Genomic DNA, 144,179 nt, shown 5'->3' with positions numbered 1-144,179 from the left:
GTGTGTTTATGGTCTCCCTTTTCCTGTATGCTCTGTTGTTTGTTCACAGTTCTTTTGTGGTCGTTGTGTTTTCTTTTGTGGCTCCTTCACAGATTCTATTGTGGTATATTCCTTGTTATCAGTAATATGTATTTATACTATATGGGTGTTGCCTGTATTTATAATGCATAATTAAAAAACCACTCCAGGAATACAACTGAAGAACCAGCCAATGAATAGTGATGTATTTGCTTGTTCTGTGAACTTATATTAGGTATAGAGGTACGGACAGGTAACTTAAGTTCACTTATAGTGTTATGTTATGCTGCGCACCTAGACCTTGAAATTCAAGATGATAATACATTTACATCTATAATCGCAAAATGTTTTAGTTGCTCTCTATTAGGATAACGTTGAAGTTGTTATTATACTGTGAACTCAGGTTGAGCAGTGTGAAGAGATAACATAAATTCACAGTGTAGTGTTGTATGTTATTCTGTGCACCTAGACCTGGGGGGTTCAGACAGGTAACACAACTCCATCTGAGGCCTAATGTGAGTGCAATTAAAAACAGCGAATAACAGTATGGCTGATTCTTTTGTGTTTAACTGGAGTGTTCCTTTAGGTTTGACAGGGGGAGGTTACCCTGGCATTACACCCATATCTTGATTTTAAGATAATGGGTTTGGTAAGATGGGGATATAGTTCCACAAATATGAGAATTGTGAAGATCCACAAAATGGTACATCATCTACAGCTCCCCTCAGATATCCTAACCTGTAAGGGCAGCCATCCATATCTGTCTGTACAGATGGATGTTGAAAGGAGGAGGATGCGATCCTCTGCCAAGGTAGTTAGGACCGGGTGCTTAGACACCAGTGTTGAGATACTGAGGGGACCTGTGAGATGAAGGTCAACCCAATACCCTCTTCAAGCTTAAGATACATGGGTCAAGGGTATTGGGGTTGGTACCGAGTGCAATATGTTTACCACACCATCTGTGCGACTAATTGCACCGGAAGAGGAATACTCCTCCAAGGAGCATTGTACCTTTTTGATTTATCACAGGTATCGATGTAGCAGAACAGAAGAACTCCAGTCACCCCTGAGTAGAGGCTCGATATCCGCTCAGATGCTCCTATAAGACTCCAGATGATCCTGAGTTCAGTGAGGAAGAGGATATCGTGGAGGAGCTTAAAGAGTCTGAGAATCGAGCCCCCATCCCATTCCCTGAAAAGAGACTCAGAGGTGTCCTGATGGGAGAGCCTGTTTGTCTACAACCCCAAAGCAATTTTCTTCTTCAACCTGCTCATCCACCCTGTGATAGTACTGATGGGTGAAAGGACTTGCCGACCAAGTAAATTAGGTCAGGCGTAAAAGCATGAACTTGGACTAAGGACATAACAGAAATACTGTCCTGCAACCCGTAATCGTCAAGTTTATGTATATATATATATATTTGTGTAAAGTAATATGTATCAATGTGTCGTACAAAAACTTTCAAGGTGTACGTATAGACATTCTAGGTGTAGATATGTGTCCGCAACATAGGTATACTCAGTGAGGACGTGCCCGTCCCACAGCGAGTGAGTATGTATGTGTAGGTGGACATATATTTACAGCCTGTAGTCACCCCATTTACATGTGTACCTTTCACGTGTTTATGGAGGAGTAGTGAGAGATGCTGGTTGAGCATGAATCTCTATATGTACATATACCTATGGTTTGGGGCGGGATATTTTTGTATGTTTGATTATTTTAAATTTTGTATGTATGAGTGGGTAGTGTGTAGGAACCCTTAGGGACAGGTAAGGTACACACACACCCTGGTAGGTATTTGCTACCTCAACCTGAGAACTGGTATGGTCAATACGATGATGGATTGAATGTTAGAGGGGAAATGGAAGGCGATGCTCCACCCCACAGTAGATTCCTGGGTACTAAGACATCATCTCCTCCTCGGGGATGTTAACCTGCCATGATGGAGACATGGATATCGGCCCACAAAGATTGTTTCGTCTTCAATCAAGATACTGAAAAGATTTGGACAGATAACGGATTGCGTACACAGGTTGTCGGAAGGCGGGCTAAGCCATTCCAAGGCTGACCGTGTGAGGGCACAAGTCACAAGGATTGTTTCGTCTTCAATCAAGATACTGAAAAGATTTGGAAAGATAACGGATTGCGTACAAAGGTTGTCGAAAGGCGGGCTAAGCCATTCCAAGGCTGACCGTGTGAGGGCACAAGTAACCTTACACGGGTTGGCATGCTACGGGATCGGCCGCTAAGAGACCTGCTGACGCCGCTAAAGTGGAAAAGCTTTATAAGAAAGATCAAGATCCAAGAAAGAAGAAGATCAAGGATAGAGACTTGGAGTTTCAATCGACTTTGAGACTTAGTTAAGGTTTTGTTTCAACCTCGTTCTATGTACCTTGAGGCTTCGTTCAATGGACTAAGAGATTTCATTTCAACTTCATTCTCTGGACTGTGAGACTGTGAGGTTTCTTTTATTTCGACACTAGACTCCAGAGTTGGAGGACTGGCGGGAAGGTGTCCTTGAGGAGATAGCTGATGTCACGTATCTAGGTCCAATAGTATACTTCATTCCATCTCCGACCATTACCAGTAACAAGGTTGAGGGGGTAATACAGAACAAACACTTCCACAAATGTCATTGTCGTGTTCCCGACAACAGGGGGATTGTAAAGGGAAGTGTTTTATATATTTATATCTATATACATGTGAGTGTAGATATATATAGATTTGTCCCTCCAGAAAGGTGTATACCCATTCACCTACTAGATAATGGTATTCCATGAGGCCCAGGCCCCTCCCTTTCACGTGCATGAGCCTGTGAGGTCACACAGGTGTGCACGGGGATGTTTAAAAGGACAATCTTTCCCAAAGCTTACTCTCTTGTTCCTGCTCCCCAACTCCACTAAGGGTCTCCTCTTCCCTCCTGGCCTGCTCATGGCCCTTGCTGAGAGACCACACCAACTTGTACCACATGGACTGCTAAGTATCCACGTGTAGCAGCAGCTACACGTTATGTTCTCCCCCTCCTTACTTTAACCCTTTCCTAAGTTAACCCTTTATCCTCCTGCTGTCCCTGGTATTAACCCTTAGAGTATAGGGAAAACTATATTAGGAGGGAGTGATACAGAAATAGTGAGCGTGTGTTGGATTGTAACGTAACTGTATTCATGTGTATGTTTAGGTATGTGGGTGGAGGCATAACATAGGATACCGTGTTTATACTGTACTACGTATAGTGTGAGTATACTCAATATATATTAACGTGTTATGTGTATTGGGGTATACTGATACTATACTGTGATCAGTTACTGTGTTCTGTGTTTAGTTTGGTGTATTTTATATGCAAGTGTGATTATTGTTAGTAATAAATATTACCCTTTATTTACTATACAATTGTATTTATTGTACGGTCTTATTCCGTAGAAGCAAAGCAAAGCAAGTAGACGTTAGTATAAGGAAAAGGTAGGGGAACTAGGCATAACCCTAGTGACCCTGATTATAAAGGCGGTAGTAATAGTGGGCGACCAAGTAGGTGAAACCCTGCTATTATACCAGCCCTTGTACACACGTGGATGAGTGTGTAGTAAGGAAGTGAGCATATATATATATATATATTATATTTATATATGTATATAGAGCCCTTTTACATGCCCATAAATTTTGCTTTCTTGGATCATTCATAAGGAAATAAAGGCAATTGTCCAAGGACCCTGGTCTCTAGGTGGGCTTCAGTACAGCCCGTAAGTGGGTGGCTGTGGATCAGTTACAGCTATTAGTATATAAATCATGCAGAAATAATCCAGGCATCATCTGGTATCATTTATGATCAAATCAAGGTTGGACACAGAAGGGCTCCCCCTTCTAGGAGTGAAAATGGACAATACTGCTAGAATACTGCCCAAATGACTGCCATACAGTATTCAAATAATACCACAATACTGTACCTATTTGCCTAAATAATATTACCATAGAGTGCTGAAATATTAGCACCAGTCAGCATCCTAATGATACCACCATTCTGTGCCTACAAAATAGTGCCATATGTACATAGCAGTACCATACAAATATATAGTGCCCAAATAATACTCCCATACAGTGCTCTGAAATGCTGAAATAAAACCACCATTCAAAAAACAAATAATACCACCATACAGTGCCAAAATCATAGTTCCATATATATTGCAGTACAATATAAGTAACAGTGCCAAATAGTGTTCAACAAGTACCATCATGTTATACTTAAAAAATGCCATACAGTCCTGAAATACCGACATACTGTGACTAAATAATACTACCATATAGTGCCCAAATAATAGTATCATACGGTGACTACATAATACTATTATACAGCATCTGAATAATAAGACCATACAGGGCCCAAATAATAGTACCATACGGTGACTACATAATACTATTATACAGCATCTGAATAATAAGACCATACAGGGCCCAAATAATAGTACCATACGGTGACTACATAATACTATTATACAGCATCCAAATAATAAGACGATACAGTGCCCAAATAATAGTACCATACGGTGACTACATAATACTATTATACAGCATCCAAATAATAAGACCATACAGTGCCCAAATAATAGTATCATACGGTGACTACATAATACTATTATACAGCATCCAAATAATAAGACCATACAGTGCCCAAATAATAGTATCATACAGTGACTACATAATACTATTATACAGCATCTATATAATAAGACGATACAGTGCCCAAATAATAGTATCATACGGTGACTACATAATACTATTGTACAGCATCCAAATAATAAGACCATACAGTGCCCAAATAATAGTATCATACGGTGACTACATAATACTATTATACAGCATCCAAATAATAAGACCATACAGTGCCCAAATAATAGTATCATACGGTGACTACATAATACTATTATACAGCATCCAAATAATAAGACCATACAGTGCCCAAATAATAGTATCATACAGTGACTACATAATACTATTATACAGCATCTATATAATAAGACGATACAGTGCCCAAATAATAGTACCATACGGTGACTACATAATACCATTATACAGCATCCAAATAATAAGACCATACAGTGCCCAAATAATAGTACCATACGGTGACTACATAATACCATTATACAGCATCCAAATAATAAGACCATACAGTGCCCAAATAATAGTACCATACGGTGACTACATAATACTATTATACGGCATCCAAATAATAAGACCATACAGTGCCCAAATAATAGTACCATACGGTGACTACATAATACTATTATACAGCATCCAAATAATAAGACCATACAGTGCCCAAATAATAGTATCATACGGTGACTACATAATACTATTATACAGCATCCAAATAATAAGACCATACAGTGCCCAAATAATAGTATCATACAGTGACTACATAATACTATTATACAGCATCTATATAATAAGACGATACAGTGCCCAAATAATAGTACCATACGGTGACTACATAATACCATTATACAGCATCCAAATAATAAGACCATACAGTGCCCAAATAATAGTACCATACGGTGACTACATAATACCATTATACAGCATCCAAATAATAAGACCATACAGTGCCCAAATAATAGTACCATACGGTGACTACATAATACTATTATAAGGCATCCAAATAATAAGACCATACAGTGCCCAAATAATAGTACCATACGGTGACTACATAATACTATTATACAGCATCCAAATAATAAGACCATACAGTGCCCAAATAATAGTATCATACAGTGACTACATAATACTATTATACAGCATCTATATAATAAGACGATACAGTGCCCAAATAATAGTACCATACGGTGACTACATAATACCATTATACAGCATCCAAATAATAAGACCATACAGTGCCCAAATAATAGTACCATACGGTGACTACATAATACCATTATACAGCATCCAAATAATAAGACCATACAGTGCCCAAATAATAGTACCATACGGTGACTACATAATACTATTATAAGGCATCCAAATAATAAGACCATACAGTGCCCAAATAATAGTACCATACGGTGACTACATAATACTATTATACAGCATCCAAATAATAAGACCATACAGTGCCCAAATAATAGTACCATACGGTGACTACATAATACTATTATAAGGCATCCAAATAATAAGACCATACAGTGCCCAAATAATAGTACCATACGGTGACTACATAATACTATTATACAGCATCTATATAATAAGACCATACAGTGCCCAAATAATAGTATCATACAGTGACTACATAATACTATTATACAGCATCCAAATAATAAGACGATACAGGGCCCAAATAATAGTATCATACAGTGACTACATAATACTATTATACAGCATCCAAATAATAAGACCATACAGTGCCCAAATAATAGTACCATACGGTGACTACATAATACTATTATAAGGCATCCAAATAATAAGACCATACAGTGCCCAAATAATAGTACCATACGGTGACTACATAATACTATTATACAGCATCCAAATAATAAGACCATACAGTGCCCAAATAATAGTACCATACGGTGACTACATAATACTATTATAAGGCATCCAAATAATAAGACCATACAGTGCCCAAATAATAGTACCATACGGTGACTACATAATACTATTATACAGCATCTATATAATAAGACCATACAGTGCCCAAATAATAGTATCATACAGTGACTACATAATACTATTATACAGCATCCAAATAATAAGACGATACAGGGCCCAAATAATAGTATCATACAGTGACTACATAATACTATTATACAGCATCCAAATAATAAGACCATACAGTGCCCAAATAATAGTACCATACGGTGACTACATAATACTATTATAAGGCATCCAAATAATAAGACCATACAGTGCCCAAATAATAGTACCATACGGTGACTACATAATACTATTATACAGCATCCAAATAATAAGACCATACAGTGCCCAAATAATAGTACCATACGGTGACTACATAATACTATTATAAGGCATCCAAATAATAAGACCATACAGTGCCCAAATAATAGTACCATACGGTGACTACATAATACTATTATACAGCATCTATATAATAAGACCATACAGTGCCCAAATAATAGTATCATACAGTGACTACATAATACTATTATACAGCATCCAAATAATAAGACGATACAGGGCCCAAATAATAGTATCATACAGTGACTACATAATACTATTATACAGCATCCAAATAATAAGACGATACAGGGCCCAAATAATAGTACCATACGGTGACTACATAATACCATTATACAGCATCCAAATAATAAGACCATACAGTGCCCAAATAATAGTATCATACGGTGACTACATAATACCATTATACAGCATCCAAATAATAAGACGATACAGTGCCCAAATAATAGTATCATACGGTGACTACATAATACCATTATACAGCATCCAAATAATACCGCCATACTGAGCTTAGAACGCTTTTTTATCTCAGTATCCATTTTATCTCAGTATCCATTTTATCTCAGTACCCTCCTAGGACCCCATTTGGTCATATCCTTGTTATCCCAGGTGCTCACATATAATGTAATAAATTTATATCCTATTTGTTTTTTACCGCAATGAGGATAGTGACTTCCTGGGCTCCATCATGAAGCTGCCGACCAAGAACCCTCCACACATTAGGAATCTCTTCAGGTGCTGGAGGGAGAAATAAGAAAAGTTATGACTTTCAACATTTCTCACTTAAGGTTTCATATTAACATACAAATTTCAATGTGAAAAATGCGAGTGAGAAAATTTTATAAAAAAGTCATTTTGATGATATAATCAAAAGTTTTATAGGGGCCGAGTGAAGATCACGTGACCCAATGGCAGTCCGTAAGATACAGCACCAGGTAAGTCACTACACATGTCCACATTACACAACATTACAATGGAGTAGGGATGATAACCATCATTTATTTTTGCTGATTAATTTCATAACATATATGGATTTATAGTGGTCAGAACTCTGCTTTTTAAAAAAAATAATCTAAACAACTCCAAAACCTCTTAAAATAATAAAACAGTCTCTCTGAAGCCACCACTAGGGGGAGCTCAAGAAGTTAAAGTTCTGCAGTAAGTTCCACTGCTCCCCCTAGTGATGGCTACAGGTATAAATTACATAGAGGGTGCAGTCACACGCCACAGATTGTGTTACTGAAATTTCTGCAACTAAAAATCAGCATTATTCATCTGAATGTGGTTGTTTCTGCAGCAAGTGCATAGATTTCTCCAAGTGCCATTCAGATGAATGGATCTTAGTTTCAGTTGCAAAAATGTCTGCAACATTTGCTATGTGTGACTGCAGCCCTAAAGGTGAACATTGGCATTGCGTTTGAAAATTCAGGCATGATTACTTACAACTTACCTGCTCTAAAGGTTTACTTCTAAACTGAAGCACGTTATCTAGGGAGCCCCTAGTGGTAGTGTAGTGTAGTACATCTCAGGAGGATCACATACCTGAAGGTGGCATCTGACGAGGGGCACTCCATTTACTCCAGTAACTCTTTCCGAATTCCTCTCTGCATCGAAGGCGCAAGGAATCTGCATTACGGATTTTCTTTATAGAAATTATATTGTGTTTGTTTATTTCCTCCGCAACCTGTGTAATCGATGGAAAAATTCCCATTAGAACATAGTATTCAACTACATGATGCCCATTCAATGAAGTCTGCCGGAGTGGGAACCAATCTACCGATTATAGAATGAGGTCCTGAGCAAGGGACCCCTCCCCCTACCCCACTATGACAGCCATATGCTCTAATAGGGCATATATCGGCACTGAACATAATCAATGTACGCTGATGATTGGGTCCATTTAGATGAATCCATCATCAGCATACAGGATTTGTAGCATTTCCCTAATATACTTTATAAGACTACATTGTTGTTATTTAAAGGAGTTTTCCAGGACCTTTATATTGATGGCTTATCCTTAGTGCAGGTGATCAATAGCAGATCGGTGGGGGTCCAACTCTTTGCACAACGATCGGGTGAGCGCTGCTCCCTTTTTATCGCTTTCCAAGCACAGCACCATACATATGGTAGTGGCTGTGCCTGGTACTGCAGCTCAGTCCCATTCACTTGAATGGAACTGAGCTGTAAAAAGCTGCAACAACTAAGGATCAGTCATCAATTTTAAAGTCTTGGAAAACGCCTTTAATATAGATGTTGTTTCACTGTAAGCCATATACATATTACACATAAAAAGCTCAAGTGCCTATTTTCACCACTAGGGGGGAGAATCTGTATACAGCTGTATATAGCTCTTATTATACAGGGCACAAATGACTCTTTTGTCACATAATAGGACAGTAGTGTTGTGTTCCAGGAAAATTGCACAATAATGATAAAAAATATCCCAAATTTGGATTGTAAGGAAAGGAGAACAAAAGCCTACGGTCTCATTCAGACTATTAGATGCAGCAAAATTTGTTTCAGCTAAAACAGCGAGTTTTATAATGAGACAAATACAAGGCGCAGGTGACGGTAAAAAGACGGATCCTCCTCTAGATTTTGCACTTGAAGAATTCCAGCTTCAGGTGAGAAGTCCACAGTTTGCAGCAAGTCCTCAGATAAGCGCTTTGCATGGTTGTTTAGTTAGCTCAATGGCGCCCTCTATTGTATAATTTTATTAGTGCACCTGTACGATGACATTCGCTTTTAGATATTGCTGCAGAGGTCATGGCTTATTTTTACAGACATTGTGACATTTTTCCCATGCACCCAATGGATATAGCTCAGCAGGTTTCTGTCCTATGCAGAGGTGCAGAGATGGCCATAGACATCAGATAAATGTGCCGCCGATTATCTAATGTGTATGGGGTGTCCCGTCCCAACCCTGATGACTGATCGTGCATGTTAAAGGTGGAATCGGGGAGGAATAGTCGTCTATAGTTTATGGGCACATTAGGTCTTGTCCACACAATGCAATTATGATGCAATTCTTGAAAAAAATCAGAAGTTAAAGTAAATAAACTGTTGCAAAGTGGGTGGTTTGAAGCCTCCTGTGGGTTTTCTGGGAAACGCAACTGTAAATGGTAATTCATTAACCACATTGACATACTCTGATGTGGGGAAATTATGAATGACTCCTGCACTGACAACCCTGCTCCCAGAACCCCCTGATACTAGTGCTGAAAGACCCTCCCTCCAAACTAACTGAAGAACATGTGATTGCTATGGGGCCCATGGTGGGAGGGGGCCATGTAATGAACCCTTTTCTCCTGCCTTAGATGTAACTATCATAGCCACCACTAGAGGGAGCTCACTGCACACTGGTTCTTACAGCTTCAATACTAACTGTATAAACCCATATGCAGTGAGCTCCCCCTAGTGGTGGCTACAGACATCAGAAGTCTCTTTTTTTAAAATGTTGTAACACTTCCTGCCCTGGGCTCTAGCAGGTCAGCGCCATTTAGATATATTATCATAATAATAATAATCTAGCACATGCAAGAAAATACAGGAAGAAATCTGATTGGTTGATATGAGTCCAAATGTACCCCTGTCTTCTCGGCATACATACTGTACATTGTTGGGTGCACATTTGAGAACAGATTTCTACCTACCGATGTCCAAATTGACTTCTCCAGGGTCTTATACTCCACTTCACAGTAACGCTGGTTTTCTGAAGTTTGGTTCCTCCAATTAATATAAATAATCAAGTTCGAATCCGAGATGTTAATATTCCTGATTACTGGTGTGAGGGGAACCACTGTTGTAGGAAAGACCATTACACACATGAAGTAGTAACTATGTAAAGATAAGCCTCTTATAAACTCTTGTTTCTGTAGAAATTCTAAGAACATCGAAAAAAAACTATGTGTCATGCTCCGCCCCATCCGGCCCTACACTCAGCATAAAACAGTGTATCAGTTTTTCCTAGACTGTTCCTTTAATATGAGCCAGGCTGCTTGCCTGCCAATATGTATGTCCTTAAATGCAAGGACTGGTATGAACTAAAATGTCAACTCTATCGACCTGTCACCTCTCCTGACATGTCTGTTTAGTAAATAATTTTATTCCCAATGAAATAAAAATTCTGGAACATCTTTTTTTTTAGAACTCTACACTGTGTTGTTCCTCTGTTATAACTCCTAGACATTTATGAATAAATTGACAGCTGGGTGTTACCAGTTGGGGATGTGTCCCTACACAGACTGACAATGTCCAATCAGTGCTGAAAGAGTGAGACTGTGTAGGGACACAGCTCTTTAACAAGAGGAATGGTAACACCCAGTTGTCAATTTATTCAGAAACTTCCAGGAGGAATGACAGAGGAACGTCACAATGCAAAGTTCTAATAAAAGATCCTCCAGTATTGTAGAGGGAACAGGTACAAGGTTTCCCTGCTTTAGACAATCCCTACTTGTTAGAAGGGTTCCTTGACAATAAACTGATCACAAAGTGTCCCACTGCTGGGACCACCAGCGATCAGCTGTAATCTGTGGGGAAACCTGGCAGTAAGTGTTCAAAATCCCTGCAGCACCACCACAGGAGAAATGAAGTATTACACAGTGTCCATTCATATCAATGTGTTGTCTGTGTAATACAGGACAGGACAGGTCCTCCAGAGAGAGAGAGACGCTCTATGTAACCGCTCTCCACTCTGCTCAAGAAATGAGGATCCTGAACAGAGGACCCCCCTATATTATCTCAGAATTCCCTAATAGGGTGTATGGAATTGGGTTTTGTAACTTGGAATACCCCTTTAAATAGGCGGGGCTGTGACAACGTCCAAGTCTTCCCTAACCACCTATATGGGATATCTCGGTGCTTGCTTTCCCCCATGTTCTTTCTCTAATAGTAGGTTAATGCCCCACACCCTTGTTTATAGGGGTAGGGAAAGTGATAACTATTTTAGACTTCATTTTCAGCAGATGTCACTTTTTTTTAGACATGAAAGACTATATGGTTTCCTCTAGTAGGTGGAATTGATCTGATGTAGCTGCTGGTGATAAAACGTATTCCAAAAATCACTGTTACCTATATCAGCCAACCGGAATCGTACAAACTCTGATTCACTTTGATCCAACGGGTTTACAGCAAAAATCTGAATCTGAAGTGTAACATTCTGAGTTATATTCACCGGGAAACTCACAACGGCCGAAGTCGTGCTCACAATGGTGTCTTCTCCTGTCTGTAGACTGCAGAATGTACAGGGTTAATCAGGGGCGTACACCAAAATCATAGGGCCCCACCCCCACTGAGAGCTCCGACATAATTATAAAACTGTTACTAATTTAATTTTTTTAACGTTATTTTCTAACAGATCTTTATAGAGGGATCTCTGTTAATAATAATGATGCACCTTGTGAGTGGCGGGCCGGTCTCCCTCTCCTGTGCAGCGGGTAACTGAATCTCTCAATAACTTCGCTCCTTGTGTTCCCACCATCTACTAAACCTACCTAAACCTGATGTCTCCATCTCAGTGTGTGGCACTACCATAACTCCTGGGCAGCACGCCTGCTGTCTTGGGGTTATGTTCGATCTTTCCTTTACTTCTTATATTCAATCATTTTCACGCTCCTGTCACCTGGACCTCAAAAACATCTCCATAATCCACCCTTTTCTTACTGTGGAAAAAGCCAAAATTCTTATTGTCTCTCTGATTCACTCTGGACTTGACTCCTGTAACTCGTTACTAATCGTCTTCCACTCACTAAGCTCTCCCCTCTCCAATCTATCCTTAATGCATCAGCCAGGCTCATCTATCTGACCAACCGTTACACCAATGTCTCTACCCTGTGCCAGTCACTGCCCTAGACCGCTACACCAATGCCTCTAGCCTATGCCAGTCACTACACTAGACCACTACACAAATGCCTCTGCCCTGTGCCAGTCACTACACTAGACCACTACACTAATGTCTCTACTCTGTGCCAGTCACTGCACTGCTACACCAATGTCTCTACCCTGTGCCAGTCACTACACTGGACCTCTACACCAATGTCTCTACCCTGTGCCAGTCACTACACTGGACCTCTACACCAATGTCTCTACCCTGTGCCAGTCACTACACTGGACCTCTACACCAATGTCTCTACCCTGTGCCAGTCACTACACTGGACCTCTACACCAATGCCTCTACCGTTTGCCAGACACTACACTAGACCACTACACCAATGTCTCAACCCTGTGCCAGTCACTACACTGGACCTCTACACCAATGCCTCTACCGTTTGCCAGACACTACACTAGACCAGTACACTAATGTCTCTACTCTGTGCCAGTTACTGCACTGGACCGCTACACCAATGCCTCTACCCTGTGCCAGTACCTACACAGGATCCCTACACCAATGCCTCTACCCTGTGCCAGTCACTGCACTGGATCCCTACACCAATGCCTCTACCCTGTGCCAGTCACTGCACTGGTTACCCATTCACTTTAGAATGCAATATAAACGTATTACATTTACACACAAAGCTCTCCCCAGTGCTGCACCTCCTTACATCTCCTCCCTCATCTCTGTCTACCACCCTACTCTGGCTCTACGCCCTGCCAAGAATCTAATTAAACCCTGGCTCCTCTAAATATACATAAAAAAATGAAGGACCGATTTAGATTTTAAAAAAACGTATTTGCATAAATACGAAAATGGTCATAACTTGGCCAAAAATGCTCGTTTTTTAAAAATAAAAACGTTACTGTAATCTACATTGCAGCGCCTATCTGCTGCAATAGCAGATAGGGGTTGCAAAATCTGGTGACAGAGCCTCTTTAAGGTGTTTTTGTTCTCAGTAAAGGGGGTGTACGGGGTTATACATGACAACTTATAGGGGTGAGGTAATGCTGCAGAGAACATATGAAGTTCTTCCTGTTCTGTTCATTTTCTGGTATGTGTGGACATGGTTACAAACCGGCAGTGGAAAATATAGGAAATAAATGACTGTTGTAGATTATAATCTGTGACCACAGCCTGATACTAACTATTAACACTGTAACAATACGGAGAGATGTCAACCATAGAAAACGAAAATTCTGTTCTATGATCATGGAATATAAAAAGACCACCCAAGAGCTAGAAAGTGTCCTGGAAATACAAGTCCTAGTTTAACCAAACCCTGGCTGTCTATCTGACGAAGCCGGTCTCAGGCGAAACGCACGTCGAGGCGTTCTGTTTTCTGTGCCACATCTATTTTGACGTGTCCATCTCCTCCCACCATGTCTGTAGCTATGGTTCATCGCTTTTTGGTGTTATACTCTTACGTTTATTGATACTATTATATCTAGGTTTACATGTATATGTATTCACCAATTATGCTTGCATACCTATAGCTTTACTTTTTGGGCTTTGTATACCCGTGCTGTCTTTCACAGCTACATATGTTCTTACATTGCATGGTGTTTTTGGATATGGTGCAATCGTCTTTAGATGGGTTGTTCTGTTTACCCTCGGGTATAATTACATCTATACCTCTCTGATGCTGCTCTTGGAATCTGACTTATTTTATTATATATATTTTTTTTGATATTACGTATTGTTGCTTATTATGTACTAATAAAGATTTATATTTTTGATGATACGTGTCAGTTATATATTCATATATCTATATTTGGGTGCTACGTCCCCTATGTTTTTTGGTTGTTATCTATCTATCTGTCCGTCCATCCATCCATCCATCCATCCATCCATCCATCTATCTATCTATCTATCTATCTATCTATCTATCTATCTATCTATCTATCTATCTATCTATCTATCTATCTATCTATCTATCTCATATCTATCTATCTATCTATCTATCTATCTATCTATCTATCTATCTATCTATCTATCTATCTATCTATCTATCTATCCATCTATCTATTTCATATCTATCTATCTATCTATCTATCTATCTATCTATCTATCTATCTATCTATCTATCTATCTATCTATCTATCTATCTATCTATCTATCTATCTATCTATCTATCTCATATCTATCTATCTCATATCTATCTATCTATCTATCTATCTATCTATCTATCCATCTATCTATTTCATATCTATCTATCTATCTATCTATCTATCTATCTATCTATCTATCTATCTATCTATCTATCTATCTATCTATCTATCTATCTATCTATCTATCTCATATCTATCTATCTCCTATCTATCTATCTATCTATCTATCTATCTATCTATCTATCTATCTATCTATCTATCTATCTATCTATCTATCTATCTATCTATCTATCTATCTATCTATCTATCTATCTCATATCTATCTATCTCATATCTATCTATCTATCTATCTATCTATCTATCTATCTATCTATCTATCTATCTATCTATCTATCTATCTATCTATCTATCTATCTATCTATCTATCTATCTATCTATCTATCTATCTATCTTTCTTAAATCAACAGTTGGAACGATTTCTGATCTTAAAAGTTTTAACACAAGCTCAGGTAGTTTTCAATATTCTTCATTCCAGATTTGTCAGAATGACCTGTTAAAATCTCAGCTTTGTGCATTGTGCCACCACAGTAAAGGGCCTTTTACACCTGCCGGTATTCGGCCGATGCAGCGAGCGCCGATCAATGAGACATGGTTGATCGGCGCTGGCTTGCTCCTGTCACACGGAGCTATGGATGGGGACGAGCAGTCGTTACGCCAATCGCTCGTCCCCATACATCATGTCGGCAGCGCGTCTCTCTGTTTACACACCAAGATCTGCTGCCGACAACCATAATATTTAACTTTATTAAAACGATACGACCAGCAGATGATCGAGCGTTTGTTCGTTCATCTGCTGATCGTTCCCCTTTTTACACAGGGCAATTATCGGCCACAAGCGTTATATGAACGCTCGTCTGCCCGATAATCACCCAGTGTAAAACCCCCTAAAGATTGCCATGCAAATAGGTAGAAATCTCACCAACAATAGCCTTATGTAATACCTCTTTCTGCTCTGTTTGGATATTTTAACCCACATCCCATTCAGACCAGCACATCCATGTGCAATCAAAGAACTAGAATCCATAATAGAATCAATCAATAGCAAGTAACATGCTAAAATCATCAATGAATGCAGATTTCGATTCCCTGTTCCTGACCGAAGTGGCATGAGTGGCCGTGTTGCTGTGTGCATGAGGACGTAGGGTGCAGCAGCTAATAAAAATGCGACACTTTCCTTATAAGTATATTTATAGAACATACTGAGGTCACATCGTATCCTGTTTCTTTATACATTCATTATCGCGGTCCTGTAATAGATCACTTTATTTGCTGTAAATGTCATTATGTGTTCTGATGAAGGGTGATAACTTTTAGCAGTTATTGCTGAAGACTTCCTTTTAACTTCTCCAGAGATGTAATCATATATGAAGATGACAAATAAAACCGAGATGACCGAGATGAATGTATATGATAGTATAGTATGGAGAATATACCACTAATGACTATAACATGACAGTAAATGTTGCCATCATTAGGTCTCTTCCCTGCTACCCACTGAACAGTAAATGTCAAAATATCAGGGATAGAAAAATTGGGGCAGTATTCACATAGGAGGTGAATGGTGTAATTTCCATGAGAAGTATACGGCACTATTTGTATGAGCACTATATAGGACCATATGGGCACAGTGTGGCACTAATTATCTGGACACTTTTCAGAATTATGTAAGAATTAAATGTAAAAAATTTTTGGGCACTCTATATATGTACATACATACATATATAGATATTTACAAATATATATTTATATATATATATATATACAGATATATATATCTGTATATATATATATATATAAATATATATTTGTAAATATCTATATATGTATGTATGTACATATATAGAGTGCCCAAAAATTTTTTACATTTAATTCTTACATAATTCTGAAAAGTGTCCAGATAATTAGTGCCACACTGTGCCCATATGGTCCTATATAGTGCTCATACAAATAGTGCCGTATACTTCTCATGGAAATTACACCATTCACCTCCTATGTGAATACTGCCCCAATTTTTCTATCCCTGATATTTTGACATTTACTGTTCAGTGGGTAGCAGGGAAGAGACCTAATGATGGCAACATTTACTGTCATGTTATAGTCATTAGTGGTATATTCTCCATACTATACTATCATATACATTCATCTCGGTCATCTCGGTTTTATTTTTATTTAAATTGCGCATCAGTGTGATTGGTGCAACTTGCTAAATACATTTTCTAAAAATTTGTTTTTACTTTTTGAGATACAGCTGCTTTGTATCCTGTATACAGAGCAGCTGTATCGTTCGCTAAGACCTGAATCCATCAGGTCTGCAAGACTGACGGGTTCAGTGACACCTGTAATCAATCACATCTAAGTTCTGAACTTAGATGTGATCGTTAACAGTTCAATCCTGCGTGTCAGAGACATGCAGGACCCGCTGACACTGAATCCGTCAGTCCTGTGGATCTGACTGATACAGGTTTCAGTGGAAGATACAGCTGCTATGCACACAGGATACATGGCAGCTGTATCTCAAAAAGTTAAAATAATAAAATGTATTTAGTAAGTTTCACCAATAAAAACTAATGTACAATTTTATTTTAAAAAAACAATGTCAAAAGTGTACATAGCCCTTAACCTGGAATAGTAATAGGAAAACTATGTATTCTGGTTAGAGTTACCTTTTAAAAACTATAAAGACCAAGGGCCTCCTACAGCCACTCATCAAACTAATCTATGAATAAGACATTGTCAAAACCATTATTTTAGGATCGTTCACACAACAATTTAAAAATCGTAATCTTTCGACCTCCCCTTCTACGTCTGAGCAACTGAAAATGTAAGGTAAGAATCTGCCATTATAATATCTTATTAAGACTATTACAGAAACTTACTTCTTTAAATGCAATTTATAGTGAGTGGCTAAACCCGTAATCTGTCCTGTATCCCACTCACATTTCATCTTTGTAGAAAATTCTTCCAAATGACACTTTATCTTTGTTGGTCGGTCAGGGGGATCTAGTTTGGTGAAACAAAATGTTAATAATCTATTATTAAAAAGAAAAAAAAACAATATACATTATCATTAAAATGACATTCCGGGCTAAAGCGGTGCCCACCACAAATTCACACCCGTTGGTGTCCACTGGCAGGACCACTTCTGCAGCCTGACTCAATGCTTAGGGCGTGGACAGTGGTTCTCATTACTCAACTTGGTATCTGTATGTAAGTAATCTGTAAGGTACGACTCACCGATGTCAACCACTGCTCAGGACTTGTATATACAACCAAGCTACAGGAGTGGCCTGCCAATAGACATCTGTGAACCAATATGAGGGGACAGGGCCGCCATCAGGGGGGTATTAGGGGTACTACTGTAGGGGGCCCGGCCAAATTTAATTGAAAGGGGGGCCCGACAACTGCCGCGACTTGACTTTGGTAGAAAAAAACAGGCCCCTGCAATGGGGCCTGTTCTTTTCACCAAAACAATGTCGTGAGCTGCGGGCCCCCTCTCGTCAAACACCGCCGTGAGCAGTGGGCCCCCCTCTCGTCAAACACCGCCGTGAAACACCGCCCAAATCTCACCCACACGCTGCAAAAAAAATTGAACTGCAGTGTAGCTTTTTAAGCCGCAGCATGTCAATTTATTCTGTGGAATCGCCGCTCCTCTGTTGCGGAAATGCTGCGGTTCTGCCACAAAAATCACAAATGAGAAAAAAAAAGGCACTTTTTTAAATTTATAAAAAAGTTTAGACATACCCCGGCCATAGTTTAGGTGACGCGATCCTCTATTCTTAGCGCAGCCCGGCCTCCTGTCATGACGTTTCATCCCATGTGACTGCTGCAGCGGTCACATGGTCTACAGCGTCATCCCAGGAGGCGGGGCTACGTTCAGAAGAGAGAGATGCGTCACCTAAACTACGGCCGGGGTATGTCTAAACTTTTTTATAAATTTAAAAAAGTGCCTTTTTTTTTTTTTCATTTGTGATTTTTGCGGCAGAAACGCAGCATTTCCGCAACAGAGGAGTGGCGATTCCACAGAATAAATGACATGCTGCGGTGCGCGGTTCCAGGTGGTCGCGGGTGCGCGGGCGGTCGCAGGTGCGTGCGGTCGCGGGTGCGCGTTCGCGAGTGCGCAAGCGCGGGAGTTTGCGGGTGCGCGCGATCGGTCGCGCGGGTGGCCGGTGTTTGACGGCCCCCATGATGACCCCCATGCTACCCAGGGCCGCCATCAGGGGGGGTATTAGGGGTACTGATGTGAGAGGCCCGGCCAAACCTAATTGAAAGGGGGGCCCGCAGCTCACGACATTCTTTTGGTGAAAAAAACGGGCCCCATTGCAGAGGCCTTTTTTTTTTTTCTACCAAAGGCAAGTAGCGGCAGTTGCCGGGCCCCCCTTTCAATTAGGTTTGGCCGGGCCTCTCACATCAGTACCCCTAACACCCCCCCTGATGGCGGCCCTGGGTAGCATGATATAGTGCTGGACGGTGTACCGTTAACAGGCGGTGCCACGGTAGGGGGGCCCAGAAAATTTAGCTGTATGGGGCCCTGAAATTCCTGATGGCGGCCCTGTGAGGGGACCCTCCTCCTCCTCCTCCTGCATTTACCCTTTAATCTTCTAATAATCCTGCTTCTGGCTGTAAGGCAACTGGCTGCAGCAGGAGCCCTCCCCCACTATTCTATCCGCAAAACAAACTAGGAATCTTCAGCCCCGCCCCTGTGTAAGTCCTGTCCCTCAGCCATCTGTCACCTTTTTACATGTATCATTCATTTCTAGGTTTACTATTCCTTAAAGGGTAACTAAATGTTTGACAAACTTCTGACATGTCATAGTGACATGTCAGAAGTTTTGATTGGTGGAGGTCCGAGCACTGAGATCGCCACCAACCGCTTTTTCCAGAAATCAATGTATCGGTGTATGGGCTCAATAGAAAGTCTATGAGCCCGTACTTCGATACATCGGCTTTCCGGAAAAAGCCGAACAGACACTATATTACCAGTGCTGCACATAATCTAGATTATATGTAGGTAAAAGAAAAGGTTGTAAAAAAAGCTTGTAAGGGAACAGGACTACCAGGAATTCCAAAATAAAATGTCACTATGTGCACTACAGCAACTTTTTTTTGGCATTAGCGCAACCACAAATTCTCTGTTTGCACAGAGTGCCCCCACAGTTGTTGACCGCAACCAAGGTACCGATCATGTCCCCCCAAATGCCCCCACAGACATTGGACTGGCAGAGTACTCCCAAAGCTAGAGAACCACATAATGACAAGTATCACACAGAACACTTACATCCCACCTGTAACTGCATCATGTTGATGACATATATGTTTCCATGACACTCTATGTAACAAACAACATGGTAACCCACTCTGATGTCAACGATCTGAATCATGGAGGTTGTCTGGTTCTGCCAGTATGGATTTTTTATATGTTGATTTATTTCAAATAAAAATGTTATACTTCCAGTGCAGGTTTTTTGTTTATTGATGCAGATTATTGTAAGGTTAGTTCCTACTGACACGAGTGAAGCCGGGCTAAATATTAGTTCTCCGTTTGTTGATGCCAAACCTGGGGAAGAGAGTGAGACAAGGACGGCGTTTACTAGAGAGTAGGTAAGAAATATGTAATCCACCATCTTTAAAGAGAGGACCTGTCAGCACTAATGTGTTGTGTAGTATAGAGGATCTGTCAGCTCTCCTGTGTGGTGTAGTATAAAGGAGCTGTCAGCTCTCCTGTGTGGTGTAGTATAGAGGATCTGTCAGATTTCCTGTGTGGTGTAGTATAGAGGATCTATCAGTTCTCCTGTGTGGTGTAGTATAGAGGATCTGTCAGCTCTCCTGTGTGGTGTAGTATAGAGGATCTGTCAGTTCTCCTGTGTGGTGTAGTATAGAGGATCTGTCAGCTCTCCTGTGTGGTGCAGTATAAAGGATCTGTCAGCTCTCCTGTGTGGTGTAGTATAGAGGATATGTCAGCTCTCCTGTGTAGTGTAGTATAGAGGATCTGTCAGCTCTCCTGTGTGGTGTAGTATAGAGGATCTGTCAGCTCTCCTGTGTGATGTAGTATAGAGGATCTGTCAGCTCTCCTGTGTGGTGTAGTATAGAGGAGCTGTCAGCTCTCTTGTGTGGTGTAGTATGAAGGATCTGTCAGCTCTCCTGTGTGGTGTAGTATAGAGGATCTGTCAGCTCTCCTGTGTGGTGTAGTATAGAGGATCTGTCAGCACTCCTGTGTGGTGTAGTATAGAGGACATGTCAGCTCTCCGGTGTGGTGTAGTATAAAGGAGCTGTCAGTTCTCCTGTGTGATGTAGTATAGAGGAGCTGTCAGCTCTCCTGTGTGGTGTAGTATAGAGGAGCTGTCAGTTCTCCTGTGTAGTGTAGTATAGAGGATCTGTCAGTTCTCCTGTGTGGTGTGGTATAGAGGAGCTGTCAGCTCTCCTGTGTGGTGTAGTATAGAGGAGCGGTCAGCTCTCCTGTGTGGTGTAGTATAGAGAAGCTGTCAGTAATCCTGTGTGGTGTAGTATAGAGGATCTGTCAGCTCTCCTTTGTGGTGTAGTATAGAGGATCTGTGAGCTCTCCTGTGTGGTGTAGTATAGAGGATCTGTCAGCTCTCCTGTGTGGTGTAGTATAGAGGAGCTGTGAGCTCTCCTGTGTGGTGTAGTATAGAGGATCTGTCAGTACTCCCGTGCGGTTTAGTAAGGAGGATCTGTCAGCTCTCCTGTGTGGTGTAGTATAGAGGATCTGTCAGCTCACCTGTGGTGTAGTATAGAGGATCTGTCAGCTCTCCTGTGTGGTATATATAGAGGATCTTTCAGTTCTCCTGTGTGGTGTAGTATAGGGGATCTGTCAGCTCTCCTGTGTGGTGTAGTATAGAGGAGCTGTCAGCTCTCCTGTGTGTTGTAGTATAGAGGAGCTGTCAGCTCTCCTGTGTGGTGTAGTATAGAGGAGCTGTCAGCTCTCCTGTGTGGTGTAGTATAGAGAATCTGTCAGCTCTCCTGTGTGGTGTAGTATAGAGGAGCTGTCAGCTCTCCTGTGTGGTGTAGTATAGAGGAGCTGTCAGCTCTCCTGTGTGGTGTAGTATAGAGGATCTGTCAGTACTCCCGTGCGGTGTAGTATAGAGGAGCTGTCAGCTCTTCTGTGTGGTGTAGTATAGAGGAGCTGTCAGTTCTCCTGTGTGGTGTAGTATAAAGGATCTGTCAGATTTCCTGTGTGGTGTAGTATAGAGGATCTATCAGTTCTCCTGTGTGGTGTAGTATAGAGGATCTGTCAGCTCTCCTGTGTGGTGTAGTATAGAGGATCTGTCAGTTCTCCTGTGTGGTGTAGTATAGAGGATCTGTCAGCTCTCCTGTGTGGTGTAGTATAAAGTATCTGTCAGCTCTCCTGTGTGGTGTAGTATAGAGGATCTGTCAGCTCTCCTGTGTGGTGTAGTATAGAGGATCTGTCAGCTCTCCTGTGTGGTGTAGTATAGAGGATCTGTCAGCTCTCCTGTGTGATATAGTATAGAGGATCTGTCAGCTCTCCTGTGTGGTGTAGTATAGAGGAGCTGTCAGCTCTCTTGTGTGGTGTAGTATAAAGGATCTGTCAGCTCTCCTGTGTGGTGTAGTATAGAGGATCTGTCAGCTCTCCTGTGTGGTGTAGTATAGAGGATCTGTCAGCACTCCTGTGTGGTGTAGTATAGAGGACATGTCAGCTCTCCGGTGTGGTGTAGTATAAAGGAGCTGTCAGTTCTCCTGTGTGATGTAGTATAGAGGAGCTGTCAGCTCTCCTGTGTGGTGTAGTATAGAGGAGCTGTCAGTTCTCCTGTGTAGTGTATTATAGAGGATCTGTCAGTTCTCCTGTGTGGCGTGGTATAGAGGAGCTGTCAGCTCTCCTGTGTGGTTTAGTATAGAGAAGCTGTCAGTAATCCTGTGTGGTGTAGTATAGAGGATCTGTCAGCTCTCCTTTGTGGTGTAGTATAGAGGATCTGTCAGTTCTCCTGTGCGGTGTAGTAAGGAGGATCTGTCAGCTCTCCTGTGTGGTGTGGTATAGAGGAGCTGTCAGCTCTCCTGTGTGGTGTAGTATAGAGGAGCGGTCAGCTCTCCTGTGTGGTGTAGTATAGAGAAGCTGTCAGTAATCCTGTGTGGTGTAGTATAGAGGATCTGTCAGCTCTCCTTTGTGGTGTAGTATAGAGGATCTGTGAGCTCTCTTGTGTGGTGAAGTATAGAGGATCTGTCAGCTCTCCTGTGTGGTGTAGTATAGAGGAGCTGTCAGCTCTCCTGTGTGGTGTAGTATAGAGGAGCTGTCAGCTCTCCTGTGTGGTGTAGTATAGAGGAGCTGTCAGCTCTCCTGTGTGGTGTAGTATAGAGGATCTGTCAGTACTCCCGTGCGGTGTAGTAAGGAGGATCTGTCAGCTCTCCTGTGTGGTGTAGTATAGAGGATCTGTCAGCTCACCTGTGGTGTAGTATAGAGGATCTGTCAGCTCTCCTGTGTGGTATATATAGAGGATCTTTCAGTTCTCCTGTGTGGTGTAGTATAGGGGATCTGTCAGCTCTCCTGTGTGGTGTAGTATAGAGGAGCTGTCAGCTCTCCTGTGTGTTGTAGTATAGAGGAGCTGTCAGCTCTCCTATGTGGTGTAGTATAGAGGAGCTGTCAGCTCTCCTGTGTGGTGTAGTATAGAGAATCTGTCAGCTCTCCTGTGTGGTGTAGTATAGAGGAACTGTCAGCTCTCCTGTGTGCTGTAGTATAGAGGAGCTGTCAGCTCTCCTGTGTGGTGTAGTATAGAGGATCTGTCAGTACTCCCGTGCGGTGTAGTAAGGAGGATCTGTCAGCTCTCCTGTGTGGTGTAGTATAGAGGATCTGTCAGCTCTCCTGTGTGGTGTGGTATAGAGGAGCTGTCAGCTCTCCTGTGTGGTGTAGTATAGAGAAGCTGTCAGTAATCCTGTGTGGTGTAGTATAGAGGATCTGTCAGCTCTCCTTTGTGGTGTAGTATAGAGGATCTGTGAGCTCTCTTGTGTGGTGTAGTATAGAGGATCTGTCAGCTCTCCTGTGTGGTGTAGTATAGAGGAGCTGTCAGCTCTCCTGTGTGGTGTAGTATAGAGGAGCTGTCAGCTCTCCTGTGTGGTGTAGTATAGAGGAGCTGTCAGCTCTCCTGTGTGGTGTAGTATAGAGGATCTGTCAGTACTCCCGTGCGGTGTAGTAAGGAGGATCTGTCAGCTCTCCTGTGTGGTGTAGTATAGAGGATCTGTCAGCTCACCTGTGGTGTAGTATAGAGGATCTGTCAGCTCTCCTGTGTGGTATATATAGAGGATCTTTCAGTTCTCCTGTGTGGTGTAGTATAGGGGATCTGTCAGCTCTCCTGTGTGGTGTAGTATAGAGGAGCTGTCAGCTCTCCTGTGTGTTGTAGTATAGAGGAGCTGTCAGCTCTCCTATGTGGTGTAGTATAGAGGAGCTGTCAGCTCTCCTGTGTGGTGTAGTATAGAGAATCTGTCAGCTCTCCTGTGTGGTGTAGTATAGAGGAACTGTCAGCTCTCCTGTGTGGTGTAGTATAGAGGAGCTGTCAGCTCTCCTGTGTGGTGTAGTATAGAGGATCTGTCAGTACTCCCGTGCGGTGTAGTAAGGAGGATCTGTCAGCTCTCCTGTGTGGTGTAGTATAGAGGATCTGTCAGCTCACCTGTGGTGTAGTATAGAGGATCTGTCAGCTCTCCTGTGTGGTATATATAGAGGATCTTTCAGTTCTCCTGTGTGGTGTAGTATAGGGGATCTGTCAGCTCTCCTGTGTGGTGTAGTATAGAGGAGCTGTCAGCTCTCCTGTGTGGCGTAGTATAGAGGAGCTGTCAGCTCTCCTGTGTGGCATAGTATAGAGGAGCTGTCAGCTCTCCTGTGTGGTGTAGTATAGAGGAGCTGTCAGCTCTCCTGTGTGGTGTAGTATAGAGGAGCTGTCAGTTCTCCTGTGTGGTGTAGTATAGAGGATCTGTCAGCTCTCCTGTGTGGTGTAGTATAGAGGAGCTGTCAGCTCTCCTGTGTGGTGTAGTATAGAGGAGCTGTCAGCTCTCCTGTGTGGTGTAGTATAGAGGAGCTGTCAGCTCTCCTGTGTGGTGTAGTATAGAGGATCTGTCAGCTCTCCTGTGTTGGGTAGTATAGAGGAGCTGTCAGCTCTCCTGTGTGGGGTAGTATAGAGGAGCTGGCAGTTCTCCTGTGTGGTGTAGTATAGAGAAGCTGTGAGCTCTCCTGTGTGGTGTAGTATAGAGGAGCTGTCAGTTCTCCTGTGTGGTGTAGTATAGAGGAGCAGTCAGCTCTCCTGTGTGGTGTAGTATAGATGAACTGTCAGCTCTCCTTTGTGGTGTAGTATAGAGGAGCTGTCAGCTCTCCTGTGTGGTGTAGTATAGAGGATATGTGAGCTCTCCTGTGTGGTGTAGTATAGAGGAGCTGTCAGCTCTCCTGTGTGGCATAGTATAGAGGAGCTGTCAGCTCTCCTGTGTGGCGTAGTATAGAGGAGCTGTCAGCTCTCCTGTGTGGTGTAGTATAGAGGAGCTGTCAGCTCTCCTGTGTGGTGTAGTATAGAGGAGCTGTCAGTTCTCCTGTGTGGTGTAGTATAGAGGATCTGTCAGCTCTCCTGTGTGGTGTAGTATAGAGGAGCTGTCAGCTCTCCTGTGTGGTGTAGTATAGAGGAGCTGTCAGCTCTCCTGTGTGGTGTAGTATAGAGGAGATGTCAGCTCTCCTGTGTGGCGTAGTATAGAGGAGCTGTCAGCTCTCCTGTGTGGCGTAGTATAGAGGAGCTGTCAGCTCTCCTGTGTGGTGTAGTATAGAGGAGCTGTCAGCTCTCCTGTGTGGTGTAGTATAGAGGAGCTGTCAGTTCTCCTGTGTGGTGTAGTATAGAGGATCTGTCAGCTCTCCTGTGTGGTGTAGTATATAGGAGCTGTCAGCTCTCCTGTGTGGTGTAGTATAGAGGAGCTGTCAGCTCTCCTGTGTGGTGTAGTATAGAGGAGCTGTCAGCTCTCCTGTGTGGTGTAGTATAGAGGAGCTGTCAGTTCTCCTCTGTGGTGTAGTATAGAGGATCTGTCAGCTCTCCTGTGTGGTGTAGTATAGAGGAGCTGTCAGCTCTCCTGTGTGGTGCAGTATAGAGGATCTGTCAGTTCTTCTGTGTGGTGTAGTATAGAGGATTTGTCAGCTCTCCTGTGTGGTGTAGTATAGATGAACTGTCAGCTCTCCTTTGTGGTGTAGTATAGAGGAGCTGTCAGCTCTCCTGTGTGGTGTAGTATAGAGGATATGTGAGCTCTCCTGTGTGGTGTAGTATAGAGGAGCTGTCAGCTCTCCTGTGTGGCGTAGTATAGAGGAGCAGTCAGCTCTCCTGTGTGGTGTAGTATAGAGGAGCTGTCAGTTCTCCTGTGTGGTGTAGTATAGAGGATCTGTCAGCTCTCCTGTGTGGTGTAGTATAGAGGAGCTGTCAGCTCTCCTGTGTGGTGTAGTATAGAGGAGCTGTCAGCTCTCCTGTGTGGTGTAGTATAGAGGAGCTGTCAGCTCTCCTGTGTGGTGTAGTATAGAGGAGCTGTCAGTTCTTCTGTGTGGTGTAGTATAGAGGAGCTGTCAGTTCTTCTGTGTGGTGTAGTTTAGAGGATTTGTCAGCTCTCCTGTGTGGTGTAGTATAGAGGATCTGTCAGCTCTCCTTTGTGGTGTAGTGTAGATGATCTGTCAGTTCTCCTGTGTGGTGTAGTATAGAGGATCTGTCAGCTCTCCTGTGTGGTGTAGTATAGAGGAGCTGTCAGCTCTCCTGTGTGGTATAGTATAGAGGATTTGTCAGCTCTCCTGTGTGGTGTAGTATAGAGGACCTGTCAGCTCTCCTGTATGGTTTAGTATAGAGGATTTGTCTGCTCTCCTGTGTGGTTTAGTATAGAGGATTTGTCAGCTCTCCTGTGTGGTGTAGTATAGACCTCCCTATTACATGCTGCACTCAGCTGCACATATATGGGGAGGTGAAAGGTTCTCTTTAAATTGCATATTAAATAAATATGCAGCAAGCTCCTAAGCTCACCCTATAGTGGCTGCAGGCAATCCATATTTTATCATTTAACTATTTGTGTAGGTTTTTTGGCTTTGTACCTGCAGAGGTGAGGTCTGACCACTATAAAGATATATTAAGAAATTAGCACAGACTGTGGGACCTAAAAATTACAGGGTGTTAAAGGGTGGACATTCACTTTAAAATGTTGCTAAAAGTGGAATCATACTTAAAAGTAATTAATCACCTTCTGATGGTTTAATGATGAATACGTGAAAAACCAAAATCACATTCCATTTTGAAAGCTTGACTTCCATATCTAAATGTGGCATATCACATCAAGAAAAGCATTAACGACATCTGCAAGAATAATAAAAGAGGTCATTAAAACAGTATTCCACATTGAGACATTGCATCCTAAATTACCATCACTTAACAGCAAAATCATAAATTACATGTTTATATGCACCACTACGGCAGCAAAGTACCTTATTGAAAACCTAGTGTTAAAGGGTAAGTCCATCTTTGAACAACATTTTGCAATATATATAATACACATTAACTGATCAACTTTGTAAAATTATTACATTACTTATCCTGTACTGCTCCTGAGTTACATCCTGTATTATACTCCAGAGCTGCACTCACTATTCTGCTGGTGGAGTCACTGTGTACATACATTACATTACTTATCCTGTACTGATCCAGAGTTACATCCTGTATTATACTCCATAGCTGCACTCACTATTCTGCTGGTGGAGTCACTGTGTATATACATTACATTACTTATCCTGTACTGATCCTGAGTTATATCCTGTATTATACTCCAGAGCTGCACTCACTATTCTGCTGGTGGAGTCACTGTGTACATACATTACATTACTTATCCTGTACTGATCCTGAGTTACATCCTGTATTATACTCCAGAGCTGCACTCACTATTCTGCTGGTGGAGTCACTGTGTACATACATTACATTACTTATCCTGTACTGATCCAGAGTTACATCCTGTATTATACTCCATAGCTGCACTCACTATTCTGCTGGTGGAGTCACTGTGTACATACATTACTTATCCTGTACTGATCCTGAGTTATATCCTGTATTATACACCAGAGCTGCACTCACTAATCAGCTGGTGGAGTCACTGTGTACATACATTACATTACTTATCCTGTACTGATCCTGAGTTACATCCTGTATTATACTCCACAGCTGCACTCACTATTCTGCTGGTGGAGTCACTGTGTACATACATTACATTACTTATCCTGTACTGATCCTGAGTTACATCCTGTATTATACGCCAGAGCTGCACTCACTATTCTGCTGGTGGAGTCACTGTGTACATACATCACATTACTTATCCTGTACTGATCCTGAGTTATATCCTGTATTATACTCCATAGCTGCACTCACTATTCTGCTGGTGGAGTCACTGTGTACATACATTACATTACTTATCCTGTACTGATCCTGAGTTATATCCTGTATTATACTCCATAGCTGCACTCACTATTCTGCTGGTGGAGTCACTGTGTACATACATTACATTACTTATCCTGTACTGATCCTGAGTTACATCCTGTATTATACTCCAGAGCTGCACTCACTATTCTGCTGGTGGAGTCACTGTGTACATACATGACATTACTTATCCTGTACTGATCCTGAGTTATATCCTGTATTATACTGCAGAGCTGCACTCACTATTCTGCTGGTGGAGTCACTGTGTACATACATTACATTACTTATCCTGTACTGATCCTGAGTTACATCCTGTATTATACGCCAGAGCTGCACTCACTATTCTGCTGGTGGAGTCACTGTGTACATACATGACATTACTTATCCTGTACTGATCCTGAGTTATATCCTGTATTATACTGCAGAGCTGCACTCACTATTCTGCTGGTGGAGTCACTGTGTACATACATTACATTACTTATCCTGTACTGATCCTGAGTTACATCCTGTGTTACATCCTGTGTTATACTCCATAGCTGCACTCACTATTCTGCTGGTAGAGTCACTGTGTACATACATGACATTACTTATCCTGTACTGATCCTGAGTTATATCCTGTATTATACTGCAGAGCTGCACTCACTATTCTGCTGGTGGAGTCACTGTGTACATACATTACATTACTTATCCTGTACTGATCCTGAGTTACATCCTGTATTATACGCCAGAGCTGCACTCACTATTCTGCTGGTGGAGTCACTGTGTACATACATCACATTACTTATCCTGTACTGATTCTAAGTTACATCCTGTATTATACTCCAGAGCTGCACTCACTATTCTGCTGGTGGAGTCACTGTGTACATACATTACATTAATTATCCTGAGTTACATCCTGTATTATACTCCAGAGCTGCACTCACAAATCTATTGGAAACATTCAACAAGCTTGTCGACCAACACACCCCTTAACCGCTTAGCTGAGCTCCTATAGTGCAGGGGGTTAGTAAGTTTCTCTTACATCTGATTACTGTACTGTGCCTGGTGTAAAGATGACAGAGCATGGTCTGTGCAGACATTGAGCCTGCAAGGAATACTAGGAGATTTCATCTCTGAACCTCGAACAAATGTTAATGCAGTTGTGGACTGTAATAAAAGCTTAAACTCAGGATAATAATGCAGGGGATTTACATGTTAAACTATTTTTCATGTAAATTAAGGCTTCAATCCCATGACCAACTGCGGGATCTGTATTACATGGATTCCAAAATACAGAGCTTCATATCCCCTGCATACATATATAAATAGTCTAGCTACCTGCATCCACCACTAGAGGGTGCTTACTGCAGACCTCTTATACATTAAATTCAATAACACAGTATGCAGTAAGCTCCTCTGCTCCCTCTAGTGGTGGCTGCAGGTAGCCGGAATTTTATCATCCAATGGCTATAATTGATATTAAAACAAGGGCATTCACTTTACATATATTCCATATGTGTACCAGTATACATACACATGTATACTTCCATACGATACTTTTACCTTGCCTATGTAATCTACTGAGTTGCGTAAAAGTTGCGTAAAAAAAAATTCTAAAATATTTAAAAAAATTACATTGCTCATTAAAGCATTAGATGAGAGGAAATCTGATCATTATCTTTTAAATATGTCATATGGTTTTGGTGGCATATCCACCCCTGTTCTCGAAATTGATGGGTAATCCAAAAATTTGCATAGATTCCTGCTGGATTATGTCTACCTCCAATATAAAGCGGCTGAGGAAATAAGATGCCGTTATTTTTACCTTGTATTTATTGCTACTTACCCCATAGGACTTCTATATCTTTTACTGCTTGCCTTGTCCTTACAAGTTCCGCTTCTATTTATGGGAGATGCCACGGGAAACAGAGGCCACAGATGTACCCCCCTGTTGGAATCCCCTCCCTTCCCCCACCCCCTTCTGTAAATCTGAATTCACAATATGTGTTTGGCGCCTTTCGCCGTATTCCTGTGGTCAGTGAACCGAGACTGATGCAAGGTGTTATAGGTGATCCCATCACAACAATCCAACTATAGTTTGACTGAAATATGAGCTGAAATAAAAGGATTGTCTCACATTTAGGCTCTGTTCGCATTACTTCTAGGGGCGCATGTAAATATTCGTGGACGTATTCCTGGAGCCAAACCTAGTGTCCCAACGTATGCCACTGTATGTTATACAGCCTCATTCATCATTTATGAACCTTCACGTTAAAAAAAATAATAATAATCATTCTGCATGATATATGTTTTTTGGGGTGGCTATATGTGTAGGAAAGCACAGCAACTGTATACCTGAACGGTGGATGCCAAAAGGACACTCTTTTGGCATCCATTGTGTTTAAAAGGGACTCCTTTAGCATACACGCTGAACGTGGTGTGAACACAGCCTTACCAGTACACCTTACACTTAAATGGCTACTGGTAACATTCACCATATGTACATATAGAGGCTCTGTCACCAGTTTATAATTTCCCTATCTCCTACCTACCCTAATAGGCACTTTGATTGAGATAACTACTGTTTTTTACTTAAAAAAACAACAAAAAAATATATATATTTTTGACCAAGTTATGAACATTTTAAGATTTATGCAAATTTGTTCTTAATGCCCAACTGGGAGTTTTTTTTACTTTTCACAGAGTGGGTGTTGTAAAGAAAATTGTATGACGCTGACCAATCGGCCTTTACAACGCCCACTTGGTGAAATGTAAAAAAAACTCCCTGTTGGGCATTAATTTGCATAAATCTTAAAATGTTCATAACTTGGTCAACAATAATTTTTATTTTTTTTAAAGAGCTTATTAGATTAGGTAGGAGATAGGGCAGTTACAAACTGGTGACAGAGCCTCTTTAAAGGGGCAATCCATAAGTTTAACATTGATCACCCAGAGTTAGGATAGGCCATCAATATTTCATTGGTGGAGATCCGACCTCCAGGACCTCCAAAAAGTCAGACCTCCAAAATAATTTAACTACCTCCTCTATTTAAGTCACTATTGCTCAATGTAAAGACCCAACCACTGTTACGGGTCGAAACCTTGCTTAATCCTGTACAATGTTTTTGGGCACAATAAAAACGCTATATCGAAAGTATATATATATATATATATATATATATATATATATATATATGTGTATACAGCTCATATGCAGACCTATGTGTCTCCATGGTTACAGACTACAAACAAACAAACCCTGTGTAGTCAGATCCTGCAGTCATGCTCCCTTCTGTCCCCTACTTCTTGCTAATGCACAGTCAGAGGGTTTGCAACGGTGTACACATCCTTAAGGGTATGTTCACACGGCCTATTTCCGGACGTAATTCGGGCGTTTTTGCCCCGAATTACGTCTGAAAATAGCGCCTCAATAGCGTTGACAAACATCTGCCCATTGAAAGCAATGGGCAGACGTTTGTCTGTTCACACGAGGCGTAATTTACGCGCCGCTGTCAAAAGACGGCGCGTAAATAGACGCCCGCGTCAAAGAAGTGACCTGTCACTTTTTTGGCCGTAATTGGAGCTGTTATTTATTGACTCCAATGAATAGCAGCGCCAAATACGTCCGTAATTAACGCGGCGTTCAAGCGCCTGCACATGCCGTTACGGCTGAAATTACGGGGATGTTTTCAGGCTGAAACATCCCCGTAATTTCAGCCGTTACGGACGCCCTCGTGTGAACATACCCTTACATACAATATCATGTTTGACGCATTCTTTTTTTCCCCATGATCTACCTGGTGTGGTTACAGATAAAAGCCGATTGCTAAATTGTTGATGTGGTTTACTGAAAATTTCCCTGTTACTGCAATCATAGTTAACAATTCACTTCCAGAAAAAATCTCAATCAGATTGTCAGCCGCCTGAGAGGTTTGACAAGCTAATGTATTGTTTTTATATAAACTATTGCATAAATAGCAATTCCCTAATATATTCTTAATCTCAGAAATGGAGGGGTGAGCTGATAATAATCACGCAGGGCTATGAGGACCTCAACTGTTGCTTCATGTAGCCTCCTGGTTTACAGCATCAGTTGAAAAAATCTGATGAGATTCATCCTAAATGTATCTCTTGGGATTGAAGAGTTGTGTAAAAATGTATTCTGATGGTCACCTGTAATTCTACCAACAGTTTGTGACAGCAAAACTTTGATCCAATGTCTGTGGCTACTGATCACACATCATCAATGGCTCTAAGGGCCTGTTCACATCAGCGTTGCCCTTCCGTTGAGGGGTTCCGTCTGAGGTTTCCGTCGGGTTAACCCCTCAACGGAAAGGCAAACGGAAACTTTGCTAATGGTTTCTGTTTGTCACCGTTGTGAACGGGTTCCGTTGTTTTGACTGAATCACTAGCGCAGTCGACTGTGGAAAGCTCAGACGGAACCCCTCAACGGAAGGGCAACGCTGATGTGAACAGGGCCTAAGACAACTCCTTTCCATGTGCCCTACTGGTCATATGTAGTACTACATTCCCCTGCAACGGGCACTGAAGTGGTAATACATGACTGGCTGCAGGTCTGAAGTTGGACCTTTTTCATGAATGTATTAACCCTCTTCCCACTTCTCAGTGCAAAACTCTAAAGTAACTATTCACCGAATGGATACACGGACAAATTCATGAAGGGCAGTTCCTTTAATTCTATATAGTGGCAACTATGTGAAAGATAAAAATATCTGTATTTATCCGTTTGTTTTTTTAAATGACATGAAATAAATGATGTCATTTTACAGGGTTGTGACAGGGCTTGCTGTATCCCAGGTTTTTGGGGTTTTTTCATAACCAAAAATTTAACTGATCGCTGAGCCGGCAAAAGTATCACAGGACAAATTAAAGGAGTTTTCCTATGATTTAAAGGATTATCTTCAGGAGACAACCCTTTTAGACTGGATTCACAAACAGCATTTACTTGTGTTTTCGGTCAGGTCTTTCGCTGCATTTTTTTGGGTTGAAAAACTGAATGGCCAAATGTTACCTCTAACATCTATAGTAAAATATTGTAAAGTTTACAGACGCAGCATTTTTTTAGTTTTTGGAGTGTTTTTGCATTAGTGGCACTTTTTTTTTCAAAACGCTGCCTGCTCTAGATATGGCGCTTTTTTGGGCTTTTTTTCCCCCATAGGCTTTTCTATCTTTTTTGAAAAAAACACCTTTACAGAATGTCATTCATTATGAAAGAACGCTATTAAAAATGCTTGAAACGCATGACATAAAACAGAAATAATTTGAAAGACTGTGCCTACTTCGCTTCTGCGCCCCCTCATTTTGTAGCATATGCATTACAGTCCCATTAATCTCAATGGGAGACCTGTGGACACAACTCAGAGATTCCAAGACCTCTGGGGTGAAATCCAAAGGGGCACAGAACTCAGAAGAGGTCTATGGGCCCCACCAGTCTGTACGGAGTGGAGGTCCCAGGTCACGGACTGATGACAGTTTCCGATGAGTCTCAATAAGATCTCAGACGATGTCAACAAGTGCCTCTTCAGGTTAAGACTTCTTTCTTATGTGTTACCTTCTGTCTTATCGTATACAATACATCATAAAATATTATATATAACCTTAAAAAGCAGACGTAGCTATCAGACCTACCTTACCCTGTGAGAGCTGGAGGATACGTGCCAGTGTCTTGCAGTATTGAAGTGAAAGCCCCTTTATCTGCTCATCTCTGTAACCCGCCTACCTGTGTCCTATATCTTGAATCTGGGACATAAATGCAAATGCAGCGGTAACCTCAATACTCAGAACGTAACCTTTACAGACAGCGCAGTGCTCCAGATAACACTACCTGACCTTATTGTCACCAGTCCTGGAAGGAGAACTGGCCCGCGCTTACAAGTCTGGACACTATGAATGAAGTCACTGAATTATTGCACTTCGCTCTTGAAGCAAGAGACTCCTAAATTATCAGTCACCAAATCAGATGCATGGCACTCAAGTGCCCAATGTAGCCATAACCCTATGATGGGAAGGAAGGGAATTGTACATATGTACATAGATATAAATGTATAAAACATTTTCCTTTACAGTATGACATGAGGAGTCTTAAAGGGGTTTCTCTGTATAGTTGTGCCAAGTCCTCCGGAGTAAGAGCGGCCGCTATCTGTTCTGGGTCATGGAGGGGCCTCTGAGTGGCGGATCCCCCTCTATTATATCTATATGCCCTAATAGAGTATATGGACGGGGCTAGTGAGAGCGAACAACCGCTCAGTCATCTCAGCAATGAACATTATATATACCTTTATTATCCATCGCCGTGCCCTCATCGTCCTGTTCAGGTCCCCTCCAGATCTCTGTTTATGACGTGTTTTGTATAAGCCATCACGGCCCGCTGTGGCAATTGAGAACAGGTCACTGCAGTAGGCCATTATTGGTCAGTCCCCTCACAAGCCGTACCATCTCCTGCAGGTTGGAAATCTACCCTGATTGTGTTACAGAGGTAAGTGATACAATAATAGCTGCCTGAAGTCGCCAGTAGGGGGAGCCAGAGGCATAAAAGAAATCATAGCAAACCACAGCAAAATAAATAAATAACGAAATAAATAAATAGCAAAACAAAACCAATCTGTGCTACTCTAAAACCCGGCCCGCTTTTTCCCGACACAGTTGCACATGTTAGAAAAAGTGGCACAGGGGCTTTATGAATATGGTGTTCAGCCCAAATGCAATATTTTTCAATGTATTTATGCCAGAAAATCTCCCCAGTGAGCTCCAAATCCTCTGCTTTCCTTTACACTGTAAATAATAAAACTGTGGCTGCCTGCAGCCACCGCTAGGGGGAGCTCAGTGCCTGTGGATTTATACAGCTACTATTAACGTCAATCAGGGATGTATAAATCTATATGCATTAAGCTCCCCCTAGTGGTGGCTGCAGATAGTCAGGATTAAATTATTTAAAGCCTATGTACACCTTCGTAAACATTATTTATTTTTTTATTGCTCCAGTGCATATAAAATGAAAGAATAAGCAGCAATGTTGATATATGTTTGTGTATGTATTATGTGTGTTATATATGTTGATATCACATGTACTTTGTTTACTGCTTTACAACTGGGTCCGTGTTCCTAGGACCAAAGTCTTGTTATGTACTGTTGCAAAAATAAAAAAAATCTTAATAAAAATTTATTGATTAAAAAAAAAAAAAAAAAAAAAAAAGAAAGAATGAACCAACTTTGACCTATAAGTTTCCATGGAAACAGACTACAAACTATGTAGTCTGATCCTGCAGTCACATTGTGTCAGTCTTTCTCCGACTTCTTACTAACCTACCAAATGTATGCTTTTAGTCATTATAAGAGAACATTAGGTGAATGGATTCTCAAATTGTATCTATGGACCAAGTAAATTGGAAAAACAAGCAAATCGATTTGCTCATTTGCAAAGTTAAAGAAATGTTGAAGAAAAACTGCAGAGCTCCAGTCCCAGGTAACCCCAGACACACCCAATGCGATTCTTCAGTAAAACCGTCTCAATTTGCAGCATCAATCACACGTTCAAGACTTTAAAGGGGTTGTCTACAACCGGACAACTGATGACCTATGCACAGAATAGATCATCAGTATATGCATACCACCCAACCGTCCCGGATCCGGCGGGACAGTCCCGGTTTCTCACCGGGGTCCCCCCGTCCCGGGCGGTCTTCAAAATGTCCCGCTGGGCGCTGCAGCTGTATCAAAACAGCTGATCGCTGCTGACAGGCGCCCCGGAATGCCAGACGACAGCAGCAGCAAACAGAAGAAGGCAGGAGTCTTGCGGCGGTGTTCTCACTGGGATCGATGCCGGCATGGGAGTGGACCGGAGTAGACACCAGTGAGAACACCGCCGCAAGACTCCTGCCTTCCGACGGTGAGTGACGTCAAAGCAGAGCGGAGAGTGTCACCAGTAGGGCCGGCTACCTCTTATAAGGGGGTTGTGTTGCGCTACCTACAGGGGGGCTGTGTGTGGAGCTATCTACAGGGGGGCTGTGTGTGGAGCTATGTACATGGGGGCTGTGTGTAGTGCTATCTACAGGGGGCTGTGTGTGGAGCTATCTACAGGGGGGGCTGTGTCTGGAGCTATCTACAGGGTGGCTGTGTATGGCGCTATCTACAGGGGGGCTGTGTGTGGAGCTATCTACAGGGGGGGGCTGTGTGTGGAGCTATCTACAGGGGGGCTGTGTATGGCGCTATCTACAGGGGGGCTGTGTGTGGAGCTATCTACAGGGGGGCTGTGTATGGAGCTATCTACAGGGGGCTGTGTGTGGAGCTATCCACAGGGGGGGCTGTGTGTGGAGCTATCTACAGGGGGGCTGTGTCCGGAGCTATCTACAGGGGGGTTGTGTATGGCGCTATCTACAGGGGGGCTGTGTCTGGAGCTATCTACAGGGGGGCTGTGTATGGCGCTATCTACAGGGGGCTGTGTGTGGAGCTATCTACAGGGGGGCTGTTATTAGAAAAAAGAAGAGGGGAGGAATCCTCCAGCTCACCTGATATGTTATTTTGTATCGTTGACAGCGCACGAGTCCTCGTGTCGGCACACGATGTATAGACAGCAAAGATAGAGGGAATTGGATCCAGCGCTAATTTTGATTAGTCATGGCTGAGGACGCACGAGACGTCTGAAACGCGTAGGCTCCCCCTTTTTGTATTGATATCCCTTCTTGGACACCAGGATTCCAACCTATGGATCCTTTTTAAACAATGATTGAATAAAACTTGGAAACAGTTTCCATTTTATCGAAATTAGCGCTGGATCCAATTCCCTCTATCATTGCTGTCTACAGGGGGCTGTGTCTGGAGCTATCTACAGGGGGCTGTGTCTGGAGCTATCTACAGGGGGGCTGTATCTGGAGCTATCTACAGGGGGCAGTATCTGGAGCTATCTACAGGGGGGCTGTGTCTGGCACTATGTACAGGTGGGCTGTGTGTGGCGCAATCTACAAGGGGGCTCTGGTCTATGATTTTTCCATTGACTGGTAGCAGAGTTACACAACTGGAGAAAAAATCCCCATCATGTAACTCTGCTACCTGTCAATTGAAAAGTCATCAACCACAGGGTCTCCCTCTTGACTTTCATTGTTCTCAGCCTTTTGGTTTGTCCTGCAGCTGCTGCCGCCGTGATGAGCAAATGTTATACCCAAGATAGGAAAAGTAACACAAAGATATAACCGGATCCATAATATCTGTGATATCCAGACAGTCTAGAGGTCCGCAGTGAGAATGAGCGCGCGTTATTTGCAGAAGGATCTGGTCGTGATTTGATGTGTTTATGCAGGATATTGGGCGTGGTTAGGGGCGTGGCTTAAAAATTTCCCTCTTTTCCGAATTCAAAAGTTGAGAGGTATGATCTGTGGGGTCCGACACCGGGATCCCGCACCGGTCTGCCGCTCTGGCTTCCTGTGGGCACCGCACGTCCATGCCGGAAGCAGATGGCTCCGGTCACGGAAGAGCGGTGGAGCTGCAGTAATATTCAAGTGAATCGGAGCAGAGCTGTAGTTCTGCAGCACGGCCGCTATGCAATGTACAGAGCCAACTACTTCTGGCTCCAACTACTGCATACTGTGCAAAGACATCCGATGCCCGCAGGCAGCCAGAGCAGCTGATTGGTGGATACATCATCCGTTGTCAGCATGGCTACTTTCTTCTAAAAACAGCACTACACCTGTTTACAGGTTGCGTGTGGTATTGCAGCTTGGCTCTATTGGAGTAAACAAGGCTTAGCTGAAATAACAGACACAACCCATGGACAGGTGTGGCCCTGTTTTTGGAAGAATGTAGCCATGTTTTTTTACTCCTAGACAACCCCTTTAAGTAATAGATTACAGACATATACCAAATTAAAGACAGTTTTTACATAGTCCCTGCTTCAGTACTTCTAATTCTGCTCTAGTACACATTGCTGGTCTATTCTGACTTCGGGGCATTCTGGAATTTTCAGTTCACCAAGTCACAAACGGAAATAAGCAGCAGAATTGCAACATTGTATCTCAAATCAGTTTATTAGAAACTTTCTTTTCATAGCGGCTCCCTCTAGTGGACAGTCAGGTGAAGTGCGTGTGGTGTCCATAGGAACCAGAAGGACGCGCATATCTGATGCCACTTTGTTGTAAGCACAAGAGCTGAAGACAAGAGCTGCATTGGGCATGAATGCCAAGCACAGGGATCCAGACACACGCGGTAATGATGACAGGAGGGATAATCTCAGCATATGACTCATCAGCAGGGCTCCAGATTGACTGGTATAATGTGCAAACCCTTCATGCAGTGAAATGTAACCTATGGGTCTCAAACTGTTGTGAAACTACAATTACCAGCATGCCCTGGGAGTTGTAGTTTCATGAAGACTATAGAACCACAAGTTGTAGATTGTAACAGTAACTAAATATGCAAAAAAAAGTCAGATTGCGTATGCAGCATAATGTTAATTTCTATGAATTATAGGGGTGTAACCTACACAGTAATCCCTACCGATCCCTATGCAATCCTTTGTCATGGGAACCATTGTCTTGCCGTAAATGATTTATGGGGCCATATATATGATTACCGGGTGGTAATACCTCCCCTTTACCAAAAGTGCAGCCTGTAAAAGGGTCCATAAATATTTCACTGCGCACATAAACAATGCATGCTGGGAAATTTTTACTGAATTCTTAAGTCGTCTTCTTCTGTCAAATTGTTAAAAATTATATTAATCTATTTCAATTTACATCTGTTTCTAGTAAAGCAGGGTGACAACCAATATGGCGGTCATTAGGGCTTCCGCAGAAGTTGACAAGCAGCTTTCCTAGCGTACGGCATGCCAATTCTATCTAGTTATGTAGCTATATACTTCCACCCTTGACTGATTTTCCATGCAGGAATTTAGGAAAACTGGGTGATAACCCTTATGGTCATTATGTGGTGGCCATAATGATAGTGGATGGTGAAGGAGCAAATACACCCAGCTTTCCCAGAAACAGATATAGCTAAGCTTTACGTTTTAGACTCGGGCTCCATGGCAGTGACGTGTCAGATTTTTTGCAATGGTCATTTGCAACTTTTTGAGCATAGGAAAAATGGAGGCTGCCTCGAACCGCGGCCGCCGCCGCGCTGTCTTAGAAGTCTTCTCCTTAGTGATTATATTTTTAATTAATCGTCACATAGAACAAAGGCCACAAAGAGAAACTACAAATGATCATTTATACAGTCAGAATCCCTTTGAGATGTTTTATCAGTTTTTCATGGTTTTTTTTTAGTTTAATCGAGAAATGACTCAGAGGATTTTGCTCGAATTTGAGGCCCTGGATAAATATTCACAGGACATTCTGGACAAACATGCAAAAGTGAGTCATCAATTAATTATAAACTAATGAGCAATCAAAAGATTGTAGATTGCGAGCAGGGCGACCACTACAGGCGAAATGTAGAATTACATGGCGGACATCCGCTCTGGCTCATAAAGGAGGTTTCTGACCTGAGGACTCCCTTATATGATCTTCATATATTCCAATAGGATGTGGACAAGGGTTCTCCTGTGACCACCGATTTTTTTTCTACATCCTGTAGACCAGAAATTCCCCTAATCCGGCACTAGTTTCTGGCATAGAGGGTTTTCCAAGACTGAGCAGAGGGAACCTGAAACTCCGCAAACTGTTTTATATGTTTTGGGCTATTGTACATTTTACATCCTTTTCTTTTAGTGCCCAATTATCCAGAATAGTGGTCCCCAACCTGTGGCTCTCCAGATATTGCAAAACTACAACTCCCAGCATGCCCTGACAGTCCTAGGAGTTGTCGTTTTGCAACAGCTGGAGAGTTACAGGTTGGCTACCACTGATCCAGAACATCTGATAATCTGGCAAGTCTATGAATATTTTTTCCGTCCCTACAGTTTCTTCACGGTTATTAGTTTACCATGTAGGGCACATTAGTTAGACCCCCATTACTGTAATAAAGCCGTGTGGTTTGTGAGGTGTCCCCCTCCCTTGTGTTACCGACAGAACGTGCACTTACCCCCTCCCCCGTACAACGCTGAAATGTAAATGTAGGGCACAGATCATATTCAGCAGAAATTCTGCGGTGACCCCTTTTTGGAGCTGTGAACCACAAGTCACATTCACAGATTCTATGACAGATTTGTGACTTCATGTTATTATTGTGCTGTAATACGATATTACGCAGCGCGCCGCGCAGGAGCGGGCAAGTACTCCAGACAGGTATCAATACACAACGGTATTGTCTTAAGATTTACAAATTAACCATTTAGGCCTATGTCGCACATCGTTCAGTTGCTGCAGCTATTTACATTCAGAGATTATTTTACACGATCGCTCGCTGAGGCCAATTATCGGGCAAACGCTCGTTTAGACTGCAGTAAATGTCGGCGGCGCATCTCCCTGTGTAAACAACAATGTGCTGCCGACATGATGGAAATGTACGAGGACGAGCGATTGTAGTAACGATGGCCCGGCCCCATACATTACTGATCAATGCTCCTTGTCTCGTTGATTGGCGCTCGTTTGCACCCTAAGCTCGGGTTCCCACGTAGCGTAAACGCTGCGGAATTCTGTGCGGAAATTCCGCAGCATTTACAATAGCAGCAAAGTGGATGAGATTTAGAAAATTTCCTGCCCACGCTGCGGAAAAAAAACGTAGCGAAAACGCTAATAAATTGACCTGCGGTGCGGAATTTAAATCCGCAGCACGTCAATTTATGCTGCGTTTTCGTTGCTTTTCTGGTGCGGGTTTTCCTCATTGAAGTCAATGGAAATGCAAAACCCGCAACAGAAAGACAAGTGTTGCGACTTTTGCGGTGGAACCGCAGCGATGCAGCCGCTAAAGATCACAACGCAGAAAAAATTCATACTCGCACAGAACTCCCTGCTACTTCCTGCAGGCCGGCCTCCAGGGATGACGTTTCATCCCATGTGACCGCTGCAGCCAATCACAGGCTGCAGCGGTCACATGGGCTGTAGTATCATCAAGGGAGGCCGAGCCATGGAGGGGCTCGTCACCATGACAACAACCTAGGTATGGGCTTTTTTTTAAAAATTATTAATACTCTAAAAACGCATAATGTGTTGCGGTTTTTCAGACGGAATGTTCTGCGGGTTCCAGGTCGGATACACTGCATGGTTTTTACGCAGCGTATCCGACCGGAGGGAACCCGGCCTTAGCGTTGGAATCATCTTCTCATGTAACTGGACCTTTAGGGCAGATTTTGTGCCCGGTAACGAGTGCCGATCGACGATAATCACAATGGGGTATAACTTGTATATCACTGATGAAACCTCCGCTTAAACTTCTTTAGGTCTTGATCACACACACAGTTTGGATGCAGTTTTTGTGGCAGTTTTTTTTAGCCAAAGCCAGAAGTGGATTCAAAAGGAAGGAAAGGTGTATATATATATATATAATGCCATTGCAACAGATAGCAAAAGCCGACGGCAGGGAGTGCGTGACCTTGGGTGGGGGGGGGTCGTTGACTGGCAGCGACTCTATTTATATATACTATATGTATTGTGTGTGTGTGGTAGGCAGAGGAGTCAGCGGGACAGTAAAGAGTTTAATGCTATTGTATGAAACTAGAACATGGCAGCAGTTTTCCAGAATAGCGCCACCCTTGTCTATTGGCTGTGTCTGGTATTGCAGCTCAGTCCCATTCAAGTGTCCATTAGACACGATTTTACGCTGTCCTTTTATGCAGTTGTAGATCATATTTAACTTTTTTTTATCCTAGAGACGCAGCCTGAGCTGCCTGCAGAGGATTCAGTCTCTAAGAATCCCCTTGTTCGATTTTGAGCCAGAGATTTACCAGGATTCTGATGAGAAAACCAACCGCAAGAAGCCCCCATCACCCAGATCTCCAAGGTGGGACACATCCAAGAATTATAAGAGTCCTAGTTCTATAGAACTTTATTGTATTTCTCAGTATCAGTATCCGCCCAAAGTCCAAGGTCAAGACAAGGACATCCGGAGTAAATCTTGAATCATGCATGATTTTTTAAAGGAGTTTTCTGGGACTTTGATATTAAAGAGGCTCTGTCACCAGATTTTGCAACCCCTATCTGCTATTGCAGCAGATAGGCGCTGCAATGTAGATTACAGTAACGTTTTTATTTTTAAAAAACGAGCATTTTTGGCCAAGTTATGACCATTTTTGTAATTATGCAAATGAGGCTTGCAAAAGTCCAAGTGGGTGTGTTTAAAAGTAAAAGTCCAAGTGGGCGTGTATTAGGTGCGTACATCGGGGCGTTTTTAATACTTTTACTAGCTGGGCGCTGTGAAGAGAAGTAACATCCTCTTCTCTTCAGAACGCCCAGCTTGTGACAGTGCAGATCTGTGACGTCACTCACAGGTCCTGCATCGTGACGGCCACATCGGCAGCAGAGGCTACAGTTGATTCTGCAGCAGCATCAGCGTTTGCAGGTAAGATCGACTTACCTGCAAACGCTGATGCTGCTGCAGAATCAACTGTAGCCTCTGGTGCCGATGTGGCCGTCACGATGCAGGACCTGTGAGTGACGTCACAGATCTGCACTGTCACAAGCTGGGCGTTCTGAAGAGAAGAGGATGTTACTTCTCATCAGAGCGCCCAGCTAGTGAAAGTATTAAAAACGCCCCGATGTACGCACATAATACACACCCACTTGGACTTTTACTTTTAAACACACCCACTTGGACTTTTGCAAGCCTCATTTGCATAACTACAAAAATGGTCATAACTTGGCCAAAAATGCTCGTTTTTTTAAAATAAAAACGTTACTGTAATCTACATTGCAGCGCCTATCTGCTGCAATAGCAGATAGGGGTTGCAAAATCTGGTGACAGAGCCTCTTTAATGGCCTTCCTTAGGATATCAATATCAGATCGGTGGGGGCTTCACTTCCAGCACCCCCACTAATCAGCTGACTAGTGTTTACCAGACACAGCTCCGTACATTTTGCAGTGGCTATGACTGGTATTGCAGCTCACTACCAGTCATTGCCACTGCAAAATGTACGGCGCTGTGTCTGTTAAACAATGAAGGGACGCGGCGATGACAAGGGGGTTTCAAAATTGATTGGTGCCCACGGCGGAAATGACAAAATGCACCCTGATTGTACTCACGTTGCCAACTTTCTACATCACATGTTTTTGCATAGAATGGTTTAGGGTATGTTCCCACAGATTATTTTCAGCCGTTTTTCAGACCATAAACGCCCCCTGAAAAACTGCTGAAAAAACAGAAGCTAAATGCCTCCAAACATCTACCCATTGACTTCAATTTGTAAAAACGGCACGTAAAAAAAAACGCCCAATAAAAAAAGAAAGGCATGTCACTTCTTGAGCTATTTTTTGAGCCGGTTTTCATTGGGTCAATAGAAAAACAGGTCCAAAAACAACCGTAAAAAATGCAACAAAAAACGCTCGATGCTTTAAAAACGTCTGAAAATCAGAGGCTGTTTTCGCTTGAAAACCGCTCCATATTTTACAGTCGTTTTTTGTTAAGCGTGTGAACATACCCTTAGGGGTTAGTGATTCCTGGTAAAATTCCTAAGAGTCTAGAATAATTAAGGGGTTAATATCTAATATCTATGGTGGTGTAGGGTAGCAAAGGAGTCAATTATCCGTAGTGCTCTAGGGTGGTTATGCCTAATATCCTTGGAGGTCTAGGGTGGTTTTAGGGGCTAACGCCTAATATTCTGGGTGATTTAGGTTGGTAAGGTGGGTAATAGGGGTCAGAGCTCTATTTTTCTATTACAAACCTCCAAATCTCCTGCTTTCATTCACACAGCTGCAGAGTTAAAAAGAACTCTGGCTGCCTCCAGCCTCCACCAGAGGGCGCTGACTACATTTACAGCTCATACATACATTGGAGCTCCCCCTAGTGGCAGCTGCATGCAGAAATAAATTTAACATCTAACTCTAAGTGGGCTCCTGCCCTCCAGTATAAAGGGGCTATATAAACCGGATGACCCTTTTAAGCATATATCTACCCACTGGAGTCTCCAGAGTGAAAGGATTGTCGATTCCTCCATAGTACCGGACGCATTCAGAGACCTTCTCTTCTGTGTGTTATTCTTCTACAGTGCTCAGTCCAGTTTTTTTCCCTAGATATCCAATTAACACTGAATTGGGAAAGACCGTACATCTACGACCCTTCACTGCGCCCGGCCCCTGCATTTCTCAAGATTACGAGAGGGAAGGTGTGTTCTTAATCCTGTAGGTTATCACTGACAAAGTGATGAATTTTTAGAGGGATTGTTTGCATTAAGCATCTCCGTCCATATGCCCTATAAGATAATAACAGATACTCACTGGGTGTCCCAGCAACAGGACCCTACCTCAATCAGCTTTTTCCCATTGTAGTTCCCCCTAGTGGCGGTTGCAGGAACTCAGAATTTTATCATTGACCATGTGAAGAAAAGCAGCAGGATCAATAAATAGCTGTGCCCCTGCTCTATACGGGCCCCATAGCAGTAATATGGTCTACCTCTATGGTAGGTATAACACTGGCCGTCTGCTATAAGCCCCAACTCCCCCAAATCTGATCCTGCGGACAGTCTATAGTCTATAGGGGCTGAATATAACAGTCAGTTCCTCACTGTCTGCTGTTAGGGAGGAGACTTGGATCAGACATATTGGACTTTACCTCCCCAATCCTATTGATTCGCTTGAGATAAGCAGAGCCTGAGATAAGCAGTGCCCCACTCTATAAACCTGATGTACATTGGCTCAGTCTATATCTGCGGACATATTTATATAAAGCTTTAGTCTTGTGAAATTCCAGATTATCTTGCTGTTCTGTGCCAGGCTATCAGAATTTCTGGAGTCCTGGATGCTCAATGTTACTGTGTATAGAAATAATGAAAAATTAAGATAGAGCTTTAATTATTTTATCACATTTATATTAGTAACGCGTTGTGTATCAATAACAGAGAGACAGCGGAAGAAAGTGACAAAGCTGAGATGTGTCTCCGCAAACCGGAGGAGACCTTGGAGAAGTGAGGTACGATACCTGAGCCGCGTTCTTCAGGTGGAATCAGTGTATGAGTACGGTGAATGGTGAATGATTCTTGATGATTGATTTTTGATCCATTTGTTGCAGACATTTACATGTTTTTTCCTGTTAGGTGGAATTGATACCGAACCTGGATACTCTGTGTCACGTGGAGCATACCGGTCCCATCCTGTCCAGCCTGGGGGCGCCATTCCTTGTGGAACAAGATTCTGGGACAACAGGTTGGTCACCATGAGAGCAGAGCTACAGAATATGCAGGCTCTATAGTAATAGTAATGATAAGCCACAGGGCCAGATCATAGCATGGGCAAATGCCCTTGGGTCCCCACCACTCCATCCACACCTTCAATCAGACTTCTGTAAACTTCTTCCCTGGCAGATCACGTCACATTTATATCAAGTTGATTACTTGGACACTGTTGTTTGGATACTGTATGTATGGCATTGTTACGTACACGTTATGTGGGCACTGAATGATGGTATTATATGGGCACTGTTTAGCATTATTAGGTGGGCACTGCTTCTTGCACTTTTCATTTTTTATTGATTGGTGATATTATTTGATCATTGTTTTATGTGGGCACTGCTTGTCGCACTTTTCTCAGTGAATGGTGGTATCATTTGGGCACTGTTATTTGGATACGGCATGACATTATCATGTACACATTATACGGCTTTATTAGGTGGGCACTAAATGATGGTATTATATGGGCACTGAAAAGCGCTATTATGTGGGCACAGTGCCCATTCTTCATATCTGACCATGCTTTATTGTGTTTCCTTAACATCTCAGACTCTTGAATTTTTGTATTTTAGCTGAAAAATCAGACATGACCCCATATGGAGATGATAGCAGACCCGAAAATACGTCATTTGGATGCGGCAGCGCACAAAACATCACAGAGCACACTTTTCCTTCCAGGTAAAATAAATCCTTAATTGCATTTTTTTTATGCCATTGTTTTTATTCATTGTAATATTGGATTTCTTGGTTTCTTTGGTTAAATGTATAGAATAACACAAATAGAATAACAAATTCCAGACACCACCAGCAGGGGGCAGACTGTTACATAGAACGATACATGGGTCACTTATTCTGATTTATGTTGGTTATAGGAATTATAAAAATGTGTCTTTTATAAATGAATATCGTTGTTATTTTTTCTAATACGCTTTGTTATTCAATTCCTCAGCATTTTCATGATCTCTGAATGCTGTCAGTGAATGAGAACATTCTCGTTACATCCAGAGACTGAAAACTGGTGCATGTACCGGGCTTGTTACAGTGTATCAAATCTCTCCTTTGTGACAAATTCAGCTGTGTGAGCAGGACTAGGTCAAGATAGGTTTTCAGATGTTCCCATTCACTGACTGCAAGCAGTAATCTTGAAATGGTGAAGAGTTTAAACATTGTGTTATACAAGATTAAGCTTTACTTTAAAAGGTAGACTGTAATAATGATAATGGCCTGCTCTTAGAATAGGCCTTCAATATCTGATTGATGGGTGTCTGACTCCCAGCACCCTCAATGATCAGCTGAATGAAGGGACCACAGTGCTCAAGCTAATGCTGTGACCCCTTCATTGTTTATCCAGGCAAAGAGCCATACATTTGGTTGTGGCTGTGCCTGGTACTGCAGCTCAGTCCTATCTGTGAACTGCAGTACCAGGCAGAGCCACAACTAAATGTAAGGCGCTGTGTCTGGGTAAACAATAAGGGGGAGGCGTTGCTCGCTGGAGTGCCCCTTCATTCAGCTGATCTGTGGGGCTGCTGGGAGTCAGACCACCATTGTTTAGATATTGATGACCTATCCTAAGGAGGGGCCATCAAAATTCCAGTTTTGGAAAACCCTTTAAAGCCACCTCCAACCTCCACATTTTAGCTCACTTGGAGTGGGACAATACTGAGATCAATGTTTTGTTTTTTTCTGCTAACAGGGAAAATACCCAGAAAGCCATCACCGTCTCCTTGTGCATAGAGGATGAAATGAAGAAATCTGACAATAAAATTATAAGTGTAAGACAGAAGACAATCCGGGGACCCTTTCAGGTAATACTGTCTCATTATCTCTTACCAATACTTTTATATTATGCTGAATCCTGAGCACTTGTCTGCTCCCTGGGGCTCTCCAGAACAACAACTCTCAGCATGCCCTGAAAGTCTGCGGAGTCTGGAGAGAATCACAAGTTGCCCACCACTAGAAAATCTTAAAGATCTGTCATGTCTGCTCTCTGAGGGCAGTATATGATAGAGGGGGAGACGCTGTGCTGTCAGATATAGCGTATATCAGTATTTCATGTAGGAAAAAAAACTATTTAAAGAGGAGCTGTCATGTCACCTGACATGTCTATTTTATTACTTTCATTCCCCATAATATAACGATTCTGTTGTGCTGTTCCTCCTGTTATTCCTCCTAGAAATTTATTTTTGACAACTAGGTGTTACCAGCTGGGGGTGTGTCCCTACACAGACTGACAGTGTCCAATCAGTGCTGATATTGTCAGACTGTGCAGGGACACGCCCCTTTGACAAGTGGAATGGTAACACCCAGTTGTCAATTTATTCATATATTTCCAGTAGGAATAACAGAGGAACGGCACAGAGTTAAACAACTTCTTACATGAAAACAGTCAACCAAATCATAGAAAACTATATATCCCCCATCTCAGTGTCCTCTCCTCTATCCTATGATGCCTGCAAATGGGAGACCTGACAGATCTGCTTTAACATCTTAATAAAATACGGAATTATATTACATTTACGGTTTTCCTTTGCAGAATGTAAGTGAAACCCACCCAATCATTTACAACAATCACATAAACAACCTGTCCGACTTCCAGAGGAAACTTATTACAAGACCCATCTACTTCTTAAGTTCCAAAAGACCAATGAGCAATCCATTCCCTCCACCCGGAGCCGGTCCTGTTCTGCCAAACAAAATGGATTATACCAAAGACTTTCTAAGAAATAGGCAACTTGGGTTACACAATGCCATGCTAAAGAAGAGCAAAACCAAGCAAAGGTCATCATCTGATAACATGAAGATCATCCTACATTACCTATCAGCAGATGGGTCAAAGCAAAGGGTGGAAATGGCCAAGGAAGGGAATGTTGCCAAGCAGAAACTAGTAAAAAATCCTGCCAATGGCAAGAATATGGGACAAGATGGTAAATCGATACATATATCTTCTCCTACTTATGAGAAGGATGAAGAATATGGTGTTGGACCAGTCATAAATGGAATGAACCCTATGAAGGTAACAGATGATGATCCATCTCTTCACGGAAGGTCCCACCATGTATCAAGGTTATATTGTCCAAACAGTGCAAGATCCTCAAGTTCCCCAATTCCAAGACCCAACAGTGTACGGGAAATACATAACTGGAGCTACATTACCATCTCAAAACCCTTATCACCCCTTGAGGGTCCACTTGAGCCTTTACAGAAGAAGAAGTTAAGTTCTACAGTATCTCCAGAGCTGGAGAAGGACATGGTGATGCCAACGTCTGGGATGAGGTCGATGATGTTTACCACGAAGTCTGTGATATTAGAGAATAGAAATGAGAAACCTGGATCTTTTCCCATTGAAGTAAATCCATTAGGAACATACTTGGGATGGGAAAGGTCAACTGAGGGTTCTCAAGAAGAAAGCAAGATGGAAGGTGGTGCGACTGTAAAGTCAACGTATGAAAGAGGGCAGCCCCGCACTACTCCAGAACTTGAGTTCTCCGAAATGACCGGTTCTGAGAATGATTCCAATGAGGAGAAAGTCCAGAAATGGTTTTCCATCCCAGTACATCCCAATACATCCCCAGTTATTAATATCCCAACAGCACCTACAGATAGTTCGGAATAAGTAATATTACCTATACATGTATCACATTTTGACACGGATTATAGAGATTACATTATGGGGGAGGGGAAATTATATCTCAACCAATCAGATTATAGCTGACATTTACGTGAAGTTGTCCCTCCCTCCTCCAATATCTGTTGATACCTTTGTTGATAGAGATTTGCATTTTAAATCTGATCATTCCCTTATGCTTGAAAAATTCCTTTAGTCCGGCTTCAATGGGGTCTAACAGGTGCTGGATTATCAAATAATCTGGATGGTCATAGAGGAGTGTATAAAAGGGTTGTGAATCTTAAGAAAAGAAGCGCAAAGTACAATATTAAAGGGTAACTAAATGTTCAACAAACTACTGACATGTCATAGTGACATGTCAGAAGTTTTGATTGGTGGGGGTCCGAGCACTGAGACCCCCACCAAACGCTAAAATGGAGTGTCAAAAGTGCTCGTGTGAGCGCTGAGCCGCTTCGTTTCTGTTCGTTTTTTTCCGGAAATCGATGTAGCGGAGTACGGACTCAATAGAAAGTCTATAAGCCTGTACTCCGCTACATCGGCTTTACGGAAAAAGCCAAACAGACACGAAACGTCTCAGCACTCACACGAGCACTTCTGCCGCTTCGTTTTAGCGATCGGTGGGGGGTCTCAGTGCTCGTACCCCCACCAATCAAAGCTTCTGACATGTCAGTAGTTTGTTTAAAAAAAGTTTGCCTCGGGTCCGGCTTCCCTTCTGTACTGACTCTGTTTATAGGGGGCGCTCTGCAGGCACTGTTCATCAGGTCACTCAGTTAATTAAAGGGGTTGTCCAGTCCCCAAACATTGATGGCCTGTTCTTAGGATAGACCGATCAGATGTTGATGTCCTTTCCTGAGGTTAGGTCATCAGTTTTTATGGGCTGGACAACCGCTTTGGCACTTTGGCTCTCTTATGTGTGTGGCTCTTGTACTGTATCATATCAGTTTATGTTGCTTTTACAGCATCTGAAATGCAGAAACAATACGCACAACTAACTGCAATAAACATAGTGACGTTCTACTTTGTGTTTATTGCTCGTGTGTGTTGTGTTTTATTACTATGATGGTTTACATATTTTTCATATTCATTGTAGTACAATATGATTGGAATATGGTGAGAGGTGTCAGATTATGTGATAAGTGATGTAGAGGTTTATTCTCACTACACGGTTCCCTAAATTGCATTATATTCCAGTGTGCATTGTTGTAAGGCCTTATCCAGACGAACGTAGTACAACAATGGTCGTCACACGGACGCATGTATTTCAATGGAGCCGTTCACACGGTCGTTGTTTCAGCGTGTGAAGGGTCCGTCAAAAAATAGAACATGTCCTATTTTCTTCTGTTTTCACGGATCCCTCCATAGACTCAAGTCTATGTGGATCTGTGACAACGGGACCCGCACGAGGGCAACGTGGACATGAAAAACTAACGTTTTTCACGTCCGATTTTCCCCACGTTCGTCTGAATATGGCTTAAGGCACAGGACCTTGTGTCACCATTTTCTCCTCTTTTTTTGTACAGAGGAGCTCACTGATTTGCAAAACAATGTGTCACTTTTAGATCCAGACATTCTGTAGACAAGGGGAGATTAGTAGAGAAGCCATAAATACAAACACAATTTTATGTAGCAAAATAAATTTCTAAACATCCAAAAGTTTTAGGAAGTTCTCCTTTAACCCCTTGGCACCGTTATTATTTTTTGGTTTTTCATTTACTTTTTTTATCCCCGCCTTTCAAAAGCCATACATTTTTTATTTTTCTGTAGACATAGGGTTTGTTTTTTTAGCAGGAGGAGTTGTCGTTTTTAATGTCACCATTTAAAGTACCATATCATGTACTAGGAAACTTTTTTTTAAAAAATGTGCTATTCACCGCGGCATCTAAGTGGTTAAACGGTTGCAGCTCCTATGCAAACCTATGTGTCTCCATGGTTACAGACTACAAACAAACCCTGTGTAGTCTGATTTTGCAGTCATGTGTCAGGGTGATATTACACGGCCCGACGTGTGCCATGTAAACGAGCGCTGATCAACGAGACGGCTCATTTGCTTGTTCATCGGCTGATTGTTGCCCTGTTTACACAGGGCAATTATTGGGAACAAGCGTTCTGTGAACGCTCCTTTGCCCGAAAATTGGCCGATGTAACATGGCCTTTACTCTCTTCCATCTGCCGCCTCTTCTACTGTCTGTAAATTAAGAAAAAGAGGGAAAGGAATAACACATGACTGTAGGATCACACTATACACAGGGTTTGTTTGTAGTCTGTAACCATGGAGACACATAGGTCTGCATAGGAGCTGCATACACAAAATGGTAGCAGATTTTTATCTATTTGCAAATTTGCTTAATTTTTTTTTTTTTTTTAGATGCATTGGAGCAATAAATATAACGGTCCCTTTAGAGGGTAACAACTGAATTGTCATGGTAATTATTACGGGTTTGTGTGTCCAGATGCAGCAGTCCAGAAACATTCATTTTGTTGCTCTGTATGAATAAAAAATTTAAATCTTCACCCCCGTGAATAAAAATGCAGTTTCCCTCCCGAACAGAGATCCTGGTACTTCAGTGTGGGATAAGTAAGGACAAGAGCCCAAGAGAGTTCCCATGGTGGTCCACACATAAACGTGTCAGGATTATAACCAATTCAGCAACAATATGATGTCTACAGATACTGACAAAACAGGGATCCAATAAGTTATAATTCAACTGGTCCAAGCCAATTATATCCTCTGAGATAATCGGTGCCACTGTTGTCTTGAAGCTGCTTATCACCTGTATCAAGGACGATTATTTAGTAACTCAGTTGATGATTTGTGCTTTAGAAAGTGCTGAGATTTCCTGCTCTGAGAGAGGCAGAAGGAGCTGCTCCGTTCACTGTTCAGGTACAGATGTATTCACATGGCTGCTGTAGAGTGAAATACGAGTAAAATGATAACTAAAATCAGGTAATTTTACATTGGTTTAAGCCTATTGCTCATGGATTATACAAACAGGGGGATGGGGAGGGGCATTTTTGTGTTTACAATCTCTTTGGATAATCTGGTTGTAATGTTGTTAATCTGCCAATTTAAGAAAATGCTATGATCTTCCCGACCACCTGTTGGTGTCTGTCTGTCCATTATCTTAATTAGAGCAAGAGCTTCTAAATCTCATTATTCAGAGAGCAGATGGGTCACAGGCTTTTAGCCGCTCGTTCACATCCTAAAAATTATGATTGTGCTCAAAGTAGAACTTTGGGAACAGGGCCGTTGGTAAAGATCTGAATTAGACAAACCTGTCCAACGATATGAGAGCGTCATCTCTATCCAATGGGGTTCATATAAAGTATAGGACAGGAAAAAGACGGGCATCCCCCTGAAATAGCTACGTTTAGGTCGGGAGAGGGTTAACTGTATTTAAAGGGACCTACACCAATGCTATACTCAACTCCCCCTCCCCCGGGTGGCTGAGATTCCAGTCTCACCTTTTTCTGAACACGCACGGAAAGTCACATCGTCGCCACCACCGCCGTTGGCATACAGGGAAGTGGCATCTTGTTCACTTATCCACCCGTTATCACTTCTTAGCAAATTTCCTGGCACGAGAAATAAGATAAAGTAAAACAAAACGTATTCATAAAAGTGAGTGACAGCGTTGCCCATAGCAACCAATTAGAAACAACTTGGATATTATCTGTCTAATAAATAGCAATATTTTTTTTATGCTAAATATAAATACTTGTCGTCCTTTCTGTCAAATTATTTTACGTTGTTTCTTTCTTAGATCTGTTTCTGGGAAAGCTGAGTGATTTTACAGTCCCTGTAAGGGTGGTCACCCAGCTTTCCTAGACTCCTGAGTGGAAAATCTGCCTTGTTAACCATTACAGCATCTATAAGGCAGGTTAACCATTTAGTCACCTGGGAAAGCTGGGTGACAACTCTTTTGCATTGTATTAGGCATTACAGTGTGCTCTATTCATACATTATTTTACAATCAAAGTTTAAGGGTATGTTCACACGAGGGCGTCCGTAACGGCTGAAATTACGGGGATGTTTCAGCCTGAAAACATCCCCGTAATTTCAGCCGTAACGGCATATGCAGGCGCTTGAACGCCGCGTCCATTACGGACGTAATTGGCGCTGCTATTCATTGGAGTCAATGAATAACGGCTCCAATTACGGCCAAAGAAGTGACAGGTCACTTCTTTGACGCGGGCGTCTATTTACGTGCCGTCATTTGACAGCGGCGCGTAAATTACGCCTCGTGTGAACAGACAAACGTCTGCCCATTGCTTTCAATGGGCAGATGTTTGTCAGCGCTATTGAGGCGCTATTTTCGGACGTTATTCGGGGCAAAAACGCCCGAATTACGTCCGTAATTAGTGCGTGTGAACATACCCTAAAGGTATCAAAGCCTGCGGGATCATAGAGGTTATGTTATCAGTGAGTGAATCCAGGGGACCGTGGGATGCAGAATCTGGGTCACTGCCTGCTGCCCGCTCATCGCACATATATTAGAAAGGTAATCCAGTGCCACAGCAGATGTCGCCATGTCTGCTGCTCTGTGGCATGACGCTTATTATTGTATGAAGTTCATTTTACTGATCCGTTTTTTAGTCTCCATTCACTTCTATGGGGATAGATCAGCGTCACTCCTGCACCTGGTGGAGATTTTTTTTTCCCCCACACCTACTGCATATAAAAAAACCTCCCTGATGTCACATTAAAGTACAGGAACCTCCATAGCATTACATTATCATTGTATCACCACACAGAAGTGGTACGAATCTGTAATACGGACGTGTCTAGGGGGCTTGAAGGATAACTAAACTTGCAAAAAAACTTTAGACTTTTCATATTGACATGTCAGAAGTTTTGATTGGGGGTCCGAGCACTGAGACCCCCACTGATCACTAAAACGAAGCTGCAGAAGCTCTCAGGTGAGCTATGTTGCCCCTTAGTTTCTCATCGCCTTTCCTCGGAACGCCGAGCGAACGGTGTACAGGCTCATAGACTTTTTGTTGAGCCCGTACTCCGCTCCGAGGAAAGACGATCAGAAACAAAGCCGCACAGCGCTCACTCGAGTGGTTTCAGTGCTCAGTTCCCCGCCGATCAAAACTTCTGACATGTCAAAAGTTTTTTCAAAGTTTAGTTACCCTTTCCATTCTATCCACAGAATATACTATAAATGTCTGATAGATTCCGGTCCCAGCTCTGGGACCCGTACCTATCTCGAGAACGGGGGTCATCTGTCCCCCACCCCACCTGGTGAGGCGGACACCACATCCAAGAGGAGAATGAATGAAGAGGTGGCGCTGGTCACGCATGTGTGTAGCTCTCTCCATTGATTCCTAGGGAAGTTACAGTTGGGTGCGGGTTCACAGCTGGGACATCTATCAGACATGTATGGCGTGTCCTGCGTATATCCTGGCGTGTCCTGTGTATATGCCATAAATGTCTTAGATGGCAATACCGCTTTTAGGCTTCGTTCACATCTGCGTCAGGGCTCCGTTCATGGGCTCCGTCTGAGCTTTCCGTCAGGGAACCCATGAACGGAATCCAAACTGAAACAAACCATAGGTTTCCGTTGCATCACCATTGATTTGAATGGTGACGGATCCGGTGCACATGGTTTCCGTTTTTCACCGTTGTGTAAGGCTGGGTTCACACGTGGCGGAATTTCACTTAAATTCCGCTGCGGACACTCCGCAGCGTTAATCCGCAGCGGAGCCGTTTGTCCATTGACTTACACTTTAATTTAGCAGTGTTCGTTTAGACGAGGCGTAAAATTCCGCTGCGGAGCATAGGCTGCGGAGCGGAATTTGGTGTCCGCAGCATGCTCTGTCTGTTGCGGAGCAGTGGCGGACTCATGGCGGAATTTCTCCATTGACTTCAATGGAGATTCTAATTTCCGCAATGAAGTCCGCAGCTGTCATGCACATGTTATGTGTGCTGCGGATCCGTCTTGCTTTTTTAACTTGACATTTCTTCATTCTGGCTGGACCTATGTATTTCTAGGTCTACAGCCAGACTGAGGAAGTCAATGGGGCTCCCGTAATGACGGGAGCGTTGCTAGGAGACGTCTGTAAATAGTCACTGTCCAGGGTGCTGAAAGAGTTAAGCGATCGGCAGGAACTGTTTCTGCACCCGGGACAGTGACTACCGATCCCAATATACATGTATCTGTAAAAAAAAATGAAGTTCATACTTACCGAGAACTCCCTGCTTCTGTCTCCAGTCCGGCCTCCCAGGATGACGTTTCAGTCTAAGTGACGGCTGCAGCCAATCACAGGCTAATAACAGGCTGCAGCGGTCACATGGACTGCCGCGTCATCCAGGGAGATCGGGCTGGATGCCGAAGGAGGGACGCGTCACCAAGACAACGGGTGGTAAGTATGAATTTCTTTGACTTTCACAAGGGAAAGTGCTGTCCCTTCTCTCTATCCTGCACTGATAGGGAGAAGGGAATTACTTTTACCGCAGTCCGCAGCAGCTAGTCCGCATCAATTTACTGCACATTTTGTGCAGATCCGCAGCAGAATCTGCAACGCAGATTCTGTGCGGCATTGATGCGGACAGTTGCGGAGGAAATCCGCCACGTGTGGTCATGCCCTAAGGGTTCCGTCGTTTTGATGGGATGAATAGCACAGTCGACTACGGTATTCATCCCATCAAAACAACGAAACCCTTACACAACAGTGACAAACGGAAACCATTTGCACCGGATCCGTCACCATTGAAATCAATGGTGATGCAAACGGAAACCTATGGTTTCCGTTTGTTTCAGTTTGGATTGCGTTCATGGGTTCCGCTGACGGAAAGCTCAGACGGAGCCCATGAATGGTGTGCTGATGCAGATGTGAACGAAGCCTAAGTTTTGGTTGACAGGCTACAATGTTGTAAAGTGGCAACTTACGATCCTATGATAAGGGTGTGTTTACATGAGCCGGTTTTGTTGAGGTTTTTCGTAACCCTTTTGGTATTTCTAGTCCCTGCCCTATTCAGTGTTTAGATGTGGACACAATAAAATGTCATCCATAATGACATGACGTTACATGACCATACACTGCCAGCTCTGCTACATCCGCAGCTTTCACAGTATATTGCTAGATAGTCCATACAACCTAGTTCTAGGTGATAACATTATTTGCGGAGGACCTGTGGAATACAATGCCCCAGTCCTGATGTGATAGTCGGCACACGTCTCCATTACTGCATGTACATAATGAGGTTGGGGTCGAGGGTTCGCCCACGTTGGAGATACAATGTTGTTTTCAAATTCATTAATGAATGGAGCCGCAAAGACAAAAGACACAATTGTAGATCCGTCTGGAAAACCTGACACATAAGTATACAATAGGGGAGAGATAATGATTGAGTCCGGCTCTGGAGATATCTCAGATAAAGTATGTCATTGTATGAGATCTATTATTGTATGAGATCTATTATTGTATGAGATCTGTTATTGTATGAGATCTATTATTGTGTGAGATCTGTTATTGTATGAGATCTATTATTGTGTGAGATCTATTATTGTATGAGATCTATTATTGTATGAGATCTATTATTGTATGAGATCTATTATTGTATGAGATCTGTTATTGTATGAGATCTATTATTGTGTGAGATCTGTTATTGTATGAGATCTATTATTGTGTGAGATCTATTATTGTATGAGATCTATTATTGTATGAGATCTATTATTGTATGAGATCTGTTATTGTATGAGATCTATTATTGTGTGAGATCTATTATTGTATGAGATCTATTATTGTATGAGATCTGTCAATGTATGAGATCTGTTATTATATGAGATCTGTCAATGTATGAGATCTGTTATTGTATGAGATCTATTATTGTATGAGATCTGTTATTGTATGAGATCTATTATTGTATGAGATCTGTCACTGTATGAGATCTGTTATGCATATTTGTTTATATTTAGTGGCTTAGGTTACATTAGTGTTCGCAGTGCGCTGTCGCCATTTCTCGTGTGCTGTATATTTGCAGTCACGGGCGTTCTTGCACCTGTATACACGTTTTGTTTCATTTTGTTGGATTGTGCTGTTCAAACTTCTGTGTTGTTTATGTGATCCATATATGTGGGGTTAGTGACTGCCTCCATTTTTTGTTCTTTCACTCCTCCCATTCTGCCCTGGGTGATTTTAATTAGTTTAATGCGGATTCTACAATCCTCAAGAATATGTAGGCTTAGTCCCAGTTCAGAGTGTATGTGCAGCGTAGGTTCCCACCTCATAGAGGTCGTCTTGTCGTGGCAGGTGGGCTCACACAATTTGATCAAAATGTGCGTTAAGAACCTCCCTATTGTAAGTAGATTCAGCAGTAATGCACATTCATTTATATTTAGTGGCTTAGGTGGCATTAGTGTTTGCAGTGCGCTGTCGCCATTTTCTTGTGTAATGTATGAGATCTGTTATTGTATGAGGTCTGTAAGGGTATCTTCACACGGCTTATTTTCGGTCCGTAAATGGCCGAAAAATCGGAAGCAGAACGCCTCCAAACATCTGCCTATTGTTTTCAATTGGAAAACGGCGTTCTGTTCCGATGGGCTGATTTTTTACTTGGCCATTTAGAAAAACGGCTGCATAAAAAAATGGCCGCGAAAAAGAAGTGCATGTCACTTCTTGGCCCGTTTTTGGAGCCGTTTTTCATTGACTCCAGAGAAAAACAGCTCCAAAAACGGCCGTAAAAAAACGCTGCGAAAATCGCAAGTGGCTTAAAAAACGTCTGAAAATCAGGAGCTGTTTTTCCCTGAAAATAGCTCCGTATTTTGAAAAGTTTTTTATTTTGTGTCCACATACCCTTATTGTATGAGATCTGTTAGGCTATGTTCACACAGAGTTTATTGACAAGTTTTTTTACGCGGAAACCGCGCCGCAAAACTCGTCAAAAACGCCCTGAAAATGCCTCCCATTGATTTCATTGGGAGGGGGAGGCGTCTTTTTCTCGCCAGCGGTAAAACCGGCTCGCAAGAGGAAGTCGGAACATGCTCTATCTTCGGGCGTTTACGCCTCTGACCTCCCATTGACATCAATGGGAGGCAGAGAAAGTGTATTTCGCTGCGTTTTATGCCTGTGGCCCTCAATGGCCACCGGCGAAAAACGCAGCGAAAATCGGCGTGCAGGGAGAGGAAAATCGGCCTCAAACTTCCAAACGGAATTTTGAGGCAGAATTTCCGCCTGCAAAAAACTCAGTGTGAACCCAGCCTAAGGGTATGTGCACACGATAACGACAATTACGGCTGAAATTACAGAGCTGTTTTCAGGAGAAAACAGCTCCTGCATTTCAGACGTAATTGCTCGTACTCGCGTTTTGGGAGGAATCAATTACGGACGTAATTTGGAGCTGTTCATTGGATTCAATGAAAAACGGCTCAAATTACGCCCCAAGAAGTGTCCTGCACTTCTTTGACGACGCTGTTATTTTACGCGCCGTCTTTTGACAGCGACGCGTAAAATTACAGGTCGTCGGCACAGAACATCGGCAAACCCATTGAAATGAATGGGCAGATGTTTGCCGACGTATTTGAGCCGTGTTTTCAGGCGTAATTCGAGGCGTAAATCGCCTCCATTACGCCTGAAAATAGGTTGTGTGAACCCAGCCTTAGGGTATGTGCACACACAAAATAAAAAAGGCGTGAAAATACGAAGCTGTTTTCAAGGGAAAACGGCTCCTAATTTTCAGCCTTTTTTTAGCAACTCGCGGTTTTTACGTCCGTATTTGTAGCTGTTTTTCTATAGAGTCAATGAAAAACGGCTCAAGAAGTGACATGCACTTCTTTTTTAAAAACGGCCGCGTGAAAAATACCCCGTGGAAACGGAATGCCGTTTTTCCCATTGAAATCACTGGGCTGATGTTTAGAGGCGTTCAGCCCCCCGTATTTTCAGCCGTTTTTTGGTGCGTTTATAGACCGAAAAATGGTAGAAAATAGCCCGTGTGAACATCCCCTTAGGGTATGTTCGCACGCTTACTAAAAAACGTCTGAAAATACGGAGCATGGGAAAACAGCTCCTGATTTTCAGACGTTTTTTAAGCCACTTGTGACTTTCACTGCGTTTTTTACGGACGTTTTTGGAGCTGTTTTTCTATAGTCAATGAAAAATGGCTCGACAAAACGTCCCAAAAAGTGACATGCACTTTTTCTCAGGCATCTTTTTACGTGGCATTTTTGGAAAACGAGGCGTAAAAAAACGCCCCGTCGGAACAGAACGCCGTATTTCCCATTAAAATCAATGGGCAGATGTTTGGAGGCGTTCCGCTTCAATTTTTTCAGGCGTTTTTCGAGGCGTAAACACCCCGAAATACGCCTGAAAACACTCCATGTCAACATACCCTCATTGTATGAGATCTGTCATTTTATTAGGTCTGATATTGTATGAGGTCTGCACAGTGTGAGAAGATGTTTCCAGGGAAGTATCTAAAACAAATCTCTAATTTAATCTGTACATAGCAACAAATGGCGATAAATTGTTTTGCACATTACGGCTCATGCGTGCAGCCACTTCTATAAATCTATAGACCTAAAAATCCCATTCACTACAGTGTAATATCTGAGACGCCACTGAGTCAGTGGGTGCAGTATAAATACGTAATACACACAAGTGATATTGGGAATAACCGTATAACGTTGGTTGCCGATAATTTCTCTGTGTAAACAGGGCAGCGATCAGCAGACGAGCGGGCAAACGCTCAATCATCTTCTGATCGTATCGTTTTAAAAAAAAATCAATATTATGGTTGTCGGCAGCACATCTTGGTGTGTAAAACGAGAGACGCGCTGCCAACATAATGTATGGGGACGAGCAATCGGAGTAACGATCACTCGTCACCATCCGTAGCTCCGTGTGACAGGAGCAAACGAGCGCCGATCAACCATGTTTCGTTGATCAGTGTTTGCTGCACCGGCCGATTGTCGTCCTATAAGGAACTCTCTAGGGACGAGCATGCTGAAAATAAATATTGGACCTCTGGTCTTGTCGGAGAATCGTGTCTCATCGACTTCACTTTTTTTCATAGTAATTTGTTCCGAAATAAGCATTCATTTTAGTTTCGCATAACCAGAGGCGATCGGTGATCTGTGAATTTTAAACTTTTCCCACAAATTATGATATAAACTTTAAATGCTGTATTAGTAAAAAAAAGCTTATGATCATGATATTCTGGACATGCTGAGCCTTGTAGTCCCACCACTTACACACCTACACCGGCGCAGTCACATTTTGTGAAACCTCCATCTTTCCAGGTAGAAAGAAACATGCTGGCAGCGACCCCAAAAAACTGGGCGGTACAAATTACCCGCCCCGCCCTTTATTATAATATAAACACACCCACTACACAACATGACCTGCAATACTCCGCCCACATTCACATCAAGACACACCCACTTCGCCAACGCCCCCACGCTCTATCCCGCCCACCTCCGCTTATCTACTCGGACGTAGCCACGCCTATCTCTACTTACCCTCTACATGCCATTGGTTCTCGCAGCTACTCACGCCTACTTCTGAACCATGGCGGAAGTAAGCAGACGTCAGCCTGCCCGGGTTAAAGGAGCGGCGTCCCCGGGGCCCCCCACACACAGGGATGAGAAGGGTTTGGGGATGGCGGCCGAAACGGTGACCGTATTCGTCAAGCTGCTGGCGGCCGTCTTCTATGGGGTCAGCTCGTTCCTGATCGTCGTGGTGAATAAGAATGTGCTGAGCGGCCGCAGGTATGGAGGCTCCGGGGACGAGTCCAATGTGCGGGGTGGAGGGAGGAGCAGGCGGAGTAATCATCACTCCACTGTATGAATTTAGCGGATTTCTGCAACATTGTATCATACAGTATAATATACAGGAGTGTAATATAATCATATAATAATGTATCTGGCCTCCGACGCATCAATTACTGATCAGCTGGTAATTGGCGCTTGTATCAATCTGTATGGCTATGGTGATCATGTGATGAACTAACATCCGATCCATTGGTTGAGGCGATTAAAGTGCGGCGACTAACATCCGATCTGTTAGTCGCCGCTGTTTAAGTTATAAATTTGCCCTAAAGCCGGTCGCTATTATAAAATGTTATATTATCTGACACTGTCTGTTTAAGGCGGCGAGATATCCGCAACGACCGGATGACGAAGATGTTTCCAATTGTTACAAATCTTTATGTCCGATAATTAATTTATTAAACGCTACGATCCTAAATTGTACGAATATTGAAAGCTTGTACCCGGCTTTCTTATAACGTCTACATTTCCGTTATTCACCGATGGTTTTTGCATTTTTATATTTTACGCTGTATCGATGTGTCGCTGTTACTATTTACCGTGCTGAAGGCTAGGGATTAACTCCGTACTTCCCTGCTATAATTAGGATCATCCCAGAGGCTTTAAATACCCTGAGGCGAACACTTTTTAACCCTGTGATGTTCTTTCAATAATGCGTCAAGCAATTTTTGCGCTGCTTGAAGTGCTGTTAGTCGGTGCCGTTACGGTTACTAAACCGTCCCAGTAAGGGGCCTGAGTCCGTAAGCCCGTACCGTGTACAAAGATCGGCTTCTCCTTGCGTAGTCTGTCTGGCGACCAAACCTGATTGGCCGAGTGGGAAGAAATGTGTGTGGGCTTTTTTTTTTTTTTTTTTTTTTAGGGCCCCTGATGGATTTTATTAGTTGATTCAGCTGCATCCATTATCTATGGCTGGGATCTCAAGACAAGTTTTTTTTCTTTCCATTTAGAGTGTACGCTAGAAAAGCTCCTGGCGTAAACGCTAAACATCGCCTTAGGGCTCCACTGTCAGACTGCGGCCAAAAGAGTGTCCTCTTGGCCTCCATCTGTCTGGCCAGTATACGTCAGGATAATGCAAAAAAAAAAGTATGGTGTAGTTAACTAAAAGATAAGTTTTTTTTTTAATGGTAGCTTATGGGTGACAGAAGCCCCTGTATGGCATCCGGCACAGGCCTCCGTTAAGCGTATACGTCATGATCTTTTCATTATGAATACGTTAACCGGGGGTCATAATAGTCAGGGTGAGGGATACGTTAAGTGGATGCCTGGTATTCGTCAGAGCCTACTTGTAACGTATACGTTGGGAGCTTCTCCTGGCGAATACGTCAAAAGTATGGTAAAAAAAACGTGGTGTGAACGTAGCCTAAGCTTTATTATTGGGGTTGTCCAGACATTTTTTTTTTTTATTGATGACTTCTCCTTCGGATAGGTCATCAATATCTGATCGGACGGGATCTGATTCCCGGCCGATCAACTGACTGAAGGGGCCGCGGTGTTCGTTGCTGCAGCCTTTTCACAGTTTACAGGCACAGCAGCGTATACATCCGGAACGACTGTCTGGGATTGCGGTTCCGGTCCCGTTCAAGTGAATAGGACTGAGCTGCAATCCCAGGAACGGCCACTACCAATGTGTACGGCGGTGTGCCTGGTAAACACTGAAGAGGCCGCAGTGGCGACCGCCATAACCCCTTTCAGCTAATTGGCGGAGGTGCCGGGAGTCGGACCCCCACTGATATGATATTGATGACCTATCCTAAGGATAGGCCATCAATAAAAAAAAATGTCTGGCACCCTTAAAGGGGTTGTTCGGATGCTTTACTTGGCAGATGATAGGAGTAGTTGGCATTGTGATTCCCCGATTTAGCTGTCCTATGTCATTTATAAGCATAAACATAGATAGTTTGGACAGAGGAGTGGGGCTTCCAGGGGTCTTTGGTTACAAATTATTTTGATCACAGTTCAGTTTCCAAATCTGCAGGAAGGGGGCGCTCTGCGGCACCAAATTGTAACTTTCGTCATTGATTAGCGGCTCTGGATTCATAAAGTGGGGGGTAAAGTCTCCCTAGAAGGATAAGGCGAAATGGAAATGTGTGCAACTTGACCGGAGTCACGTGGTATAGCGTGCATGCAAGATGACAACCAACATGGGGCCATTCCGCCCCACCAAGCCTTACTATAGTGGTCCAAACTCCACTCGTGCATAACAGAGCAGATGGAAAGCCGTGTACAGGGGCTATAACACTTCTATTGGTCGCCACTCAGCTTTTCTAGAATCGGATGTAACTAAGAAATTGTTCAATAGATGACGACGACTCCTGGAGGAATGTTCTAAATTGTAGTTTTTATTGCTGGGGATTTGTTACCTTGTGTCAGGTCCGTCCTGTACTTAGAGGCCTCATGTGTAAAACGTCCATGTGGTTGTAATCTGTTCCTCTTCTAGTAAAACTTGCCAGGGAATATTATTACAGGGTGACCGGTTATTGCCGTTGGGGCCCTGATGGGCGACGTCTTTAGTTTCATACGACGCAAGGGGTGTCATGTATCGGGTTTTATAGAAATTGTAGAACTTTTTTTTTTTTTTTTTGTGTCCTGCTTTTTCCTGTATTTTATAGCCCTAATGAGAAAAAAAACATGAGGGAGGTGAATGCAGAACTACCCCCCCCCCCCCCACCCCCAATAATAACTTTTTCAAGAGGACCGGTCACCTCTCCTGACTTGTCTGTGTTAGTAAATACTTGTATTCCCCATGAAATATCACTTCTAGAACATATTTTCTTAGAATTCTGTGTTGTGCGTTCCTCTGTTATTCCTCCTGGAAATGTATGAATATATTGACAACTGGGAGTTACCATTCTCCTTCAACAAGGGACGTGTCCCTACGGTCTCACTCTGTCGGCACTGATTGGATATTGTCAGTCTGTATGGGAAAACACCCAAATAGTAACACCCAGCTGTCAATTTATACATACATTTCTAGGAGGAATAACAGAGGTACGGTACAACATGGCTTTCTAAGAAAATATGTTCCAGAATTACTATTTCATGGGGAATAAAATGTATTTACTAAATCAGACATGTCAGGAGAGATGACAGGTCCTTACAGCACGTCTGGAATAAACCTGGTCACATGACCGCATAGGCTCGGCGCAAATATACGCTGTGGTCAGTGTGTGCTCCAGACGCAGCGTTTAGGAGGCATGAGGCATTTTGTGCCTCGGCCTTCAGCAACGTCACTGATTATGTGGTGTATTTGACGGGCTAATAACCCATAACCTCAAAGAACCGCCAGTTAATAGAACTCCTTTGGTCGTACTCTTCTATTTAAAGGATTGTCCAGGATTAGAAAAACATGGCTACTTTTGTTTTAAAAAAAAATAACAGCGCCACACATGTCCGTAGATTGTCTTGTATTGCAGGTAAGCTCCCATGAAGTGAATTGTGCTGAGCTGCAATACCACACTGCACCTGTGGACAGTGGTGGTGCTGTTTCTGACATTGCAACTCCCACAGGGGGTTGTCAACCACTTTTACAGTCTCCTGAATGGCAAATCTGCCTTATTTAAGTAGTTCTGCTGCCATTTGTCATTCAGCACACGAGAAACGCTCTTCTGACTCCAGTGGGAGCTGTAATGACGCTAGTGGTTGTCACCCAGCTTTCCCAGCAAGAGATGTATAGATGTTTAAGAACCTGTCAGAAAGAGGACGACTCCAGGATTTATTTGGGGAGCCTTTACAACGTCCTTACCTCAAATAACATCTAATGCTGTGCGCACATTCCTGGCCCTCAGACTAGCGCACTCATGTTACAGCCAAAGCAGATGTGATGTAGCAGTACCGTGTGCGCGCTGTGCACAGCAGTGAATAATGGCGCTCTGTTCTGTCTTGCAGGTTCCCCTCCTCACTATGTGTTGGACTTGGCCAGGTCGGTAAGAAGCCGTCAGTTTTGTTTCCACGTGATGACGTCGCGCTGCTAACACTGAGTGTTCTTGTTCCCTGCAGATGTTGGCGACGGTGGTCGTGCTCTGGGCGGGAAAGGCTCTGAGGGTGGTGCATTTTCCAGATTTCGACAGGCACATAATTCGAAAGGTACATCCACGTCTCGCCAACCTCTATCTAATTAAATTCAATGTACCCGGGAGCCGTAGGGAACCTTTTATTTGCAGTGTTGTAACTTGAAGCCGTAGTTGTTTGTTTCGGCTGTTTATTCTGCGCCTAGACTGTTATTTAAAGGAGCCACTAAATCTAAGATTGGCAGCTTATAACGCTGCTGCACTATTATAAGCGGCTGAGATCAGTCTCGCGTATGTATATAAAGGTTCTCGGCACTGGATGACGTAGTGATCATGGGGGCAGGGCGGCTCTTTACCCTGCACAGAATGGCTGATAACAGGGAACAGATTGTATTACTCTACTACATGTAAAATGCAGGCAGGATAGACATTAGGTGTATTCTGTATCCCTAATATAATCTCCATGTTCAGCCCCCAAAAGCCAACCTGGGGGGATGACCCTGACTGCAGAGAGAGACAGACATTGTTGTTGCAGACTTCGTGTTGATATGGACATGGGGGGCGCTATGTGTTGTCTTCATGAGGCAATTAAAACTTTGCCTGAGGCTACATCCGGTAATAGTCACCCCCTATGTCCTATACCCTGTTATATATGTTTACTTAATAGAGGACTCCCCAGAAGTTCCCACGCCCTTCTATTTGCTGAGGCCAAGGACTGCAAGATGTTCATTGGATAACATGGACTTGATGGATCTCAATTGATTTCATTGGGTGATCAAAATGTAACTCCACGAACGACTCCCTAAGGGTAGGAACACACATCATATATACACTGTTAGGCTGCGCAGCGTATCCGCCCGGAAAACAGCACCACGTTGTGATGCGTCTTTCCGGCAGAATTTCCACTGCGGAGCGGCACCGGGAAAAAACAAAACAAAAACCCCGTTCATACTTACCCCCTCCCTCTTCTCGTTGCGTAGTCCGGCCTCCTGGGATGACGTTGCAGGAGATGTGACGCTGCAGCCTGTGATTGGCTGCAGCGGTCACATGGCCTGCAACGTCATCCAGGGAGGGCGGATTGGAGAAGAAGTAGTGAACTCTGGGTAAGTATAGCTTTTTATTTATTTAGATTTTTGTTTTTTTGAAACTTGTGATTTTTGCCGGGCATCGCTGTGATTTTATTGTTGCGGGTTTAAGCACCCGATTGAATTCAATGGGTAGACTCGCAACAAAAGAGTTGCGTATCCGCAGAATTAATTGACCTGCTGCGGTTGAAGTAACCGTACCGCAGGTCAATTTATGTGCAGTGTTTTCGGCGGAAATTTACCACAGTGTGGGGACGAGATTTGTTGGTACTTACTCACACAGCACATCGAGATCACGCTGTGCTGTCATTAAGTCCCACATAAACGTTACCGAAGTGTCGGGATTGTGAATAGACATCGCGTCCTGGCTGGAGGTGATGTCTATTCACTGTCAAGACACTTCAGTAAAGTTAATGTGTGAGTAAGTGACAGCACATCGTGATCTCGCGAGATCACTCTGTGTTTGTGTACATGAATGGAGAGAAGTGTATGACGCTGATTGGTCAGCGTCATACACTTCTCTCAACACCCACTTGATCAAAAGCTAAAAAACACCCAGTTGGGCATTAAGAAAGTCATTAGCATAAATCTAAAATCGGTCATAACTTGGTCAACATTGATCGTTTTTCTAAAAAAACAAACTGCTATTATCTACATTACAGCGCCGATCACATAGGGCACTTACAATGTGGTGACAGAGCCTCTTTAAGCTGGCCATACATAGCTGTTGGCCGAACACTCGTTTGACTGACGGCTATTTCTGCCAACGCCTCTGTACAGATACACATTTGGCTCGGCTGAGCGTGCATATGGCCTCCGTGAGAAAGCCGCTGCCAGACTTGTGGGATCTTCTGAAATTCAACATGCCTAACCCTTCTCTCGCCTGACATCTGCCATTGGGGGGATAGTCGGGACGCCACCATACACATTATATGGTCGTCCGAAATCATCGGGTTTAACTGACATAATGTGTATGGCCACCTATAGGGAAATATCAGAAGATGGTGTTGATACAAGTCTGGGTTATTGGACAAAACTGCAAAACTCCCAGGGCCGCGCCTCGTGGGCTCATGTCTTGGAGATTTCTGTACTTCCGAGGTTCTCTATCGACTTTAATGGAGGTCACGTACACTTGAGGCCTCCATTGTAGTCAATGACGCAGACAGGTAGGAACCTTATTTAACGTATATTTACATTAGTAATGAATTCAATGCCTTCTAAAGGATTCTTGCCCTCGTACTTGGCAGCAGACAAATAACAGACGTTCACATCCTTATGTACATAACTATAGGGAGGCCCCTGTCTGCTGGGGTCGTATAAAAGGCACAGAGGGTTTGTCAGTATGTAGCTGACGGCAGGTCTGTGCTGTGCTTGTTTACAGCGCCCCCTGCAGTGTCCTGAGTGTCAACTGGTCACAATGGAGATCTTTATCATCTGCTCTCAGCTCTTGCATTTTTTTTTTTTAGGATAATTTGCTCCTGGAGTATTGAGATAACAAACATTGGTAGTGTTTACTGTATTAATCCATTCAAAGGCAGAGAAGCTCCCCGTATACATTAGTGCTGTAGTCAAACTACAACTCCAAGCAGGCTGAGAGTTGTAGTTTCACCACAACTGGAGAACCACTGCATTAGATTCTTAGTCGGGTTTTCTCATAAATAATAATTAGACTACTGGGGGTGGCAGACGGCATGGAATGGGAGATCTGGTAACTCCGTTCTCGTGGTCGGTGGAGGTTCTTGATCTCGTGATCGGTGCGATCAGCCCTATGTGACTAATCAAATTTATGTCAGAAATATTTATTGTATTAAGTGTATGTTCACCCTTATCTTTAAGTCCATTTGAAAACCTAAAAAGTTTAACTTCATTTAAAGATCCTCTGTCACCACATTATAAGTGCCCTATCTTGTACATAATCTGATCGGCGCTGTAATGTAGATTAGAGCAGTGTTTTTATTTAGAAAAGCGATCCATTTTCACCAAGTTATGACCTATTTTAGCTTTATGCTAATGAGTTTCTTAATAGATGACTGGGCGTGTTTTACTTTTTGACCAAGTGGGCGTTGTGGAGAGAAGTGTATGACACTGACCAATCAGCGTCATACACTACTCTCCATTCGTACTCAGCACAGCGTGATCTCGATGTGCTGTGAGAGTAAGTCGCACACAAACGTTACCGAAGTGTTGGGATTGTGAATAGACATCGTGTCCTGGCTGGAGGTGATGTCTATTCACGGTCAGGACACTTCAGTAACTATGTGCAGTCACATACACACACAACGCAGGATCACTGTGCTGTGTAAATGAATGGGGAGAAGTGTATGACTCTGATTGGTCAGTGTCATTAACTCCTCTGTACAACGCCCACTTGGTCAAAAGTAAAAACACGCCCTATTGTCCATTAAGAAAGTAATTTGCATAAAGCTAAAATAGGTCATAACTTGGTGAAAATAGATTGTTTTTTTATTTAGAAAAACACTGTTGTAATCTACATTACAGCCCTTATCCCATTATGTACAATATAGGCCACTTATAATGTGGTGACCGAGCCTCTTTAAGGCCCTATTACGCTGGCCGGTGCAGCAAGCGCCGATCAACGAGACATCGTTGATCGGCACTCGTTTGCTCCTGTCACACGGAGCTATGGATGAGGACGAGTGGTCGTTACTCCAATCGCTGGTCCCCATACATTATTATCATGTCGGAATTTAGCCGTGGATTTCACTCATTGCGTTGCAATGAATGAAATCTGCGGCATGCTGTAGTTTTGAAAATCTGCAAAATGCCGAGAATTTGCGACTGATTCTTTACGCTAGAAGTGAATGGGGTTTGTTAAAACCATCTACTAAGTGTGTACTGTACTTTGTTACGGAATCTCGGTGCATATTCCGCAACAATGTATTAATCCACACTAATTGTTATTACATTAACTTGTAGATATGGTAGGAGAGCGATTTATTAAGGTGCAGGGAATTTTCCTTTTCATTGCCCCACAGATCAGCCAGCAGTCCATATGTTCTATATCTGGAAGTCTGTAATTGAGTCCCAGACTGCAGGCTGTTACAAAACAGCCCATGTTCTGCTGACTGCTTTGCTGTGCCGAATTATTTCGTGGCTTCTGTGTACAATCCTAATAAAAAAAGATTATGCCAAGATCCACATTTACCCCCTATCCACAGAGTAAGTGATAAGTGTCTGATGACTGTTACCTCCACGATCACTAGAAGGTGGGTTCCGAGACATCAGCCCCGTAGACATTGAATTGATCTTGGGCACAACCTCTTTGAGGAATTGCTTTGTAAAGAATTCCTAAATCTAGGAGTGTGAATTGACATGAGTTTGCAATGTCCTATTGGCTATAACGTTCTTCTAAACCTGAATAAGATGCGATCCGCAATCTGACAGATATAGATAAATAAGCCGGAGTCCTCTTACCCCTATAATAATCTGGACTCTCTTGGTGCAATGCATTCCCCTGTATACTAATATAATCCTGCTGTAACTATTAAAACCGGTCCAACTTGAAAGTAATTCCAAGTTCTCCGTAGACCATGCGAGCGGTGGTAAATGCGTCTCTGGTCAAGGGTCATAAGCAGAAATGTCCAGATTTGTATTTTCAAAATATTGTATATTTTCATTTTATATTGTTTTAGTAATGCAATTTGTTTTCTACATAATCCTTCCTCTGTTTTATTCCAGACTTTTCCGCTACCTCTTCTGTATTTTGGAAATCAAATAACAGGATTGTTCAGCACAAAGATGCTAAAGTAAGAGTGATGTCCTACACCGTCTCTGTACTGCACTAGAAATGAAGCTGATGCCGGATTTGATGGAAAAACCCCTTTAATGACATTAAATCTGAGACATTTATGACATATCCACAAGATGTCACAAATGTCAGATGCGGGTCTCCTATCTGGGACCCGAATCTATCTCTAGAACGGGGTCCCCTAGCCCCCGTTCTAGCTTTATTCATGCTGCTTCCCGGCCACTTCCTGACTACATGGTCGGGAGTTACGGATACAGAGTAACTCGCTGAACTACGCAGTTTCCGTAACTCCCATAGAACTGAATAGTAGTTACGGGAACAGCGTAGTTTGCATGCTACGTTTCTTTTGTAACGGACATTCACTACTATGGGAGTTACGGAAACCGCGTAGCTCAGCGAGTTACTCTAGACCATGTAATTAGCAAGTGGCCGGGAGGCAGCGTGAGCACAAAAATCTAGAACAGAGTTATGGGGACCCCGTTCTAGACATAGGGATTTATGAGATATCCTGTTATAAATGTCCCTCATGGGAAAACCCCTTTATATTGGTGCCCCCCTCCCGCCCCAAGAGACAAGCATTTTCTTATTACGAGGCTGGATTCACACTAGCATGTTCGGTCCGTAAAGGACCGAACGTATTTCGGCTGCAAGTCCCGGACCGAACACACTGCAGGGAGCCGGGCTCCTAATCGGTGCTCATTTGCTCCATTTGAGCAAAGCGATGATCAGAATGTATGCGGATGTGTGACCATTAATACGATCGTCCATCCCCCATACATCTGCATCTCGTTGGCAGCGCATCCCCTATTAACACAGGGAGTTGTGCTGCTGACAAGCGAACACTTTTATTAGTCATGCTTTGGGGGACGGTGTCAATAAAGTTTATTGAAGAGTGCACTGGAAATGCTCAGGACCTTTTGTGGCCTTGTTGTCCATGGCAACCAAATCTCAAATCAGAGTTGAGCTTTCATTTCTTAAGGACCAACTTGAACTCTTATGTTTATATATATTTTTTTAAATAAACTTTATTGTCCTAGTCCCGGAACATAATTTGGCTTTATCCTATTGCAATAAATCCTGTGTATTCCCAATTTAGTCGGATGAGCGTAACATAAGAGGCCTGTTTATTGCTCACATGTATAATATCTAATATAGTATCCCTGTGTCGGTTATGGAGCTGATAATGGCGGCGTTACCGCTGTACTACAAGCTATCCGTCATTATGGCATCTTCCTCATATATTTATGGACATGTGTTAATGATTAAACAACGTCCAACAGATGCGTCAATCGCTTTCCAGGAAATTGTATTTGTGTGTCCAGACGCTAAGATGACAGCTTCTTTTATTGTCCCAATTCCTCTAAAACTTAAAACGAAGCCATTTTGCAGTAGGTCTTAATTAAACATTTCCTACCGTTTTGTTTCTACAGCTCTTATGCAGACTATTCGTCTCCATGGTAACAGACAACAACACCTGTAAAGTCTTCACCTGCAGTCATACTCCTTCCCGTTTGTCCCCAATGTTATGCTAACCTACATACGGTAGATAAGGAAGAAGTAAAGGAGGGATAGAAGAAAGTATGACTACAGGGTCAGACTACAGTGTTTTTGTAGTCTGTTACTTTGGAGACGCATAGATCTGCATAGGAGCTGTAAACCTAAAACAGTAGGACATTTTTAATAACAGCCTATTGCAAAGAGGCAATAGGATAATAAAAAAAAAAATAATTGGTTGGGAAGGTGGACAGAAATAAAATCCCTTTAACTGGTTGCCGACACAGGACGAGTATGCTCGTCCTGAGCAGCGAGCACTTCGCGCATTAGGACGAGCATACTCGTCCTGTGTGACAGCCGTCTCTGTGCGCGCGATCGAGAGCGGGGCAACGGCTGTAATACACAGCCACGGCCCCGCTCTGACAGCGGAGAGGAGAGAAACATCTTCTCTCCGCTGTTAACCCTTTGAACGCCGCGATGACAGCTGATCGCGGCGTTCAAGGAGGGGGGACTGCACATTGATCGCGTCACAGAAAATTACTGTGACGCGATCAAAGCCAACAACTCGTATGGCCAGACAGCCCAGGGTCCAGTGAAGGACCCCAGGGCTGTCTGAACATATTTCCTGTTAGGGCATACTGAGGTATGCCCTAACAACTGCCTGTGTACGATCAGTAACAGGCTAATGTACTGGCATATAGATCTATGCCAGTACATTGCAGTTACAAAATCAAAATCAAAATGATAAATCCCTTTATGGGATTAAAAAAAAAAGTTAAATGAATGTAAAAAAAAAATAATGGTAAATAAATAAATAAAAAGTAAATAAAATACACAGAAATACACATTTTTTATAATAAATAAACTTTTTAAAATATAAGTCCCAAAACATGAAATAATATAGACATATTTGGTATCGCCACGACCGCAACAACCTGTACTACAAATGTATACCATTATTTATGATGATCGGTGTATGGTGTAAAAAAAAAAAATTAAAGCTGCTGCACAACTGCTTTTTTTCTGCATTTTAATCTAATTAAAAATTTATAGAAATTAAACGATAATGTATTTGTACCAAAAAATGGTACGTACATAAAGTACAACTCGTCCCGCAAAAAACAAAGTCTCATACAACTACGTCGTAAAAGCGCTATGAGCGTCGGGATGCAAAGAGGGAAATTTAAAAAAAATTGCTCTGTCCTCAAGGCTAAAATTGGCCGTGTCCTTAAGGGGTTAAACCTTGAATTACATCTGCATCTCATACAGTACAATTGCAGCTTGTGGTTCCTCTCTGTATACTTATGTTTTTTCTTTTCTTTGCAGTCTCCCCATGTTCACTGTTCTCCGACGCTTTTCTATCTTGTTTACGATGATTGCTGAAGGATTCTTACTCAAGTGAGTGCATCAAAGAAAGCAGAGATTATGTATTATGAGTCACGTCAACTTTTTATGTTCCTTAGGGTCTGTTCACACGGCCTATTTTCTGTAAATGCTCAGAAAAGCGGCTAAAAATACGGAAGCTGAACGCCTCCAAACATCTGCCCATTGATTTCAATGCGAAAAACGGCGGTTCATTTTTTTTTTCTTTTACGGCGGTTTTTAAAAGCGGCCTGTAAAAAACGCCTCGTAAAAAAGTGCATGTCAGGGGTCAGTCAAATTTTTGAGTTGTATACCTTCCCCTTTCTTTTTAAGCACAGCACAACACATTAGCAGTGGCAAATGTTTTGAGATCCGGTGTTTTATTTGGAGAGAAAAAAAATAATAATTCTCATATATGTATTTTATACTTGGTCCTGGATAAATCTTCCAGGTCTAAGCACCAAACACTAAAAGTTAGAACCCAGCCACCCCCCATGCTCCCTCCTAAAAAAAACAAAAAAAAAAAAACTTGTCTCCCCCCCCCCCCCCCCCCCTAAAATTCTACTAGCTAGTTGCCCTTGGAAACAGACAGCAATTTAGCTCCACCATGCTGTCAGACATGTGACCTGTATGTTACTCATTAGAACAGCACCTCTAGTGGTATATATCTGAAATGAACAGTTTTACAATCGATTACATATATTTGTGGATGTGGTTATTTTATTCAACTTGTTAAGCGCAGTTGTTTGTATAGGGCTGCACTGAGACCTTATCGGTTTACTTAAAAAATCACTCAGAATTCAATGCCCATAGCCATGCATGGAAATTTGTGCAGCCAGGTAAAAAAAAAATATATATATATTGCTAGAAATGGCCGTCTCAAAGTTAATCATAACCATATTTTGGCATCCGCATGACTGATTGGTTATTTCCACAGGAAAAAGTTTTCTCGCAGCATTCAGATGACCGTGTTCGCTATGATAATCGGAGCATTCATAGCTGCCAGGTATGGTGGTTTTGGTTTTGTAATTATTATGGGGGAGGGAAAGTAAGGACACTCAATGAATGGCCTGATCTAAATCCCATTGAGATTTTATGGGGCTGATTTGATATGACCTGTGCATGCAAGTAACCCCTCAAACATCGCACAACTAAAAAAAAAAGTCTCCCTTGAGTGGTGGGGAAAGAAAAATTCCCAGTCGATGTCAGAGACTGGTAGACCGTTATAAGAAATACTTGCTGGAAGTTTGTCAATGGGGGCAATACCAGGCCCCTTCATTCTTCTGATCGGCAGCGGTCCTGGGATAGGCCATCATTGTAAGTCCTGGAAAACCTTTTAAGATCTTTACTTGGTCTAATATGCTTATAGAATATTTTTGTAATTTATTTTTTTTCATTCCACTATTCATGCAGTTCTGATCTGGCGTTTGACCTTGAAGGTTATATATTCATCCTTGTCAATGACATTTTAACAGCAGCCAATGGTGCATATGTAAAGCAAAAGTTAGACTCCAAGGTGAGTGATGTTGTGGAATCAATGCTTAAGGAGGAACTGTCACTAGGTCATGTAAGTTTAGCTGGTTTACTGACCTGAATAGCGCTGTATCTCTAAGGGTATGTTCACACGACAGCGTCCGTAACGGCTGAAATTACGGGGATGTTTCCGCCTGAAAACATCCCCGTAATTTCAGCCGTAACGGCATGTGCAGGGGCTTGAACGCCGCGTCCATTACGGACGTAATTGGCGCTGCTATTCATTGGAGTCAATGAATAACTGCTCCAATTACGGCCAAAGAAGTGACAGGTCACTTCTTTGACGCGGGCGTCTATTTACGCGCCGTCGTTTGACAGCGGCGCGTAAATATACGCCTCTTGTGAACAGACAAACGTCTGCCGATTGCTTTCAATGGGTAGATGTTTGTCAACGCTATTGAGGCGCTATTTTCGGACGTAATTCGGGGCAAGAACGCCCGAATTACGTCCGTAATTAGTGCGTGTGAACATAACCTAATTCCGGCGCTACTTTACTCTTTTTTTTTTTTTTTCCCTGGACACCCCCCCCTTCCCAGAGATATGGCCCACTGTTGTGCTGGCTCCCTATATGCTAATTTGCTGTAGTTAGCCAACAGGGCATGAACTACCCGCAAGATGCCGCTCGCGGAGTGGTCCACATTAGAGGCAGGGAAGCTAGCTCCACCCATTTGGCTAACTACAGCAAATGATCATATAGGGTGGCAAGAAAACTGTGGTTATACTTCTGGAATGAGGGGGTCCAGGAAAAAAAGAAAAATAGCGCTGGAGTACGGGAGGCAGCGCTATTCCGTTTAGTTAACCGATTCAACTTATGACCCAGTGACAGGTCCTCTTTTTAAAGGGGTATTCCAAATAATGCAAATGCAATTAAATATGCCTTCCTGTCCAACCTCTTTATCAGGGCGGCTCGGGGATCACCATAGTCACCGACTGCTCTACAAGGGAACATGTGTTAACCCTTCGCCTGTTACTAGTCCATTTTTTTTCTGGCATGTAAATGTTTAACACTTTATTCACAGCTTATAATTGCAAGTCTTGTGAGGGGTAATGGAAGATGTAGTTTGATTAAAGAGGCTCTGTCACCAGATAGGCGCTGCAATGTAGATAAGAGTAACGTTTTTATTTTTAAAAAACGAGCATTTTTGGCCAAGTTATGACCATTTTTGTAGTTATGCAAATGAGGCTTGCAAAAGTACAACTGGGCGTGTTGAAAAGTAAAAGTACAACTGGGCGTGTATTATGTGCGTACATCGGGGCGTGTTTACTACTTTCACTAGCTGGGCGTTGTGTATAGAAGTATCATCCACTTCTCTTCAGAACGCCCAGCTTCTGGCAGTGCAGACACAGCCGTGTTCTCGAGAGATCACGCTGTGTCGTCACTCACAGGTCCTGCATCGTGTCAGACGAGCGAGGACACATCGACACCAGAGGCTACAGTTGATTCTGCAGCAGCATCAGCGTTTGCAGGTAAGTAGCTACATCGACTTACCTGCAAACGCTGATGCTGCTGCAGAATCATCTGTAGCCTCTGGTGCCGATGTGTCCTCGCTCGTCCGACACGATGCAGGACCTGGGGCAGGAAGTGAGTGACGTCACAGCGTGATCTCTTGAACACGCTGTGTCTGCACTGCCAGAAGCTGGGCGTTGTGTAGAGAAGTGGATGATACTTCTCGTCAGAAAGCCCAGCTAGTAAAAGTATTAAAAAACGCCCCGATGTACGCACATAATACACGCCCAGTTGTACTTTTACTGTAAACACACCCACTTGTACTTTTGCAAGCCTCATTTGCATAACTACAAAAATGGTCATAACTTGTCCAAAAATGCTCGTTTTTTAAAAATAAAAACGTTACTCTTCGCTACATTGCAGCGCCGATCTGCTGCAATAGCAGATAGGGGTTGCAAAATCTGGTGACAGAGCCTCTTTAAAGAAGTAAAATCTGCAAAGCTACGGGAGAGAAGGGGGCATTTAATTTCTTGTGCTGAATGCCAAAATAGCCTGCCCTGAGGCCTCTTGGCCAATCTGTTGTGCCAAGAGCACTCGTGATGGTAATGTCCACCTGCCTGGGCTTATTCAGTAGCGTATAACCATTTGAGACCATCTCGGCACATCTGATTGGGTAAAAGAAAACTTGGGCGGGCTCATTGGTTTACAATACGTGTAAACAAAAGCCCCGCCCCCGATTAGTTGTGATCCCAGAGACTAGATATGTGAATACCTCTATCTAATTGGGGAGAAGAAATTTTAATAATTTTGCTACATAATTGAAATAAACATTCTATATGGATTTTGACCTGTTTTCTTATTTCAGGAACTTGGGAAGTACGGTCTGCTTTACTATAACGCATTATTCATGATTGTACCAACACTGGTTATTGCATATGTGACTGGAGACATCCAGAAGGTAAGACTGCTGGAAATGTCTGGTCTTATTCCTCGATCAGTTTTGCAGACGGGGGTGAGAAAAATCTGTCTTCCCTGCATACAAATCATTAGTTCTTTATAACCGAATGACTAGTTTGCCATTAAATCACTGTTACCTGTAAGCTACATATTAGGAAATACAGGGAAGACGCTGAGGGTGTCTATCCTGTGTCTATCCTGTGTCTATCCTGTGTCTATCCTGTGTCTATCCTGTGTCTATCCTGTGTCTATCCTGTGTCTATCCTGTGTCTATCTATCCTGTGTCTATCCATCCTGTGTCTATCCATCCTGTGTCTATCCATCCTGTGTCTATCCATCCTGTGTCTATCTATCCTGTGTCTATCTATCCTGTGTCTATCTATCCTGTGTCTATCTATCCTGTGTCTATCTATCCTGTGTCTATCTATCCTGTGTCTATCTATCCTGTGTCTATCTATCCTGTGTCTATCTATCCTGTGTCTATCTATCCTGTGTCTATCTATCCTGTGTCTATCTATCCTGTGTCTATCTATCCTGTGTCTATCTATCCTGTGTCTATCTATCCTGTGTCTATCTATCCTGTGTCTATCTATCCTGTGTCTATCTATCCTGTGTCTATCTATCCTGTGTCTATCTATCCTGTGTCTATCTATCCTGTGTCTATCTATCCTGTGTCTATCTATCCTGTGTCTATCTATCCTGTGTCTATCTATCCTGTGTCTATCTATCCTGTGTCTATCTATCCTGTGTCTATCTATCCTGTGTCTATCTATCCTGTGTCTATCTATCCTGTGTCTATCTATCCTGTGTCTATCTATCCTGTGTCTATCTATCCTGTGTCTATCTATCCTGTGTCTATCTATCCTGTGTCTATCTATCCTGTGTCTATCTATCCTGTGTCTATCTATCCTGTGTCTATCCATCCTGTGTCTGTGCATTTAAAAAAGTTAGCAGTAAAAATATAACTTTTTGAAAGCTGTAGTGACTAAGGTTCAGTAGCCAGAGTTTCTCTATGAATATCGAGCTCCTGAGTTTCCGTGTAGCTGCAGGAGAATGGCCGCTTTGTGTGTCGGGGTCAGAGGGTGCGGCGTGTATGGAGTATACAGTCGCTGGGTATTTGCTGCTAGTGGGGACAGTGCAGGATGCTGAACAATGGACTTCTGTCTGGGTCTAAAAGGAAAAAAAAAAATCCCAAACTGCTCGGCCTCCATTCTAATTAACGCTGCTCCAGTCACAGGATGATTTATTTTGTATTTACAATGATGTAGTGCACAGAATATATTCGGATCTCCGCCGGTTAATTGCTAGGATGACGAGTTTTATTGCACGTGATCTATACAGATTTGGAAAGGAGAAGTCTTTAGAAATGACCATATAACTGTCAAGGTGCGAGTCGTATTCACACAATTTTACTGCGACTTTCAGGCGTTGCTGTGGTGCCCTGGCCTAGAGCTGCAAAAGGCTGGTGGCCCCTTCATTTTAGGGGGCCTACACTTTAAAGGAGGATCCGTCTCCTCTCCTGACACGTCTGTTTTAGTATTTGCTTGTATTCCCTATGAAATAACAATTATGGAGTGTTTCTTAGAATTCTGCGTTGTGCCGTTCCTCAGTTATTCCTACTGGAAGTTTATGAATAAATTGACAACTGGGTGTTGGGGTATGTACACACTACTTATTTTCAGCAGTTTTTCGTGCCTTAAACGGCTGAAAATACAGAAGCTGAACGCCTCCAAACATCTGCCCATTGATTTCAATTAGAACAAAGCACCGTTTTTTTTCAACAGAGGAAAGGCGCACCGCAGAGTTTTAAGAAAAGATGCTCCAAATAGTTTCATGGGAAATAAAATTATTTACTGAATCAGGAGAGATGACGGGTCCTCTTTAATACAATGGCGCTGCCGTGCAGTTCCTTAATGATTGGTGTACTTGCGGTGGGTTCAGTGGTGGCGATCTACGGCATGTTGCGGACAGTTTGCTCTGTGACTAGTCCTATGCACTGTTCTGTATTGATGATTTTGTTGATATTCTTGCAGGCTGTGGAATATGAAGACTGGAATGAACCGCTCTTTATCTTCCAGTTTACACTTTCCTGTGTAATGGGGTATGTACACTAATGTCCTATAATGTGTCCCTGAAATTGTCACGTGGTTCAGTGTGTGTATTAGAAAGATGATATAAATGGGGGCTCCATCGTTGGTTTTCATCGTGCGTTTATCACACAGTATATTTTTAAAGGGGTTGTCCAGGCATGGTCAACTGATGACCTTTCCACAGGATCGTTTATCGGTATACGATCGGTGTGGGGTCTGGGTGTCGGACCCCCACCGATCAGCTGCTGCGGCCGCCTCCGGGCACCGGATGTCCATTGTGGAAGCAGATGGCTCCCGGCACGACCCCTGCAAACATCCGGTGGATAGGTCATCAGTTGTCCCTGTATGGACAACCCCTTTAACAAAGGGGTATATTCCGTTTTTTTGCAAATAAATGTTATTCTTTGTTTAAAGGGTAACTAAACGTTTGAAAAACTTCTGACATGTCAGAAGTTTTGATTGGTGGGGGTCCGAGCACTGAGACCCCCAGCTTAGTGTCTGTTTGGCTTTCTCCGGAAAGCCGATGTATCCGAGTACGAGCTCATAGACTTTCTATTGAGTCCGTACTCCGCTACATTCATTTCCGGAAAAAAGCCGAACAGACGAAGTGGCTGAGCGCTCACACGAACTCTTCAGCTGCTTCGTTTGAGCGGTTGGTGGGGGTCTCAGTGCTCGGACCCCCACCAATAAAAACTTCTGACATGTCAAACGTTTATTTACCCTTTAATGAAAAGTTACACAATTTCCAATATACTTTCTGTGTTCATTCCTCATAGTTTTTAAGATCTCTGCTTGCTGTCATTTCTTAGGAATTTTTATTGTTTACTTCTTGTAGAAAATAATCTTCCCTTTTGATGGACACAGCTGTATGAGCTGTGCACCTATCAGAGCTGGGACTTGTAACGAGCCGTTCACCTGTGCGTCCATCTAATGACCCGAGACCTCTTTTATCCCCTAGACTTAAACCATAAATTCTTCTATTGAATAACCGCAGCAGAGATTTTGAAAACCGTGAGAAATCTATACAGAAAGAATCGATACATAACGTTTCATTATATAAAGTAAAATATTTGCTAAAACCGAACTATACCACTTTAAACCCTTCTAGGAAATGTTACTAGAACCACTACTATGCAGGACTAAATTGTGTTTTTGTGTTTTTTTTTTGTTTTTTTTAAGGGGTATTCCAGCAGATAACTTATCACCTTTCCATTAGCACTGATAAATATTAGATTGGTGGGGACTGAGGGGACCCCTACTGATTGTTACAACAGTGGGCCTCAGTCATTTCTTCTGTGGAAGAGCGTGGCTACGGTAAAGAGCCGTTTATGGATCCGTGGTCTAACCTGCACACTGTTGACATAGAGCAATATTTAGTGGCCGTGCACACGCTTGAAGGCCGCTACAGTCAAACCACCTTACCTGAATCGGGAGCGTGGGAAAATTGGTATCCCCTGTTCTAGAGATGGATGGAGGTCCCAGCATTCTGTTTTTGTTTTGTTTTTTCCCTTACATATTGTTCATAAGGCTGCTCCGTACATGGGATGCCAAATTGTTCTCTACGAATGGATGCTGCGCACTGAGCAGTCTCGTTGATAAGATGTACGTCTCCGTCCGAGATTTGTATGTTTCAATCCTTTCATTTCAACAGATTTTGCACCGGAAGGTGGAGAAAGTTTTGATCCTTTATTTTTAATCCTATTTATTTACTTCCAGAGAACCTCTTTAATTTTTACGTTTAGATGTGTACTCGTAATACATATCACATAGCCCCCTCTGCTGGCTGTTCATGGGTACTACACTACAAATGTAGTTCATATATATATATTTTTTTCTTTGACAGATTTATCCTCATGTATTCCACAGTTCTATGTACTCAATATAATTCTGCCCTGACGACTACAATAGTAGGATGCCTCAAAGTAAGTTTTGACATTGTCGATTTGTGTTCATTTGTTTACAAACTGTAAATAACTTTTGGGCTTCAGAACATTCCCGGAGGGAACGGGATCTCCGTACTGGTTGCAGGAAAAACCGCAATATGCAGAGTTATCTGGTAGATTTGAATAATATGTACATTTTGCTTCCTGGAAATGTTAAATTTTTCTTTTTCCTTCCAGAATATCCTAATAACCTACATTGGAATGTTCTTTGGTGGGGATTATATATTCTCTTGGACGAACTTCCTGGGTTTAAATATCAGGTAGAGACTAGTAATCCTTGTTTACATGTGAAAAGACAAATCTCCTGTTTTTTGTGCTTTATTTTTATATATCTTTATAGGGTTTGGAGCTCAGTATTTCGGATACAGAGCTCCAAAACCCCTGTGTAGACTGATTCTTTTCTAATCATTGGGTGTCCTGGGGGTTGTAACCCCATCTATCATAAATTGATGGCCTATGCTAATTATAGTCCATCACTTGAAAATAGTAAGGCTAGATTCACACAAGCACATTACGTCCGTAATTGACGGACGTATTTTGGCTGCAAGTCCCGGATCGAACACAGTGCAGGGAGCTGGGCTCCTAGCATCATAGTTATGTACGACGCTAGGAGCTCCTGCCTCTCCGTGGAACTACTGTCTTGTACTGTAATCCTGTTTTCAGTTCGGGACAGTTGTCCCGCAGCGAGGCAGGGACTCCTAGCGTCGTACATAACTATGATGCTAGGAGCCCGGCTCCATGCACTGTGTTTGGTCCGGGACTTGCGGCCGAAATACGTCCGTCAATTACGGACGTAATGTGCTCGTGTGAATACAGCCTAAACCAGTATGCAGTACGCTCCCCCTAGTGGTTGCTCTGGTGAGCCAACATTTTTATCTGTTGGGGTATGTGCACACGATGAGAGGCTTTTACGTCTGAAAAGACAGACTGTTTTCAGGAGAAAACAGCTGCCTCGTTTCAGACGTAAAAGCTCCTCCTCGCATTATGCGAGGCGTCTTTGACGCCCGTAATCTTGAGCTGCTCTTCATTGACTTCAATGAAGAACGGCTCAAATTACGTTGCACAGAAGTGTCCCGCATATAATGTATATGTGTCCAGCATATAATGCATAGAAGTGTCCCGCATATAATGCATAGAAGTGTCCCGCATATAATGCATAGAAGTGTCCCGCATATAATGCATAGAAGTGTCCCGCATATAATGCATAGAAGTGTCCCGCATATAATGCATAGAAGTGTCCCGCATATAATGCATAGAAGTGTCCCGCACTTCTTTGCCGAGGCAGTCAATTTACGCTTCGTCGTTTGACAGCTGTCAAACGACGACGCGTAAATGACAGGTCGTCGGCACAGTACGTCGGCAAACCCATTCAAATGAATGGGCAGATGTTTGCCGACGTATTGTAGCCCTATTTTCAGACGTAAAACGAGGCATAATACGCCTCGTTTACGTCTGAAAATAGGTCGTGTGAACCCAGCCTTAAGATATTTAAAATAAATGAACGAGACAAAATCACATTCACATAATGCTGTCAAAAAACACAGAAAATAACTGAAAAAATCTGCCAGCCAAGCGAGCATTTGCCAGACTCAGTCAAGCATCCAGGTGAAGGGAATAAGCCACGTCCCTCTGCATGGACAAACGATCGGGCATGTTAAAATCCAACCTTTCCGATTCCTCTCTTGACCCCTAGTCGGGGCATGTAGGGAGGCCCACATACACACAAGATTGCCTGGGCCATGAAAACGAGCGCCGATCAACGATACAGCTCGTTGATCGGCGTTCGTTTGCTCCTTCCACCAGGAGCAATTATTGCTTATGTATGTGGACGAGCGAACGTAGTCCCCATACATTTCTATCGTATCTGCAGCACGTCTCCGTGTTTACACAGGGAGATGTGCTGCATAAACGATACGATCAGCCCATGACTGATAGTTTGCGCGTTCATCGGCTGATCGTTGACCTGTGGCAATAATCGGGAACGAGCTGTCATGAATGCTCATTTGCCTGATCATTGACTCTTGTAAAAGGGCCTTTATATTATGAGCAGCTTTAGCGCACTGTGTGTTAATCGACCAATAAATGACACTGTCCATTTAGCGCTGGATGGTGTCGGTGCACGTTCTCAGTAATTTCATGATACAGCCGTGTTAGAAGCGTTGTCCTGTACGCAGTTTGCATAGTGTATGACGTATTTATATATATTTTCCTTCCTCTCTAGTATTGCCGGCAGTCTGGTGTATTCCTATATAACATTCTCAGAAGAGCAGATGAACATGCAGTCGGAGTCACTCAGTAAACTGGACATCAAGGGGAAGATCGCGGTGTGAGCGCCACCACTTGGTCAGCTCCTTCATGGGCGCCACGTGCTCTGCGTGTCACACACATGAACTCATGCGCACAGCTATTGCTAATTTGCACAATCGTACTATTTGAAACCATGCCTTTTTTATATATTTTAGATAGAACTGTTTTTAGCAAAACCTTTTTATTTAATTTCGGAAATGTAACATATGTATTTTTTTTATGATTCCGCCTTCCGATACATTTCATTCCGACCCCAGGACTGCACGGGCCAGTGTCTGCACCTCATACAGTGCCTCAACAAATGTTTTTAATTTTATTTTTTTTAATTCTTCCCCATTCTTGATATTTAAAGGGACACCTGTACTGAGATGGATCGCATTGGAGCAGCAATGGTTTTTATTTTTTTTCCTGAGCGTTAAACAGTTGTGCGGATTGGCTCGCCGTTGTAATCTAATGGTTGCAGATGACGTTGCGGTCTGATCGATCTAAATGTCCTTATCTGGATGGATAATCTTTTATATTATGTAACTAATTCTGTATTTTTGGGGTTTTTTCTGGCATCTGTTGCAGGACGTTGCCTGTGATGTTGGGGCATCCATAACATACCCTAAAAAGGATTGAAAGGGTGCATCTACACCCATTAAATGTCCCTCCAATTGGGGTGTAATCTGCTTATAATCATGGTTTAAATATTGCTCATCTGGTGGCAAATTTTTCCTGTGTACCCCGGAAAATTGGGTCTGGCATGGGAAAAAAAAAGTCAATGCCGGATTATCATTAAAAAAAATAATTACCAGCTCGTCCAGCACTTGTCCTACGCAGCGTGCAAGCAGTTGGATTAGGGGGTGGACCTCGGGGCATGATGTGGGATAATTCTCAACAAACTGCTAAGTAGACAACCGCCATCTATGTATTTGCTGATGCCAACTTAATGATTCCAGCGTTTTGAAGTTTTGCTGAAATTCCCACCAGGCCTGGAGAATTTGGAATCGTTGGTGCCAGGTATGTAAGCATACTGGCGACAGACGTATTAACTGAAGAATCTACCCACCAGGCGACTGCAGAATCCAACTGCCTGTCTGGCATTTCTGAGAATCTGATGGTCCGGAGGATGCCGGATTAGTCGCACGTTACTGTATATGTAGGCAAAAGTTACGGTTGTGTGAGATCCCGCTGCACATCTAATTGGTTGAGAGGACTCCCATAAGCTGGTTAGTTGGTAGTGCCCCAGATGTGTCACCCTTTAGTTCAGAGGGACATTAATTGGGTGCAGGTAGACCCAATAAATCCTGTTTTTTAGGGCATCGTATGAATACTACACTGTGGATTGTCATCTCTTTTTAAATTGTATGGTGGGGAGGAAGATGAGAGGGCCTATATTTCAGTGTGGTTACTTCAGTCAGTCCTTGTTACCAAGATTTTATTTTTCTATGAAAAATCCACAATTGCTGCTAAAGTTGACACAGCAGTGTTATTACAGTTGAAGGGTTTGTTACAGTATTTCTTGTATTGTGGATTTATATTGATGCTGTTCTATCACAGTGATAGAATCGGAGCGGTACACAAGTTAATTTGTGTCTTACCCCCTATGTAAGAGCGCGTCCCACCCACTTGTCACATGACTCATTTATACAGTATTCCATAATGGAATGTAGAAGGATCCGTGAGAGTAAATAGAGTATTTACTGTGTATAGTCATCCTCAAACTGTGTATTTCTTACAGAAATTGAATGTCCACTTTTGAACACTGTTTAATTTTTTTATTAATGTGTCCAAAATTCTGCGCCAATTAATTTCTTATGTTTATAGCAGTCAGAGCTTTGTTTTTCTAATAGTGCTCCAACTTCCAATTCTGGCTACCTGTAGCCAACACTAGAGGGAGCAAACTGCACACCGCTTATGCATTAAAAGTAACCGTATGCAGTGAGCTCCTAAGCTCCCCCTAGTGGTGACTGCAGGCAGCCAGAATGTTATGTTTAGAAATCTATGCTTATGCAGAGGATTTGGAGATCTGTATCAGAAAAACGGATCTCTAACCACTGTGATGATTTATTAAGAAACTAATCAACACTGAATTTTGCTCCTAAAAATGCCATGGTGTTAGAAGTTGCACATTCACTTTAAGGCCTCATGCACACGGCCATGCCGTAATCATTTTTGTGCCATGCTCCCATACAAAGTATGGGAGCACAGCCCGCAAAAAAAAGAAAAGTAGGACATGCTCCAGATTTCCAGGCACGGTCACCCTTCTGTAGCGATACAGAAAGGTGTCCGTATTGCAGTCCGCAATTATGGCGTCTTTTTACGGTCGCGTGCATGGGGCCTAAGAAATTACTGCCCCTCCCCGCCGCTTTCATAATCCTTAGTCTTGTGGGACGTTGGTGCTACTGATGCAGGTAGAGTCCAGGAGAGGCAGTTTAAGCTACACAGGTGACTTATCGTAACAGTTTTGCTACACAAATCTCCTTTTGCAATTTACAGTATGCTCTGTAATACTTACCAGTGAACGTATACCTTTAAATATAAGCTGGACCCAAAAAATTTGTGTGCGATTTGTGGTTCTTTGGAGCCACTGATTATGATAGGATCGAATGCCCAAAAATTGCCTGTGTAGCTTAGTCCATGGAGAACCTGTTAGGTGCTAAGTAGTCGTGTTCTGCAGGAGCTGTGGCTCTGGGAGTGGCAGTAACTTGCTCTAATGAAGTGTCTGCCCTCTGCGCCCTTTATATTTAGTGTTCCATATTGGCTGCCATTGCTGAGTTGGACCCTTCTTTTGCCAGGAACTGGTGATATCCCATTGGGTTTTCTCCATAGTGGCAGCCACTATCTGCTGTGTGCAGGCAATCAAACCATTTATAATGGTTTGCTAAAAACCCTGCAGGGGGCAGTCGGGGGCATTTGAACAGAGATTTTCATATTGGTCTGTTACTTTTATATTACAGGAGCCAGGCTCTTACATTGTTTTTTCATGTCGGTCTGGGTGGTGTGAATTCTATGAGGCCTTATTTCTGTACAGTTTGATTTGTATATATTTTTTTTTTTTTGCCATTTGTATATGTACAATCAAATGATTTTTAAAACTAATTATATATAGAACTTGTGTCTGTCATTTTGTCATGTATCTGCCCGGTTAGAGCAATTTAGGGAGTAGTATTCACACTAGGGTTCTCCAATGTATTGGCCGTGCACAGCTTCAACAAGCTTAATATGATTGTCCTTCCTTTGTGTGGCACTCGGGTAGAATTAAGCTGGTATCAGAAACCCTGCAAAAACTTGGATTATGGATGTGCGGCACTGCCCGAGCTTCACCTATTATTGCAGCACAATTTAGACACCCGAGACATTTTGGTAGTTTTGGAACGTAATTGCACCCCGGTTGGGAACCACCTGGTCTAAACACACAACTGAGAACTAACTGGTTGCAGGATTTCAACTAATCAAATGTATGGAAACTCTTCTGCAATACCAGACACCAAGCCTTGACGAGTGCGGTTTTTGTTTTTTTACTCCTGGACAAATGCAAAAGGACAGCAAGTGTTGTCATGGGGAACACGAGAGGAAAAGCTGTACACTTGACACTTTTGAGCTAATGCTCTTTAAAGAGTGAGGGTATGTTCACACGCAGTGGTTTCCGATGTAATTCGGGCGTTTTGCGCCTGAAAAAATACGCCTACAAACATCTGCCCATTGCTTTCAATGGGTTTTAAGATGTTCTATTCCCCCAGAGCCTTTATTTTACGCGTTGCTGTCAAAATACGGTGCGTAAAATGACAGCTCGTCAAAAGATGTGCAGGACACTTCTTGGGACGTTTTTGGAGGCGTTTTTCATAGACTATAGAAAATGGCTGTGAAAAACGCCGCAAAAAATCGCTAGTGGCTTAAAAAAAAAAACTCTGAAAATCACGAGCGGTTTTACCTTGAACACTGCTCTGTATTTTCAGACGGTTTTGAGTTTGCGTGTGAACATATCCTAAAGGTAAAATACTTAGAGGCTCTGTCACCAGATTTTCAAACCCCTATCTCCTATTGCAGCAGATCGGCGCTGCAATGTAGATAAGAGTAACGTTTTGTATTTTCAAAAATGAGCATTTTTGGCCAAATTATGACCATTTTTATATTGATGCAAATGAGGCTTAAGTACAACTGGGCGTGTCTTGTGTATGTACATCTGGGCGTTTTTACTTGTTTTACTAGCTGGGCGTTGTGAATAGAAGTGTATGATGCTGACGAATCGGGTAAGTCGATGTAGCCTCTGGTGCCGATGTGTCCTCGCTCGTCCGACACGATGCAGGACCTGGGGCAGGAAGTGACGTCACAGCGTGATCTCTCGAGAACACGCTGTGTCTGCACTGCCAGAAGCTGGGCGTTAACTAAGAGAAGTGGATGATGCTGATTCGTCAGAACGCCCAGCTAGTAAAACAAGTAAAAACGCCCAGATGTACGCACATAATAAACGCCCAGTTGGACTTAAGAAAGGCTCATTTGCATAAATATAAAAATGCTCATAACTTGGCCAAAAATGCTCGTTTTTAAAAAAAAAAAAAAAGTTACTCTTATCTACATTGCAGTGCCGATCTGCTGCAATACGAGATAAGGGTTTGAAAATCTGGTGGCAGAGCCTCTTTAAGCCTCATGCTCACGACCATAGGGGTTTTTACAGTCTGCAAATAGGGATGCGCATCTGGAAACGTCTGCAATTCTGGAAGTGCCCATAAACTTCTACAGGGAGTCGGTGCTGCAATTGCGGACAAGAATAGGACATGGTCTATATTTTGCAGATCACTTATATGGCCCGGACACCCATCCGGAAAGGTGTCTGTGGCCTATAGAAATGAATGGGATGTAATTACGGATGAAAACTACAATCATGTGCATGGGGCCTTAGAACATGATCAATTTATCACTGCCAGTTCTGGCTCTAGCAAACCACGCTGCAATGCGTTTTACTCAATAGGTAAAAGGGGGAAAAAAAACCTGGTATAAGAGCCCCCAACCAGACTACCAACTTGTTCACACGGCCTATTTTTGGCCCGAAAATGGCTGAAATCGGAAGCAGAACGCCTCCAAACATCTGCCCATTGATTTAAATGGGAAAAACGGCGGTCATGTTCTGACGGGGGTTTGTTTTTTTTTTCCTGCGGCAGTTTTGAAAAAGTGCATGTCACTTCAGCCATATTTGGAGCAGTTTTTCATTGACAAACCGCTCCAAAAACAGTTGTGAAAAACGCGACTTTGATTAAAAAAAACTTCTGAAAATCAGCTGTTTCCCTTTGAAAACAGCTCTGTATTTTGAGACTTTTTATTTTATTTTGTGTGCACATACCCTTACTCTGATTAGCTGTCTACTGAGAACTTCATCATCATATTAGAGGCATAATTAAGTCTGATATCACTCATTTGGAAACATCTCTGCTAGCAGAAGCAATAGTAACTTACTGTACCACTCCTTCACCTCCGCATACGCTACCTCGTAGGTCTCAGCCACTGCAAAATAAAATATATATTCTATAATATAGTAATGTACTTATTTTGGTCTCAGTCCTTGCTCATGTCCATGCATGTGCCCTCATCCACGTGGCTGTGCCGTCTTCTTCATGGGACCTATAGTTTTCAATGTGATTTGAGCCCTAAGACCAGTCGAGCGCTACGAACCGGCTTCTGAAACAATAATCGGCTTATTGCCGAGGGACGCTGTGGACGGCCGTACAATCTTAGTGTGTAGTGATGTATTACATGGCTGCCAATTGAGCTGCTGATACTCTCCCCTTCAGTTGACAGTGTAGTGAGAGATTGCACTCACTAGAGCAGTGTAAGGGTATGTTCACACGGCAACGCCAAATACGTCTGAAATTACGGAGCTGTTTTCAGGCGAAAACAGCTCCTGAATTTCAGACGTTTTTGCATGTACTCGCGGCAGCCATTACGGATGTAATTGGAGCTGTTTTTCAATGGAGTCAATGAAAACCGGCTCCAATTACATCCCAAGAAGTGTCCTGCACTTCTTTGACGCGAGCGTCTTTTGACAGCGACGCGTAAAAATACACCTCGTCTGCACAGAACATCGTAAAACCCATTTGCAGACTTATGTTTCAGGCGTAATTTGAAGCGTAAAACGCCTGAATTACGTCCGTAAATAGGGCGTGTGAACATACCCTTAGGGTATGTTCACACGCTAAACGAAAAAATAGCTGTAAAACACAGCGGTTTTCAAGGGAAAACATTTTTTGATGCGTTGTTTTTGGAGCTGTTTTTCTATTGACCCAATGAAAAACGGCTCAAGAAGTGACATGCACTTCTTTTTTTAAAGGGCATTTTTTACGTGCCGTTTTTAAAAACGCCCCATGTGAATGGAATGCAGTTTTTCCCATTGAAATCACTAGGCAGAGGCTTGGAGGCGTTTAGCCCCTGTATTTTCATCTGTGTTTTGGGGCGTTTACTTTAATTGTTAATTATTGTATAAGGAAAAGTACAGCAAATTTCTAATATACTTAGTGTATCAATTCCTTGCCACTTTCAAGATCTCTGCTTGCAGTCACATGAATGCACACAACCCAGTAGGCGCTCAGCTGTTAGGCTCATGATGGACAGTGAAGGGCTGTCAATCTCCACAGGCAACCAGGAGAACATTTTTTTTTTGGGGCTCTCTACAGCCATATGCCCTAACAGACAAACACCGACTACAAGGAGCTAGTGACCGGTGTTCTTTAAAAAGTAATGTATCATTATAAAATGACGTATTGTATAAATCAAGCTTTTATGTTAAACATATTCTTAAATAATTTTTTTTACATTTTCTACGTCCTTTATAAAAAATTATCCTATCTTGCAGTTTTCACTCTGCCCACTGAAGCGCACAATAGACCCTTCCTGTTCTATAGAAATCACTTCTCAGCAGTCATCTCATTCTAGTGGATAAAAATCAGTCCTGTGATGGACGCACAGGTGCTGGGATCGTTACAGGGTCCTGTGATGGACGCACAGGTGCTGGGATCGTTACAGGGTCCTGTGATGGACGCACAGGTGCTGGGATCGTTACAGGGTCCTGTGATGGACGCACAGGTGCTGGGATCGTTACAGGGTCCTGTGATGGACGCACAGGTGCTGGGATCGTTACAGGGTCCTGTGATGGACGCACAGGTGCTGGGATCGTTACAGGGTCCTGTGATGGACGCACAGGTGCTGGGATCGTTACAGGGTCCTGTGATGGATGCACAGGTGCTGGGATCGTTACAAGACACAGCTCTGATACACATTACTGTAATGAGTCATGTAGCTGTGTCCATCACATGACCCTGTAACGACTCCAGCACCTGTGTCACATGGACAGACTTTCATCCACTGGAAGTAAACAATGAATCTTCCCTACTGAACAACAAGCAGCAGAAATTTTGAATACCGTGAGAAATACAGAAAGTAAAAGTGGATAACTTAATTATACAAAAAAAAAAAAATTTGCTCAAACCAGAAAACCCTTACACCTCTTGCACACAACCGAGCTTGGACCGTGAAAAACGGTCCGAGTATTGGCCGCATTTCCCGGCCTGATTACGATCCAGGTGAACAGGACTCCCGGCCTCATAGACATTTTATGATGCTAGGAGTCCCTGCCTCCCCACCGAACTGCCGTTCTGTTACTATATCATTTTATTCAGTACAAAAGAGCAGTTCTGCAGGGACTCCTAGCATCATAAATGTCTATAATGCCAGGAGTCCCGTTCACCAGTATTGTGGTTGGGCCGGAAAATGCAGCCAACACGCAGCCGTTTTTCACTTTTTAAAATACAGGCGTTTGTCATGCTTTTTGATGCGTTGTTGCGCGCTTTCAGAGCATTTATTTGGCACATAATTAAGACTCCCATTGAATATGGGAATTACGCGCTAAAGAATTGCCCTGACACTTTATTTATTTATTTTTTTTTAAATACGCTCACGCAAAAAAAACTTATGCTCTAACAATGTGCTTGACCATTGATGTCAAGGGGAAGCTTAATCCATGTGTTTGACGCATTAGCTTGAACGGCGCCAAAATATGTGCCGTGTGAACAGGGCCTTATAAAATTAATTTACACTACTAAAGTTCTGGGGATTAACGTAATAATACAAGATCCCCAATAGGAACCATTTCAGACTCAGAACATGTGGGGGATTTGCTCGTGAAAAACATGCAGAAAGTTGTATAGCAATAAATGCTATATTATTAAGCAGTGAAATGAATTCTGATCCATGATGTACAAGTGTAAACAATAGATATATCGGCTTAACATTGGAGTCCAGAGGGAGGGAAGAAAGAAAAAAAAACTACACTTAAGAAGTCCTACTATAAACATCATGCACATGTAGATACAATGCCATCTAAACTTAAACATCATTGGATGGGCTGTTCTATAAAATTATTTCACTTGATTATGGATATATTCTAATATGAAACTTATTAAATTATTTTTTATTCTACGGCTGTTTTTGTGCAGGGAAAATGTAACATTACATTTCTAATACCTAGACAGACGGGACCCGCCAAAGCAGGAGCTGATGATACTTTTCTCAGAGCGGGGTCCCGAGCAGGGAATCCCCCTCTATGGTATCCATATGCCCTATTAGAGCATATGGAAGGGTTTGCCTTTTATAAAACAACCCTTTTAAAAGGACAAAGTAAAGATTTGTTTGAAACAACTTTATAGAACAAGCCCCAAATGCCACAATATGCTGTAGAAAAGTTGAACATAAAAAGGTTACTTTTGTAACTTTCACTTGTATATATTTAAAGCTGCAGATCCCATGAACTTTCAGGTCCAATTAAAACTATACATATACAGAATACAGTCATTGCATTATTGATATTACGCAAAAAAATAATAATTCTAATAAGATATATATATATATTATATAACTTATGTATGAACTAGGCCAAATCTAAATTCAAGCAGCAGCTGCGATGGGGAGGGGACAGTAAAGCGAGTGACAACCATCTCAATTCCATGGCACAGTGTTGGTCTAAGCACCTAACTGTACAATCCTACCAGCTACGTCCTCGTTCAGATAGGCGTATTGTACCTATACTTAATTTTCGGTATCTTGGACCACTTGGATCTGTGGTGCTGCAAGTTCGGTTCAGTAGAACTGCAAGGTGGGGGGGGGGGGGGTCCGGGTGTTACATTCTGATGACAGACAACTGAGTAAATGTACAATACACTAGTCTGAATGAGGACCAACAAAAAAAGATGTATACAAGGCTATGTTCACACTGCATGTTTGAACATACTCAAAGGCTCCCATTATACCGACGGAGACCAAAAGAGTGTCCTCTTGGCCTCCATCAAGCTATATACATCGGGTACACTGTTTGTTTGTTTTTTTTGCCAGATAAAATAGAGTAGTCGGCAATGCTATTCTTTTCAGAGGCATCCAGTAAAAAATGTATACGTTTAATAGATTCCATAATAGAGGCCTGTGACAGATGCCATACAGTGGCATCTGCCACCCATATCCTATTAAAGGGGTTTTCCAACTTCTGACAACGGATGACCTATCCAATGGATAGGTAATCAGTACATGATCTGTGGTGGTCTGACACCCGGACCCCACATAGATCAGCTGGTCCAGTGCCTCCGTGCACCGGACGTACATGCCGGAAGCAGTTGGCTCCGGCCACGTTATAGCGGCCGAGCTGCAGCACTGCTCCTATTCAATTGAATAGGAGCAGACCTGCAGTACAGCCGCTATGCTATGTATCGAGCCAACTGCTTCCGGCTCCGTACATGGCATTAAGCGCCATAACATCCGGTGCTTGCAGGCCCCCGGAGTGGCTTAACGGTGCGGGGAACAGAACCTAATAAAAAAAAGGATTTAGTTAAGCTCACAAAAATTTAGAAAATGTGCATATGTACATGTGAATGCTACTAGTTACTTTATAGAAGGCAACATACATGTTGGTGTAATGGGCATTAACAAGTCATTACACAGGAAAAACTAGCAGATTTCATGTTTAACCTGCAACATATGATTTCAGCAATAAAATACATCAAAGCGTAAACATTGACGGTGAAGAGGATCAAACAGACATTTTTGTGCAAAAGCAAAAACATACCGTTTTCAGAATATTCATTTCTCATAATAAAAGTTTATCAACTGTACAAGTTAAGAAAATTATACAAGCTTTGTTTAAGAAAGGACAATTCATTCAAAACATAGTTACTGTAAAAATCTCTTAAAGGCTACGAAGAAATCTGGAAAAATACACCACGTATCTTTTTTCAGCCCAGATAGAAATAGAAAAAGACATCATTGATGTCAATAATTTACATACACAAACCTTATTTGGTTTACTCTTAACTTCTACCTATAAAAATCGGTGCCTTCGACTTTCGGGGTCCACCTTTCTTAGCAATTTCAAATCCAACAGGATAAAAATAAAAATTCTTCCCAAATAATGCAGAGAATGTAAATACTATGTTACCAACAACTATTCACACCTATGTTGTGGTATAATAAAGATACATTCTGAAGGTCCTTCCATGTTCTCAAAAATATAAACAAATCCCAAGACGTTGTGGCTGAAATCTTTGGGATTTGAAGACACTAAAAATAAAAAAAAAATACATTAAAAATAGAGCTTGTTAAATAACCAGTTGAATCCTGAAATTTCAAGACCCCTGGAAACGTACTTCAAAAATGTTTCAATCATTGATGGTCGGGTGGAAAAAAAATAAACGTATCCTTAAACTTCTCCATGTGAAAATATTTCCTGAGAAATTTCCGATGATCCGGGACTGTCTTTTCCAGGGCTGTCGATCCGCCGTCTCTTTGCAGATCGTTCATTGGTGTCATCCAGCTCTTTATCGCTATGGCTGTTGTTAGCGTGGCTAAATTTGGAATCACTGGATAAAGTGTCACGATTGTAGCCATTGGTGTCTGTGTCATTTGAAGATGGTTCTCCGATGCTGGGGCCATTTTGGTGAAAGGCCCCTGTGGTGGCATCATCTTTATAAGTAGGGGCTTCAGAAGGACCATTAACAGCGACCCCTGGAAATGAACAAGATCAAATTAAAGAGACAGCACTCCTCAAAATTAATAGTCTACGGCTCATGGAGCGGAGGAGACAAGGGTTAGCAAGAACACATCAACCATAAAGGAAAAAGGTGCCGTTGCTGCAATAAGGTCCATGAAGCAGGAAGAGCGTCCAAGCTTTAGTGGTCCTATTCCCCCCCCCCCCCAAAGCGGGGGCCAATCTAGTCTTAGCTCCTTAAGAAAGCCGAGGGCCACTCCGTCCTGGGCTGGGGAGGTGTAACGACACCAACTCAGGGGCTTCGCTTTGATTTGAGCTACAGGCAGTTCCCTCCCAATACATACAAACACGGTTGAACTTGTTCACATTTAAAACCTGGTTGGGTTCTTAGGCTCTGTTTTTGGCAATGCATCAGAAACTCTGGTATGTGACATAAGAGATACCGAAAAACCTGGCGGAACTTATTATAAACCAATGGGGTTTGTCAGGATTCGTCAGCATCTGTTTGACCAAACATTCACCCAATGGTATGAAAAAACTTCTACAAATCAACATAATAGAGCAGATTCTTATATCTAGTCGTTACCATTCTGGTTAGTGTTGCCAGCTGTGCTGTCCTTCTCAGACTGGCTGGTGCTGCTGTTAGAGGTAGTAGGTGGTGGGGAGGGAGCCCGGCTAGACGCGGCACTCTCACTCTCATCCAGAAGCCGGTCCATATAATCCCTACAAGATAAAACTAATAGTCAGTACTTTTCCCACACACAGGAAAACTAACTTATAACAGGTGTTTATAATGGATACTCACGTTACACCAGGGTGTAGGTTGTATTTCTTTTTCCCAAATCTTGTTTGTTGAGCGAAGAAGTCGTACCTCTCGGATTTCTTCCACATGTAGTAAAAAGCCACACACTCTCCAACGGATCGTGTTCTCACCTAAACAATAAATGAACATGTCGCGATAAATAGTTGTATATCTATGTTATAGTCGATCGTATCACTTGAAGACCCCCCCCCCCTCATACTACGTTCAGTTTTTTTGCAACCACCTGTATGCGGTGCATAAAGCGTAGGGACAAAGAAGGGCAAAGTATGGTAGACATGAGGGGGTGGTAGACATGAGGGGGTGGTAGACATGAGGGGGTGGTAGACATGAGGGGGTGGTAGACATGAGGGGGTGGTAGACCACCAGCATCCAGCTTGACTATTTTAGTGGTCTGATAATAAGTTTTGTACATGTGAACAGTAAACATTCCAAAAAGTTAGACACCAGGCCCTCTTTTCCTATGATGTAGAGGGTAAAATTAATGATCATTATCGCAATGGGTGCGACTATGTAAATATATTCATCAATATTATACACCCCATTTTACATACAAGTGTACCTGTATAACAAGGACAGTGGCACCATCATCATCATCATCACACAAGCTGCACTCCAAAATGTCAGCAGTATTATTACCTTGTTTGCTTGTATCAAATGGAAATCTTTTCCATACGCTTTAAGACCTTGCTCAAAATTTCGGCATTCTTCTTCAGTCCAAACAGAAAGTTCTTCTGGGGGAAAATAGCAACAAAAACAAAACACACAATTCATAATGAATAGTTTCCTTTTCAAACTTTTTCCCCTATAGAGTTTTACTACAATAATTCATCTATACCAATCGCATTTTACAAGTTACATGGTCTGTAAAGTTGAAAAAAAAAAGACCTAAGTTCATCTAGTTCAATCGTCACACGAGTTGACCCCGCCAACAATGTAGTTTACATAGGGGAATGCAATCTATATGGAGTCTGAGGAGTAATATTACATTTGGTCCTGGTCATTGATAGGTTGCTTACCACGTGCGGCTTTCACATTAAACCTTAATCTTCTTAAAGCTTCTTCTGTGTCAAAATTACATTTCACCAGCTCATAAAGGGCCTTGAGAAACAAAAATTGGTAGTTTAGAATGATTTATTACTAGCATATATTAACAAGATCTATTAAATTGGACCCATACTGGCAGTGAATAAACAGCTTAACCGAATATATACGATTCCCAGATCAGTTTGAAGAGAACTCATACTAATAGACATCACACTGAGGGTATGTGCACACACACTAATTACGTCCGTAATTGACGGACGTATTTCGGCCGCAAGTACCGGACCGAACACAGTGCAGGGAGCCGGGCTCCTAGCATCATACTTATGTACGATGCTAGGAGTCCCTGCCTCTCTGCAGGACAAATGTCCCGTACTGTAATCATGTTTTCAGTACGGGACAGCAGTTCCACGGAGTAGCGGGGACTCCTAGCATCGTACATAACTATGATGCTAGGAGCCCGGCTCCCTGCAGTGTGTTCGGTCCGGTACTTGCGGCCGAAATACGTCCGTCAATTACGGACGTAATTAGTGTGTGTGCACATACCCTGATAGTTAAAGAAGCACTCCGGATTTGTTTTTCCGCCGCCGTTTGTAAATGTAATGTAGTGAGGCGTATTGAAAACCTGGTGCTGTGTTTTATGGGCCGCCGTGGGGGGTCATATGATCTGTGCTCTGGCAACCCAGATCCTACATAGTCCACTGTAGAAACCGGATGTCAGTCTCTCTATGCAAGACTCTGATAATCTTGCATTGAGAGCTTGAATTTCGATCCCTACAGCGGACACTGTAGTATACAGGGAGCCCGGCTGAAGATCACGGCGGCCCGTAAAAGTGGAGCACCAGATAGGTCACTTCACATCAAATTTACAAAGAGGAGGGGGGAGGGAGGTTGGCGGGGGAATAAAAAATAAACTCGCAGTGCTTTTTTAAAGTGTAAACCATTCCAGTAGTGAAAAGAGTAAACTTCCTCTCCCATGTTTAGAATTTAATAGGAACTGTCTGTCTGGTCATATACATTACATAAGTGGTTTTCTGCTGTTAAGGCTGGGTTCACACGGAGTTTTTTGTAGGCAGAAAATTCTGCCTCAAAATTCCGTTTGGAATTTTGAGGCAGATTTTAATCTGCCTGCACGCCGTTTGCCGCGATTTTCGTTTGCCGCAAAATACGCTTTCTCTGCCTCCCATTGAGGGCAATGGGAGGTCAGAGGCATAAACGCTCGAAGATAGGGTATGTCGCTTCTTTTTACCGCAATTGTTTTTTACCGCTTGTGGGAAAAAACGCCTCCGCCTCCCATTTAAATCAATGGGAGGCATTTTTGGACGTTTTCTGGCGCATTTTCCGACGCGGTTTCCGCGTAGAAAAACTCAGTGTGAACAGGGCCTAACGGTTGAGGGTGGTCTGCCAAAAGTTTACGGCATTCAGTTGGCTCATAACTCTGCAGTAAGAGACAGATCATCCTGCTAATCTCAATGGCTCCCGTATGCAGAATAGCCATCAGCGCTATAGAGCTCTATAACGCTAACGACCGTTCTGCATACGGGAGCCATGGAGACGAGCAGGACGATCTGTCGCTAATTGTAGAATTATGAGGACGCAGGCTCATAATTGATTCAGTCGGAAAACCGGAAACCTGCCGGAATGGTGACGAACGGAAACCCTTAGCGATGTTTCCGTCACCATTGAGATCAATGGTGACTGAAACGGAAGCTGTGCTTTCACTTTCCGTTGCGGGGCTCACCCGACGGAAACCTCAGACGGAACGGAAATAAACGGTGATGTGAACAGGCCATTAACTGTGTTTGGTTCTAGAACTGGTAGTAAGACAACAAACTTAAAACTAAATCAGATTAATTTAATTTATTATGGCAGCAATTATCCCCAATACAATCCCTTAATTTAACAACAAATCTTCTTGGTAGGCCTGGACAGCTACATATGTTAGCAAATTGAACGCATCCACTCAAAGCCCTGTTCGCACACAGTTTTTTTGCAGGCAGAAAAATCTGCCTCAAAATTCCTTCAGGAAATTTCAGGCAGATTTTGACCTGCCTGCAAATTCTTGTTGTGATTTTCGCTGCGTTATTCGCCTGCGGCCATCCACCGCCGCAGGGAAAAAAACGCAGCAAAAAAACGCTTTCTCTGCCTTCCATTGATTTCAATGGGAGGTCAGGGGCGGAATTGCGGCAAAGAAATAGCATGGCACTTTCATTTTTTATTTTTTTTTTAACGCGAGAGGCTAAAAACTGCAGCGGAAAAAAAAGCCCCGAAATCAATAGAGGCAGTTTCGGACGTTTTTTGCCGCTGATACGGTCACGGTTTCGGCATCAAAATCAGCAGCAAAAAAACTCAGCGTGAACTGGACCCAACCCGGGTGAAAGGAATATATACCTGTTCATTATCCTTTATATGTGCTCCTTCAGGGATGGCATCCAGGCCCTTCTCCTCCCCAGTCCTTCTTGAGGCTTCATTCAGAAACTCAGTCACTCTTTCCTCCACTACAAAATCTGGGTTCCACAGTAATTGGTCATCATTTTCATACACTGCAATAAAAAAAAAAAAAAAAACTATTTTCAGATTACAGTAAGTGAAGTTTTTATTTATATAGTGCAAACATACTCAGCAGCACTTTACGATTTAGAGGGCTGAGCTCAAGCCACACACAGCGGGTGTCAGCTGTATATTACAGCCGACACCTCACTGTAACGGCGATAACTCCAATCCTGACCGATTAACCACTTAAATGACACAGTCAATAGTGACCGCAACATCTAAGCAATTAGAGAAGGAGGGAAGGGTCCCTCCGTCATCCCATCTGCAAACCACCCTGCAACGTGATCAATGGTTGCCATGGAAGACTGGGGGCCTAATGAAGGCTTAAGGGGAGAGACATAAAAGTATAACACACTGCAATACATACATAAGTGGGACTAAAAAAAATTATATCAAAACTATCGGGGGAAAAAATCTTAAGTTAAAAACAAAACTTTTTCCCATTTTTCTTCTAAAGAATTGTTAAAAATAAAACAATTTGTATTGCCGCGTAGGTGTAAAGTCTGAATTATTACAATGTAACATTATCCTGCATAGTGAACAGAATATAAAAAAAACGCCAGAATTGCCGTTTTTTAATCACCTCCCCACAAAAAAATGCAATAAAAAGTGCTAATAAATTTGTATGCACCTTAAAATGGTACCATTTAAAACTACAGCTCACCTCCCATAAAAAAAGCAACAACAAAACAAAAAAACAAGACTGACACCAATTCAACGCAAAAATAAAAAAGTATTCTTCGGATATGGCGAGATAAATTTTTTTTTTTTTTCGATAAATTGTTTTTATTTTGTAAATGTGGTAAAACCATGAAAATTCTATACATTTGGTATCTCCATAATCGTATCGAACATTAACATTCCATTTTTAGCACATGGTGAACGCTGTAAAAGCAAAACCCAAGAGAAAATTTATGTTTTCCATTCCAGCGAACAAAGATTTTTTTTGTTTTGTCACTACATTATCTGTTACATTAAATGCTGCCATTAAAAACTACAACTGGCCTCGCAAAGAACAACCACTCATACGGCAACGACGACGGAAAAATAAGAAAATAAGTTATGGTTCGGAATGCGGGAAGGTAAAAATTAAAACGAAAAATATCTGCGGCGGGAAGGGGTTAAAGGAACAACCTAGAAAATGAATGATAAAATTAAACAGGAGATACACTTGCTCACACTGTCAGTCTGCAGAATCTCCTGAATATTCCTCAGTCTTGTAGAAATCGTACAGACAACATATGGCTGCTGATCTCTTCTATTTTAGAACTGGGGAGCTGAGCAAAGGGGTGGGGCTTAACAATCTGTCCTACTGCTGACAGGGCAGTGGAGGAGGCTTCTGCTGCAGCCAGTTGTCTTACCAGACACAGTATTGGAGGAGAAGAAGGTGGACAATGACTGATCTCCTGGAACATTATATATATATATATAAGAATTCTTTATATATTTCTCAGCATTAATTGTAATACGAGACAAAATAGGATCAATAGAAAGCAGGAGATTAAGGGGCAAATTACCGGGGTTTTTTTTGTGCATTTTGTATGTTTAGTGGTTCTTTTAATACAAGTATCTGTTGCCTACCCATGTCATTTATACAGCTGGTGGCATGAACAGACTTTAAAAACCAGTGACAAGAATTTTGCAGAATATGCATTCTGCTATAGACTAAGGCCACATGCACACGACCGTAGCCATGTGCAGGGCCGTGATTTTCGGGTCGGCCGGGGTGTCACCCGCAAGCGGCCCACAAATCGCGGGGCGTGCACATGGACGCAGCCAATATTTGCTATGAGCCTGGACCGTAATAAGACTTGCCCGTTCTTTCTGCGGTCCGGGCTCCAGGGCCATGCACGGACCGTGGAAACCACGGTCGTGTGCATGGCCCCATAGGTGATGTGTACTTGCAGGCTAGAAGAGACATGCAAAACTACCAAAAATACTATGCCATAAACCTGAATAGAAGAGTAAAATTCTGAATATATTTAGGCTTTTTTTTTAGAATATTGCCCATGTAAATACTCACCTTTTTCTGTTTCTCTGTATCTACAGATTCCAACTGGGATTTCAGCTTGAAACATAGACCCTACCATAATCTCCTGGGGAAAAATAAATAAATGTGTCATAAATCCCTGCATCTTTATACACCAAAGATTTATTAGTGATGTGCACAGTAATTACAAGTCTAAAGCAAAGAAGGGTTATGGGACTGACACGCGCAGCCACCTCTAAACTTCACTTTGGTGGCTTCTGTGGCAGAAGATCCCTACTATTCCTTATAAGTTGTGGTCCCAGAGGTAAGAACCCCACCTATGAGATATTTATGGTAAATCCTGTAGACCGTTACAGAATTACAACAAGTAGTCATTTAAAATGCTTACCTTTTTCCAGTCTTCGGATGGAATATAATCTTCATCATCCTCGGATTCTTCTTCCATTTCGTTATCTGTGAAAAGGACTCTTGTTTTAATTTGCGGATACAAGTACAGAATTATTCATGAAGGCCAACTAGAAAATATTCTGTAATAATTTGTAAAGTAAAAGAACGATCACTTCCTTACGCCAACACTACAGGGATGTATTACTAGAATTATTTTCGGATACTTGCATTATACATCTGATGTTATATTGTATTATATGCATTCCTGATAGGCATTATTATTTTTGTATTGGCGTTCAGTATGAGGGTTTCCTATTATAGATAACCTCATTGGGTATGTGTTTTTAGACGTTTTTAACCCTTTAATGACCAGCCTATTTTAAACCTTGACCAAGCTATTGTTTTACGTTTTCCATCGTCGCATTCCAAGAGGTATTTTTGCGTCGACATAGCTGTACAAGGTCTTGTTTTTTGCGAGACAAGTTGTATTTTTTTGATAGCACCATTTTGATGTACATATAATTTATTGATTAACTTTTATTAATTTTTTGTCAGGGGGTAATAGAAAAAAACTGAAATTTTGCCACCTTTTTGCGTCCTAAATTTACGCCGTTTACCGTGTGGTATAAATAACACAGTAACTTGTAGTTTTTATTGGTACCATTTTGGAGTAGATGCGACTTTCTGATCACTTCTTTTTTTACTGCAGGATTCACAGAAAACAGCAATTTTTCCATTGTTTTTTATTTTTTACGGCAGTCACTGTGCGGGATAAGTAATGTAATAGCTTTATAGTCGGGGTCGTTACGGACACGACGATACCAAATGTGTGTAACTTTTCTTTACTTTATTTTGATGTTTGAATAATAAAGCATTTTGTAAGGGGAAAAAGTGGGTTTTTCATTTTTTTTTATTTTTATTAACTTTATTCAACTTTTTTACTAGTCCCACTAGGAGACTTTAATATGCGATCATCCGATCGCTTTTATAGTACACCGCAATACTTTTGTATTGCACTGTATTACAGCCTGTCCGTTTAAAACGGACAGGCATCTGCTAGGTCATGCCTCTGGCATGGCCTAGCAGGCATTTACTACAGGCAGACCTGGGGGCCTTTATTAGGCCCCCGGCTGCCATAGAAGACACAGACACTCGGCGATCTTATCGCCGGGTGTCAGTGAGATGAGAGGGAGCTCCGTCCCTCTCTCCAAAAACCACTCAGATGCGGCGCTCGCTATGGAGCACCGCATCTGAGGGGTGAAACGGGTGAGATCGATATGGATATCGATCTCACCCGTTCAAGCAGCGATGGCCCCAGCCCACAGCTACCTCTGGCAGCTAAGAGCAGGGAGATTTAACGGCTCCCTGCTCTGTTTATTTATTCTGATGCAGCGCCGTTAAAAGGCGCATGCATCAGAATAAAGCCCATTAGTGGCCGCCGTGAAAAGGCGTATTGGCGGTCACTAACGGGTTAATTGCATTAAGTCCATGTGTATTTTTCATTATATTATTTTTGATGCAGTGAAGAGAGTGCAGGTGACATCTTTATGCACACGGTCTTGTTTTGTCTAGTGTTTACGGATCGATCACTTACTGGCATCAAAATACTTGCAGCGCCGAGGACGGATAACTTCTTGAGCGTCTTGAGTAACTGATGGTGCGGGGTCGTCAGAGGAATGAGTCTCATCTTCCTGACCAGATGAATCTTTAATGGTTTCATCCTGGGGAAAAAGAAGGACACTTGTTGACCAACACTAATCAGACTTAAGAAATGTATTAAATATTTTACTGAAGAAAAAAAAAAAAAACACAAACCCCAGGGAAATTCAGATGTTAATGGAGTTGAGCTTAATCCCCCTCCAATGTGGTACAGTGCCCAGGACAAAAATAACTTGTTGATTTATCGGTTCCTATGCTTCCATTTTGTTAGGGCTTGTCCACACGTAGTGGAATTGCTGAATTTTTTTCCGTTGCAGTGGAATACAGTAGCAGCAAAGTGGATGAGATTGAACAAATCTCATCCACGCGCTGCATAAATACGGAACTGAAAAAAATGCTCAGAAACGGACCTGCGGTGCGGAATTTCATTCAGCAGCATGTCAATTGTATTTGCGTAATTGCTGTGAGTTTTCCCCTTTGAATTTAATGGGAGGTAAAACCCGCAACAAGTTGCCGATGTTACGTTTTTGGCTGCGGGTTCGCAGAGATTCCGCCGCAAAAAAGAAGACGGTTTCTTCCTCCAAACCAGCCTCCTGGGATGTCGCTTCATCCCGTGTGATCGCCGCTGCAGCCAATCAATCACAGGCAGTAGTGGCGGTCACATGGGATTAAACGTTTTACCTGGAGGCCGGCCTGCTAGCAGGCAAGTTTATGCAGCAATTTTCCGCAGGGGACATGCCGGACGAAAAACTGCACCACAGTGCGCATTTTCGCCCAGAATTCCCTGCGGCACAGGGCGGATACGCTGCGTGCTTTTATGCAGCGTATACGACCCGTGTGAACACGGCCTTAGACAGGTTAAGAAATTCAACCGATGACCACCTCATTCCCTACACGTCAGTTTCCAAAGTAGACAGACAGCTTAATCAGCTCTCCATCATTAATCAAAACCTAATTACAGACCTGATTCCTGTTGGTATGACCGAGATATTTTCTTAGATCCATAATGCTCGTTTTCTGTGTATTTGGAGCAATCATTGTAGAATTACGATAAATATATTTTGCTAATTTTCTTCCTGTAATTTACAGCTGTCACAAATTTTATCCATGGCTGCTGATGAATATTCATAAGGCGTTCAGCCTTCTTTTTAAGCAGCGAATTGCTTGATCATGTCAGCTGACATACTATGGTGTATCTGATTGATCAGATCCCTCACTGCAGTTCTAGTTTTTAGACTCATTCAGGCACAAGCTAACCCCTCAGACTCGTTTGCTTGAAAGTGAAAGTAACTGAAAAATGACAGACGCTAAAAAATAATGGATCTTATTTCATTCAACCACTTAAAGGAACAGTGTCATCACAAATAATTTTTTTATATGTTAAAGATGTTAGTGCTTTAATAAAAACGTTTATTTTCATTTGTGTGTTTGTGTTTTACTGTTTCTTATTTTTACACTTTTTCTTCCCTATGGGGGCTGCCATTTTTTGTTCCATTTCTGTGTGTGTCGATTAACGGCACACACAGACATGGAATACGGCAGCCACAGTCCCATAGGGACTGCGAACGGCTCCCGTCCCATTGACTGCCGTGTACGGCGTCTGTGTGGGAACTGCGCATGCGCCGCTCCCACACAGTCCTATTCGAAATTGGCGCCGTCCGGCGCCATTTTCCTGTGGACCGGAAGTCGCGGCCGGACAGTAATATTACTACTTCCGGTCGCGGCTTCCGGACTTGTGCACATGGAACAGCGGCAGCAAAGGGAGCGGATGGGCCGGAGGGAGCCGCGGCGGCAGGAGCAGGTAAGAGATTTCAATGTATGTTAGTGTTTGTGTGTGTTTACTACTGTATGTAAACCTACTACACTGTGGGTTACCTCAAAAAATGGCGACACACAGTGTAGGAGGTTAAACCTTTCAAACCCCTCGTTTATCCCGGCACTAGCCAGGATAAAGGAGGGGGGGATGCTGAGAGCTCACTAGAGCGAGGGCTTTTAACCCAATGTTGCAATGCTGCAATTTTGGGAACAGCTCCATCTAGTGACCAAAAATGGGTAGTATTATAAATTAGAAATAATTTATAATATTACATGGACTCGTGCAAAAAAATAAAAAAAATTTGAACAATGTTTAATCACCCACACACTAAATGTTTAATTTTTAAAAAAAAAACATGTTTTTCTGGCAACACATTCCCTTTAAAGAAAAACAATTTTAGTTTTTTCCTCCCTGCAGTCTTTTAATTTCTCCGTAGACAGTTGTATGAAGTCTTGTTTTTTGCGGGACGAATTGTATCTTTCAATTGTACCATTTAATGTACCATAGAATATACGGAGAAGCTTAAAATTATTTTGTGGGGTGCATATTCTGAGACCTATAACTTTTTTATTTTTCTGTCGATAGAGCGGTGTATGGGTTTTTTTTCTTTTTTTCTTTGCAAGGCGAGCTGTAGTTTTTATTGGCACCATAGTGGGATACATACACCTTTTTGATCAAACTTTATTCAATTTTATGGGGGGGGGGGGGGGGGGGGGGAGTGAAGCGATTAATAAAACAGCAATTCTGGCATTGTGACTTTTTTACTATGGTGTTTACAGTACAGGTTAAATAACATCATATTTGAATAGTTTGGACTTTTACGGACGCAGCGATACCAATTATGTTTTTTTTTTTATGTTTCCATTATTTTACGTGATTTTTTTTTCTTTTAAAAATTTACTTTTTCATTTTATTTAACATGTTTGCATAGATTACCATGCAAGATCGCTCATGCAATACTTATGTATTGCCCTTTTCTGTGCTCTACTATTAAGTCTTGCTGCTATAACACAAAAAGGCAAACCTGGAGGCCTTAACTAGAACTCTATCTGCCACGGAAAACAATCGGCATCCTGGGTTTTCGTTGTGGTGGGCCGATGAGGGAACAGGGGGAGCCGGAGGGGTTAAACGGCATAGATCGGAGTGATCTCCGGACCCGGCTAATGCTAGCTGGTGTCAGCTGTATCAAACAGCCGACTACCGCAGGGGATGGTGCAGGCTCGGCTCCCGACATCTGCCGTTTCATATTGTAACGGCAGATGTCGCCATGGGGTTAATGTCCACAAGGTAATACATCATAACCTGACACACAATACATCCCAGAAATTAGTGACAAATAAATTTGTCAATTAAACACATGTATGCTTTGACCACCAACAAAGCAGATTATTTTTGCGAGCACCTTATTTTCCGCACTGCAGCCACTGTTTCCATCATTATCTTCCTCCTCCTCTTCTTCTTCTTCTTCTTCCTCCTCCTCCTCCTCTTCCTCCTCGTCGTCGTCATCTTCCCCAGGCATGGGTACTGTGCTGCCATAGCCATAGAGTCTCAGTAACTCATGAATTGGCATTTCACTTTCCTGAAATCACAACATTACACACGCTTAAAACAAGTAAATCACGCTACAGCACAAAACAAGGATTGTGATCATTTTTTATTTTTTGCAATAAGGACAAGCAACAACCTTATAGGGGATATCCGTGACTTTTTAAAATCGACGGCAAGGCAAAACAATTTATCAGACCAGCGTTGTGGAAATGCGATTATTCTAATAGTGCAATTCAGGTTTAACATTTTAAGGGAAAAAACAAAAAACATGGATAATCACACATATTGGAGAGGTGGACTTTGCTCATCTGTAGCTCACGATGTGGTTACTAGGTGATCAGGTTACCTATAGCACATTTCTGTTGTATATGGTTTGCATTATAAAACAGAGCGAGCTGTAAACCGGCAAGTAAAAGGTAATAAAAACAAAGCGCTGAGATTGATTGTTTTTGCTCACCCTTTCTAGGTGCTCAATCTCAGAGGTGAAATTGACTTCCCCCTCCATTAACTCTTCCTCCTCCAGCGTCCGCTCATCGTCAAACTCGTGAACCAACATGTCAGCCGATGGATCGAACTCGTGGTCATCAGATGCAGCCGAGCCTCCTGGTCACAAAAGACATTGTTGGACTGTTTCAATGAATTTACAAGCACAAATTTAAAAGGACATTTCAACTCACGTCCAAAACCAAATTTGAGGTTTCCTGTTTATCCAACATAACTGTTCAGAGGTCAATCAATACCCATACTCTCTCTACTAGAACTGGCCGAATGGAAAAATATTTGTGGACATGGACCATACTTATGGTGTAGAAAGCTCGAGCCCTTGTATGTATTAGTTTCAATAAAATTTATTTTAATATATCATACTAAAAGCAATATTCTAAAAAAATAAAATAAAAATTCATGACACCTTCCCTTTAAAGATTGGAATATCATTAGGCTTCATGCCCACCACCGCATTGGTTTTGCAGTTCGCAAAACTACGGGTCCGTTGCGGTCTATCAGACTGCAAAAAAAACTTTTTTGTGCATCGGCGTGTCCTCAGGATTCACAACAATTTCACCAGTAGCGTGAACCCGCAAATCCGGTTCATAAAACGAAATGTCCTTAATTTTTGCGGTCCGGATTTGCCGCCCTGATCCGTAGTTGGCAGTCGTGTGCATGGGATCATTAAAATGAATGGGTCCGCAAAAATGCAGATAAATTGCGGCCACTAAAAGCACGGTCGTGTGCATGAGGCCCGAGAACAAATACTTTAGAACACAAATATGATCTTTTCTTCCAAATTAAAATTGTTTTCCCAAACAAGATTTCTTTGGACAATAGCAGCGGCGGCAGCGGTGACTTACAGTAAGGCTAGGGTTATACGACGACCTTGGTCTCGACACTGGTGAAATAGCCAAAGTTCGCTGTGTGCCCCTGCGTGAATTGCACGTAATTGATGTAAATGTGACCACGTTGCAACCTGACAGCCTCAATAAATCTAGGTTTGGATTTCTTCCAACCGTCGGGTTGCGCGCGTTGCGGCCAAAGTCGTCGTGTAGCCCTAGAATGGCAAAACTATTTTAAACGAAAAAGCCGATTCCACACGCTGCAGACATTTCCATTGCAGATTTCCAAGCAGCGGCATAAAAAAGGAGCGAGAATGGTGAAAGAGTCGGGAAGATGGATATTCTTAATCAGACAACCCTTTAACCCCTTAGTGACCAGCCCATTTTAGGCCCTAATGACCACGCTATTTTATTCGTTTTTCTATAGTCGCATTCAAAGAGCTATAACTTTTTTTATTTTTTCGTCTACATAGCTGTATGAGGACTTGTTTTTTGCGGGATTAGTTGTGCTTTTTAATAGCACCATTTTTGGGTACATATAATTTTTATATTAACTTTTATTAACCTTTTTGGGGGGGGGGGATTATAAAAAAAAACCTGAAATTCCGCCATTCTATGCGTTTTTAAATTGACGCCGTTCACTATGCGACGTAAATAACACGTTACCTTTATTCTATGGGTCGGTACGATTACGGCGATACCACATATCTGGAGGTTTTTTTATGTTTTACGACTTTTGCACAATAAAAACACTTTTGAACTAAAATTATTTGTTTTTGCATCGTCGCTTTCCAAGAGCCGTAACTTTTTTATTTTTCCATCAATGTAGTGATTTTTTGGGCTTGTTTTCTGCGGGATGAGACGTAGTTTTGATTGGTACTGTTTTGGGGTACATGGGACTTATTGATTCATTTTTATTATGACTTTTTTGGGGGGCAATGGAAAAAAATTGCAATTTCGCCATGGTTTTTTGCATTTTTTTTTTTACGGTGTTCACTTTGCGGTTTAAATTACATATTAACTTTATTAATGGAGTCATTACGGTCGCGGCGATACCACATATGTGTACTTTTTTTTTTTTTTTTTACACTTTTACTAAATAAAACCACTTTTTCTGGGAAAAAAAATGGATTTATTTTTTTACTGTACTTTTTATTATTAATCTTTATTTCACTTTGATGACTTATTTTATTAGTCCCACTAGGGGACTTTACTGTGCGATGTTCCGATCGCTGATATAATGCTCTGGTATACTTCGTATACCAGAGCATTATTGCCTGTCAGTGTAAATCTGACAGGCAATCTGTTAGGACATGCCTCCGGCGCGTCCTAACAGGCATATGTCCAGGGCAGACCTGGGGGCTTTTATCAGGCCCTTGGCTGCCATGACACCCCATCGGAGACCCGCGATTGCATTCGCGGGCCGCCGATGGGTGACAGAGGGTGCGCACTCCCTCTGTAAACAAAGTTAAATGCCGCGGTCGCTATTGACGGCGGCATTTAACGGGTTAAACGGCCGCGATCGAAGTAAACTTCGATCGAGGGCGTTGGAGCAGGAGCTCAGCTGTCATCAGAGCCCCGGCTCCGGGCTGCACGGGAGACCCGTGCAGGACTTAGACTAGGCTCACGTGAAAAGGCGTCAGCCTAGCCTAAAGCCCATTAGTGACCGACGTAAAAAGGCGTATTGGTGGTCACTAAGGGGTTAACTGTAAACTTGTAGAAAAAGTCACCAAAATAGCTCTAAATGTAGTGGAAAATATAAGTATTCTCTGAAAACACCGCAGCCAGTTATAAATAGATTTAAAAAAATGACATGATCTATGTGAGAATTACCAGAGCAGAGAAAGCACGGACGCCATGACAGATACAACAATTAATGCCATTCTAAGAAGAACATCCTACAGACGATGTTTCATTACATATTTATCCTGTTCAGCTAGAAAGAACAATCCGTTCTACTGTGAACAATTAGTAAAAAAAACAAACTAATAAAAAAAAAAAATCAACCTAGTTAAAAATAAATGTTTATTACCTGGGCTTGCGTTCCCAAGAGAAGGCTGGAAAACAAAAACAGATGTGTTAGGCTGGAAGTCCTACAATAAATTAACAATCATAAAACAGTTCGGCTATGTTCACATCAGCGTACCGGTTTCCGTCTATAAAAAAGTCGGAAACCAGGACGCAGTGTCAGGTCCGTCGTGCGGCAGAAACCACTAGCGTCCGATGGACCACATTGACTTGTAATGGGTCTGTCGGGTTGTGTTGTTTTGACAGGAAGAATAGTGCGGCACGAAAAGCAATTCTTCACATCAAGTCTGATGGGATCTGCAACAGAGCCTCCTACGCAGTTGTGAATACTATGTACACCCTTGAAATTGTTTATTTTTTGGGGGGGGGGGGGGGGTTTAAATAAAACAGTCTTAGTGTGTTTTCTGCAACTTTCTAATTACTTTTTATTAAAAATAATTTTTACTTTGAGATATAGCTGCTTTGTATCCTGTATACAAAGCAGCTGTATCTAGCGCTGAAACCTGAATTAGTCAGGTCAGCGGCACTGACGGGTTCAGTGTCAGCGGGTCCTGGGTGTTTCTGACACGCAGGATCCACTGGTAAGGCTGGGTTCACACAACCTATTTTCAGGAGTAAACGAGGCGTTTTACGCCTCGAATTACGCCTGAAAACACGGCTCCAGTAAGTCGGCAAACATCTGCCCATTCATTTCGATGGGTTTGCCGATGTACTGTGCCGACGACCTGTAATTTTACGCGTCGCTGTCAAAAGACGGCGCGTAAAATAACAGCCTCGTCAAAGAAGTGCAGGACACTTCTTGGGACGTAATTGGAGCCGTTTTTCATTGAATTCAATGAAGAACAGCTCCAAATTACGTCCGTAATTGACGCCTCGCAAAATGCGAGTACCAGCAATTACGTCTGAAATGCAGGAGCTGTTTTCTCCTGAAAACAGCTCCGTAATTTCAGCCGTAATTGACATTATCGTGTGCACATACCCTTACCAATCACATCTAAGTTATGAACTTAGATGTGATCGGTAACAGCTCGATCCTGCGTGTCAGAGATACAGGTTTCAGAGCAAGATACAGCGGCTCTGTATAACAGTACACCAACCTCATACAACAAAACGAACCAAATGAAACAGAAAATGCATATTATGTACATTTCTAAAAAAAAATGAAGAAAAATAATCCTATAAAAAACACACGTAATAAACAGAATTGCATGTGAAGTCATCCTCTCCTCATGAGAACATCACGATACATTGAGAGCAGTCCATTCGGGCACATTCATAACCATTTCTAATAGGAGAATAAGGTGCCACCATGGGGCAATGCCATCTAACCAGTGACATCATCTGCATATAGTTTGCGCTTATAGTTTCCTACCACACCTCAAAACCAAAAGGTGTGCGATTACACGTATAGATTACTGACCGATCTCTATGTAATCAGATCCAGGTCAATCATAGTTGGTGTGTGTACATTGCCTTTTTGTCTGATTGACATTTACATCTTATGCCAAAAACAGCATCTGAAAGACGCAATTATAGGAAATAGGACGAGCGGGGGTGACCTGGGAGCCCGGCAGCATGAGAAATTTTGTTATAATAGTGTTATATGGCATATGTTCAAAAACCCCTTCAACTCCTTCCCACTATGGTCAATTGATTTTTTTTTTCCATTTTTATTTGTCCATCCCTGCCTTCCAAGAGCCATAACTTTTTTTATTTATCCATTACCATAGCCGTAGGATGGCTTGTTGATTGTAGTCAGAGTTGTATTTTTTTAATTGCATTATTTATAGTACCATACAATGTACTGAGAAACTAATATTTCTTTGTACTTTTGAGATAGATATATATAAAAAAATTATTATTATTTTTTCCCCTTTATTAAACTTTTTTATTGAGGCCTCCCACACATGAGCGCGTTTGGTCCGTGATATACGGTCCGTATGTCGGCTGTATTTCCCGGACCGAACACACTGCAGGAAGCCGGGCTCCTAGCATCAGTTATCTATGACGCAAGGTGTCACTGCCTCGCTGAGGGACAACTGTCCCGTACTGTAATCATGTTTTCAGTACGGGACAGTAGTACCGCGGGGAGGCAGAGACACCTAGAGTGATAGATAACTATGATGCTAGGAGCCCGGCTTCCTGCAGTGTGTTCGATCCGGTTAACGCGGACAACATACAAACTGTATATATCACGGACCGAACACGCTTGTGTGAAACCGGCCAAAATCCCACTAGGGGATCGTTCGATCGCTTGTACAATATACTGCAATACTTATGCATGCTGCGCTTTAAGGCCGGGTTCCCAGGGGTCAGATAGGCTACTTAAAAATGCAGCGAATCCGACCGGAACGCGCAGCACCTTCAAGGAGGCCAGACGTCATCCGAGGAGGCCGGACCACAGGAAGGAGGGAGTTCTAGGTAAGTATGATTTTATTTTTTTCAAGAGTTGCGATTTCTGCGGCACAATTTCTGTTTACGTCTGCTTTTTATAGAGTGTACGTTTAGCGTATACTCATGTCAGTATATGTTTCTGTCCATTTACTAAAAAAGTGTGTGTGTGTGTGTGTATATATATATATATATATATATATATATATATATATATATATATATACACCAAAAGACAAAAGAGCAAGTAACAGCACCAGGACTTCAGCGTTGGGGAGATGTTGGTTTATTCACCACCAGGTGGAAGAGTGAGCAACGTTTCGGTTCACACCTGAACCTTTCTCAGGCTTGAGAAAGGTTCAGGTGTGAACCGAAACGTTGCTCACTCTTCCACCTGGTGGTGAATAAACCAACATCTCCCCAACGCTGAAGTCCTGGTGCTGTTACTTGCTCTTTTGTCTTTTGGTATTCTAACCTAAGGAATTGATTCGTCCTTCTACTGGTAACGTGCACATGGCCTGATGTTCAGTTTGCATTGAGTGCTGTGTTTTCCTCTACTTATGTGTGTGTGTGTATATATATATATATATATATATATATATACATACACACACACATACACACACACACACACACACATTTCCTTTTTTAGAGTGAACACTGATAAAAAAAAAATAGATTTACTGTATGTAAATGGCTACAAACGTTTGCATACGTCGGCCATTGAGAACTATGCAAAAAAACATTACGTCGCGTATACCTTTTTTTGAAGCACAATAGCGCAGCAGACTACGCTTTTCAGTACTTTAAAAAAATAGTATCCCAACGTAAAACATGACAAACATAGACCAAATGGACGCTATTTTGATCTATGTTTGACCCATTATAGTCCATGTATACGCCGGGCTATAGGTTTCAATACATTTTTAGGGTTTAAAAACGTATATGCCCGGCTGATAGCACAAACGCAATGTGAATGGGGCCTAACATATACCATAGAGCAGGGGTCTCAAGCACGTGGCCCCTGGGGCGGTCATCTCCGGCACGCGGGACACAGAGCCGCTAGTATCGGCTCTGCTCCGAGACTCTGGAATTCCCTGACATCGCTGTCCATATATGGACAGTGTGTCAGGGTCTTCCCCCCAGAGCGGAGTCCCGTGCAGAGCGCTAGTAACGGCTCTGCTCCGGGACTCTGTGGAATTCCCTGACATTGCTGCCCATATATGGACAGTGTGTCAGGGTCTTCCCCAGAGCTGAGTCCCGGGCAGAGCGCTAGTATCGGCTCTGCTCCGGGACTCTGGGGAAGCCTCTGACATCGCTGTCCATACATCGACAATGATGTTAGGGGCTTCACCAGAGCAGGAGTCCCAGTGATGTCAGGAGCACAGCTGGAGTACCAGGAAGAGCCTACTAGCACTCTGCCCGGGACGCCAGCTCTGGGGTTGCCCCTGACATCTCTGTCCATATATGGACAGTGATGTCAGGAGCAGAGCTGGAATCCTCCACAGAGGGCACCGCGGCAGCCTCCACAGAGGGCACCGCGGCAGCCTCCACAGAGGGCACCGCGGCAGCCTCCACAGAGGGCACCGCGGCAGCCTCCACAGAGGGCACTGTGGCACAATCTAAAAAGGGGCTGCCCAATCTTGACATGTGTGCTAACTGAGCCGCCGGACTGCATTTAGCGACACAAACTGGAAAGCTGGATTGTTGAAATAAGCACGTGGAGAAATCTCTCAAATTTTAAACCTAGCGGTATTATTATAGTAATGTAGTATTATTATAGTAATATAGTGTTATTGTAGTTCAAATAACTAATTTATTAACAATAATTTTGTATTGTATCAAATTTGAAAGTAATGCGGCCCGTCAACTTCCCATTTTTTCTATATGCGGCCCACTTACCCAGCCGAGTTTGAGACCCCTGCCATAGAGGAAACACCCCGACATATACCTTAAACGTAGGCTATGACGGATGCAGCATGAAAACTCACCGACAACAGATTAAAAAAACCTCACAATTAGGTGCGGTTTCTACCTGCGAATTTCCTGCGTATCGCTGTGGTTTTGGTGCGTATTTTCTACAGCAAAATATGCAACGTGTACATGTAGCCTTATAGTCTATAGGTGATGGATGACACTAAGGCTTACCATACACGAGAGTGTTCGGTCCGTGATATACGGACCGTATGTCGGCATTATTTCTCAGACCAAACACAACGCAGGGAGGAAGAGTACTAGCATCATAGTTATGTACGATGCCAGGAGTCCCTGCCTCACTGCGGGAAAACTGTACCGTGCTGAACACATGATTACAGTACAGGACAGTTTTCCCGCAGCGAGGCAGGGACTCCTGGTATCGTACATATCTATGATGCTAGTACTGTTCCTCCCTGCGTTGTGTTTGGTCCGGGAAGTACTGCCGACATACAGTTTGTATTTTACGGACCGAACACGCTCGTGTATGGGAAACCTTTAGCATGCATTGCCGTTACAATTTAATGGTATCCGTTTAACATATACATCATTAAAGGCGATGACATATACATTAAACATACCTGTGAGATATGCCATAACATAGGTCACCTATAGTTTCCCATGATAAATAAAAGTACACTAAACAGTATAAGGTTTTGTTTGTGGGACCACTCAGGATGGATTTTTTTTTTTTTTTTTTATAGCCCGAGTCGTGCTTTCTATCTATCACCCATGTGCAAAAAAAAAGTGCAGGGGTGCCACACAAAAAGTGCACAAGGATGCGGTCTATCGCAGCCCTTCTCTTAAAAGAGAGAGGCCCCGCATAACCATTCCCCGACCCTCCAAGCCTTAGGCCAAGAGGATCGATGATCCCCCCCTTGCCGAAGCTTAGGGAGACCCAACAACACTCCAAGGCTTCTACCTGGGCTGCCACCCCAGTGTCCACCTTGGAGCCTGCTTCTACTTGCACCTCCCTTCCGAAGGAGAGGTCGGGTTGCAGGGGAAAAAGGAACCAGAAGGCCACACATTTTCCCCCTAGACCTTGGAAGGGTCCCAAAAGGGCACCGCATCCGAAATCCTGTGACAAACACACAGTGAAAAACAAAATTAAATAAGTGGATGTGCGCTGTGATACAGCATGGACATCCGCCAGGTATAAAAAATTCCTCATCTCCCAGCCAGAAGGCCGGGAGAATAAAGGTGTGTGCTCATATAGTGTGAAAGAGAGTGCGTGCAAATGTGCCTTCACTCAGTGGGATCCCACCCGCAGTGAGTTAGGGCACCCCAGGGTCACCAGCCCTGGGGCACATAGCAACTCGGGCTTCCAAACTACCCGACCTAATGACCTCGATCCGGCGGTCGCCTGGTCACCTACAAATGGTACCTTTAAACCAAATGCGTACACCAGAGCGATGACCGTTGTGGTTCCCTGCCCTCATCTCGGCGTTCTGTCATCCCCCTACGATGGCCCATCAACCACCGGCAGGGATGATTACTAACCTCAGCTTGAGCAGATACTACACTTGATCTTAGTCAAAAGGCAGAGAAGCGTAGTCTACTACGCTATTCCATCTCCCAAAAGAAAGGTACACCGACGTATAGCAGCCCGACGGAGGACAAAAGGAAACTCGTTTGGCCTCCGTCTAAATAACAGACCTCATGTACTTCGGGAGCTAAGCGTAGGATAAAAACATGATGTACACAGAACCTAACATGACAATATACTTAGGGGACACACTGCCGCCTGTTTTAGGGTGGCCATACTCTTTAGATAGCTGCAAGGTGATCGTCAAATAACAGGCAAATGTTCTTACTTATTTACATATATACTTGTTTTTTTTTTTAGTAAATGTTTCTTGGAACATCGGTCCTTTATCACATACACTACAATTTGTAGTAAACTATTAGGCACTAAGGGTATGTGCACACGATAAGAGGCTTTTACGTCTGAAAAGAGAGACTGTTTTCAGGAGAAAACAGCTGCGACGTTTCAGCCGTAAATGCTGCTCCTCTTATTATGCGAGGCGTCTTTGACGCTCGTAAATCTTGAGCTGCTCTTCATTGACTTCAATGAAGAACGGCTCAAATTACGTTGCAAAGAAGTGCACCCATACTTTATAATGGGATCACGGCCCGTAAATACGGCTGGCTGTCCGTGCCCGTAATTACGGGTCATAATTACGGTCGCGTGCATGGAGCATTAGGCTGGGTTCTCAAATGCATTTAATTGCAGGGAAACCGCAACATGAAAATCCAACCTTAAGACTATTTCAGGAGTGATCCCGTCATAAGAACTTCATTAGAAACAAATAGAAGACAACTCAAAATGTTAGACACGAGTAATGGGGTAGGACAGGGAGTCGGGGGAACGTTGCATCTTAAAAGGAGAATACATTTACTGTTTTAGGCAGTTCTGGAGTAGCGGGTAGAGCGCCGAATCCAGCCCCTGGTTGTGAAGAACGTTCCCCATTCACTCACAGCAAATAGAGGTATTGAAAATGTAGGGGAATTGAAACAGAAAGTATATTGGAAAGTTGCAGAACTATAGCTGTGGGGTGCGGTTTAGTTTACGATTGTACATGGAATGAAACATGGTACAAAATAAAAAAAGATCTGGGATGTTGCTCTGAAAGTATCTACAACTTCTCCGACACAACCTCCAGCAAATCACTCAATAATTGAGGACTGGTAATAAAGCAATGATCTGAGAGGCATCGTTTTCATCCAATAATATGAATGCCCTCCACGCCGTGATGAGATGTCCGGCTGTTATATAAGGAACAGACTCTAAAGATTTATCATATAGTCCAAAGCGAACATTGTCTTCACAACTGCAAAATTCTGTACACAGCACAATACTGATCCAGAGACCACGGGACAAGTATTAGATTATTGTCCAAAGCACAAAATGAGCATCCGAACAGGAGAATAATTGGCCTCGTCGCCCATAGCAACAAGAACTCACTTTATTTTTCTACCTCAGTTTAGAAGATGAACGCTGAGCTCTGATTGGCTGTTGTGATACATCTTTTACATTCTGCTACAAATTAACAGAGACTTCTGATGGTAAATTACTAAAACATCCTGCGCCTCAGGGTCTGTGGGGAGAAGGTGACATCCTGAGGGCTTATTTACACAAACGGGTGTCAAATCGGCTGCGAAAAACTGCTTTTTTTCCACAGCTGATTTGCATTAATGCGGGATTAGATTTCACGGATCCCTCAGACCTGAGTCTGTTGCGGTATCCGAGAAAACAGACAAAAATAGGACATGTCCTATTTTTTCATGGGCTGTTGACATGGCCCATTAAAAAAAAACAAAAATCAAAAAAAAAAAAAAAACAAAACGCCCATGTGAATAGCCTCATAGAAAGAAACACATTGATTTTAATGCAGCCGTTAAAAACAAAAAACACATCAGTCACGCGGCCGACTATCCTGTTCGTCTGAATAAGGCACAGGATTAATAGCAGGGCCGGGACGAGGGGTGGGCAACTGCCTAGGGTTTTGGCACGGTTTGGGGCAGCAGAGGTTGGGGAGGGGGTTCTGTCAGGGTTCAAGGCAGCAGATTTTGGCAAGGGTAGGGGCAGCGGGAATAGGGAGCTCGGTCAGGATTTGGGGGAGAGGGTTATGTCAGGATTCGGGGGAGCAGAGCTTGGGGGCCTTTGACAGGGTTCAAGGCAGCAGTTCCATGTTATGTCAGGGTTCGGGGCAGGGTCCTGTTCTGGGGTAGGGGTAGCGGGTTATGTTGGGGCAGGTTAAGTTAGGGTCAGGGCGGAGTGGGTTAGGTCAGGGAGCTGTTCTGCTGAAGTGGGCGCTGGCAAAGCCCAAGGCAGCAGCTTCCAGCAGGTAGGGGGCTTCGCCACGGTCAGCAGGAGTAAAGGGCTCTGTCAGGGCCCATGGTACTCTGTCTGGGTCCTGGGGTAGGGGCTCTGGCGGGGTCCAGGGCAGCAGGGTTAGGGGGTCCTGTCAGGGTCCTGGGCAGCAGGGTTAGGGGGCCCTGCCTAGGTTCTGTCCTGGGTAGGGGGCCCTGCCTAGGTTCTGTCCTGGGTAGGGGGCCCTGCCTAGGTTCTGTCCTGGGTAGGGGGCCCTGCCTAGGTTCTGTCCTGGGTAGGGGGCCCTGCCTAGGTTCTGTCCTGGGTAGGGGGCCCTGCCTAGGTTCTGTCCTGGGTAGGGGGCCCTGCCTAGGTTCTGTCCTGGGTAGGGGGCCCTGCCTAGGTTCTGTCCTGGGTAGGGGGCTCTGCCTAGGTTCTGTTCTGGGTAGGGGGCTCTGCCTAGGTTCTGTTCTGGGTAGGGGGGCACTGTCAGTTTTCGGTTGGGGGCTTTGTCAGGGTCGGGGGCAGGAGTTCTGTAGGAGTTCTGTCAGAGTTTCAGTCACAGTTGTCCGTGCAGTTATAAGGGCGGGAGGGCAGGGATGAAGGAGAGGAGGAGCGGTTTCCCGCCTCGGCAGGACTGACAGTACCAGGTATCAGCGCTAGGCCGGAGCTCCGGGAGAAGCTGACAGACCCCACGCCGCCCGGAGCTCGGAAAGAAGTTTCAGAGCGCAGGATTGAGCGGTAGAAGCAACAAGTGGTGAGGGCGGGAGAGCCGGGCCCGGGGGCTGAGCTGGGGACGTGTCCCAGAGGGAATAGAATAAACACAGCCGCCGTCCTGACACACACCCGATCACGCGCCACCGGGGAGAATATTTAGATGAGTTTCCTCCTTACCTCCGCCATATTTGCCGTACTGACGGGTCACATCGCGGGTCAGCGCAAGAGCCCGGATGGAGGCGGAAGCGGCCAGAGCAGTGACCGCCAGGGGGCGCAGCCAATCGAAGCACAGGTGAAGGCGGGACCTGGAGGGGGTGTGGTTTCCGCCGAGCTTAGCGATGAGAAGGGGGCGGTGCACTGGCGTTTCTATGGTTACACACAACGCGTTGTTGAGAAGCCTCTGCTTGGACGGTGATCACGGGAAACGACCCCCTATACCGGCAACATGTCCGGTCCTACCCGGACCCGAGCCCAGAAGCCCGGGAACAGCGTGTAAGTGTCCACCGCGAGTCATCCTCAGTGTCCCATATTATGTGATGTTTTATACATTCTGTGAATGGACTGGTCACCGACTACAAACCATGTAGTCATGGACTATCAACAAGTAATGAATAGAAAATGACACATTGTATTCTCAACTTCACAGACAGGAGGTGTTTCTAACAACACAATTAATTAGTAATGACAATTCATCCAGCACTACACGGAGAAAAGTATTGGGACACCCCCACATTACACTTTTGCGACGTCCCATTATAAATCCACAGGTATTAATATGAAGTTGGTCCCCCCTTGGCTTGGCAGTACAACATCCTCCACTCTTCTGGGAAGACTTTTTACAAGATTTTGGGGGTGTCTGTGGGATTTTTTTCCATTCCTCCATAAGATCTTTTGTGAGGTCAGACACTGATGTTGGGGGGGGGGGGGGGGTCTTTCTCGTAATCTCCATTCTAGTTCATCCCAAAAGTGTTGGATGGGGTTGAGGTCAGGACGGGGTTGAGGTCAGGACTCTGTGCTGCCAGTCAACACCCCTCCATCCGACACTTAGTATTGTGCTTGGTGATGTAAGGCTGGCATGCAGCTGCTCGGCCCCAATGTCATGAAGCTCCCGGGCACAGTATTTATGCGGATGTTATTATCAGAGAAGGTCTGTACTCTGCAGTTATTGAGTCAGCAGAGCATTGGTGACTTTTCTGCACTTGCTCCTCAGCACTCGGCGCTCCCGCTCTGTAACTTTACGTGGTCTGCACTTCGTGGCTGAGTTGCGGCGGTTCCTTCCACTTTACAATAATATCACACACAAGTGATGGTGGAATATCTAGGAGGGAAGAAATGTCCGGAACTGACTTGTTACACCGGTGACGTCATATTACAGAACCGCGCTGAAATCCAGTGATCTCTTTACTACGACCCGATCTATCACAACTGTCTGTAAAGGCGACTGCATGGCGAGTGCCGGTTGTCATACACCTGGGGGAATGGACTGAATGAAACAATGGAATTCAGTGATTAAGAGGCGTCCCAATACTTTTCTCCATATATTGTATATAAGATAATTTTTTCCATGTCCAAGGTTTCCATATTCTCCAAAGTGATCTAGTGCAATGGTTTGTAATGAGCTGCTGAGTCAGAAACATCAACTTCTTCACAATGACAAATCCTGCTATTTCTCCGTAGGCCAAAGATGGCTTCTCACGTCAAGAAAATTATCAACATATCCAGTTTTGTAACGCAAAGCAGAGCAAACCGGAGCATGATGGGAAGCAGAAAAAGTATAAGCCTCCACGTTGACAGCAAGAACATGGATAAGAATTCTGTGTCAAGTGGGAAGCAAGTGATACCAGTAAGTATAATGCTCCTGCACACGACCGGGATCGGCATGTCCGCAGTACAGGTGAACTGGGCTCCTGGCATCATAGACTTATTATGAGGTTTTCGCCACTTAATTAATTTGGAGCATTTCACACCAACATAGTTTAGTTCCCCTTTTTGTGTTTCAATTCTTCACCATTTTTATGATATCTGCTTGCTGTCAGTGAAAGAAAACATTCTAGTTTACACCCAGAAAATGAAAATCCATCCTGGTTATGTCCAACTGACACAGGTGCAGTGCTCGTTACAGTGTGTTAGAGCTTTCTTTTGTAACAAGCCCTGCACCTGTGTCTGTTGGACATGGTCAGTATGCTTTTAGGCGGCATTCACACGTCACGGTCAAATCGCTTCTTTTTTTTTTGGCCATGATTCCAGAAAATCACCGCAAAGTGTCACCGTTTTGCCGCAATTTTTACAAAGCAAATGGACCGCCAAGTGTGAACGCAGCCTTACTGCCTCTGTATAAAAACAAGAAGGTTTCCAATTTTTGACAGCAAGCAGAGAGCTTGAAAATGGTGAGGAATTATATAAGTACAGTACAAAGTCTATGGTCCATCTTTATCCCTCTGCAATTAAGCAGTCAATCATGCATTTCTCATTATAGGTAACATTATTAATTGTTCCCTCAGGTTTTTGATGGAGAAGGTAACGATGTAACTCCTCGTCCATTGTTTCAAGCAGAACCGGGGGTTGCACCCTCAAAACAGGCAAAATTATTCACCCCGCCAGACACGTCCGCTATAACAGCATCCGACTTCTTCTCCACCATGTCCTTGCAGCAAACTGGATTAACTGCGAGCTTCATCGGTCCATTTTCAAGGTGACTCAAGTCAAATAAATTGAACTTACTTTATCTTCACATGCGTCATCGAGTGGTTGCCATCAGATGATTATTCTTCGTATCCGACCGTGACTTAGCGATCTGAGCAACAAGGCTTGGTTCACACGAGCATGTTCGGTCCGTAAAGGACGGAACGTATTTCGGCCGCAAGTCCCGGACCGAACACACTGCAGGGGGCCGGGCTCCTAGCATCATAGTTATGTACGACGCTAGGAGTCCCTGCCTCGCTGCGGGACAACTGTCCCGTACTGTAATCATGTTTTCAGTAGGGGACAGTAGTTCCACGGAGAGGCAGGGACTCCTAGCGTCGTACATAACTATGATGCTAGGAGCCCGGCCCCCTGCAGTGTGTTCGGTCCGGGACTTGCGGCTGAAATACCTTCCGTACATTACGGACCGAACATGCTCGTGTGAATCCGGCCTAATTGTTGCGTCTAATATGATTGGATAAAAAAACACTGCAGCTGCATCCCCCTATTCTCACCTCCTCTCTTTTCTCTATTTACTGTTTAAGGCCCCATGCACACAACCGTAGTTTTTATCCGTAATCAAGGATCCGTAATTACAGATAATCTGCGGCCATATTCATTTCTATAGGCCACGGACTCCTTTCCGTGTATTTACGGTTGTGTGTCCGGGCAGTAGAAATATAGAACATTGCGGCACAGACTCGCCCATGGAAGTCTAGGGGCGCGTGCAAAATTGCAGTCGGCTACAGATGTGCATCCGTAGCCGTTCATAATTGCGGACGCATAGTTATGCGACGGCAGTGGGTTCCCCAAGAAAATGTTGCCTGAGCGATCATGTGACCTTTTCAAGGGGTTGGGACATGTCGGTGACATCATTTTTAGCCTCCCTTTTTTTTTCGGATTCGTAAATACAGATGCACTACGGACCATATTTGTGGACAGCGTGCCACATATGCAGGTGACTATGGATCCGTATTTGCGGCCAAGTAAAAAATACTATGGTCGTGTGCATGAGGCCTCACATGTGACTGTTTCTTGTCTGGTGACTGAGGGAGAAATACTGCAGCTGCATCCCCCACCTCCCTTTCTTCTCTTTACCTTTTTCCCCTAGATGGATTTTCCATCCAATATTCTTGACCCATCAAAACCAAGAACTAATTTACACGTATTGAAGATTTTTTGTATATCTTGAAAAAAGTTTGTGAAGGAAATTTTGATCTGTCTTGGTTCAGGTCAACATTTGGCGGTAGCAGTATGTCAAGATCGAGCCAAGAGACTGAATCTCTTTCAGAAGATATAGAGGAGCCCGGTTTTAAGCGCGATGTTGGGCTCAGCTTACCTGGTAATGTTACATCTAACGTCATCGTACTCAGCATAAAGCGGAACATAGACATCAAATTGTCGTCAACAGTTTCCCATCATAGTCAACCTCGGATGTCTGTTCTTGGGGGGAACGATAGAGCGGCCATGTTGGATTTTCCCAATTCTATTGTTTTCCTCCAAGATAAACCGCACCAGTGGTTCCCACTTCCACCTTCCTTAAAGGAGTACTCCACTTTTGGGAAAGGGTGCAACTTTCTAACTTCTTACCTCCTCCTCCTAATGCTGTGAGTTCTTATCTATTAAAGTAATAATCTCCTTTACTATACACATGCAGAAGAGCTGACGGACTTGATCATGGAAAATGGTTGTTGATTTTTGGCTGAAGACGTTTCCAGCAACAGTCAATCCTAAATAAATGTAAATGACTCTTCCACAGATTTCCACGTAAAGCAAGACGACGCTCAAGAACAGCCCAAGGAAGAAGATTTAGATAAACCAATCAATGTATACCTCACAGAGACAGACACAATATGGCTGCTGGACATGCCGGCGGCTGTGATCTCCAGCGATGACCCACAAGCAGAATTAATCAGGTATTACCGAATCCAGTCCGTCATGTCATGTGACAACCTGGATCCCTTATATCGCGGGATAATATATACATTATAATTTAAATCATATTGAGCGTAAAATTGTCTTTTTTTTTTTTTCCATAAAGCTCGCGGAATCAGACCTACTCAGATCTCTGCAAGAATAGAGCCGGAAATGATCGCTACATCGAGAGAATGATGCAGACAATTAACGGGGCTCCAAAGAGTAAAGAGGTTCAGTGCGAACGAATTGTTCTTGAAGATGCTGGTAAGGTTATAATAGGTTATGTTTTATAATTAACCTAAAGTCAGAGCGACTATGTATACTCACGCGTATATGTTCGGCTCTATTCACATCACATTTCAGCTTTTCGTTTGAGGTGTACATCGGGAGGATTTCTCGGCATATACATTTGATGAAAGGCTGCAATGTATAGGCATACGGTGTCATACGTCGCCCATAGGACATCATAGTTAAAACGTATACTGCACAGTTTACTTTTTTTTTTTTTTTACTGTAGTTCTCTGTATAGAATAGCGCAGCCTACTACGCTATCGTATACATAAAAAACGTATGCCAACAAATACCAGCTTGGCATATGCCAAAAAGACACTCTTTTGGCACACATCAGGTGCATGGTGCCCTATGTATACGTTGAGATGTTTCCTGGCACATACGCCAAACGTAGTTCACAAACTTGATCTGAACAGGACCTAACTGTTTCCTTACCAAAAGAGAATTTTTGTTTTTATTTCATTTATATTTGCTGCATAGGGCTGAAAAGAAGACCCAGTTTAACTGTGTATATGTTATAAATGTGTTGATCCAGGGGAAGTAACCCTAAATAACTTACACTTTCCATATAGTGGTAATTTAAAGGAGTATTCTCATCCCAAACATTTATGGCATATCCACTGCACCTACCTCTAGAATGGAGCCCCCTGACCCCCATCCTACTTTCTGGAGTTAGCTACTGTAAAATCTCAGCTCGCTGTGCTACGCCTTTGCCCTAACTCGTTCACTTCTATGGGAATTCCTGGAACAACATAGGAAAACACGCTCGTCTGTTTCCGGAAAACTCAGCCACCCCGTCAGTCAGTGCCCAGCAGCAGAAGGTAGGACGGGGGTTCAGGGCTCCCTGTTCTAGAAATAGGTTTGGGACTTGCATTTATTGACAATTATGGAATTTTTGTGGACATGCCATACATTTTTGGGATGGGAAAACCCAGTTTAGGAGCATACACTACGAGATGTCTGCAACGTACAAAATTATTTTACCTGTGAAAATTTTTTCAGTATTTTTCAAAAATTATTACTGTGCATTGTTGTAGTACATGTATCTTGTAATACTGCTCGTAAAGCGCTATGTAGCATCCGAGAAGATTTGGATGAATTAACTAACCCTCCGCATCCCCATCTCCTCATAGAAAAAGATGCCACATGTGAGTGGGCTGGGAACTTGCTGACCATAGGCCTTGTTGATATAGCTGGCCCTGGATGGCAGTCTTAAAAGGGTTGTCTAATGAAGACAACCCCATTCCATATGCCTTATTAGGGCATATGGATGTCATAGAGAGGGGTCCCCCTGCTGGGGACACCTCTTTAAAAGTAGTTCCTGCTTTGGTGGACTTGAGACGTCCATGTATTACACAGATGGCCATTCGTTTGACTGGTTACCATGTAATACTATGTCTGGCTTGCTGCAGCTTCTCTCTGAATATTTACCTATTTGCCGGACGTTGCCGGCTCCCATGTGAAAGGGCTTGTCTGTGATGAGACTGTTAGGGCATGTTCACACGTGGCGGAATTGCAGTGGAATTCTCCAGCGGCCATTTGTTTCAATACATTTTTAGGCAAGTTAGTTCAGACGTTGCGGAGAACTCCGCTGCGGACATGTAGGTCAAGTAAGAAAAAAATTGCTAAAGGGTAACTTTTAGGAATGTAGCAATTTCTATGACTGTGGTCTGAAATCTTTGGCTCTCCAGATCTTGTAAATCAACATTTCCCCGCATGCCCTGACAGTCGTAGGCATAGTAAGGGCGGCTGAGTTTTTCCGCTGCAAATGTTGGTGCAGATTTGGGGCAATTACGCAATGAATCTGCACCAACATTTGCATATTTGACAGGTAATTCAGATGTTGCAGAAAAGACAGCGGACTTGCCACAGATTTCAGTTTTTGCATTGCAAAAGCTGAAATATGCAGTGAAATTCCGCTTCTTCTCCGCAACAGACAGTGCATGCTGCGGAGGGAAAATTCTGAACCGCAGCCTATGGTCGACCATTCTGATTATCAAAGTAGTTCAGAACATTTTTCTGTTTTTTATGTCGTCTGTGTAGGTGTCATGGCTTCAGTCTGGGACTTATACGACTCCTATAACTCTCCGGAGAGCCCGCCGCTGAAACCCGCCGTGGAGACAACCAGTAGATGTGAGAGCGTCGCCAGTTCTAGATCCAACACCAGCCGGAAAACAATGTCAGTGGCCTCAATGGACAGAGGAGGTGAGTGAATGAAACAACGTTATCAGCTGTGAGGGGTTGAGTTATAAAATATGCGATCAACATGTATCCATATTTATGGAACAGCTAGCGTCCCCGTGCTGCATCATTTCCACTTCTTTACTTCCTGATGGTTATTGCATTTCATAAAAAAATTAATTCAAAGTACATTCATATTACCATTCAACTATTTTTTTCTATCCCCTCACAATTTCCTGAATATCAAATTTGCTTAGCTAAGGCCCTTTTACACAGGCCGATGATCGGGGGCGAAGGAGCGTATTATCAAATGCTTGCTCTCGATCTTTGCCAGCGATCTGCCGACAAACAAGTAAACGCTCATTTGTCGACTGATGGCATCTTTTATGCAGCCATAAAAATCATTGATTGTTACCAGCAAATCCCCCGTGTAAACAGGGATGGGATGTGCTGCCGACAATAATGAAATTGTATGTGCCCGAACGATCGCACTAACGATCAATGATTGCTGCATGTACTGTAAATGGAGCTTTAACGAGTGCCGAGCGACTTGCTATATCGTCGTTACAGGCACGAAATCTCTACATAATGGGCCCTAAAGCTAAGGGTTAATGATACTTATGTTTAAGACCTGACTATAGGAAGGAGACAAACCCTAATGACAGCCATATTGGTCGTCACCCAGCTTTTCCAGTAGCAGATACCACTTCGAACTGCTGAATAGAATTTCTAACTGGACCCAGTGGCTTCTATTTACTGCTGATTATTTTAGGAATAAATGCTCCTTATGCATAGGGAACATATAGCGATTTGCATATGTGTTTTATGTCTCCTACTTTTACTCTGTCATACAGACATCTTCTCCAGCACCGTCACGGATCTAGACCGATTATCAGTTGTCCGTATTCCGGATGATGCTGAGCCAGATGGGAAAGAAATCTTACAATCAGAGAAGTTCCAGCAAGACCTTTTCACCATGGAGAGAGTTGTGGTAGAAAACATATTTCAGGGGAAACTTGCGGCATATCGGCAGCTGCCGGTTATTATAGGTGTGTTTCCGTTTTTTGCTTACATATATTATACAGCTACTTTGGGCTTCTCTTTAGGGTTAGGTTCATAGTAGTGTCCTGGCTTCCATTTATAAGCTTGTATGCCCTAAGGATAGGCTGTCAGTGTTGGATGGATCGTTGGGGGACCCTCCCTCCAGCTGATCATCAAAATAAAGGGGCCATGACAAGTGAATGGGGCTGAGCTGCGGTGGAGGGCAAAGCCACATATATGGATGAGCCCCAGTGCCGCAATAAACATTAAAACTATGACTGACTTTTTATTTTTTTATATTATTGCATGTATTTCGTTCTGCAGCCTGCATGTATTACAATGCATTGCAGGCTGCAGAATCCCGTTCACAGTGAAATTCAACAGACAAAAAAATAAATTTTTAACACAAAATACAAGCGATAAAATAAAATAAATCGCACCAAAGGTGTCGAAAGCCTTTAAAGAGGCCTTCGACCCGATAATCAGTCGGACCCTCCACTGATCAAACATTTATAGTCATCAGTGTTTTAGTCCTTGAAAACCCCTTTAACTAAACAAAATGGGCGATTAGGAGGTTATCAAGCATGAATGAAAGGGACGCCCTGAACCTAGTAGTCATGATCACCTCTAACTCTTGTAGTAAGGGGGAGTTTTTTGTGATTAAATTTTTTAGGTGGAGATACTTTATACTTTAAGAAGTCTAAGGCTGGATTCACACGAGCATGTTCGGTCCGTAAAGGACGGAACGTATTTCGGCCTCAAGTACCGGACCGAACACACAGCAGGGAGCCGGGCTCCTAGCATCATAGTTATGTACGACGCTAGGCGTCCCTGCCTCGCTGCCGGACAACTGTCCCGTACTGTAATCATGATTACAGTACGGGACAGTAGTTCCACGAAGAGGCAGGGACTCCTAGCGTCGTACATAACTATGATGCTAGGAGCCCGGCTCCCTGCTGTGTGTTCGGTCCGGGACTTGCGGCCGAAATACGTTCCGTCCTTTACGGACTGAACATGCTCGTGTGAATCCAGCCTAACAACTTCCCTTCTGAAATCACTTATTTGACAGATCCAGAAGCTGCAGACGATACAGAGGTCATACCCAACGTCACGTCCCCCAGTTTAGATAGATTGTGGTCTTTTGTTTGCGAGGTGACTAAAGGACGCAACGTCAGCAGCACCTCATGGAACAAGAAAAACCCGGTGAGTGTCACGAGCCATTCAAGGAATGAATCCTGATCATTTCTGCCTCAACTTTCCCCAATTAACTCTTCACTTTCCTCTTATAGGATCTGCTAGCTGTTGGCTATGGACAGTTTGGCTATAAAGAACAGAAGGGCGGGTTAGCGTGCTGCTGGTCGCTGAAGAACACAACTGTCAGTAAGACTTTTTTTTTTTTTTTTCGGTCACAGCTCAAATTAAAATTACTACTCCTTGAATCATGAGACACGATATTTACGTAATGTCTGTGATGGGTTACATTTGTGTGGGCTATGCCCTGGCACTATACAACTTCCCTTTGAATCCGAATTTGGGGCTTGTATACTGCTATTGACAAACAGTTGAAGCCAGGGCCACCCTCATGCTGCTCCACCCATATAACAAATTCATGTTCCCGGATTTGAGGGGTGCACATAGCACTTACTATAGGGCTGGTCCTAAAGCACAATGTATACAGCTCCGACATCCGCAAGCTATGAGTTGGAATTGAACATTTAGATCCATGAAATGCAAAAACTTTGGAATAAAGTCATTTCCAGACATTGTGTAAATCTTACCACAATGCAACATATAACACAGCTGTTTTCAGAGTGATACTGCCCCATGTGGACGGTATTGTTATTACATTTAGGACTACTTTTTTTTTTTTTATATTTCTTCAGTGGCCTGAGAGGATTTACAACTGTGAAAGTGGAGTGACTGCCCTGGACTTCTCTGCATCATCCCCAAATCTGCTGGCGGTCGGGATGTATAATGGCACAGTGGCAATTTACGACGTGCAGAAGAAAGAAAATATCCCAGTGCTAGACAGCAAGTATGCCGTAAATAAAAACAATCATTTTTAAGGTGCAGTTCCTCCAGCGAGACTCCGTAACACCTCACTACCATCCTCATACAGCTATGACTACACACATGATCCGATTTTTTTCATCTTTGTTCTTACGTCTGATCCTTATTGTATTTTTACTCCTCAATAATGAGTTGCATATGACAAGTTGCACTGCATCATCCTTTGCAAACTCATTATTTCCTATGGTGAGACAACATCTCACACACAGTCAAAGATGGAGGCCCAGCTGCTGTAACTTACCACTTATGAGCCGAAAATATTGGATTTTTAATGATTTTTTTATTGCTCCAATGCATACAACATAAAAAATGAAGGAACTTTACAAACAGTCTTGATCTAATAAAATCCTACCATCCTTGTATACAGCTCTTATGCAGATCTATGGGCCATAGTTAGGCTGATCCTGCAGTCTTGTGTTACTCCACTACCTCTGCCGGCTGTGCACCTTCTAGGTCATCAAGAAGCAGAGTTAAAAGAAAACAAGTAACACATGACTGCAGGATGAGACTACAGTTTGTAGTCTGTAACCATGGCGATACAAAGGTCTGCATAGGAGCTGTATACACAAAACAGTAGAATGTTTTTTTTTAAACAAAGTCTATTTGCAAAGTTGCTAGATTTTTATTAGCTGCTTTTGGAGCAATGGAAGATTAGTAGCAAACCTGGACATTGCCTTTAATATACCTAGAACACTAGTTCCTCATCCCATTATGATCCAATCCAGGCCCAATCTTCCCATGTCTGCATTTAGTTTTGCATTCAGACCTGGAAAATTCAAGGCAAAAATGTATTCCATTTCTGAGGGATGTCAGACCAGCAAGAAATCCGAACTTTAGGTGAAATTAGATTAAAGGCATGTTACAGTGAATGTTTAGGATCAGTATTAAGCCAAATGTATTTTTGCGTCTTCTCAGCGACAACCCAAATAAACACACGTGTCCAGTCTGGCAGGTGAAGTGGATCGAACATGACAGCAGCCTGGGGGAGGATAAAGGGGAGATCCTGGTATCTATATGTGCCGATGGCAGGATAACAAGGTGGCATATCAGAAAAGGACTGGATTGCAGTGGTGAGTGTTAATAATCATTTATACAGAATAGAGATTTATTGTGGCAAAGCTGATTGATGGGATGCAATACAGCACAGACCAACCCCGCATCCCGTCATGACCCAAAGCCAACGTATAGTATCGCTCATGTCAGCTAAACAGATGCATTTAGGCAGAACTTCTCAATGACAGGGTTTACAGCTGGCCGCAATGATTTGAGACAACTTGAAATATTGGTGACTTGTACTGCAGGCGACGAACATTAACTTGTTTCCCCAACCTATGGCTTAAGCATGTGTCCACCTTTACATTTTACTTTACAGTTTATATGTATGGAATAAATCCACATAAAATCATACATTTATGACATTACTTATCCTGTGCTGATTCTGAGTTACATCATCCAGAGCTGCACTCACTATTCTGCTACTGGAGTCACTGTGTACATACATTACATTACTTATCCTGTACTGATCCTGAGTTACATCCTGTATTATACTCCAGAGCTGCACTCACTATTCTGCTGGTGGAGTCACTGTGTACATACATTACATTACTTATCCTGTACTGATCCTGAGTTACCTCCTGTATTATACTCCAGAGCTGTACTCACTATTCTGCTGGTGGAGTCACTGTGTACATAGATTACATTACTTATCCTGTACTGATCCTGAGTTACATCCTGTATTATACTCCAGAGCTGCACTCACTATTCTGCTGGTGGAGTCACTGTGTACATACATTACATTACTTATCCTGTACTGATCCTGAGTTACATCCTGTATTATACTCCAGAGCTGAATTCATAATTCTTTTGGAATCAGAGATGAAATCTCCCCTCTGCTTGTTCAGTTTATACCGAAAGTTTTCTCTGGCGATTTGCATTCGTGGTAGTTTCGTCTTCACATCGGGCACTGTATAGTATTCTGATGTAGATAAAACTAACTGTTACCCCTCCTGCATTATAGGAGCTCAGCTAAGCTCTCAAAGGAGTTGTTCGGGGAGGACAACCCCTGCCATATGCCCTATTAGGGTGTAATATGTCATAGAGAGGGCTCCCCAGCTTAGGGCCCCTTCTATTTACCAGAATATTAAACTGCTGCAAAAACCGTCTCTCACTCTGGCGGACGCGTTGCGGCCTAGAGTTACTCATACTTCCATTTACTTCAATGCCGTCATTTACAATGCAGCGTTTCTGAGCTGTTCAAGGTGTTTCATGACCGTATAAAAGGATAGGACCACAAGGCGACTTCCATTATACCGCTCACAGAACTCGAAGTTTACCATCTAATGGCAGATGAATAAGTATCCAGCTGTTGTATGATGTCCCGTTCCTCCATTGAGTTTTGTCTTTGCGACAGATCTAATGAGGCTAAAGCGCACAGCAAAAGACAGATTTAAGAAGTCAACCGGAGAAAAGGAGAAGAAAGAAGCGTTTATCTCCCGGCAGGCTCCCGGGATGTGTTTCGACTTCCTTCCCACGGTAACAGCTAGTTAGACTTTGTAGGACTCTCTAGAAATATAAATTCATGGCACAAATAGATCATTTATCATGTTTACACTTTCTGACATGATGCGTGTTTGAATTTCCATGTAAACAAGAACACGCCATCCACTGACAGCCAGCAGAGATCTTGAAAATGGAAATGAATAGAAGTAGAGTAGAAAGTTAATGAATTTTTCATTATGCATACATAAAAGTGGAAATTTCATCAAGAACTGGAGTGCCTTATTGTAATTATTCATTAGTGAGTCCTTCAGATTCGGCCTTGATGTTTGCTATGCAACAGCCCCAATATGGATGAACCATTCGCTTAGTAAGGCTGAGTTCACACATCGCGGATTTCACGCAGATTTTCTGCGCAGATTTTACACTTTGCAATGCAAAAGGGTGAGATGTGCCGCAAAACAACAACAAAATCTGCGACAAATCCGCAACGTGTGAACTCCGCCTAACAGAGGCTGCACATATAAGTCTCCACGTTCTTATAGACACGTCACATTCAGGTCAAGGGCTGGCGTACGTCAATATATGCCACCAGCACCAGAGCGAGAGTAATATGGCCGCCACTCGGCGGCGCTGTGGAGCAAGTGGATCTGGAAAGACTTGATGCGGAGTTGATCGGTTCTATAAATCCTTAACATGCAGCGTTTTGTTCACTCTCTTCCAGGACTCTAACATCTATCTTGCTGGGACAGAAGAGGGACACATACACAAGTGCTCCTGCTCATACAACGAGCAGTTTCTGGATACGTACCGGGCACATAAGGTGAGAGCGGGAGGAAATGCTCGATTCTAAGGTCCCTTGCACTTTGCGTACGTTTCCATTCTGCTCCTATGTAGCAGTAGGAAATTTTCATTTCTTAGTTAGAACTTTTTGGGAAACAGCGGCAACTAATATGGTGGGTATTACAGATGTCACCCAACTTTCTCAAGCTTCTGAATAGCAGATTTACCTAGTTATACAACAAAACATCCCCCGTGACCGTATTGCTGCATCACTAGATAGTTTTCGTAGAGTCTTGAAAGGCAAATCTAAGTGGTAACGCCTGTGGGAGATACGGTGGCTGCCACATTGGTCCTCATAACTGAGAATCGCCTGGAAATAATATTTTACGGCGTGACAGAAGAAGACGACTAAAGGGGATTTTCATGATTTTACTATAAACTGCTCTTTAAAGGGTTATTCCCATCATAGACATTTATTGCATATCCACAGGATTTCCAGAATGGGGGTCCCCATGTCCTGCCTGGTGGCTGCGGCCGCCACATCGACAAGGGCTTGCTGGGAAGTTGCTGCAACTCCCATAGAAAAGAATAGAGAGATCAAGCGCACATGTGCGGCCACCTCTCCATTCGATCTTTGCCTGGACACGGCGACCAGAACACCAGACGGGATGGGGGGCGTGGGATCTCATTCTGGAGAAAGGTGGGACCCGCGCCATAAGACGTTTATGGCATATACTGTGAAAAGGCCGTAACTGTGTATGATGGGAATAACCCGCAGAAAAATTCAGTGTAACTCTCCATAGTAATCTTTCTCAAACCCTTTCATGGACATATGGCTTATCTTAGAAGGTTAAATATATAGATGCATCATGGAGCCCCTTCCAATGAGTGACAACATATAGGGTTAAAGGGATTGTCCGGTTAAGAAAGTCATTCTTCAAAAACTCTATTGGGACTTTCGGAGAGGTCTATCATTTGGGACCTTCATCATTTAGCTCTGTTGCTGGAGGACCCGGCACTATGTAATGCTTTATTTCACCTGTGGAGGCGCTGCAGAGAAATAGAAATTTTGCTGCCAGGTTCCCCCACCGATTGCAGCTGATCGCTGGAGGTCTTAGCAGCGGGACAGAGCTTATTTTCGGAGGACACTTCTAACAGAAAGGGATTCTTAAAAGCAGAGAACCCCTTTAGGGTTAGGAACCAGACTGAACGTTCCTGTTACAACTAGATATAGTTGATTTATTAAAATATCATGTTGGAATTCTCTGATGCAATTATGGGGAATCTGAGCCTTGTTCCTGGAAAATTAGATTTTTCTCCAATCGTAATAAAGTACAGTTAATAGATTGCCTTGTGCTGAAGAAGCTGATTTAATTAAAAAAAATTACTTTATTCATACCGAGAGCTGGTGGTGATTCAGCTCTGGTGCCTACATGACGTAAGTCTAAATGTGGATGAGTAATATGACTTTTAACCATGTCTGGAGAGATGTGAGTTTGTATAAGAAAGCGTGTGGGTGCAGGGACTGCGGATTGGGGTCATCTCTATGTTCTTTAGAGAACAAACACCCTTGCCTAAAAAAAAAACTAAAAACTCCAGAATTAGAAAAAAAATTCTGCTTACTTCTAGAAACAGCGCCACGCCTGTGCACTGGTTGTGTGATGTATTGCAGCTCAGCCCATTCTCTTAAATATTACTGGGCTGCAATACCAAACACAACCCATGGACAGGGGTGGCGCTGTTTCTGAATGACAGCAGTTATGTTTTACTAATCCTGTACAACCCCTTTAAAATAAATTTAAGGGGTTCTCTACTTTGGATAATTACTTTATAATTATAAAGATCTCCTCAAAATAGGCTGATCACAGGTTATCCTACTGCTGCGACCCCCAAAGATCAGCAGTAATTTGTGGGAGAAACCAGCAGAAAATGTTCAGTTTTCCTGCAGTGCCACCACAGGTGATATAAAGCATTACATGGTGCCTATTGAAATGAATGAACTGTTCATATAATGCATGGCTGTGTCAGGTCCTCCAGAGAGAGACGCTCTTTCTAGCCGTTCTGTGCTTAGGTTAATTGGTGGAGATCCCAAATTAGAGACTCTGCTAACTCAGAATGCCATAATAAGATATTTGAGAATGGGTTTTCTAAACCAGACAACCCCTTTAAGTCATCCTCTTCTATTATGTTGTCAAACAAAAAAATAAATTCTGCCATTTCTTAGTTTTTATCTGTTTCTGAATCACAACCGGCCTGACCATTACAGCTCCTTGTAAATAAGGCAGATTTACCATTCAGGACTCTAAGAAAGCTGTGTTAAATCTCCTAGGAGAACTGTAATGATGGCCTTACTTGTCACCCAGCTTTCCCTTGAACAGATACAACAACAACAAAAAATAATGGATAAAATTTTGGATAACTCGACAGAAGAGGGCGACGCTAAGGGTATGTGCACACACACTAATTACGTCCGTAATTGACGGACGTATTTCGGCCGCAAGTCCCGGACCGAACACAGTGCAGGGAGCCGGGCTCCTAGCATCATAGTTATATACGATGCTAGGAGTCCCTGCCTCTCTGCAGGACAACTGTCCCGTACTGTAATCATGTTTTCAGTACGGGACAGTAGTTCCACGGAGAGGCAGGGACTCCTAGCATCGTACATAAGTATGATGCTAGGAGCCGGCTCCCTGCACTGTGTTCGGTCCACTACTTGCGGCCGAATTACGTCCGTCAATTACGGACGTAATTAGTGTGTGTGCACATACCCTAAGTCTTATATTTCCAGGTGATTCTTTGTTGGTAAGATTTTTGAGTAGCACTCCTGTATTTTTGGTATTTATTGTAGGGTCCGGTGTATAAGCTGGCATGGTCTCCGTTCTGCCCAGATGTCTTTCTTAGTTGTTCAGCCGACTGGTGCATCCATTTATGGCGTCAGGATATCTTAAAGCCCATCTTAACATTTTCTGCCACGACCAATTCCGTCCATGACATCATGTGGTCTCCAAGTTCACCGCTAGTATTCGGGGCAGTCAATGAGAATCGGGTGGAGATCTGGGATTTAAGCGGCAGCACGTAAGTAACAATGGAAGCCGGGTCCGGCTATAATAAAACATTTATGCAACTTTTTAATACTTTGTGTTTCAATTCTTCACTTTTCAAGATCTATGCTTGCCGTCAGTGAATGGGAACATTCTTGATTACTTCCAGAGGCTGAAATCGGAATGACCTAAATCTGTGAGTTTGTTATAATTGTATTCAGTCTAGACAATCCTCTGTAGCTTGGATTCTGATAATCCACTGTGAGCATAATAGCTTGAATTCCGGACTGATACATTTTCTCCACTGATACATTGTAGAAAACTTAGAACAGGAGAGAGATTTGAGCTGCTGATGTATTTACCTCACAGAGGATTGTCTAGACTGGATACAATTGTAACAAATTCTCAGCAGTGAGAAAACCTGTGAGCGGTTTTGACAGAGTCATAAAGGGGGGGGCATTTTAAACGTAGCTTTTTTTCTCGGTTTTGCAAGTTGATGACCGACGTTTGATTTCCTAAATGCGGCGGGCGCAAGTGCCAGGCTCTGCTCCGAGTGACGGCTCTAGAGATCAATCAAGAGACTACTAGTGATGTCACTCAGAGCAGATGGGGTGGGGCTTGCAGCGTAGTAGCACTTGCACATCAAGTCCCGCCTCTGTGGCACTTGCGATCGGCGCGCCGGGGGTATGGAACATCAGAGGTAAGTTTAAAATGCCCTTCCCCTCCCCTATATCACCCTGTCAGCAGAACTGCTGACAGGTTCCCTTTTAGAGGGAAAACCCCTTTAAGGGCCAGTTCACACTGAGTTTATTGACAAGTTTTTTGACACGGAAACCGTGCCGCAAAACGCGACAAAAAACGGCCGAAAATGGCTTCCATTGATTTCAATGGGAGGCGGAGGCATTTTTTTCCCGCGAGCGTAAAAACCGTCTCGCGGGATAAAGAAGTGACATGCCCTATGTTCGGGTGTTTACGCCTCTGACCTGATGTCAATGGGAGGCAGAGAAAGCGTATTTCGCAGTGTTTTTTGCCCGCGGCGCTCAATGGCCACGGGCGAAAAACGCAGTGAAAATCGGCATGCAGGCAGAGGAAAATCTGCCTCAAAATTCCAAGCGGAATTTTAAGGCAGATTTTCCTCCTGCAAAAAACTGTGTGAACCCTTAGGCTATGTTCATACGGGGTATTTTGCCGAGTTTTTTTACGCGGAAACCGCGTCGCAAAACTCGGCAAAAACGGCTCGAAAATGCCTCCCATTGATTTCAATGGGAGGCGTCGGCGTCTTTTTCTCACGAGCAGTAAAACTGCCTCGCGGGAAAAAGAAGCGACATGCCCTATCTTTGGGCGCTTCCGCCTCTGACCTCCCATTGACTTCAATGGGAGGCAGAGAAAGCGTATTTCGCGCTGTTTTATGCCCGCGGCGCTCAATGGCTGCGGGCGAAAAACGGCGCGAAAATCGGCGTGCAGGGAGAGGAATATCTGCCTCAAACTTCCAAACGGAATTTTGAGGCAGATATTCCTCCTGCAAAATACCCCGTGTGAACATAGCCTTAAATGTAAACCTTTTAAAGGTAATTTATTTTATTTATTTTTTGTTTGAGAAACTTGTTCAAAATAAAATAAAACAAAGTAAAAAAAATGTTTAAGGCCGGGTTCACACAGAGTTTTTTGCAGGCAGAAAATGTGATTCAAAATTCCGTTTGGAAAAACGCCGCAAAATACGCTTTCTCTGCCTCCAATTGATGTCAATGGGAGGTCAGAGACGTAAACGCCCGAAGATAGGGCATGTCCACTCTTTTTCCCGCGAGCAGTTTTTTTCCGCTCGCGGGAAAAAAACCGCATCCACCTCCCATTGAATTCAATGGGTGGCGTTTTCGGACGTTTTTTGGCGCGGTTTCCAAGTCAATAAAACGTGTAAAAAAAAACTCTGTGAACTTACCCTTAATAAAACCCAATTCGAAACTTGTTCAAAATAAACATTGATTTCTAAAGAAAAAAAAATTCCCTTTAAAGCGTTATATAGCCTTTAAGTAAAAAAGTCCAAAGTAGGAAGAGAAGCTAGCCGTCACGAAGGGTGTGTGGCCCACTGGGCAGTACTGCCTTAACGGTATGGCAGCTGGCCAACAGGACACAGGTCACAGTCTATAGTTCATATAGGTGTACCTGTGGTAGCTTCAGACAGTAGCAAGACAGGCTCGGATGGTGGTGAAGCAGGACAGGCGTGGTACTCAACTCAATACAGCACTTGGACCAAGATAGAACGGGATAGAGGTTACAGGTAGCAGGAACGGGGAACACTGGGAACTGGAGAATAAAATACATAATATATGTTGCCCACAGACTCAATCAAGTATATATCTGCACAGAAGTTGGGATGGGAGGGTTTTCACTACCAGGGAGAGCTGAGAAATGGAATGAAAGTGTCCGTATAGGTGACCATGAGAGCTAATATGGCTGACAATGATGTTTGTCAGACAGCTACTTCCTGTCATATAATTTTCTGATCTAAAATTTTCAGTTTTGTTCTTTCTTAAAGTTTAGATCCGATTATTGTCAGCTCGGCTAACCCAGGAGTGAAGCTTACAACCCTCTTATTTGCCAAGAATACAAATTGTGTCCTGATAGGAGACAGTGATGGACAAGTGAGTGTATATACACTGAGGAACATGTCCAGCGTAGAAGCGTCACAGGTGAGTCCCGTGTATAATGATATATACTAATGGTGGAATTTAGTCTAGTTGAGATGTTGCTATAATTTTTGGGGAATATTTTCTACATTATATGGAGGACTAGTTCAGTTAAATGCCGCTATTAAAGTATAGGGATCACTATACCCATTTAGAGGGTCTCTCCACCTTTGGCTAATTTTGCCCCCACAAGACCGAAGGTGATCTACCTAAACCCCCTTTAGGTCAGAAGTAAAACATATTCAAGTGCAAAATAGTTCAAGGCTGGTAGCCCCTATAGATCGCAGCCACTGACTTACCTATGAGGATCATGTTACACTGTAAAAAGTTTATTTACCTGAAGTTACCACAAATTATTCTCTCCGGCCTCACTCCCCCTCTAATTTCTCTGAAAGTGACTTTTACTACTGTTCATCCTGATCTTCCTAGTTCATAATTTTAGGACAACAGAACTCCTATGTCATTTAGACGCTGGAGATTCTGCACGGAAAAGCACAATGCAAGTGAATGAGCTTTTACTAAAACCCCATTTACATGCAGCGGAAATAATGCTGCAGATTTTCAAACCCGTACCATGCAGAGAGGGGGGTTAAAGTTATTCTCGCAACGCTCTTGCTACCCTCTGGTTTTTACGCTACGATTATTGGTCTGCACGTGTCCACCAGCCAAGCCCTTTATATTACAATCTCTAAAATCAAGGTCTAGGCTAGTGTATATGTGCTGCCCACTATACGTAGCATAAAAACCAACATAGATAGTGTCGCACTCAGTGCCCCCTGTAGATAGTGTCACACTCAGTGCCCCCTGTAGATAGGGTCAAACACTAACCCCTGTAGATAGTGCCACAGTGTCCCCTGTAGTTAGTGCCACACAGTGTCCCCTGTAGTTAGTGCCACACACTGACCCCTGTAGTTAGGGCCACACACTGACCCCTGTAGTTAGTGCCACACACTGACCCCTGTAGTTAGTGCCACACACTGACCCCTGTAGTTAGTGCCACACACTGACCCCTGTAGTAAGTGCCACACACTGACCCCTGTAGTAAGTGCCACACACTGACCCCTGTAGTTAGTGCCACACACTGACCCCTGTAGTTAGTGCCACACACTGACCCCTGTAGTTAGTGCCACACACTGACCCCTGTAGTTAGTGCCACACACTGACCCCTGTAGTTAGTGCCACACACTGACCCCTGTAGTTTATGCCACACACTGCCCCCTGTAGATAGTTCCACAGTGCTCTGCATCACAAGAAAAGCACTCAATGGCTGGGAAGGGAACTGATGGCTCCCTTGTTTCTCCAGCACTGTCAATTGTATCCGTGTCCTAAGGACGCAGATACAATTGAGTACAATATTATGTAAGGGCCTTCCAGTCCTGGTCACAGGGGGGTTTCTGCCACTGGCACGCTCTATAAATTGCAGATTTTTTTGCAGATCTGTGTCATGGATTACACCTTTTGCAAATGCAAAAATCAAAATCTGTGGCAGAATCAACATGTAACACATGGAGATTTTGCTGCAGATTATTTGTGGCTGTCCTGCCGCAAAAGAAAAAAAATTATGTTTTATCTGAACATACAGGCAGAGCATGACAAAGAAAGCGGCAGGGAATGGAATTAAACTGCATAATACTGTCTATTTATATGCTGTTCAGGGTTTTCAGAAAGCTGGATAACAACCCCTGTGGGCACTGAAGTGGCTGCGATCTGTGGTTACCATCCTTTTAAATTCATATGTTAGAAAACACAAAAACTTAGGGCTGACTGATACACAGTAACGCTTCTGATGCTTTCAGTGATTCCATTGTCAGTTTGATGATAACATTCTAGGATTTTAATCAGATTATTTGTTTAAACATGAGGGGAGAGCTCATAAATTCCTCACACGCTGAACACTTCACACCAAAGTGCACGTTTTACAAGGTTTATAGGAAACAACACATAAAAATGACTCACTTTCTGCCAAAAAGCCCCTTTACCCAAGTGACTCACGGCTTCTAAGTGCAGTTTTATGGTGAAGGGCTGGATTTATGCTGCATCATTAATGATCTGGCGAGATGTCTTCTGATCCTCATTCCGCTCGCCCGTGGCCCCTCCGGCTATAACCCGCTCATCTCTTCTCTCTTACAGATGAATGCTTTATATGAGCTCATTGAAGTGACTCTGGCAAGTCAGCTGTGAAGTGTGAGCAGGAACCGGCTCCAAACGGGCAGAACCAGTGATGTCATGAAACCTGGGCATTAAAACATATGTACATTTACAATGCGACCTGACTGTTGTGTTTATTTATGAGGGACAAATATTTCCAGGGGCATTTTCCATACTTTATCACTTTTCCACACGTGTTTGATCGGTGAGATACGACTGCTGGGACTCCCATGATCACTAAAACCCTCTTCTCCATTTACCACCGTGGCTCTCATTTCGGTGAGGATTGGGCTTCCTCATATTATGGATCATTGGGTGACGCAGAAGTCAGAGGCCCATGATCTAACATTAACAACCTATTCTGTGAATATTTTATAAATGTTTATAGTGGAAAAAAACTCCTGAATTTAAATATTTAATTTTTGAACTCAACTGGTCAGGGTCTAAATAGTGTAAGGTCAATGTCAGGCTGCCGCTACACAAGCAACATTTATTTTAACCTTTAATTTAGGCAAATACATCAAATGGTAACAAAACCCCCCCTGCTCAATAACCACTGGCACCCAACTTGGTCTCCCAGTTGCTCATGTAATATTTCCCTGTTAGGCCCCGTTCACACTGAGTTTTTTTGCAGGAATTTTAAGGCAGATTTCGACCTGCCTGCACTTTTTTTGCGACGTTTTTTTCATTCGCAGCCACTGAGCGCCGCAGGCATAAAAAATACAGTGGAAACCGCTTTCTCTGCCTCCAACTGATGTCAATAGAAAGTCAGAGGCGGGAAGAAAGAGCATTCTGCCTCCCATTGAAATCTATGAGAGGCGATATCGGCCGGTTTCTGAATAAAAAATAGCGTAAAAAAAACTGTGTGAACCAGCCCTTACATGAACTCTCCCAAAGACAATTATAATACATAAGAAAAAAGTAACAATAAGAAATGTTAATTTCTGACCTGTGAAGTTTATCTGCAAAAGCTAAATGTTTGTTTTCTGCATCAAAAATTTTATTCCTGATAAGATCTGTTATCTGAAACTCCATCAAAGGTAAATCCTTTTACAGCAGGTAATGATTTTATGTAATCAAACTGAGATATCATGAAAATAAGACATTTCCCCAGGAAAGGAAGGAGGATGGTTGTGTCTCTTGGAACAACATGACAAGAACTAGGAATATGGGCAGGTCTGTGTTTTGTATTTGCTTGTCCCTAAATTCATCCTTTGTTTACCATCTTGAGACTTTTCAGACATGAGAAAATGAACCCTGAAAATGACTCATTAACGTCTATGAGAAATTGTAGTGGGCATGCTCTATGACATGTGCAGTGAGCAAGAGCTGCCCCCAATACATATTGTTAATAGTGGGACACTGTGTTCTCTGTCGCCAGCTTTATAATAATACAAGTGTTACCCTTCATTGTAATACTGCCCTCTGATGATAACGAGGTCACTTATGACTATAGATTCCCTGTCCTTATTTGTAATTATGTGTATAATTAAATAGGAAAACCACATTTCCTGAGAAGAAATTGATGAGCAAGGGGAGAAAAAAGTAGGCGGGGGAGCTTCATTAGAGAGTGAGGAGAGGGAAATCTGAAAAATTGGGTACTGTAATGGGGTCAGACAAAAGCCCATGTGATTAGATTCCAATAGATTTTTAACTGTAGTATAGTAGTTAACTTTATAATATTTTGAGTAGCAGGAAGAATATAATGATATAATACTGGCTTCTTTCAGCCACCACTAAAGCTTATGAACTTACTGCATACTGTTTTATTATTGAGTTCAATGGATTTATTGTATACAGTAAGCTCCCCCTAGTGGTGGATTCAGGTAGCCGGAATTTTGTCATTTATCTCTTATGTCTATTTAGTAGATTTGGAGCTCTATAGCAGGCAAAAGGAGCTCTGACTGCTATAAAGATGTAGTAATAAATTAGTTATCACAGAATGTTGGATTTAGTTAAGATTAGTAAAAAATAATAATAATGTACAAGGGAAGAGACTCACTATAAAGTCAAATGCTCCAATAATGTATACAGAATATGCAACTGATCAAGGGGTAAATCTTTATGCCAATGTTTATACTGTACCTTTAAAACAAAACACCAGACTAATAACTACACCCAACACCATATCACAATACAAAAAGGAAAGAGATATATACAGACAAGAAATAGTTATTGATCATGTCAAATATCGCTCTGTATTCAGAGATCCTGAAACAAGAGTCTGTGTAGGAGAAGCCGGTGACCGAATGACTAAAAACTCAGCTACGTAACTTTCAAAATGGCTGACTACAGTTGCAACTTTCTGTCCCTAGTAGGAAGAGCAGCTCCAGAGCACGAACTTCCTTTTTTGTATTCAGGACCCAAATATAAAATCCTAGATCCTGATATTAGACCTTCCAGAACCTTCATATCTTGTCTTTTGACAGACGATGTTCTCCTTTACTGCCGGACAACATAACTCTGCATAAACGCCCCTCACAAATAGTGTAATGTCTGAATTTGTCCCGGGGTCATTTACTTTAAAGGTTTTTCCATATAAAGATTGCACTTATGTAAGAGGAGGAAAATTTCCCCATCTCATTGTTTACACACTTGTCATGATGGCACCTTAAAATCTCTGAAGCCGGTATAATGTGTTAAGTAGCAGTTTAACGACCCTATGACCCTGGGATATATCCGAAATAACCTGTCACATTATAGGGAATTACGTTATTCATTATGCGCTGTTAAGCATTATAGAAATTCGGCAGTAAATTCCAGCCAATAGGATGTTGAGGTTTTGGGTATAAATTGGTTGGGCTTTGCAGCTCTCTACATCTCCAGCTTCTGTTGTATTCATCACACTTGGCAGTCCACCTTTCAGTCTCCAGAATGAGAGTCCTACCGGTCTGCTGTGTCCTGCTCCTTCTCCTGGTAGCAGCTGAACAAGTAACAGCAGATGGACAATTTGTGAAGCTCTGCGGCAGAGAATTCATCAGAGCCGTCATATACACCTGTGGAGGATCCCGCTGGAGGAGACTTTTGTCTGGACAACCCCAAGACATGACTGGTAAGTGTATAGACTCCTGGGTAGGCTGAGAGAAGGGAAAACCATGTAACCTAAGCTGCAGTACCACTTATATCCACCAGATGGCAAAGCAGAGTAGCACTGATTTTCAATACTTACATCATTGTACTTTGTAGGATACACATGGCAGGATTCCTATATACCATCATTGTATTATATTATTTTATATCACCGCATAATGTATAATCGAGGTAAGCAAAGCGTATCAGCTTTGCCCAAAGTGTTCCTTTATGTATTTCCTATTCATTACAATGGAGAGTGACTTTCTTTTGAGAACAAAATCCAGGACCCCTTAAGGATTGGTGAAGATTCCAGTGGTCATGCCCCCACAATCCCATTATTATGGCACATCTCAGTGCAGAGCCCCTTTAATTATTTTTTCCAAGCCCGAATGGTATGTGGCATGTATATAGCTCAGAACTGAGGTCACTTTTCTTGCCCAATCGTTGCTGTCATGACTAAAGGCTTTTTTTTACACCAGCCAATTATCGGGCAAACGAGCGTCCCCAATAATTGCCCTGATAATTCCTTGTGAAATGAACAAATGACCGCCGATCAACGAGCTGCCTCGTTGATCGGCGCTCGTTTACACGGACCTCGTCGGGCCATGTAAGAGGACTTGTTGGATTTGTTGTGGATTTTCTCCAGTGTTTCAGTGGGTAAGTAAAAATCTGACAGCAATGGATTGTCGCAGATTTTTACGGCGGATTACCCACGAATCCAAAGCAGAATCCTCAATTGCGAACATTCTTTGTTTTTCTGCTTCAAAGGAAATCCGCAGACGAAAATCATCGAATCTGCTACAAAATCTGCACTATTTTGGTGCTGATTTGTCTTGCGGATTTCTGCGGAAAATTTCCACGGCAAATCTGACTCGTGTGAATTTACTCGTAATTTAGAATATGATCCTTCCATGTCTGAAGAATGTTGTATTGTGTTGTCTATAGACAGAGAAGACTTCTTTGCCGTGCAGAAACTGGATGAAGACTTGGTGGGACCAGTGGAATATCACGTGCAGAAAATAAACTCGCAGAACCAGGAGAACCTGCAGGAAACCGAATCCTCCGAAGAATACTGGGGGGCAAAGAAGAATTCAGCCCAAGAGAGACGCGACCTAAATGAACTGCTGACCACGGCCTGCTGCAAAACCGGCTGCAAGAAGAAGGACTTGAATTCACTTTGCTAGAGCCCCATGTATATATATGTGTATATATATATATAACGTATAGCCGGTGTGTTAATTATTAATATTCCCCGTCCAGTCTCCACAACCATTTGGCGTCATTGTGTCGGTGCTAATGATTTCTGAACATGTAAAAAAAATGAATTTCCAGACCTCAGGTTACAGCTGTGTACAGACGACTAATAAAGATTATACTTGCTGGATAGATTAGTGTCATTTATTCCTATCATACCATATGTCCAACATAATTTGGGCCAATTTCATAGGAAACCAATTGACTGATCAGGATGTTTTTAGAGATTGGGAGGAAACCTACACCAACACAGAATATACAAACCCCTTGTAGAAGTTGCCTCTGGTCGGGTTCAAGAAGAGATTCTCAGCGCTACAAGAAAAAGCCGACCACTGAGCCACGGCGCTGGAGTGACAACGAGGGTACATTGTGGGGGTGT

General features: G+C 42.9%; 6 protein-coding genes across 10 annotated transcripts in view; 4 read left to right on the top strand and 2 right to left on the bottom strand.

The window, feature by feature from the left end:
- Window positions 1-27,289, bottom strand: part of IL23R (interleukin 23 receptor) — a 42,996-nt gene extending 15,707 nt beyond the window's left edge. Inside the window, exons 1-7 of the mRNA XM_075832096.1 lie at window positions 27,220-27,289; window positions 20,294-20,572; window positions 17,895-18,018; window positions 12,049-12,209; window positions 10,632-10,777; window positions 8,521-8,662; window positions 7,634-7,716 (exon numbers count right to left, since the gene is read on the bottom strand). Of these exons, the coding sequence (XP_075688211.1) occupies window positions 7,634-7,716; window positions 8,521-8,662; window positions 10,632-10,777; window positions 12,049-12,209; window positions 17,895-18,018; window positions 20,294-20,572; window positions 27,220-27,289 (1,005 nt within the window). The remainder of the gene's footprint in view (window positions 1-7,633; window positions 7,717-8,520; window positions 8,663-10,631; window positions 10,778-12,048; window positions 12,210-17,894; window positions 18,019-20,293; window positions 20,573-27,219) is intronic.
- An 11,248-nt stretch (window positions 27,290-38,537) lies between these two features.
- LOC142657045 (uncharacterized) lies at window positions 38,538-49,717 on the top strand. Of its 2 annotated transcripts, XM_075832094.1 has the most exons (9): window positions 38,538-38,630; window positions 39,689-39,775; window positions 42,172-42,302; window positions 44,529-44,620; window positions 45,353-45,423; window positions 45,548-45,656; window positions 46,252-46,357; window positions 47,373-47,484; window positions 48,213-49,717. In XM_075832094.1, exons 1-9 carry the CDS (start codon window positions 38,601-38,603, stop codon window positions 49,290-49,292), a joined length of 1,818 nt encoding a protein of 605 aa, XP_075688209.1. In that variant the 5' UTR covers window positions 38,538-38,600; the 3' UTR covers window positions 49,293-49,717. The 2 variants fall into 2 exon arrangements, with proteins under 2 accessions (XP_075688209.1, XP_075688210.1); XM_075832095.1 differs by lacking the exons at window positions 38,538-38,630; window positions 39,689-39,775; window positions 44,529-44,620 and having other exon boundaries at window positions 42,177-42,302.
- Window positions 49,718-60,812: 11,095 nt separating this feature from the next.
- Window positions 60,813-83,105, top strand: SLC35D1 (solute carrier family 35 member D1). The gene is made up of 12 exons (XM_075832803.1): window positions 60,813-61,012; window positions 64,958-64,991; window positions 65,069-65,155; window positions 69,864-69,931; window positions 72,754-72,825; window positions 73,727-73,795; window positions 74,203-74,305; window positions 76,635-76,727; window positions 78,760-78,827; window positions 80,660-80,738; window positions 80,937-81,019; window positions 82,981-83,105. The coding sequence occupies exons 1-12, from the start codon at window positions 60,813-60,815 to the stop codon at window positions 83,087-83,089; spliced, it is 1,065 nt and encodes a 354-aa protein (XP_075688918.1). The 3' UTR covers window positions 83,090-83,105.
- A 9,918-nt stretch (window positions 83,106-93,023) lies between these two features.
- MIER1 (MIER1 transcriptional regulator) lies at window positions 93,024-118,421 on the bottom strand. 3 transcript variants are annotated; one of them, XR_012849957.1, is made up of 14 exons: window positions 118,318-118,420; window positions 109,249-109,273; window positions 106,343-106,488; window positions 105,740-105,916; window positions 102,457-102,583; window positions 100,864-100,928; window positions 100,509-100,581; window positions 98,324-98,475; window positions 95,908-95,989; window positions 95,528-95,622; window positions 94,874-95,001; window positions 94,655-94,791; window positions 93,728-94,085; window positions 93,024-93,641 (listed from the first exon to the last, which is right to left on the bottom strand). XR_012849957.1 is itself a non-coding variant. In XM_075832802.1 (13 exons), exons 1-13 carry the CDS (start codon window positions 118,324-118,326, stop codon window positions 93,781-93,783), a joined length of 1,518 nt encoding a protein of 505 aa, XP_075688917.1. In that variant the 5' UTR covers window positions 118,327-118,421; the 3' UTR covers window positions 93,024-93,780. The 3 variants fall into 3 exon arrangements, 2 of the variants coding, with proteins under 2 accessions (XP_075688917.1, XP_075688915.1); XM_075832802.1 differs by having other exon boundaries at window positions 93,024-94,085; window positions 95,528-95,619; window positions 118,318-118,421; XM_075832800.1 differs by having other exon boundaries at window positions 93,024-94,085.
- On the top strand, window positions 118,127-139,587 carry DNAI4 (dynein axonemal intermediate chain 4). 2 transcript variants are annotated; one of them, XM_075832799.1, is made up of 17 exons: window positions 118,127-118,180; window positions 119,818-119,983; window positions 120,642-120,832; window positions 122,055-122,164; window positions 122,582-122,738; window positions 122,864-123,003; window positions 125,074-125,235; window positions 126,066-126,260; window positions 127,322-127,455; window positions 127,542-127,628; window positions 128,136-128,287; window positions 129,238-129,392; window positions 130,733-130,854; window positions 131,543-131,641; window positions 134,450-134,676; window positions 137,176-137,329; window positions 139,457-139,587. In XM_075832799.1, the coding sequence occupies exons 2-17, from the start codon at window positions 119,825-119,827 to the stop codon at window positions 139,505-139,507; spliced, it is 2,295 nt and encodes a 764-aa protein (XP_075688914.1). In that variant the 5' UTR covers window positions 118,127-118,180; window positions 119,818-119,824; the 3' UTR covers window positions 139,508-139,587. The 2 variants fall into 2 exon arrangements, with proteins under 2 accessions (XP_075688914.1, XP_075688913.1); XM_075832798.1 differs by lacking the exon at window positions 118,127-118,180 and adding an exon at window positions 118,194-118,632.
- Window positions 139,588-142,321: 2,734 nt separating this feature from the next.
- INSL5 (insulin like 5) lies at window positions 142,322-143,889 on the top strand. The gene is made up of 2 exons (XM_075832093.1): window positions 142,322-142,526; window positions 143,492-143,889. Exons 1-2 carry the CDS (start codon window positions 142,349-142,351, stop codon window positions 143,728-143,730), a joined length of 417 nt encoding a protein of 138 aa, XP_075688208.1. The 5' UTR covers window positions 142,322-142,348; the 3' UTR covers window positions 143,731-143,889.
- The last annotated feature ends 290 nt before the right edge of the window (window positions 143,890-144,179 follow it).

Source organism: Rhinoderma darwinii, chromosome 7, assembly GCF_050947455.1.
Source record: "Rhinoderma darwinii isolate aRhiDar2 chromosome 7, aRhiDar2.hap1, whole genome shotgun sequence".
Lineage (NCBI taxonomy): Eukaryota > Metazoa > Chordata > Amphibia > Anura > Rhinodermatidae > Rhinoderma > Rhinoderma darwinii.
This window is presented reverse-complemented; position numbering and strand designations above follow the sequence as displayed.

Coding starts and splice junctions, on each gene's coding strand:
- INSL5 (XM_075832093.1), top strand. CDS start 142,349: ATGAGAGTCCTACCGGTCTGCTGTGTCCTGCTCCTTCTCCTGGTAGCA. Junction 142,527..143,491: donor ACAACCCCAAGACATGACTG/GTAAGTGTATAG, acceptor TGTTGTCTATAG/ACAGAGAAGACTTCTTTGCC.
- SLC35D1 (XM_075832803.1), top strand. CDS start 60,813: ATGGCGGAAGTAAGCAGACGTCAGCCTGCCCGGGTTAAAGGAGCGGCG. Junction 74,306..76,634: donor AGCAAAAGTTAGACTCCAAG/GTGAGTGATGTT, acceptor TTCTTATTTCAG/GAACTTGGGAAGTACGGTCT. Junction 81,020..82,980: donor TTCCTGGGTTTAAATATCAG/GTAGAGACTAGT, acceptor CTTCCTCTCTAG/TATTGCCGGCAGTCTGGTGT.
- LOC142657045 (XM_075832094.1), top strand. CDS start 38,601: ATGCCAAGCACAGGGATCCAGACACACGCG. Junction 38,631..39,688: donor CAGGGATCCAGACACACGCG/GTAATGATGACA, acceptor GTTTTTTTTTAG/TTTAATCGAGAAATGACTCA. Junction 39,776..42,171: donor TTCTGGACAAACATGCAAAA/GTGAGTCATCAA, acceptor TTTTTATCCTAG/AGACGCAGCCTGAGCTGCCT.
- MIER1 (XM_075832800.1), bottom strand. Junction 98,476..100,508: donor ATACAGAGAAACAGAAAAAG/GTGAGTATTTAC, acceptor TTTTTATTGCAG/TGTATGAAAATGATGACCAA. Junction 95,002..95,527: donor ATTTGATACAAGCAAACAAG/GTAATAATACTG, acceptor TTTATTGTTTAG/GTGAGAACACGATCCGTTGG.
- DNAI4 (XM_075832798.1), top strand. CDS start 118,586: ATGTCCGGTCCTACCCGGACCCGAGCCCAGAAGCCCGGGAACAGCGT. Junction 120,833..122,054: donor TTCATCGGTCCATTTTCAAG/GTGACTCAAGTC, acceptor GTCTTGGTTCAG/GTCAACATTTGGCGGTAGCA. Junction 122,739..122,863: donor CCACAAGCAGAATTAATCAG/GTATTACCGAAT, acceptor TTTTCCATAAAG/CTCGCGGAATCAGACCTACT.